The sequence below is a fragment of the Trichosurus vulpecula genome, chromosome 7 (genome assembly GCF_011100635.1).
Source record: "Trichosurus vulpecula isolate mTriVul1 chromosome 7, mTriVul1.pri, whole genome shotgun sequence".
Taxonomy (NCBI): Eukaryota; Metazoa; Chordata; class Mammalia; order Diprotodontia; family Phalangeridae; genus Trichosurus; species Trichosurus vulpecula.
The window spans coordinates 15,758,611-15,902,417 of NC_050579.1; the positions used below are offsets into that span (position 1 = coordinate 15,758,611).

At 45.3% G+C, this 143,807-nt stretch overlaps 2 protein-coding genes and 2 non-coding genes across 4 annotated transcripts; 2 read left to right on the forward strand and 2 right to left on the reverse strand.

The window, feature by feature from the left end:
* Nucleotides 1-7,335: 7,335 nt before the first annotated feature.
* Nucleotides 7,336-36,347, reverse strand: LOC118856582 (peroxisomal bifunctional enzyme-like). Its single transcript, XM_036766960.1, has 7 exons — nt 36,241-36,347; nt 29,103-29,206; nt 24,998-25,170; nt 20,990-21,101; nt 19,274-19,378; nt 14,640-14,981; nt 7,336-11,021 (listed from the first exon to the last, which is right to left on the reverse strand). The coding sequence occupies exons 1-7, from the start codon at nt 36,312-36,314 to the stop codon at nt 9,760-9,762; spliced, it is 2,172 nt and encodes a 723-aa protein (XP_036622855.1). The 5' UTR covers nt 36,315-36,347; the 3' UTR covers nt 7,336-9,759.
* LOC118858895 lies at nt 30,765-30,871 on the forward strand. Its single transcript, XR_005011013.1, has one exon. It is a non-coding gene; the product is annotated as a U6 spliceosomal RNA (small nuclear RNA).
* A 6,802-nt stretch (nt 36,348-43,149) lies between the features above and the next one.
* On the reverse strand, nt 43,150-75,569 carry LOC118856415 (peroxisomal bifunctional enzyme-like). Its single transcript, XM_036766698.1, has 7 exons — nt 75,444-75,569; nt 64,105-64,208; nt 60,004-60,176; nt 55,992-56,103; nt 54,872-54,976; nt 50,239-50,580; nt 43,150-46,619 (listed from the first exon to the last, which is right to left on the reverse strand). The coding sequence occupies exons 1-7, from the start codon at nt 75,515-75,517 to the stop codon at nt 45,358-45,360; spliced, it is 2,172 nt and encodes a 723-aa protein (XP_036622593.1). The 5' UTR covers nt 75,518-75,569; the 3' UTR covers nt 43,150-45,357.
* LOC118858894 lies at nt 65,768-65,874 on the forward strand. The gene has a single exon (XR_005011012.1). It is a non-coding gene; the product is annotated as a U6 spliceosomal RNA (small nuclear RNA).
* Nucleotides 75,570-143,807: the final 68,238 nt, after the last annotated feature.

Here is a 143,807-nt window from a genome sequence, read left to right on the forward strand (position 1 = left end):
GGAGGGGAGTGACATGGTCAGATGTGGCCAAGATCCTTTTGGAAATTGAGTAGAAGATGGATGGAGTGGGTGAAAGAGTATGGAGTTGAGAATGACACTGAAGTGAGTAGAGCACCAGCCATGGAGTCAGGAAGACCTGAGTTCAAATCTGATCTCAGACACTTGACACACTTACTAGCTCTGTGACCTTGGGCAAGTCACTTAACCCCAATTGCCTTGCCTTTCCCCCTCCAAAAAAAAAAAAACAGAGAATGACATTAAGGCAGTGAGCTTGGGTGTCAGGAAGGATGGCAGTGCCCTCAGCACTGATAGAGAAGCTCAGAAGAGGGAATGATGAGTCCAGTTCTAGAAAGCTGACTTTGAGATGTCTATAACCCATCCAGTTCAAGATGTCTGCTAGATTAAGAGAGGGTAGGGTTGGATAAACAGATCTGAAAATCACTCACATGGAGATGATAATTGAATCCATGAGAGCTGATGAGGTCACCATGCTAGAGAATACAGAGAGAGAAGAGAAGAGGGTCTAGGACGGAGCCTTTGGGGCCTCCAGGCTTAGTAAGTGTGACCTGGAGGAAGCTACAGCAAAGGATGCTATAAGCCAGGCACTGGACTAGGCAATTTACAAATAATATCTTATTTAATGTTGTTTTTATAATCACATTACAGAGAGAAGGGGGTGTATCTGAGAGATGTTGCAACAGTAGAAGTGACAGCACTTGGCCATGGATTGGATGTGCTAATATGCATTTTTGTGAGTAGTCGCAGTGTTCTTCCCTCAACCTATGATTCTCCCTCTGCCTTTGGTAGCTTTTGTAACTTAAAAAAAAATTCTGACAATTACAGACTTGACTCATTCAGTCGCCATTTACTGAAATATTGGCGTTTCCATGGGTTATAGAGATGCCGGGACTGTCCAACACTACCTAGGACACATCGTTACAATAACTTCATCATTTCTTGGTAGTGGAGCCTTCCTTACTTAGCACCTCCTGGACTCTCCCTGTTCTTCCTTGCCTTCAACCTTGACTCTGTGAACCACCCCTGAGGGCCTCCCTATTCTCAGGGTCCCCACTTGAGAGTTAAGATGCTGACTTGACAAAATCTTGGCCCAAATTCTACCAGTAATTTTAAACTGGAGTTGGTTTTTGTTGTTGTGTTTAAACAAAACTGCACACTGCGTCATAATGATGACCAAGTCTGGCCCCTAAGAGGAGTTGAGAAATTGTATCTCCTTCCCTTCTTTGTAGAAGCAACAACATTTAGAAGGGAGAGTTTTCCAAAACCACAAAGTCTGGGTCCAAGTGTCACTTCTGATCCACATTGGCTGTGTGACCCCAGCAAGACACCTAATCTCTCAGTGGCCTAGGCAATTCTCTAAGATCACTTATTAATTATCGTAGTACATTATTATATAAATAGTAACACAATATAATAATATTTGCTTTATTTGATTATTTAATATTAATTATGTAACATAATAATTATAATACAATGCTTCCCTAAGTTACCCAAAATGTGGCGACTTTCACTGGTTAAAGCTTAGTCCCCTGGGAGTTCATTCCATCAACGAAATCACGTTTAGCTTTTATCCCTTCTTGGCAGGCAGAGGAGGAGGAAGGCAGGGACTATGGATGTAGAACCACATAGGTTATCAGACACCATTACTGTATTGGTAGTTTGCTGTACGATTCTCTTTTTCTTTTTTATTCTGTGTCACAAGGGAAAACTTATTGGACAGAGGAAGGAAAGGATATATTTGGACATGAAGGTAATTTTTGAAAAAGATATCAACAAGAATGTTACTGGGGTTTTTGGTAATATCTTCTCATTTCATTTGCATGATATGACTCAGGTAAGCCTTTTCCCTGGCTCTGTATTCAAGATTTTTTCTAACAGAACCATGGGATATAAAAGCCATTGGATGGTCTGATGGTTAATGTTTTCAGCTCTGGGTTTGCAAAAGCCAGTGAGGCCTCATCCCAATTGACACGTCATCTATTGGCTCCAGAGACTTGCCATTCAATGTAAACTCGGTGAAGGTGCTTTTGTGAGGAGCTGACTTAATCCTGTCCGGGTCCCCTGCTCTCTGCTGAGCTAACGATAAAGACATAGTGCTTAGAGACACCAGAGGATGGCAGTATAGACTGACACATCCATTTGGCAAAGTAAGTCATTAGCGAGAGCTGGATTTCAATGAGTTCAAAGCTGAATTATCTTGTGTGCCAGTAGTACTAATGTCTGGGTTGCTGATTAAAAAGGGATCAGTATACAAGGTGTTCCAAAAGCCCTGGTGTAGTTTTAGTTTTAATTCCCTTTTAAAAACTAAAAAACTGCATTAAAACTTTTGGAACCCCTATATTTTGTTTCTTCAATGAATCTGTGATCTCATCCACCTAGGTGCTCCCTCTAGTGGTGGAGATCAGTACTGATTAAAATAGAATTGGGAAATACTGAACAAAATAAATAAAAACACAGTACAAGAGGGAGATTGTTAATAAGTGGTTTTCTAAGTCAGTATGTGTCCTGCAGGAATCCTTACATACAGTTTAACGGCCCCTGCTTCGACTTGAGTTTCACACTATTGGTGTAGATTACAGCCCTCTAGGTTTTCTAATCAAGTGGGATTTTTGTCCCTGCTCTCCCATAAATACCCCATAGACTGACAACCAAGTGTACTCAGGCTTTCTTTTACAATTCTTCATGCTGAGCCGACTCTAATGGCAACTCTCGTGGGGCAGGGGACAGGAGGTGAGGGGGCGGGGCAGGGTTACGTATGCTTCAGAAAACAAGACACATGGGCCATCACCCTAGGTGACATTCTGTTGTGAGATGTTTGGAGTCTAAAGTAGCTCCTTACCCACCCAGAGGGGCAGTCGCCTTCTACACAGAGGCAGGTTATTGAATGCATCAGGTAGGGTCAAGACTTTCCTAAAGAAGATTCTTGGAATCTGTTTGAGTATTTGTACTCAAATTCAGCACCGTGCATTTATTACTCAATTTGTGCTCAGAGTTCTGTGCCATATAAGAGAGAAGGAACTATTTCGGGCTTCTTTTAAAACAATGATTGGTATTTTTTCTTTTTGCACCGCCCTCATTTCCAAACTGCTCATCGTCCAGTCTCGAGAGAGACGTTTAAACACATAAAGATAACAAAGAATATGTTTCTCTTAAGTGACTGAGTTCACCTCTTGTAGAGAAGATTCTATGAAAGAATCCTTTAGAGACTTTGACTGACACTCTGAGAGCTGAATGATGAGACTGTGCTTCCAGAACTGAGGAAGTCAGCAGTTGCATTTGATAGTTCTAGGTGGCTCTGGTTGGAATCTCTCTCACTCTGATACATTTGTCCTTAGTTAGTATTCTGCATATGCTGTCCAGAAGTGAAGGGCTAAGGGTAGAAGAACACAAGAAAGCCCCTGCAGCCCAAATCCTCTCCTCTGCCTCCTTCCCCCACCCCTTTTTTGTGTCGTTGGCTTCTGGGCTCATTAAGATGTAGTACGTAAATAGGTTGTTTAGGGGAGAATTCTGGGTTTGATTATAAACTACCCCCACTGGTCTTTTTTTATTTCTCCCACCTTTAACTTTGGGCTGGTTTAAAGCATTTGTAGCCTGAAACGGGTGACAGGGTGGAATTGTTGAGTGTCAGGTCCCTGCCTGGACCAGACTTTTATGCTGAGCTATGGAAGACCTACTGAATTTATCCCTACCCTACTCTACCTTCCCATAGCCCCAGTGCTACCCAAATAATCAGATAACAGAGACCAGTATACTTAATTAATACCAAGTAGAACAAATCATAATGGAAAGTAGGGAGCAAATGAAACATTTGATGTGGGAAAGAAACAATTATCACAGTGAAAATACAGCAACCAATGGCTTTCTGTCCTTCCTCCCTCTCCAGAAGCTATCGGTTAGGGTTGCTGTTTGTCTCTCATCCTCGAAGAAGACCATGATATCAGGGAGGTGATGCCATGACATGCGAGTGATTTGGATTTAAGGGAGGGAAGACTGTGCAAAGTCACTAGCCTCACTGTCTCCTTTGGAGCCATCTGGGTCCAGTGGCCAGGATGGATCAGGACAACCGGACATGGCCCAGGATGCAGTGGGAAACCTTGGCCTTTTCAAGTAAAGGTCTTTACCAGTTCTCAGTTTGACTGAAGCAGCGCCCATTCAGTGATTAAACTTAGTCACTGATTAGGGGAGAATGTATCTGAAGGAGCCTTTCCCCAACTCAGATTCATATCCCAGAGCTACGTACATCCCACGCCCATGTTTCTAGATGCAAGTGCTGGAGAGATTAAAAAGTTGGGGCTGTGGATGCTGCCCTGCATGTCTGTCTTCTTCAAGGGGGAGAACTTTTCTCCAGTTATACTATCTCCAGATATACTAATCTCTCTTGTCTTCCTCTTCCTTCTTTCCAGAACTGTCTCCAGTCAGCCCTGGTCACTTACACACACAACCTCCCAGATTTTCTTTCCCAAACATCTATAGCTGGGAATTCTTGGGATTCTTGTGTCTGTAAATTAGGGCTACACATTGTTGGAATATTTAAACATGACTTTGTATTGTTTATTTCACTGTTGATAATTGTATATAGCCTGTAACATCGATGTTTAAGCCTATGAGACTAGTGAAAGGGCAGCTGGGGGTGCCATAGTGCACAGACCTACCTTCCTGAGTTCAAATCCAGCCTCAGACACTTACTGGCTGGGTCATTTCACCCTGCTCGCCTCAGTTTCTTCATTTGTAAAAAGGAAATAGAGAAGAAAATGGCAAACCCCTCTAGTATCTTTGCCAAGAAAGCCCCAAAAGGGGTCACAAGAAGTAGGACATGACTAAAAAAAAACGATTGAACAATAATGATACTGGAGAACTATATATGTGTGTATTATATATATGAAACTATATTATATATAATATACATATACACACAAATGTATTACATACATATGTATATATAGAAACAGAGAGAAGCAGAGAGAGACAGGGAGGGGAGAAAAGGGGGAGAGAGGAAGAGAGTGAGAAGAGATAAATGAAAGCTTAAGGGTAAAGAGGTTTCTCTGATTTATTTAATAAACTGGTGGTGGGGGCTCAGGGCTAACATACTAATAAGAAAGTTTGTGCATTTCTATAAATTCATGAGAAAATATCAGGACACACCTCTTATTGTGTTAGAACTCAGGATGAGAATTAATAAGGTGGAAAAAATCAAGCAACAGGAAGAGGGGTTGGAGTTTGGTGTGGTTGTCAACTAGTTCCCACAGCTACCACCCACCGAGGCCTGGGGCTGAGGGTGGGGGAATCTTCATCTGCTAAAAGCCTGCTGCATTCAAATGAGGAAACTGAGACTAAAGAGGCTGAACCATGTCCTCTGACTTCTAAACAGCCACTATTTCTACTCAGGCTGATTCATAATTCTTCTCCATGGCCCAGCTAACAGACTCTCCCTTTCTTGGCTGCCCTCAACCCTGCTCGCCAGCTCACCTGGCTGGCATGGACCTTAAGACCCTGTCTTTGTATCACCTTGGCTTCTAAGAGTCAAGAATAACCAACAAGTATCAGCACATTGACAACCCCATTTCCAATACAAAGGTGATAGGGGGAACAGGGGTCAACTGGCCTCATACTTTGCCTCTTACCCCGCCTCTAATGCCCTCCATCCTTAATGGACCACGATACCAAACCTTCTTTCTCTCCTCTCCTGGGAAAACCCATGCATAAGCGTGGTGATGTTGATGCCTAGTCTGTTTGTTCCAGCATTACTTGATTCCCTGTTCTCACCCTGAATGGCTATTTTCAGTCACAAGAAAGCTGGCCAATAAATATTGCATAAAGATGCTTGAATGTCTGCAGGCAAGACTTGAAAGGCCTATCCACATGTCTAAGTACTGACCTACGTTGTGTGCCAGTCTAAACATTTAGAACAGACTAGATGTGGGCTCATTCAAAGGCCTAGTCCCACTAGGCACATCAGTCTAAAGAGATCTTTTTTCTCCTGTCGTCATCCTAATTTTTTTTTTCCATAGTGAAAGCCTCCCTCTCCAGAAGCTATCGGTTAGGGTTGCTGTTTGTCTCTCATCCTCAGCCTATAGCTGAACACTTACAAGAAGCAGTCTCTGGCCCATACCTTTGAAACAGAGTTTCCTGGAAGGTAGATGACTTGTTCTCTATTCTCAAGCTAACCAAAGGGGAGATGGCTGGAGACCCTGGTGCCAAGAGATGGTCAAAGGCTGCCTCCCTCAGCCTTTGTCTTTAGACTTATGAAAAGAATCATTTTGGTTTCATTTTGTTTTATTGATATCTTTTGTTTTTATGTGACATTAATGTCCCAATATGCCCCCCTCTCCAATTCCTAGCCAGTGAGCCTTCCTTTATAATGAAGATTTTTTTAAAAAGTAACAGCTGTTGAATGGTACCACATCTCATGGAACATGCAATGAACCGGCACATGTGGTCAGCTGGAAGAAGCCAGAGTAGCTCCAGTTTGATATAGGACGTGTTCAATGACAACTTCTGCTATGGTATTTATCTCCCATTATGGGGAAAAAGGGAGTTTCAACAAACTAACCAACATCTTGACTACATTGGATAGTAGCTGAAGCATTTTGTACCCACACTCCTGAGCCTCTCCAATAAAAGTCTTGGGAATGTAGATCTAGAGGCTGAAGGCTATCTAGTCCAAGCCCCTCATTTTAGAGGCCCAGAGAGGTGAGGCCACTTGTCTAAGGTTACACAAGTAAGTGGAAGAGTCAGAATTTGAACCCAGTTTTGAAGAGAAGCAGGGATTCCAAGAGTTGGAGGCAAGAAGGGAAAACAGTCCACACACAGCAGGCACAGGCGTGGGGATGGGAGATCACATCATAGGCAAGGACCCCCAAAGGGGCCAATTGGGTTGGACCATGGTTGGAGTGAGAAGACTGGAAAGGCAGGAAGGGACCACGTCGCAAGGACCTTTAGATACAAGACAAAGAGTTGATTTTCTCACCTCTTCGGGAATCTCTAGAGTCTATTGAGAGTGAGTGACATGATCAGACCTACTCTTTAGGAAATTCCCTTTGCCCGCTGTGTAGAAGACAGATTGGAGTGGGGAGAGGCTTGGAGCTGGGAGACCAATTATGAGGTTATTACAATAGTCCAGAAGACAGCAGATGAGGGCCTGAAGGAGGGTGGTAGCAGAGGGAAGATGTGTGTTTGAGAGTTCTTGGGGAGATGGAAATGGCAGATTTGGCAACTGGTTATGCACATGGTTGAATGAGAGTGAAGAGTCAGGAAGGACAATGAGGTTGCAAACTTGGGGGCGGGGTTGCCCTTAAATGAGTGACTCAAATGAAAGAATGGATTAATAAACATTTATTAGGCACGTACTGTGTGCAAAGCACAGAGGTTACAAATCAAAAGAAAGACAGTCTCTGCTCTTGAGGAGCTTCCATTCCAATAGGGGAGACAACACATAGGGAAGGTTTCAGCTGCAGATCAGAGGGAAAAGGTCCCTTACCTTTAGGGAGCAGCAGCAAAGAAGGCTTCTTCCTTAATACCATTTGCAGAGATAAAATTTTCTCCATTTCTGATGTTAAATCATTTGATAGTGACAAAAATCATTTTTAATGCATAAACAAAGTGTCTTAATATATGCTTGATGCAGAGTGTGGTATGTTTCCTATTTCTTTTTGTTTTGTTTTGAATAGATTTTTATTAATGTCTTTTGTTGTTATATCACCAAAATTTCTCCTTGCAGGCTTCTTCCTGCCTCTTCCCAGAGAGTCTTCACTTTTTTAATCTTATATTTTTTATTTTACTTTTTTCTCAATTAGATGTAAATTTTAAACATTTTTTTTAATTTTGAGTTCCAAATTCTCTCCCTCCTTCATCTCCCCCCTCCTTAAGAAGCCAAGCAATTTGATGTGATTATACATGTGCAGTCATGCAAAACATTTCCATATTAGCCATGTTGCAAAAGAAAATGTAGACCAAAAAAAAAGCCCAAGAAGAATAAAGAAAGCAAAAATGTATGCTTCAATCTGCATTCAGACTCCATCAGTTCTTTCGCCGGGGGTGGATTTTCATCACAAGTCCTTCAGAATTGTCTTGAATCATATTGCAGAGAAGAGCTAAGTCTTTCACAGTTGATCATCATACAGTACTGCTGTTACTGTGTACAGCGTTCTCCGGGTTCTGCTCATTTCACTTTGCGTCAGTTCATGTAAGTCTTTCAAGGTTTTTCTGAGAGCATCCTGCTCATCATTTCTTATAGCACTATAATATTCCATCACAATCATATGCAACAACTTGTTCAGCCATTCCCCAATTTCCACTTCTTTAAGTGGCATGGATCTTAATAGCAAGGACTTTCTGTTCTGCATCTTCAGGAGCTGCAGTAGCAACATTGCAAATACAGTTGCCAAATAGCATCCCCAAAGGGGATGCTTCTTAGGATGACCACTGCGGAGGCTGGATTGGAAGCAGCACCCTTGGTCTGAAAGGTGCTCCCTTGGCCAGGACTCCTGGGTTTGCCTGCTGTAAATGGCAGCTGGTGTTGGTAAGAAAGGCAGACATCACTCTCTATGATGATTGCTGCCCTCAAAGACGGCTGGAAGGGCAGGACTGGAAGTAGGTAAAGTGGGGCGGGAGGTACTGCTTTTTCCAAAGCTTTTGAGTTAAGGGTCTTGGACTGTCTCCATCAGGATCTGAGAGGAGTGGGTTAAGGTGGTGCTGGTGGCTTGAGCTGCTTGGAACATGCCACCTCCTGTCTCTCCCTCTGAGTTCCTTCTTACTTTAGCTAGGCTGGCTTACCTGACTTCAATAATAATAGGGAAGTTGAAAAGAGGGGTGCATTTGGGAGGAAAAACAAGAGTTCTATATTGGACATGTTGCGTTTGAGATGCCAATGGAACATCTCATTTGAAGTGCCTATCAGCCAGTTGATGATTCTGGACCGGAGCTCAGGAGATTTAATTAAGTTGCCTATTCAGATCTGGGAATCATCTTCAAAGAGATGATTACTGAACTCATGGGAACCAAATGAGAGAGCAAAGAGGGATAAAAGAAGGTCCAAGGATAAAACCTAAGGGGACATCCATGGTTAATGGGCACAACATGGAGCCAGCAAAGTAGACTGAAGAGGAGAACTGAACAGAACAGTGTTACTAAATTCTGGAGAGATAAGACTATCCAGGAGGAGATGGTCCATGGTGTCATATGCTAAAGAAAGGTCAAAAAAGAATGAGGATTGAACAAAGACCATCAGATCTGACAATGAAGAAAATCTCTGGTAACTCAAAAGAAAGTCATTTCAGTTGAATGATGAGAGTGAAAGGAGGAGAATTGGAGGTTCTGAGTGAAGCTTTCTCAAGGCATTTAACCAAGAAGAAGAGAAGAGACACAGGGTGATAGCCAGTGGAGATAGTTGGATCCAGTGACTCTGGGCCTCTCTTATACCCTGCATGTTCCAGAATCACTCCTTATTCAAATGCCATTGAGACATTACCAAGGTGGACTATTTTCACAAGACAGAATCAAGTAAAGAGACGGATTCAGATGTCTGGAAAGTAGTTTTGTGGCCATGTGCTTCCAGAAGACCTGGCCCATAAGTTGTTTATGGTATTGAACCATTAAAATCACCCTACTGAAGCAGCCCCACAGAAGGGAACCCCATGCCCATGATTTTCCCCATAGACTTTGCTTTGCAAGTCTTTCAAAAGCCTGTGATTGAGTTTTGATTTATTTAAACAACGTTTGCCTGAGGTTGGAGGGTGGGTAAAATCACAGTTTGCTGCTCTGAAGCCCTACCAAGCTCTGCCATTCCTTAAGAGGAGGGTTGCCCTGGGAGGCCAACTTCTTCAGAAGATTGCAAGGTTCCAACTTGGAGACATCCGGATTCTGCTGGTAATATTTCTGTAGTTTCTCAACTACTTTGGGTAGTCCCACCATGGAGGCATAGAACATGGGTCCACCCCTGTGCCTTGGCCATCCATAACCATTATTGGAGATTACATCAATGTGTTCAGGACCAGCAGCCATGCCTTCTTCTAAGATACGAAAGCCTTCATTGATGAGAGAATACACCGGGCGCTCCAGGATCTCATCGGGCTTGATGACCCGTGGCTCAATATGATGGCTCTGCCTGTACTCAGATAGGAATTTGGAAAGCCAGGGATCCGGTTTGTGAATCCTACCCATTGGTTTGTCATATAGATACCAACCTTTGCCAGTCTTCTGGCCAAATCTTCCATGTTCACACAGAATATCAGGAAGTGGGCAATACCTTTTGTTGCCACGTTGGCGTAGAGGTGTTCCTGGGGCTAACGCAGGTCCTGTGAGGCCTTGACTCTTCCGTATGTCCCAATCCACATCCAACCCAGACAGATCCAACACTCGAAAAGGACCCATTTTGAAACCAAACTCTTCCAGAACTTGATCAACTTCCTGTGGCTGGCTACCTTCTTCTATTAAGAAATTATTCTGTTCCTTAAAACAATGCAGCATTCGATTGCTGACAAATCCAAAGCAATTTCCAACGGCAACGCCAACCTTATTCATGTTTTTTGCCAAGCTCATGATGGTAGCAATGGTGGTAGGGGATGAATACCGGCTAGGGATGACCTCCAATAAATTCATTATATGAGCAGGGACAAAGAAATGGGTACCAATGACCTGGTGAGGACGGCTTGTGGATGTAGCAATCTCATCGATATCCAGGGCTGAAGTATTGCTGCACAGAAAGGCTGAAGGCTTGCATTTAGCCGACAATTTGCCGAAGACCTGTTTCTTCAGCCCAATGTCCTCAAATACAGCCTCTATCACTAAATCCACACCTGCTACCTCATCCAGGGATTCGGTGAATTGGAGCCTTGGCTGTTTCCACTCCTGGCCAATCCGCTTTCGTTTAGAGGCTTCCTGTTCTAAGAGGGAGGCAATCACCTGTTTGGCCTGATTCAGCTGCTTCTCATCCTGTTCCATGGCGATAACTGGGATGTTGGCCCTCATCAGACAGATGACGATGCCTCTTCCCATTGTTCCCAAACCTAGAGACAAAAGAAGAGATTGGACCACGTGAGAAATAGCAAAGTATCTCCCTAAGGAAAAGGCTGAAATCGACCCTGAACAGCTGGCTTGTCACACACACAAATGTTCCAATAAGTAAAGGGAAAGAGAATGATCATCACACAGTATTAAACTGGGGGCTCTTTCCCTCTGGGCCCTCAAGCACTAGCCTTTTCTTCATTCCCCATGCTGCTGAAATCAGACATCTGGATGAAAAAAGCTTATTACTTATAATCATACAGGCAGCTGCGTGGAGTGCATCAAGAGCTTGGAGTAAGGACAACCTGAGTTTGTTTGAATCCTGCCTCTGACACCACACAAGTTATGTGACTATTCTGGCATGCTCAAACTGGTTGGAGACTCCATCCTGTTCCGCTCACCATCTTTGCGACTTTCCAGACTATAATTCTCTTCTCTGAGTACTGTTCTTCTCTGTCTCTCCCCATGGAAGTTTCTGGGGAGCACGGACTATTTCACTTTTGTCTTAGTATGTTCTAGATATTAATCAATGCATTCATTCATTCAATCTGGAGCCAGGCCTCAGCTGGGCCCTGCTGCTCACTCCCACAAGAGGTTTGGACAGCTATTCTAACCCTCAGGGATCTCTTTCTGTTTCTCTCACAGCTTAGCCTGCCCAGACCTGTAATAATTCCTCCCAACTCCAGCTATGCAAAAGCATGGCTGTCTCTGGATAAAGGTGTCCAGGCCCCTGTAGCATCTAGGAGACCCCAGCAGGCTGAGCAGCTGCTGGGGTGGAGGTGACTTATGGCTTCCAAGGCAGTGAGAGAGTTTTCCTACCAGGAGAGAATTCAGAGTTGGGTCCAGGATGCATTACTTTGGCCCTTGGCCCCAAGACAATGTCGCCCTCCCTCAGTGGCAGGATACATACTCCAGAGGCCATCTGGCCTGACTCCCTCCCTTTATATGAGAAAACAGGTCCAGAGAGGATCAGTGACTTAACTTAGCAAAATGAGGAACCACAACTGCCTACTGTGTGTCAGGCAAATGTTGGGGACATAAATATGAGCAAAAAGAAAGATAGTCCCTGCCCTCAAGTGGACTGCATTCTAATTAATATTGAAAGATAACATAGTGGCCCAGTATCAAAGTCTGGAGAAGGAAGGATGACTGGGCAGGCCCTTCCTCAAAATGGAGATTCTGGGAAGAGCTCAACAATGGGAGAAGGGGGCCAGAGGGCTGGAGGGAAAAGGCAGCCAGAGTACAGCGACAGTCATTCTGGCTGAGCCCCTTCTGACACTATTACGTAGACATGGCTCCAGAAAAAGGATGTTCTGTCTCTCTTAATGGAATCTCGAGTTCACATTAGCTTTCTTTGCTGTCATGACTCATACTGAGCTTGTGGTCCAATAAGACCTTCAGATCTTTTTCAGTCGAACTATTGTCTCACCATGCCTCCCCAGTCTTGTATATGTAAAGTTGATTTTTGGATCCTCCAATTTAAGACTTTACATTTATGTCTATTAAGTTTAATCTTATTCGATTCAACTCAGTGCTCTTGCCTGTCAAGATGTTTTTGAATCCTGACCCTGTCATTGTATCACCTTCAAATTTGACAAGGATGCTTTCTGTGGTTTTATCCAAGCCACTGATCCAAATGTTAACTCCCACAGAGCCAAGCAGAGATGCCTAGGCTATGCCCTCGGAGGGCCCCCAAAACCTGGTGTTGTCCTGCTTCCTTCTTCTTCCTACTTGCCCTCCTCATCTTCAAGAAGTTGCATTCTAAGAATATGAATCCCACCAACAATAATAGTTATTATATCATAATAGTTAAAGAGCACAGAACAAAAAGTGCTTTTGTCCAGCACTCAAAAACACTACCTCTTTTGGCTAGCCCCATGTAGGCAGTCCATATTATGTAGTCAATTTGATTCAATGGACATTCTTTAAGTAACTGATCTACGCTAGTCTCTGTGCTAGGAGCTGACGGGAAAAGCACAAAAGGTTGTACAGAAGAGAGTTTCCCTAGAGATGTACAGGTCCTTCCACTGCTCCAGTTTCCAGATGATAGAAGACTGATCTCATCAAGCTCCAGAAAAGTGTGGTCTCCTAAATGAGATCCATAATGATTCTTAAGAGTTGGGCCTAACTATCCACACAAAAAAAACCAAGTGGATGAAAAATGTCAAATACGCAGACAATGATACTCAGTTAGATAGAGTCCATCAGTGCATATAGCTTGGACAGACATTGGACGGTGAACTGGGCCCAGAGTTGACTAGGAGAACAGACTGAAATGCCTTCAGGGAAACTGCCATATTTTATGATCCCCTAAGCTTCTCCCCAAAAGAATGGTCCATTTCTCAAACATTTTTTTTCTGTGGATGCTACATGGTGGCCAAGCATGAAATATCACAGTCTTCAAAGAATTAAAGCTGTATCCAAAGGGAAACATGGCAGCCCATGGTAGGCATGAACAGCCTGCCCCACATTACCTACCAAGAATTGCCCAAGAGAAGGAGAGTGAGAGATATCAGAGAAACATGCGGCTGGAGCAGTAGATGGTTTCATCACATGGCAAGAGCGAGCAACGACCCACATGTTCCACTGATACCACATCGGCGAAGTCCAAAGAACCAGAAGAAGTCCCCCCAACACTTTGGGTGGAGTATTCACAAGAGGACATGGAGGGTTGAAATCTGTGGCCATTAATGGCGGAAATCAGAGAGTGAGTAGAGTGTTGGACTTTGTGTCAGGAAGACCTGGGTTCAAAGCCCTCCTCTGACACTTACTAGTTATATGACCTTAGCCAAGTCACTTAACTTTAAGCCTCAGTTTCTTCATCTGTAAAAGGGGAATACCGATACCCAGAATGCCTATCTCCCAGGACTATGTGACCTCCAGTGCTTGGTCTGGCGCATTAATAAGTGTTTACTGACTAATTGGCTGGCTCAGTTAAGATGAGCAGGCATGGATAGAAAGCCATTGTTCTGAAAAAGATCCAGGCATTGTGGTGAATGAAAAACTTAGTATCTGTTAGCCATGAGATGCAGTGGATGTGATCCTGGGCTATAGTAACATCCATATCTTTTTGAAATATGGACACCACAGTCCTTCTGTACTCCGCCTTTGTCTGACGTCATCAGCAGAGTTTTTGGCGATGTTCAGTTTGGGGAGCCACAATTCAGGATGGTCACTGATAAGCTCAGTGAGCATCTGGAAGAGGGGAGCAAGGATGGGGAAGGGCCTGGAGTCAATGTTAGAGTGGGATCACTTGAAGAAAATCATGGATGGTTTAGCCTGGAGAAAAGACCAAGAAGGGCAGGAGACTAGACATGTTCTGTTTGGTCCCAGAGGATACAACCAGGAGCCACTGGGGGAAGCTTCCAAGAGGCCAACTGAGGTCCCTTCTACCTCTCAGATTTAGCAATTCTGTGACTCCACGAATGAGGAGAGAGCCACAGAACTAGCGACGTTAGTAACTCATAAAGGTTGTCTCCTAAGCCATACAGGAATGACGCCTGTGTGTTTGTGAAAGGATCACAGATCCTGAAGAGATTGAGTTTCTTGCCCTAGGACCTAAGCAAGTGTTTTCTCATGCTCTGGTGTGGAAAATTGCACAGACTCTCCAGATTTCTTACCCACTACCGCTGCAGATGAGATAGACTGTGGCGAGGAGGTCTTCCATGATGCCCCAGAGGGAGTTGACCACTTCCCCACAGCTCTCTCTGAAAAGAAGGCATACCGCAGGGCTGTAGCTTGTCCTGAACCCAAAAGGTACACGAACATGTCTTTCTCTTTCTCTTTTCCTTCTTCGTAGGGGTATTGGACAGCAATCTGGACGGCTTGGACACAGGCCTCCCGAGAAATATTCCCTGGGTACCGTTTCCTCATCTTGAGCAGGGCTTCCTGGAAAATGTTGTCCATATTGGGCAGCTTCTGAACCTGCCTTGTCGTGAGTCTCCGAGAGCCTATGGGCTGACCTGAGAGAACAGAACTAAATTTAGAACCTTCCAAAGATTACCTGCGAGCACATACTTCCGGGGAAGAGAAATTAAAAAACACAAACAAGACTCATTTCACTAAGTAATTAACGGTGAGATTTTAATTATACTCATTTGGACAATTACTAAGTCCCTAATAATAGCAGCTGCGACATGTTCTCACATCGTGCCTGTCCTTGCTAGTCAGTGTTTTATCATTTCAGGGAAATTTTCCATTCCTTAATTCCATCGTGGTCCATTCACACCCAACCCTCGTTTGATACTCAGGAAGAGTTTGAGTCTGTTCATGGGATTTTAAAGGAAAATTGTACCCAAGTGAAGGCACTCTCTAAAAAATATTTAATTCAAAAGAATTTTCAGAGCATTGTGGATGGACTCAATGCCAGGAAGACTTGGGTTTGAATTCCCCCTCTGACTCTGTGAGGTTCAGAGAAAAAGCACTGGCTTCACACTTGGAGGTTCTGCTTGTCAAATCGTCATCTCTTTTCCTCAATGAGTTGTAAGGTGCCTTCTAGCTCCAAATTTAGGGTGCTATATTCCTATGACGGGTGCTAGGTGGTGCCATGGTCCGTAAAGTGCAGGGCCTGGAGTCAGGAAGATTCATCTTCCTGAGTTCAAATCTAGCCCCAGACACTTATTAGCTGGGTAGCCCTGGAAAAGTCACATAACCCTGCTTGCCTCAGTTTCCTCATCTGTAAAATGAGCTGGAGAAGAAATGGCAAACCACCTCAGTATCTTTGCCAAGAAAACCCCAAATGGGGTCGTGAAGAATAGGACATGATTGCAACAACTGAACAATAACACCATATTCCTAGGATCCTATGGCTTCTGGTATAACAAAAAAAAAAAAAAAAAAAACCACTGGCTTTGGAGTCAGGGACCCTGGGTTCAAGCCTGACTCTTCCACCTACTGCCTGTGTAATCTTGGACTAGACATTTTCTCTGGGCCTCAGTTTCCCCATTTGTAAAATGAGGGGGCTGGGCTAGATCGCTTCTGAGGTCCCTTGTAGCTCCAGTTCTAGGATCCTCTGAACCCCAGAGCACTTTCAAGTATCTGCACTGGCAACAAAGTATCCATCTCTACTACAACCTAAATTCACCAGATTTTCTAAGGAAAGATTCTTCAATGTCTGGGCGCCCTCCAGTGGCCAGATTGTGAAATGTTGGGAACTGAAAAAGCCTTGGGAACCAGAGGCTAGTTCATCTTCCTCTTCCTCTTCAGAGAACCCTTCCAAGCTGGAAGGAACCTATAGAAGCATTCTTCTATGATATACCAGACAGGTGCTAGACTTGGAGTCAGGAAGACCTGAGTTTAAGTCCTGCCTTGGGCACTTTACTAGCCAAGTGACCCTGGGAAAGTCACTTAACCCGTTTGCTTCAGTCTCCTCGTCTGCAAAACAGGGATCATAGCAGCACCTACCTCCCTGGATTGTTGTGAGGCTCAAATGAGATAATAATAACCTTATACCCTTATATAAATGCTAGCTACTATTAGTAGCCAGACTTTTTAAGGTCCTCTGATTCCCAATAACCTCCCTTTTCCACTCTACCAGATGCCTCTAAATTCATCCCTTCCTCATGTCTTGATTGGACTATTATGACAGTCTCCCCTGCCTCAAGTCTTCCCCCTCTGCCTCTCAGAGGCAGCTGGGTGGGGCAGTGGATAGAGCACCAGACCTGGAATCAAGAAGATGGTCTCAGACTCTTCCTAACTGTGTGACCCTGGGCAAGTCACTTAACCTCTGTCTGCCTCAGTTTGTTCAACAGCAAAATGGGGGTAATTTTTTAAATTAACTTATTTTTCATTTTCAACATTCATTTCCACAAGATTCTGAGTTCTCAATTTTCTCCTTCTCTCTCCTCCCCTCCACCCCAAAATGGGGATAATATTAGCACTTCCCTTGTAGGGTTTGTTGTGAGGATCAAATCAGCTGACATGCATAAAGTCCTTTAGGAACTCTAAAGCTCTATATAAATAACTATTATGTTGTTAAAGCATAAATCTGATCGCGTTGTTCCCCTGCTTGAGAGGCTTCAGCATCTAGGGGAAAATAGAAGCTCCTCTGCCAGCATTTCCATTCTTTCACAATCTTATTCCAGCAAGAAGCCTTTGCCAGGCTTTAATTTTTGTGCTTTCCCTCTGAGACAAGCCCTCCCTTATGTCGTCTGTGTCTGTGTCTTCCTTGTACACATTTGTGTGTTGTCTCCTCCATTAGACTCTAAGCTCCTCGAGGGCAGGGTCTGTTTTTGCCTTTCTTTGTATCCTCAGTGGCTTAGCACAGTTGTTTGGCACATACTAGGTGCTTAATAAATGCTAGCTGGCCAACTGATTCCAGCCTCCCCTTCTGTGCTTCTTAAAGAAACATCACTCCTCTTTACAATCTGTATTCTAGCCAAACTGACCTATTTGCTGCTTCACAAGGATGACAGTCTATCTCCCATCTACGTACCTGTAATATTAATTAAGTTGGGACTTTTTTACTGTTTTAGAATGCTAAATTATCAAAGTGTCTTTGAGTCTTACTAGGTGCTAAACCCCAGGCCCACGCCCTTTTACTACTAGGTGTAAAGCTCCAGGCTGGTTAGCAAACTAGTTCACTAGTTTCAGAGAGGCGTGAAGCCCCCAGGGCCCTAAGGGGAGCTGCTAAGACCACAGCCAATAGTGTGCACCTAAGTTCTGGTTGCTCAGATGATGTTTGATGACAAAGACTGTATAAAAAGAGAGAACAGAGCTGTTTGCTTGAGGCTGTCACTCCTGGAGGAGTGTTGGCGTGGGACTCTGGGCAGCCGCTCTAAGAGCCTCCCTGCTCATCAAGCCAGATGTTGATTATTTCTTGGTAACTATGAATTGTATTTGGTCTGTTTATAATAGATGTTTGTAATTTGTTTGTATTTGCTCTCAAGTTCAGAGTGCTGGCTTTTTCCCCTGAACTAAGTGAGTTTATATGTATATGTCGGATTAAAGTAAGATTGTTAATCCCTTAATGTTGCTTTCCTTAGTAAAGCAGATCAAAAGAAAGTGTGCTGACAGCATTCTTGTTGTTGGGCTTGTGTTGGTCTTTCACCCCCACAGCAGCTGCTAGCCGAATTGTTGCAACAGTACCTTTGCCCAGTATATCTCTCATGCCTTGGATGCCCTCCCTCCTCACTTTTACCTGTTAGAATCCCAGGCTTCCTTTAAGTATCACTTCTTATATTAGACCTCCCCAGCTGTACAGCCCCCTCCCCCAATTACTCCATATTTACCTTAATAATATTGTGCATTTACTGAGAAATTAACCAGACAATAAAAACATTTACCAAGTGCCTACTATTTGCTAGGTACAGTGAATACAAATTCAGAAAATAATATAGTCCCACATTTGTGTAGGATTAGAATAAAGGCTGCCTGGGGGCAAAGATTGTTTCACTTTTGTCTTTGTACACTAGCACCAATACCAAACACAGGGACTAAGCCATGAATGTTTGTGGACTGATTGCTTTCTCACATCTCTGGAACTTAAACTTTGCCAAAGGAACCTCATTAGAATCCCCAATAGAGAGCTCGGCATGCCTGTGTCATCAGGACGATGCTAACTGAGGGGCGAAAGATGACATTTTTCACCTGCAGTTTATACTTTGAAGCTACACTCCCGCTGAAGAGCTGGGTGCCCAGAGCATGATTACTTGGTCCCTTTGGGGCACTTAGGGTGTCCCTGAAAGATCAGGAGGTGTCTTTCTAAAGCTATGACTCATGAGCCCCCACTGGTGTGCTTCTTACTATGATTATGAGTGGGCTATCAATTAGTCAACTAAGGGACACAGTTTTAGACTTGGAGTCAGGAAGACCGAGTTCAGTCTCAGACATTTAATTACCTCTAACCCTAATTAACTCTGCTCCTCTTCCCCAATCAATTCCTTCTCAAGGTTTTAGCTGGACCTAGCTCTCTTCTCCACTAGCTCAAATCTCAAACTCTCTTGGATTCTTATCTAATTGACATTCAGCCAATCACTTTCTATGCAATATCACTCCAGTACAGTGAGGACCTCCCCTCCCTTTAATCCAAAGCTTATCATGGATTTATTCAACAGAAAGGTGTTCTCATTAAGTGGTTATCAAGGCTTAGCATCTCAACACTTTAAAAGGTGGTGAGTGATTTGATTTTTTCAACCCTTAAATCCCAAGACTTGTTTTAGCCTACCTGCCTGCCTGCCTCCCTAAAAACTGCTCTGAGTAGCTTCTGAAATGTTCTCAAAGCAGTGCCAACGATGCTTAAAAGCTCATTCCTTACCAGAAACTTGTTTGGCCAACTTGATGGCTTCCTCAATTGGATTAGAATTCACGATTTTGTCCAGTATTCCCAATTTCAGTGCCTCAAGAGCCGGAACATGTCTCCCTGCAACAAAAAAGTATTTGGCAAAAGGGCAGTCAGTGTGATAAAGCCCAGAACCCCAGAGTTTCTGAGCTAGAAGCCAACACAGTTGGCGGTCTGGAGGACCAGATGAGAGGTTTGGTCTTGGAGCCATAAAGCCCAGGTCATCATGACAGTTTTAAGCCTGGAAAGGACCTTAGAGGTCACTTGGTTGGGCCAGTTCATTTTATAGAAAAGGAAACTAAGAGGAAGAGAGAGGAAGCGACATTCAAGGGATCCCACTCAAGGGGTCATCCAAGTAGTGTGACGGTGGGAGAGCCAGAATTTGAATCCTGACTCCAAATTTATACCACAATGATGAGGGCACAGTCTCTGGGAACCCCTTGAATCCTTGAACTCTCCTTGAATCTTCCCACTGGACCTGGCCTTGGCCTGAGGCTATAACCATTAAGCCCAAATGCCTACCTTGCCCAGTCCTCTATTGTCCAGCTGTTTCCCACCCTTAATCCTGTTTCCCATCCTTAATCCTGATCAAAATATCTATACCCTAGCTCCAGCTACCCCAGCCCTTGATGGGTTGTCATTTCCATATGGCCTTCAGCTATTTCCCCCACCCTGGAGTCTGACCTCGTCCTTAAGTCCCTCCCTAGACCCCTCTTCTGGTCACCCCAGACCACCCCTCAATCCCTCCCACAACCTTTGTGTATATAATCTCCATCTTGCCTCCATGAGGTTGGTCAGAACCAATCTAGCTCAGATGGGTTTGGCCCTCTTTCCTTACAGGCTTCGCAAGGGGTGGGATCTCTCCAGGCAGGCTTATTTGGCTAACTCTTAATAAACTTTATCCTTTCCCTTGGCTGAGAAAGCTTGAGTCGAATTCTTTCGGCAGGACCCGGCATGTCAGTACTTTGGGGTGTCGAGCACCTCTCACCCCAAACCCTCATCAACACTGCCTGTCCAAATCCAAATCTCAGATAGTTATTAGCTGTGTGACTTTGGACAAATCATTTTGCTACTCAGTGCCTCGGGTTCTACACTTGTAAAATGGGGTGATTGGACTACGCAACCTCTCAGGTACCTTCCAGCCCCAGCAACCAAATAATCTCCACCATGACATGAACAAGTGGCCACCCAGCCTTTGCTTGAAGATTTCCAAGTGATGGGGAAACCCCTTGCTTTCCACTTTGGGGCAGCTTTAATCATGAGGAATTTTTCTTGACATCCAACCCAAATCTGTCACTCTGAGACTTCCATCCGCTGCTCCAAGTTAGCCTGCCTTGTGAGGCCAAGCAGGTCTCCCCACACAACACTCTTTTACCCTCTCAACCACATCTCCTTTCCTATCCTTGATGGACCAGCTCAGATGCCACTCCCTCTAGGCAGCCTTTCCCATGAAGCCAGATAAAGTTGAGACTTTATTTGGTCATGGCACTCCCAAGAGGTAGGCTGGACAGGTGTCATTATCTTCACCTTATGCACCAAGAAACTGAGGGCCAGAGGGGCCAGCCCAAGGTCATTTGGTGAGATAGGGACAGGAGCAGGCCTAAAATGCATGCCTTAGGTGGATGGCCCACCCTCCTCAGATTCACCCAGGGGGCTGCTCCTGTGTATATAATGAGAGACAATTGGATTTACCTGAGGTGATGAGATCAAGGGAAGCAGGTATCCCAATGAGCCTGGGGAGAAGCTGGGTCCCTCTGGCACCCGGGAGAAGTCCAAGGGTGACCTCTGGGAAACCAACTCGAGTCTATTGAATGTAGAAGTATACCCGGATTCAGTGAGTTGCTCTGAGAGAGTCAGCACAAGCAGGCATTCACAAAAATTCCCACTCGGGATCTCCCTGTTGGAAACCATTCTGACCCAGCTAGAGACGAAAAGGGATGCCCACTATTACATCCTCAACAGGGGGGTGCCTCAGCCTCTGCCCAAAGAGACTCCATTAAGGACAGCTCCCTTTCCTGACGTCAAACCTAAATTGGTCACCGTACGATTTCCATGCCACAGCTCCCAGTTCTGTCCTCTGGGGCCAGGCCCAATGAGCCTGACCCCTCTGCTGCATGACTGGCAGCCTTTCGTAACTGAAAACAGTCATCGCAGCCCTTTAGGTTTTCTCTTATTCATGCTAAACAGGCTCTGCTCCTTCAACCGGTCATCCTGGGGTCTGGCTTCCAGGCTGCCCACCAGCCTGGGCACTCCCCTCTGGACACACTCTGGCTTTTCAAAGTCCTATGGAAACCATGGTGCTGAGAACTGGACAGTGGAATTGGGAGTCTGCCACTTACATGGCGCCCATGGGCAATTATGTTCTGAAATGAGAAAACCGGACTGACATCACTGATCCTATGAACAATGTGTGAGTATGTGACAGAATCATAACAGCTAACGTTGATAAAGCGCCTACTACGCGCCAAGTATTTCACAATGATTATCTCATTGGGTCTTCACAACAACCCTGGGAGGTAGCTGTTGTTACCAGTTCCAATTTACAGATGAGGAAACTGAGGCAAACAGGGTTAAGTGACTTGCTCAGGGTCACACAGCTAGTAGGAGTCCGAGGCTGGACTTAAACTCAGGTCTTCCTGACTCTAGGCCAGGCGCTCTGTGCACTATGGCGCCACCTAGCTGCCCTTTTTCTTGGTTTAGAAAATGCTGTTCCAGAGTCATAGTGAAAGGGGCATCACCCTATCACCCTCGGCGTGACACCGTATCACAATTGCTGTTAGCTGCTTCCAGAAATACCTTGTTATTAATGGAGAGGCCTACACTGAGCCTCATGGCTGTTGGTGGCCACAAGCTACCCTGTTATTTATTTGGCCCATGGTTGGATAGTTACACGATGTCTCCTCTGAGACACTAAGATCCTGTAAGAGGGCAGGAGCTCTTTCCTGTTTGTCTTTGTATTCCCAGTGCCCAGCACGATGCCCGGAATGTAAAAGGTGCTTAATTGATCTACGGAGTCTTTTCTCAGTATCTGGAGCAGTGGCTTGCATACAGTAGGCAGATAATAAATTCTTGGTGATTGATTAGCATGGAGTCACTGACCTTGAGCTAAGGGCACCTCTGAGGCCACCCAGTCCTAACCTCTTATTTTACAAATAAGGAAAGGGAAGCCCAGGAAATGAACCGCCCAAAGTCTCTTTAAGGAGTAGGATCAGAGGCAAGGCTTGAATGAAGGTCTTTTGTCCTCAAAGTCAGTGCTGTTCCCACCATGCGAGGCTTTTTTTTAAGGAGCATATTTTCTTGGGTTCTGGGAACCCCTAAAAACCAGAGAGCAGCAGAGCCTTGACAGGAGTGACATGACATGGCAAAAAGTGGACTGGAGTCAGAGCCAGCGGGGCCGGATGTGACTCTGGCTCGTGCTACTCCTGGACCTTGGCCAAATCAAGCCAAGAAGGGGTGTGGGCAGACTAGGGCTCCCAGGCATCCGTACAGGCCAGCCTCCAGTAGCACTCCCTTAGCAATGGGCTTCATGTGCTTTCAGCTGGAGGGGACAGAGATTCTTAGAAAAGGGATTTAGATATTATAGGCCAACTGATATTTAATCAACAAACATTGATTAAATGTGTAATACCTGCCAAGACTGTGCTAAGCTAAGGTTACAAAAAACAGTCCCTGCCCTCAGGGAGCTGCCAGTTTAATGAGGGAGACAATGTACAGAATAACTAGGGACGTACAAGGAAGGCTAGAGTACACGGAGGTGATGTGAGACAGAAGGCAGTGGGCACTGGGGGCACCAGGAAATGCCTCCTGCAGAAGATGGGACTTGAGCTGAGTCTTGAAGGAAGCTAAGAGGCACAGAGATGAGGAGGGAGGGCATGCTAAGCATGGGGCACAGCTGGTGCAAAGGCCTGAAGCAGCAGTCCAGCTCCAACAAGAAGGGCCTGAGAGATCCTAAGAGCTATCCCTTAAGAGAGTATCCCAACACTAGACATATACTGCCTGTGTGTCCTGGGGAAGTTCATTTCCTCCCTCTAGGCCTCAGTTTCTTCATTTGTAAAAAAGCCAGGAGGGTTAGACTAGATGATCTCTGGGGTTTCGTTCAACTCTGGGTCATGGTTTCAAGACCCTCTAAAGTTGAAACTTGTTGGATCTCAGTTCCTGTTTTGCCCCCAGGCTTCAAAGGGCCTAACAGGACTGGCTCTTTTCTTTCTTTCTTTTTTTTGGAGGGGGGAAGGCAGAGCAATTGAGGTTAAGTGACTTGCCCAAGGTCACACAGCTAGTAAGTGTGTCAAGTGTCTGAGACTGGATTTGAACTCAGGTCCTCCTGACCCCAGGGCCGGTGCTCTACTCACTGCACCACCTAGCTGCCCTGGGGCTGGCTCTTTCTAACCAAATGGGATGAGGTCTAGAGAAGCCCACCACAACCCCAGGAAACAGATACCCTTTGGGCTCCATCCCCAAAGGCAGGTCAAGGTTGGCAGGCCACCACTCGTCCCCAGGCTGCCCCTGCTCGGCCTCGACATTCAATCATTCGTTCAACCAGCATCCACTCTGGACATTTGTGCCCAGCATTGGGAATCTCAAGACAATCTATCAATCAACAAGCATTTGGTAAGTGGCTACTTTGTGTCAGGCACCGCGCTGGGCACTGAAGGTGCAGTGACCAAGGGCCCTGGAGGAGTTTACATTCTACTGGGAGAAATGGCATTCACACAGATAATGAAATATAAACCCTATACAGAGTCAATAGAAAGTAACATCTTATTTTCCTTAACATAATGTAAGTTCCTTGTGAGTAGGGTCTTTTCTGTTCTGATTTTTGAATTCCCAACATACAATGCCTGACACATAGTAGGATCTTCATAAATGCTTGCCAATGGATTGACTCTCCTTGTATCTCCAGTGCCTCCAGCAATGCCTGGCACATAGTAGGAGCTTAATAAATGCTTGGCAATGGATTCTCTTGTACCTCTACTGCCTACAGCAGTGCCTTGCACACAGTAAGAGCTCCATAAATGCTTGCTGATTTTCTCTTTGTATCCTTAGTGACTAGCATACAGTAGGAGCTTAATAAATGCTTACCAATTTATTGATTCTCGTAGTATCCTCAATGTCTAGCACAGTGTAAGTGCTTAGTAAATACCTGCTGATTGAGTGACTGAACACAATGCAGAAAAGCATATCTCTCCCTGCCTCTCCTCCCTGCCCCACCCCGGCCATAAGCAGCTTTGCTTCTCCTTTGCTGGGAGATCCTCAGGTCCTGTCCCTGGGCAGACCAGGATGGGAGACCCCTGAAAGAATCCCTCTTGTAAGAATTTCTCCAAGTGGCTGCTAAGTACTCAGCCCAGGGGCACTTAGGTCAGTGGATAGGGGACTGAACCTGAAGGACAAAAGATCTGAGTTCAAATCCAGACTCAGACACTTCCTAGCTGTGTGACCCTGCACAAGTCACTTAACCAATGGAGAAGGAAGTGGCAAACCCCTCCAGTCTCTTCGCTGAGAAAATCCCATGGACAGTCTGGTCCCTAAGGTTTTGAAGAGTTGGGCATGGCTCAACAGAACAACTCAGCCCAGCCCCCAGTCATTGTCTCCTCCCAGGTGAGGTTGGTTCTGCCTTCTTATCCTTTTCAACAATCGTTTGGAGCAAGGTCTGAAATTTGGGGTCAGAGAGAGAACCCAGAGGTACAGCCAGCAGGGCGTTACCTTGGCGTCGGCAATCCTGTAGTGACAACCCAGCGCCAATTCCAAACCTCCTCCCAGAGCCAGGTCCTGGATGGCAGCCACCGAAGGCTTCTCCATGTTCTGTAAACTATCAACTAGTTCGCCTAATGAAGTACCTGGCCTTTGCGGGGAGCTAAAGCCCCGAATATCAGCACCTAAGGAAACAAAGCGGGTAAAAGTGTTAGAGGGAACCTTATTCAGGATAAACCCCCTGGACAGCTTTTGGGAGGCAGTCTGGTGTGATGGACAGAGCACTGGACTTACACTCAGAAAGATGTGGGGTCAAACTACCTCGGGGCCTTATGAGCTCTCTGACCCTGGCCTAATTTTATCTCTCTGAGCCTCAGCTTCCTTATCAATAAAATGGAGACATAAGAGTCAATCAAGTAAGAGGTAGAGATGAGGAGTGAGTGCATTCCAGGCATGGGAGCCAACCTACTTCCTCCCCAGGCAAGAGAAGTCACAGGTGCATCCTCTCTCCATGGTCAGATTGTGGCCTGGGGGAGTAGTTTGCCCCATCACTCATCCCCAACTAGAAAATTAGAGTGGGACTAGATCATGGAGGAATTTGAAAAACAGACTAAGATGTCTAAAATTTATCTTGTGGGCAATGGGGAGCCATTGAAGGTTCTGCAGTAGGAGTACCACAAACAGAACTACACATTAGGAAGTTTGGTGGGTTCTGAACTGGTGGACCGAGGAGGCCCCAAGAATATCTGAGGGGCACTCTGTCCTGTTCTGGTCAATGTCTTTATCAATGACTTGGACAAAGGCCAACTTGTCAACTCTGCAGCTGACACAGAGCCATGAAGAATGGCCAGTGAGTCAGTCAGTATGCATTTATTAAGCACTAACTATGTGCCAGGCACAGCACTAAGCATGTCAGATAACAGAGGGCGGCTCCAAAATTTTTTTTTTTGCCAGGTTGGAATGACCAGCCTTATTTCTCTAATGGGCATGAATAGAAAATCTTCCACCTTGGACCAGAAATTTTTTTGCCATTGTTCGGTCATTTCCAACTCTTTGGGACCCCAGTTGGGGTTTTCTTGGCAAAGACACTGGAGGGGTCTGCCAAGGGCCGGTGGGAAGAAGGGGTTTATCCAATTGCCCAGGCAGCGAGCATCAGATGGTTTGAGGCTGCCCCAGGTGGATGCCAAGATGGGACATGAAAGATGAGTCAGTGCTTGCCGGAGCTGCTGTGTTTGAGAAGGTTGCACCCTCTTTCCTCTGAAGACTGTTCTGCCCCATAGGAGAGTTCCAAAGCCAAACCAAACCAGAGAAGGGATTAGCAGATGAACATCTGGTAAGTGGCAAATGCCCTGGGAAAGGGGAGTCATCTGGGTAAATCGGCCTGTTCCAGGGAAACAGGGACAGGAGGCCCGGGAAGCAAGTCCTTGCTAGGTAACATCAGGGTCCTGTGATCAGTACCAATAGGACCACAGCCTTGGAGGGTGATGTGAACAAAAAGCCGGGGCAACCGAGAGCAAGGACAGGGCATTGATTGTGTTGGTAAATGTTTTTCTTCCCTAAATGGAAAGTGAGTGTGTGACTAGTTAGGGCATGAGTAGGAAGAAATGGTACCAGAGTTTACCCAGAGTAACGTGCCGTGCCAATGAGATGTTTTTGTTCTTACTAAGATTTGCCAGCTTGGCATAAAAGCTGGAGAAAAGGTACCCACTTTCTTTACTTCTCTTTTTTTGGCTTCAGTTTCCCTGTGTGTGAAACAAAGAGGTGCCTGGGACCATAGGTTTAGAGCTGGAAGGGACCTTAGAGGCTGAATCCTGAGAGCCTTGGGAATAGTGGTGACCTCCAGGCCACTGGCCTCGCTTCCAGCCCAGCTCTCCCAGCCAACATCCCAAACAGCCATTTAGTCTGCCTCGCCCCTCCCAAGACGGGATCTGGCAGCTGCTTCCGCACGTGCTAAAACCACAATGACTACAAAGAAGATTCTTGCTACCAAAACCTGGACAACTGATGTGAAGTTACCAATGACAATGACACTGGGGATGATGAGTGCCCTCAGCTTTGCTGCCAAGACCCGAGGACCACGGGACCTTCCCATCTCATTCAACTTCCTGTGTGTTGTCTGCTCTGTTACAAGGCAAGCCACCAGAGGACCAGGACTGGTCTTCAGTCAGGGGCTGGGGGGTCACTCCTCTTGGACAGGGATAGACAAGATGGTTTGTCTAGATGACGTCTGACCTCCCTTTCAACTCTGACTTCCAACAATCTTCTAAATTTCTTTACCCAAGATCTCTTCCTGTCACCCTTTCAGGGAAATTCCCTCCCACATAATTTATTGGGTGAGGGACAGTGACAGGCCTCGTTCTCTCTTTCCTATGGACCACCTTGGAGGTCTCATGGTGGAGTGAATGTGCACTCTGCTCCTCCGATGCCAGGGGGCACCAGTGAGGCCCACATGCCCAGGCTCCCCAGTATTTAAGATGCAGAGGAGTCTGCTCTGTGGTGGGCATGACATCATTGGAGCAGAGCTCTAGAGTGGCCAGCCAGGGGCCTCAGCAGAGCCTGGCCCAGGAAGGGACCACCTAAAACTTGTCTTTCTGGAGAAGGGGAGGTTTCCTTTGGAGCTGCTCTGGAGAACAAGCAGCAGCATTGTCTAGGGGACATGTGGTGGTTTCATCTGGTTTGTTGTGGGGCACCATCCCAAAGAATTCAGGGTCAGACCACCTCTGATCCAAGTAGAAGCATTTATTGAGGACTGATGCCCCTCAGAAGCAGGCTAGGTTCCAAGAGGAACCAGCAACTTTAGTGAAAGCAAGATGAATTTTTACCAGATAAAGATACGATTATATAACAAATTACGAATATTAAAATGGCAGGAGGGGTTTGTTAAGGGATTAGGTAATAGGGGAGGGGTCTCAGCCATAGTGGAACTGTGCATGCAATTACCCACAATGCACACAGAAAAATCCACTGGAGGGGTGGCATGTATGTGTGATGATATTGTAAGAAACCCCTCTATGTTATAAGTTCACCTAAAGGACAGCTTTTGCTATTACTGTGCAGGTGTTTACTTAGGGAAAGTCTCTTCTATTGTTTTGGGGTCCACATCCTGCTCAGGTATCCTGGTAGTGCTGCTTTCTGATTGGCTGAGCATTGTGGTCCTGTCTGAGACTAGATGGATGTGGTTGTGGTTGTGATTGAGTGCATGGACACACCTGCCGTTTCTGTGGGAAACATGAGGACTGGGTCTGGGGGCAGTGGCTAGCTAGAGGGAGTGGCTGGGATCCCATCACACGGACCCGCCTGCTGTTTCTGGGAGAAATATGAGCACATGGACACACCTGTTGTTCTAGTGAGCAGTGGGGCATATATGAGATATGGAGGCGGGGGGAGGCCAGGGGGCCTGCTGTTCAATGGGGCCTATGATTAAGTCTGGGGGCCTATGGTGTGGTTAAAGCCAGATTGTGAGGTTAAATCAGGACATGCCTGCTATTCAGTGGGGCCCATAAGGAAGTTAAAATATTGGGGCTGGGGGCAACTTTATTAGGATTCCATCAGATGGACCGTTAGAGCTTCTTTCTTTCTTTCCTTCTTTCTTTCTTTTTTTCTGTCCTTTCTTTCCTTCTTTCTTTCCTTCTTTCCTTCCTTCTTTCTTTCTCTTTCTTGTCACTTTCCCATTTTCTTTCACTCTTTGCTTCTGTGAGCCTCGGCTAGTTTCCTTTCCTCCTCTCTTTTTCTTTTCCTCCCTCCTACTCTCTCTTCCTTCCCTCTTTTCCTTCCTTCCATGCTCCCTCCCTTTTTGAACTTGGCTCCTCTTAGACTCCGTTTCTTCATCTGTCAAATAAGGGGTTGGGTTCAGTGACTGCTAAGAGCCCTCTAGCGCTGCACTATAATCCTGCAAATATAATTGTCAGCAGCATAATTGAAAGGCAGGTTTGCCTGGCTCTGAGGCCTGTTTCTATGCACAACACCACAATGACCCTCTAAAGCAAGACAGAAATTGAGTTACTATTATACCCACTGCCCTGCCCAAAGGCATCTCCCACTGAGGCTCGCAGGGCAGCAGAGGACAATGGAGCACCTGGGAGAATGAGCGGGGAGGGGGCCAGAAAGCCACGTTTACCTGCAGAGAACTTTCCATCTGCTCCATAGATGACGATGGCTTTCACGGCTGGGTCGGCCTGGGCTCTCCTCACGCTGTCCAGCAGGCTATCGACCACAGGCTTACTGGAAGAAACAGAAGGACGAAGTTCAGGGCCCTCAGTCCTGCCGTGATGGGCTCCCCACTCCAACGACGGGAAAACACACGCTTGCTCTCATTGCCCTGTTTCCAACAGTTGTCACCTCTTTTCCCTTCCCCGTGCCCCGTCTGGTGGTGACGTGTTGAGGTGGGCATTGCACCTGCATGAGGCCTGCTCCCCCTTGACCTTCACATCTAATCACCAGTCTAGTCCATTCTCATCCACAACTGCTCTGGAACCTGTCCCTTTATCTCTTCTCCCATAGCTACTACCCTAGAACAGACCTAGATCACCTCTTCCCTGAATGATCACAATAGCCTCCTACTTAGTCTCTTCTGCTTCACTACTCCCACCAAACTACACAACTGTCAAAGTGACTTTTCCAAAGCCGAGATCTGACCAGGCCATTTCTCTGCTCTCATGACTTTGGTTTTTTTTGTTTTGTTTTTGTTTTTTGAGGCACTCAGGGTTGAGTGACTTATCCAGGATCACACAGCTAGTAAGCACATCAGAGGCTGCATTTGAATTCAGGCCCTCCTGACTCCAGGGCCAGTGCTCTATCCGCTGCCCCACTAACGACTCATTAGCTATTTCTCTTGCCCTAGTCTCTCTCCAGAGCTCCAGTCAATGAAGCCAGTGATCAATAAGCATTTATTAAATGCTTAATATGGGCTAAGCACTAGGGACACAAAGAACATTAAGAACTGTGAGCTGCTTTCACAGAGCTCCCACTCTAAGGGGGGGAGACATGATATGCAAAAGTGGGTACAGTCCAGATACACGACCAACCAACTGCCTATTGGACCTTAACCCTGGGGGGTCCTGTCCCCATCTCCACTCATCTGTAAAGTGGGTTAATGACAGCCTCTGCCCTCAAGGTGTTGTGAGGATGAAATGAGATGCTATCTATAAAGTGCTTTGTAAATCCTAAAGCACTAGAGACATGCCTGCCATTATCTGCCCCAGCAGCAAGAAGTACACAGAGCACCCAGCCTGGAGTCGGGAAGAGCTGAGTTCACATTTGGCCTCAGACACTTACTACCCATGTGACCCTGGACAAGTCACTTAGCCCTATTTGCCTCAATATGTATTTATTTGGGCTCAGATTCCATCTAGCTCAGATTGAATCTGGCCCGCTTGTGAAAACAAGGGTCACAAAGGGTGGGATTTCTTAAGACAACCCATTATGGCAAACCCTTAATAAACTCTGTCTTTTTGCTTGGCTGAAAAAAATATATGTATTGATTTATTTTTAGTTTACAACCTTCAGTTCCACAAGCTTTTGAGTTCCGAATTTTCTCGCCCTCCCTTCCCTCCTCCCTACCCCTCTCCCCAAGAGGGCATGCAATTCAACATAGGCTCTACATATACATTCACATTAAACACATTTTCACATTAGTCATGTTCCTGTTTCCTCATCTGTAAAAAGATCTGGAGAAGGAAATGGCGAGCCACTCCGGCATCTTGGCCAAGAAAACTCCAAAGGGGGCCCAAAGAGTCAGCCAGGCCGGAATGACTGAACGATGACAAAAATGTGCCTGATAGTGCTCGCTTCGGCAGCATGTATGCCAAAATTGGAAAGATACCGAGAAGATTAGCATGGCCCCTGCGCAAGGATGACGCGCAAATTCGTGAAGCATTCCATATTTCAAATGTGATCAATAACCACTTGGTTGGTACTGGTCCCTTGATGTGGAATGAAGTTAACTACAGTGAACAAGATGAAATAATAAATACCTTATAAAGTACTGTTAAACTCCTGCGGGAAGCTCATTAACCTCCAGGACTGAATCAAGGAAGGCTTCCTAGAGGCGGTGGTGTTTGAGTGGAACTGTAAAGATGGAGGCAGCAGGTCTTGTACCTGTCTGTTGCCCCAGCCTTGGAGGGCAGCCTCCATGAAGGCCACTTTTTCTCAGGGCTCCTGATTTCTGCCTTAAGAATGGCCTGAAGGGGAGGGAATGACCTCAGAACAGCTGGCTTAGGCAGGCAGTTGAGCTGAACCTGATCCTCAGGTACAGCCTGTTAGTGTTCTGCACACAGTAGGGCCTTGCCAATGATGAATTTGCTCTGTCTGTAGGACAATAGCAGAGCAGAGACACAGGGAACATGTGAAGGAGAGGGGAGGGGAGAGACCTTCAGACCCAGACTGACATTGTCCCACTACACTGCTAAACTTCCCCCGCTTCCTTCCTTCCTTCCTTCTCTCCTCCTTTTGATTCAGAATGGGGGGTGGGGGGAGTTAGGGGGATAATTTAAGAATCAGATGCCAACCCTGCTCACTGCTTCCTACTTCTGGAAATACTGGATGACTGTAGCCCTTGCCCAAACAAAAGCAATGGGGCAGTAACGGTGGGACCTTCTTCCTCCCAGGCCCTTCTTTGGAGACACACTGCCTTCTCTCTTGTGCTAACAAACAGAATCTCTGACTATATCACCCTGTCCAGATCCTTGTCATTTTCCCTTTTGGTCATCTTTGCCAATCTGACAGGGGTGAACTCAGAGGCACAGGACCGTGGGCTGGAAGGGACCTCTGAGGTCACTGGGACAAGGAGGTGGTATGGTGGATTGAGGGCTGGACCTGGAGTCAGGAAGACAGCTTCAACTCTGGCCTCAGACACTAGCTGTGTGACCCTGGGAAAGTCAGTTAACCTCTGTTTGTCTCAGTTTCCTGATCTGTAAAATGGGGATAATAAGAATACCTAGCTCTCAGGGTTCTTGTGAGGATCAAATACGGTAACCGTAGAATTTAGTTTCTGGCACATAGTAAATGCTACATAAATGTTCTATTATATTCTCATCTGGCCCACTCATATCTGAAAGGAATCCCCACTACAACATATTCTATGGAATGTTCTGTTCCAGCCTCTGCCTGAAGACCTCTAAGGAGAAGAACCCACCAGCTCTCAAGAAGTCAATTCCATTAAAGAAGGAAGAGTGACTAAGAGACTGGCAAACAACATTTCCAAACCGTGCTGCTAAGACAATAATTTCTCACCAAACCAGAAATGCTAAAAATCAAAGGAGAAATTAATAAAATTGAAAGTAAAAAAAAACCCATTGAACTAATAAGCATATGAAAAAATGCTCTAAAATGATTAGAAAATGCACATTAAAACAACTTTGAGGTACCGTCTCACACCTATCATTGGCTAATATGACAGAAAAGGAAAATGATAAACGTTGGAAAGGAGGTGGGGAACTGATCTGGACAGCAATTTGGAAGTACGCCCAAAAGGCTATAAAACTGTGCATATCCTTTGATCCAGCAATACCACTACTAGGTCTGTATCCCAAAGAGATTAAAAAAAAAGGATGGGGTGGGGGAGAACTTATTTATACAAAGATATTTATAGCACCTCTTTTTGTGGTGGCAAAGAATTGAAATCAAGGGGATAACCATCAATTGGAGAATGGCTAAACAAGTTGTGATATAAGATTGTGATGGAATACTATTGTGCTAGAAGAAATGATGAGCAGGATGCTCTCAGAAAAACCTGGGAAGACTTCCATGAACTGATGTAAAATGAAGTGAGCAGAACCAGGAGAATGTTGTACACAGTAACAGCAACATCATATGATGACAAACTGTGAATGACTTAGCTATTCTCAGCAATACAATAATCCAAGATACTTCCAAAAGACTTGCAATGAAAAATGCTACCCACTTCCAGAGAAAGAATTGATGGAGTCAGAATGCAGATGAAAACATATTTTTTCACTTTATTTTTTTTTTACTTTTTTTGTAACATGGCTAATATGGAAATAAGGTTTGCATAATTTCAGATGCATAATTGATATCATATTTCTTGCCTTCTTAATGGGTGAGGGAGTGGTGGGAGGGAGAGAATTTGGAACTCAATTTTTTTTAAAGAATGTTAAAAATAAATAATAAAAATTTTAAGAACGAGTTCTCTCCTTTTGTCCCCCTTTACCCTACCCCCACTATTTTGGGGTAGTATTTATCTGCAAAATAAGGAAGGTGACCTCTAAAGTCCCTCCCAGCTCCAATCCCATAGTCCAGAGGCTCAAATGAGACAAAGCAAGAAAAACACAATAGAAATGCAATCATTCTCATGGACCTTGCATGGGAACAATTGTAATTCTGAACGAGCTGCTTCTTCAAAGCCCTGTCCCCTCTTTTTTTTCAGCCCCATTAAAAGACTGGACCTCCATTACTTTATCAATCTTAGCCTGGATGATTAAATAGGCCAGCTCCCTTTCTGCTCAACTCAAAGCACTTTTTTCTTCCTTCCAAGGTCTTGCAGAAGCCTAGGCCAAACGGCTTTCACAAAGACATTCACCACTTATTAAATAAAAATAGACAAAACTTCAGTGAGCTAGCTCATCAGAGAAGGCCACATCTAATCAGCTTTTAGTTGGTTCCAGGGATTAGAACTCTAGTTCAGTAAAGCCTCAAAGTCCTTGGGTTAAGCTGCTTTAGGAAAAGAATAATTCTCATTTCCCTGACCAGTGTCCACTCCAGCTTCAGCATTAAAGGAGGCTTGAAGAGGGTCCTTCCTTTAGTATTTTCCCTAAAGACCAAGCAGAAGCTTTCTTTCACACACAAAGTAAGATAAGACTGGCTTCCAGGTTGGGGCTTCCCTTGGAAAAAGACTGAAGATAGTGTTTCAAAATCATTCACTCTACCTCTTTGGGCCTCAGTTTCCCTATCTGCAAGATGAGGGCAATAGATTAGATCACCTCTAAGATACGTCCCAGCTTTAAACATACATCAAATGATAATGACGGGGAAAGGAAACTGGATGCGGTGGGAAGGACACAGGTTTGTAGTTGGAGGACTGGGTTTCCTGGCCTGTAAAATTGAGGGAATTGTAGGAGAACGGTCTTGGGCCAGTGAAGCTAGTGCAGGAAGGGAACTCAGAAGCCCTGGACATCTCTTGGAGCCACTAGAGGGGCAGCGATCAGTGGCTTTATAGGTGGAACTCCTAGAGAGAGGAGAATGCTTTGGTGCAGATCACCAAGGCAGTGAGTGTTGAGAGGCAAGACGACCTTTAACCTGCAGCTCTGCCTGGGGAAAGGATCTCTCAGACCCTTCTAGCTAATGTTAGATTAGAGATCTCTCCGGCCCTTCTTGTTGGAGCTGGACTGCTGCCACAGGCCTTTGCACTGGCTGTGCCCCATGCTTAGCCTGCCCTCCCTCCTCATCTCTGCCCCTCTTAACGTCCTTCAAGACTCAGCTCAATTCCCACCTTCTGCAGGAGGCTTTTCCTGGTGTCCCCAGTGCCCAGTTCTCTTGGATTACTTTCCATCTACTCTACATCTGGGTGGCTGGGCGGTGCAGTGGATACAGTGCTGTGTTTGCAGTCAGGAAGATTCATCTTCCCAAGTTCAGATCTGGTCTTAGACACTTGCTAGTTGTGTGACCCTAAGCAAGTCACTTAGCCCTGTTTGCTTCAGTTTCCTCATCTGTAAAATGAGCTGGAGAAGCAAATGGTGAACTACTCCAGTATCTTGGTCAAGGAAACTCCAAATGAGACCAAGAAAAGTCGGACACAAGACAACTTTAGACATGCCTTCCTCGTAAAGTACCTAGTTCTTCTGTATGTGGTCTTCCCCATTAGACTGGGAGTTCCCTGAGGGCAGGGACTGTTTGTGCCTTTCTAACCCTAGAGCTTAACACAGGCCTGGCACCTGGAAAAGTAAATCAGTGCTCATTGATTGAATATTTGTTGGCTGGTGACATCTAAATCCCTTCTCCTTCAATTTGATCTCAAGAATCTCTGTTCCTTCCAGCTGAAAGTACATAATTCCTAAAAAAAAAAAAAAACCATTGCAAATGGCTTTGGACATAACATCTGAAATCACATTGTGGCAATGCAACTGGAGGCTGGCCTGGCCTGGGCAATGTCTAATAATGCCCTGTAGCTCTGGGTGGGCTGAGCTCCTCCAGGTCTGTGGTGCTGGGAGTGGCAGAAGGGAGGTCGTTGATAAAAAATATAAGTCACTAGAGCAAGGGATCTGATCTTTCTGGAAAATTTTAAAAATTTTTATGCCATGATCCCCTTTGGGAGCCTAGCAAAGCCTATGGATCCCTTCTCAGAAGAAAGATTTTTAGTGCATAAAATATACACAGTTAAAGAGGGAATCAGTTACACTAAATACAGGCATCAGAATAGGACTTTGAAAAGTTTACAGACTCCAACTTAGAGGCAGTTCTCCAAGAACCTGCCAGCTCATCATACTAACGGAATAGTGAGTAGAGTGCTGGCCCTGGAGTCAACAAGCCTTGGGTTCAAATCCTCCCTCTCCTCAATACCTAACCAGGAGAAGTCCCAGTTTCCTCTCCGGACAAACGAAGAAGTTGAACTCATGTCTCCTAAGGTCCGTCTCTGAGTTCTAAGTCAACGATCCTTGAAAAGTTCCTTGGTCAGGGGACAAGTAGGTTTTGGTCTTAGTACGGCCAGAGCCCGACACATAGTAGGCTGCCCAGTTTCCCTATCTGGAAAATGAGGGCATTAGGTCATATCACCTCTAAGATACGTCCCAGCTCTAAATATACGTCAAATGATAATGACTGGGAACGGAATCTGGATGTGTGAGAAGGACACAGGTTTGCAGGGGGAGGGCTGGGTTTCTTGCCTGTAAAATTGGGGGAATTGTGGGAGAAAGATCTTGGGATGGTGAAGCTAGCTTGTTGCTTGTTTGCTTAATGTCTAGCTGATCTCTAAGCACGGATCACACACCGCGAAAGTTAGGAAGGCAGGAACCCGGAGATCTCCCAGGCCAGTCCTGGGTAGGCTGTCCAAATCCCTTCCATATGAAGGGCCGGGGAGGTGGGCTCTCGGATCCTTTAAGGACGTCCCTGTGTGAACCCAGAGCGCGGCCAAGGGCCCCCCACGTTAGGCAGGGGCTGAGCCCTGAGCGCCCTCCCTGCTCGCACAGCTCGTGACTGCGAGGCTCCGGACTCGGGACTCCGGGCTCGGGGCTCGGGGCTCAGGGATCAGGGGGCGAACAGTCGCGGCCGCGGCTGCAGCGTCACGCCCCCTCCCTCTCACCTACCTAAAGGTGTTGAAAGGCGGGTTTCGGAAGCGGATCACAGCCAGAGAGCTGTCCAAAAGCGTGTAGTCCGCCATGGCGCCTTCCAGTCACTGGCCGGGCACTCGAGCCCGGACTTCAAGGAAACCCAGCGAGGGGAGGACCCGCTCTCGCCCAATGGGGTCCAGTGGCCCGCCCCCACCCTCCCACTTGACGTTCGGCCCTTTGGTCTCTCCCTCCCCGGGCTCCCCAGCTCTAGACTCAACCCTGGGAAACCTGGCCCTCTCTTCAGGCACTGTCCTTTGCCTCCCTGCTCCAAACCCCAAGATCCCCACTGCCCCCCTCCCTCCGCTGCCCTTCTGCCCAGGACCCTCCCCCCGCTTCTCTCCTCAGGTGGGCTCCCAGGGCCCAGACAAGGTCCTCAACCTTCCCCCTCCGGCTGTAGGGCTGTAGTCTCCCTCCATCTCAGCACCTCTCCCCTTCCAAGCTCTCCTCTCTTTCCAGCCTCTCTCCCACACTCTCCCGCTGCCGCCCCACTCAGAGAAACAAATCACAGACGGTCCTCCCTGCACACACTAGCAGAGCCGGTTGGATAGGTTACTTTTACTCACTTTTCCCACTCTTTCTTTTTTATTCTTTGCAACAAGGGACGGTTTGCTGGGGTGGGGGGTGGGGGGTGATCAGAAGGGAAGGCTATAGGAACACAAAAAACTAATCATAGGATCTGTAAAAGGGATGTCCCTAAAGCATGGTCTAATCATGTTACTCCCTTGCTCTAGAACAGGGCTGGGAAACCTTTGGCCTCAAGGCTGCATGTGGCTCTCTAGGTCCTCAAGTGTGGCCCTTTGACTGAATCCAAACTTCCCAGAACAAATCCCCTAATAAAAGGATTCATTCTGTAAAACTTGGACTCATTCAAAAGGCTGTACCTGAGGACCTAGAAGGTCACATGTTGCCTCAAAGCCAAAGGTTCCCCACCCTTGATCTAGATGGTTCCGGGTTTCTCACTGTTGTCTCTATGCCAAAATGCAAAGTCCTTTGTTATGCAACCAAAGCATGGAGATGTTGAGGTTTAGGGGTGCTGGGACCCCAAAATAGCAACATGCAAGGTCCGGCCCAAATGAATTCAACTCAAGTCTTCTTTCAGCCAAAGTAAAGCAAAGTTTATTAAAGCTTTTCCATATTGGCAAGACTCCTAAGGAGCCTGAGCCATTGTGAGGCTTTTATTGACATTATAATGGGGGAGACCATGTGGAAACAACAATGTATGGACAAGATATAATAAATTTTAGGTAATCTCAGAGAGGATACATGACTGGTGAGGGGCATGGATACCAGCAGAAGGTGGTCCTTGAGCTGGGTCTTGAGGGAAGCCTGGAAGTGAAAAGGAGGAGGGAGTGCATTCCAAACATGGCAGACAGCCAGTGGAAGTGAAGTGGCCTGGTGGGATGGTGCATTTCTGTAATCTTAGCTGCCTGGAAAGCTACAGCTGGTGGCTCACTTGAGCCCAGGAATCCTGAACTATATCAGCTATGGTGATTAAATTTGGCATTAATGTGGTAGCTCTCAGGAGCAGTTAGCCACTAGAGCTGGATTTCAAAGAGTTCAAAGCTGAATTATCTTGTGTGCCAGTAGTACTAATGTCTGGGTTGCTGATTAAAAAGGGATCAGTATACAAGGTGTTCCAAAAGCCCTGGTGTAGTTTTAGTTTTAATTCCCTTTTAAAAACTAAAAAACTGCATTAAAACTTTTGGAACCCCTATATTTTGTTTCTTCAATGAATCTGTGATCTCATCCATGTAGGTGCTCCCTCTAGTGGTGTAGATCAGTACTGATTAAAATAGAATTGGGAAATACTGAACAAAATAAATAAAAACACAGTACAAGAGGGAGATTGTTAATAAGTGGTTTTCTAAGTCAGTATGTGTCCTGCAGGAATCCTTACGTACAGTTTAACAGTCCCTGCTTCGACTTGAGTTTCACACCATTGGTGTAGATTACAGCCCTCTAGGTTTTCTAATCAAGTGGGATTTTTGTCCCTGCTCTCCCATAAATACCCCATAGACTGACAACCAAGTGTACTCGGGCTTTCTTTTACAACTCTTGATGCTGAGCCGACTCTAATGGCAACTCTCATGGGGCAGAGGGCAGGAGGTGGGGGGCGGGGCAGGGTTACGTATGCTTCAGAAAACAAAACATATGGGCCATCACCATAGGTGACATTCTGTTGTGAGAAGTTTGGAGTCTAAAGTAGCTGCTTATCCACCCGGAGGGGCAGTCAACTTCTACACAGAGGCAGGTTGGTGAATGCATCAGGTAGGGTCAAGACTTTCCTAAAGAAGATTCTTGGAATCTGTTTGAGTATTTGTACTCAAATTCAGCACCGTGCATTTATTACTCAATTTGTGCTCAGAGTTCTGTGCCATATAAGAGAGAAGGAACTATTTCGGGCTAGTTTTAAAACAATGATTGGCATTTTTTGTTTTTGCGCTGCCCTCATTTCCAAACTGTTCATCGTCCAGTCTCGAGAGAGACGTTTAAACACATAAAGATAACAAAGAACATGTTTCTCTTAAGTGACTGAGTTCACCTCTTGTAGAGAAGATTCTCTGAAAGAATCCTTTAGAGACTTTGACTGACGCCCTGAGAGCTGAATGATGAGACTGTGCTTCCAGAATTGAGGAAGTCAGCAGTTGCACTTGATAGTTCGAGGTGGCTCTAGTTGGAATCTCTCTCACTCTGATACATTTGTCATTAGTTAGTATTCTGCATATGATGTCCAGAAGTGAAGGGCTAAGGGTAGAAGAACACAAGAAAGCCCCTGCAGCCCAAATCCTCTCCTCTGTCTCCTTCCCCCACCCCTTTTTTGTGTCGTTGGCTTCTGGGCTCATTAAGATGTAGTACGTAAATAGGTTGTTTAGGGGAGAATTCTGGGTTTGATTATAAACTACCCCCACTGGTCTTTATTTATTTCTCCCACCTAGAACTTTGGGCTGGTTTAAAGGGTTAGTAGCCTGAAGCGGGTGGCAGGGTGGAATTGTTGAGTGTCAGGTCCCTGCCTGGGCCTGACTTTTATGCTGAGCTATGGAAGACCTACTGAATTTATCCCTACCCTACTCTACCTCCCCATAGCCCCAGTGCTACCCAAATAATCAGATAACAGAGACCAGTATACTTAATTAATACCAAGTAGAACAAATCATAATGGAAAGTAGGGAGCAAATGAAACATTTGATGTGGGAAAGAAACAATTATCACAGTGAAAATACAGCAACCAATGGCTTTCTGTCCTTCCTCCCTCTCCAGAAGCTATCGGTTAGGGTTGCTGTTTGTCTTTCATCCTCGAAGAAGACCATGACATCAGGGAGGTGATGCCATGACATGCGAGTGACTTGGATTTAAGGGAGGGAAGACTGTGCAAAGTCACTAGCCTCACTGTCTCCTTTGGAGCCGTCTGGGTCCAGTGGCCAGATATGGATCAGGACAACCGGACATGGCCCAGGATGCAGTGGGAAACCTTGGCCTTTTCAAGCTAAGGTCTTTACCAGTTCTCAGTTTGACTGAAGCAGCGCCCATTCAGTGATTAAGGCTTAGTCACTGATTAGGGGAGAATGTATCTGAAGGAGCCTTTCCCCAACTCAGATTCATATCCCTGAGCTACATAGCTCCCGCGGCCAGGTTTCTAGATGCAAGTGCTGGAGAGATTAAAAAGTTGGGGCTGTGGATGCTGCCCTGCATGTCTGTCTTCTTCAAGGGGGAGAACTTTTCTCCAGTTATACTATCTCCAGATATACTAATCTCTCTTGTCTTCCTCTTCCTTCTTTCCAGAACTGTCCCCAGTCAGCCCTGGTCACTTACACACACAACCTCCCAGATTTTCTTTCCCAAACATCTATAGCTGGGAATTCTTGGGGTTCTTATGTCTGTAAATTAGGGCTACACATTGTTGGAATATTTAAACATGACTTTGTATTGTTTATTTCACTGTTGATAATTGTATATAGCCTGTAACATCGATGTTTAAGCCTATGAGACTAGTGAAAGGGCAGCTGGGGGTGCCATAGTGCACAGACCTACCTTCCTGAGTTCAAATCCAGCCTCAGACACTTACTGGCTGGGTCATTTCACCCTGCTCGCCTCAGTTTCTTAATTTGTAAAAAGGAAATAGGGAAGAAAATGGCAAACCCCTCTAGTATCTTTGCCAAGAAAGCCCCAAAAGGGGTCACAAGAAGTAGGACATGACTAAAAAAAATGATTGAACAATAATGATACTAGAGAACTATATATGTGTGTATTATATATATGAAACTATATTATATATAATACACATATACACACAAATGTATTACATACATATGCATATATAGAAACAGAGAGAAGCAGAGAGAGACAGGGAGGGGAGAAAAGGGGGAGAGAGGAAGAGAGTGAGAAGAGATAAATGAAAGCTTAAGGGTAAAGAGGTTTCTCTGATTTATTTAATAAACTGGTAGTGGGGGCTCAGGGCTAACATATTAATAAGAAAGTGTGCGCATTTCTATAAATTTATGAGAAAATATCAGGACACACCTCTTATTGTGTTAGAACTCAGGATGAGAATTAATAAGGTGGAAAAAATCAAGCAACAGGAAGAGGGGTTGGAGTTTGCTGTGGTTGTCAACTAGTTCCCACAGCTACCAACCACCGAGGCCTAGGGCTGAGGGTGGGGGAATCTTCATCTGCTAAAAGCCTGCTGCATTCAAATGAGGAAACTGAGACTAAAGAGGCTGAACCATGTCCTCTGACTTCTAAACAGCCACTATTTCTGCTCAGGCTGATTCATAATTCTTCTCCATGGCCCAGCTAACAGAATCTCCCTTTCTTGGCTGCCCTCAACCCTGCTCACCAGCACGCCTGGCTGGCATGGACCTTAAGACCCTGTCTTTGTATCACCTTGGCTTCTAAGAGTCAAGAATAACCAACAAGTATCAGCACATTGACAACCCCATTTCCAATGCAAAGGTGATAGGGGGAACAGGGGTCAACTGGCCTCATACTTTGCCTCTTACCCCACCTCTAATGCCCTCCATCCTTAATGGACCACGATACCAAACCTTCTTTCTCTCCTCTCCTGGGAAAACCCATGCATAAGCGTGGTGATGTTGATGCCCAGTCTGTTTGTTCCAGCATTACTTGATTCCCTGTTCTCACCCTGAATGGCTATTTTCAGTCAGAAGGAGGCTGGCCAATAAATATTGCATAAAGATGCTTGAATGTCTGCAGGCAAGACTTGAAAGGCCTATCCACATGTCTAAGTACTGACCTATGTTGTGTGCCAGTCTAAACATTTAGAACAGACTAGATGTGGGCTCATTCAAAGGCCTAGTCCCACTAGGCACGTCAGTCTAAAGAGATCTTTTTTCTCCTGTCGTCATCCTAATTTTTTTTTCCATAGTGAAAGAAGATGCCTATAGCTGAACACTTACAAGAAGCAGTCTCTGGCCCATACCTTTGAAACAGAGTTTCCTGGAAGGTAGATGACCTGTTCTCTATTCTCAAGCTAACCAAAGGGGAGATGGCTGGAGACCCTGGTGCCAAGAGATGGTCGAAGGCTGCCTCCCTCAGCCTTTGTCTTTAGACTTATGAAAAGAATCATTTTGGTTTCATTTTGTTTTATTCACATCTTTTGTTTTCATGTGACATTAATGTCCCAATATGCCCCTCTCCAATTCCTAGCCAGTGAGCCTTCCTTTATAATGAAGATTTTTTTAAAAAAGTAACAGCTGTTGGATGGTACCACATCTCGTGGAACATGCAATGAACCGGCACATGTGGTCAGCTGGAAGATGCCAGAGTAGCTCCAGTTTGATATAGGACATGTTCAATGACAACTTCTGCTATGGTATTTATCTCCCATTATGGGGAAAAAAAAAAGTGAGTTTCAACAAACTAACCAACATCTTGACTACATTGGATAGTAGGTGAAGCATTTTGTACCCATACTCCTGAGCCTCTCCAATAAAAGTCTTGGGAATGTAGATCTAGAGGCTGAAGGCTATCTAGTCCAAGCCCCTCATTTTAGAGGCCCAGAGAGGTGAGGCCACTTGTCTAAGGTTACACAAGTAAGTGGAAGAGTCAGAATTTGAACCCAGTTTTGAAGAGAAGCAGGGATTCCAAGAGTTGGAGGTAAGAAGGGAGAACAGTCCACACACAGCAGGCACAGGCGTGGGGATGGGAGATCACATCATAGGCAAGGACCTCCAAAGGGGCCAATTGGGTTGGACCATGGTTGGAGTGAGAAGACTGGAAAGGCAGGAAGGGACCATGTCGCAAGGACCTTTAGATACAAGACAAAGAGTTGATTTTCTCACCTCTTCAGGAATCTCTAGAGTCTATTGAGAGTGAGTGACATGATCAGACCTACTCTGTAGGAAATTCCCTTTGCCCGCTGTGTAGAAGACAGATTGGAGTGGGGAGAGGCTTGGAGCTGGGAGACCAATTATGAGGTTATTACAATAGTCCAGAAGACAGCAGATGAGGGCCTGAAGGAGGGTGGTAGCAGAGGGAAGATGTGTGCTTGAGAGTTCTTGGGGAGATGGAAATGGCAGATTTGGCAACTGGTTATGCACACGGTTGAATGAGAATGAAGAGTCAGGAAGGACAATGAGGTTGCAAACTTGGTGGGGGGGGAGTTGCCCTTAAATGAGTGACTCAAATGAAAGAATGGATTAATAAGCATTTATTAGGCACTTACTGTGTGCAAAGCACAGAGGTTACAAATCAAAAGAAAGACAGTCTCTGCTCTTGAGGAGCTTCCATTCCAATAGGAGAGACAACACATAGGGAAGGTTTCAGCTGCAGATCAGAGGGAAAAGGTCCCTTACCTTTAGGGAGCAGCACTAAAGAAGGCTTCTTCCTTAATACCATTTGCAGAGATAAAATTTTCTCCATTTCTGATGTTAAATCATTTGATAGTGACAAAAATTATTTTTAATGCATAGTGTCTTAATATATGCTTGATGCAGAGTGTGGTGAGTATGTTTCCAATTTCCTTTTTTGTTTTGTTTTGAATAGATTTTTATTAATGTCTTTTGTTGTTACATCACCAAAAATTCTCCTTGCAGCCTTCTTCCTGCCTCTTCCCAGACAGTCTTCACTTTTTTAATCTTATATTTTTTATTTTACTTTTTTCTCAATTAGATGTAAATTTTAAACATTTTTTTAATTTTGAGTTCCAAATTCTCTCCCTCCTTCATCTCCCCCCTCCTTAAGAAGCCAAGCAATTTGATGTGATTATACATGTGCAGCCATGCAAAACATTTCCATATTAGCCATGTTGCAAAAGAAAATGTAGACCAAGAAAAAAGCCCAAGAAGAATAAAGAAAGCAAAAATGTATGCTTCAATCTGCATTCAGACTCCATCAGTTCTTTTGCCGGGGGTGGATTTTCATCACAAGTCCTTCAGAATTGTCTTGAATCATATTGCAGAGAAGAGCTAAGTCTTTCACAGTTGATCATCATACAGTACTGCTGTTACTGTGTACAGCGTTCTCCGGGTTCTGCTCATTTCACTTTGCGTCAGTTCATGTAAGTCTTTCAAGGTTTTTCTGAGAGCATCCTGCTCATCATTTCTTATAGCACAATAATATTCCATCGCAATCATATGCAACAACTTGTTCAGCCATTCCCCAATGGATGGGCATCCCCTCAATTTCCACTTCTTTAAGTGGCATGGATCTTAATAGCAAGGACTTTCTGTTCTGCATCTTCAGGAGCTACAGTAGCAACATTGCAAATACAGTTGCCAAATAGCATCCCCAAAGGGGATGCTTCTTAGGATGACCACTGCGGAGGCTGGATTGGAAGCAGCACCCTTGGTCTGGAAGGTGCTCCCTTGGCCAGAACTCCTGGGTCTGCCTGCTGTAAATAGCAGCTGGTGTTGGTAAGAAAGGCAGACATCACTCTCCACGATGATTGCTGCCCTCAAAGATGGCTGGAAGGCCAGGACTGGAAGTAGGTAAAGTGGGGCGGGAGGTACTGCTTTTTCCAAAGCTTTTGAGTTAAGGGTCTTGGACTGTCTCCATCAGGGTCTGAGAGGAGTGGGTTAAGGTGGTGCTGGTGGCTTGAGCTGCTTGGAACATGCCACCTCCTGTCTCTCCCTCTGAGTTCCTTCTTACTTTAGCTAGGCTGGCTTACCTGACTTCGATAATAATAGGGAAGTTGAAAAGAGGGGTGCATTTGGGAGGAAAAAGAAGAGTTCTATATTGGACATGTTGAGTTTGAGATGCCAATGGAACATCTCATTTGAAGTGCCTATCAGCCAGTTGATGATTCTGGATCGGAGCTCAGGAGATTTAATTAAGTTGCCTATTCAGATCTGGGAATCATCTTCAAAGAGATGGTTACTGAACTCATGGGAACCAAATGAGAGAGCATAGAGGGATAAAAGAAGGTCCAAGGATGAAACCTAAGGGGACATCCTTGGTTAATGGGCACAACATGATCCAGCAAAGTAGACTGAAGAGGAGAACTGAACAGAACAGTGTTACTAAATTCTGGAGAGATAAGACTATCCAGGAGGAGATGGTCCATGGTGTCATATGCTAAAGAAAGGTCAAAAAAGAATGAGGATTGAACAAAGACCATCAGATCTGACAATGAAGAAAATCTCTGGTAACTCAAAAGAAAGTCATTTCAGTTGAATGATGAGAGTGAAAGGAGGAGAATTGGAGGTTCTGAGTGAAGCTTTCTCAAGGCATTTAACCAAGAAGAAGAGAAGAGACACAGGGTAATAGCCAGTGGAGATAGTTGGATCCAGTGACTCTGGGCCTGTCTTATACCCTGCATGTTCCAGAATCACTCCTTATTCAAATGCCATTGAGACATTACCAAGGTGGACTATTTTCACAAGACAGAATCAAGTAAAGAGATGGATTCAGATGTCTGGAAAGCAGTTTTGTGGCCATGTGCTTCCAGAAGACCTGGCCCATAAGTTGTTTATGGTATTGAACCATTAAAATCACCCTACTGAAGCAGCCCCACAGAAGGGATCCCCATGCCCATGATTTTCCCCATAGACTTTGCTTTGCAAGTCTTTCAAAGGCCTTTGATTGAGTTTTGATTTATTTAAACAACGTTTGCCTGAGGTTGGAGGGTGGGTAAAATCACAGTTTGCTGCTCTGAAGCCCTACCAAGCTCTGCCATTCCTTAAGAGGAGGGTTGCCCTGGGAGGCCAACTTCTTCAGAAGATTGCAAGGTTCCAACTTGGAGACATCCGGATTCTGCTGGTAATATTTCTGTAGTTTCTCAACTACTTTGGGTAGTCCCACCATGGAGGCATAGAACATGGGTCCACCCCTGTGCCTTGGCCATCCATAACCATTATTGTAGATTACATCAATGTGTTCAGGACCAGCAGCCATGCCTTCTTCTAAGATACGAAAGCCTTCGTTGATGAGAGAATACACCGGGCGCTCCAGGATCTCATCGGGCTTGATGACCCGTGGCTCAATATGATGGCTCTGCCTGTACTCAGATAGGAATTTGGAAAGCCAGGGATCCGGTTTGTGAATCCTACCCATTGGTTTGTCATATAGATACCAACCTTTGCCGGTCTTCTGGCCAAATCTTCCATGTTCACACAGAATATCAGGAAGTGGGCAATACCTTTTGTTGCCACGTTGGCGCAGAGGTGTTCCTGGGGCTAACGCAGGTCCTGTGAGGCCTTGACTCTTCCGTACGTTCCAACCTACATCCAACCCAGACAGATCCGACACTCGAAAAGGACCCATTTTGAAACCAAACTCTTCCAGAACTTGATCAACTTCCTGTGGCTGGCTACCTTCTTCTATTAAGAAATTATTCTGTTCCGCGAAAGAATGCAGCATTCGATTGCCGACAAATCCAAAGCAATTTCCAACGACAACGCCAACCTTATTCATGTTTTTTGCCAAGCTCATGATGGTAGCAATGGTGGTAGGGGATGAATAACGGCTAGGGATGACCTCCAATAAATTCATTATATGAGCGGGGGCAAAGAAATGGGTACCAATGACCTGGTGAGGACGGCTTGTGGATGTAGCAATCTCATCGATATCCAGGGCTGAGGTATTGCTGCACAGAAAGGCTGAAGGCTTGCATTTAGCCGACAATTTGCCGAAGACCTGTTTCTTCAGCCCAATGTCCTCAAATACAGCCTCTATCACTAAATCCACACCTGCTACCTCATCCAGGGATTTGGTGAATTGGAGCCTTGGCTGTTTCCACTCCTGGCCAATCCGCTTCCGTTTAGAGGCTTCCTGTTCTAAGAGGGAGGCAATCACCTGTTTGGCCTGATTCAGCTGCTTCTCATCCTGTTCCATGGCGATAACTGGGATGTTGGCCCTCATCAGACAGATGACGATGCCTCTTCCCATTGTTCCCAAACCTAGAGACAAAAGAAGAGATTGGACCACGTGAGAAATAGCAAAGTATCTCCCTAGGGAAAGGGCTGAAATCAACCCTGAACAGCTGGCTTGTCACACACACAAATGTTCCAATAAGTAAAGGGAAAGAGAATGATCATCACACAGTATTAAACTGGGGGCTCTTTCCCTCTGGGCCCTCAAGCACTAGCCTTTTCTTCATTCCCCATGCTGCTGAAATCAGACATCTGGATGAAAAAAGCTTATTACTTATAATCATACAGGCAGCTGCGTGGAGTGCATCAAGAACTTGGAGTAAGGACAACCTGAGTTTGTTTGAATCCTGCCTCTGACACCACACAAGTTATGTGACTATTCTGGCATGCTCAAACTGGTTGGAGACTCCATCTTGTTCCGCTCACCATCTTTGCGACTTTCCAGACTATAATTCTCTTCTCTGAGTACTGTTCTTCTCTGTCTCTCCCCATGGAAGTTTCTGGGGAGCAGGGACTGTTTCACTTTTGTATTAGTATGTTCTAGATATTAATCAATGCATTCATTCATTCAATCTGGAGCCAGGCCTCAGCTGGGCCCTGCTGCTCACTCCCACAAGACGTTTGGACAGCTATTCTAACCCTCAGGGATCTCTTTCTGTTTCTCTCACAGCTTAGCCTGCCCAGACCTGTAATAATTCCTCCCAACTCCAGCTATGCAAAAGCATGGCTGTCTCTGGATAAAGGTGTCCAGGCCCCTGTAGCATCTAGGAGACCCCAGCAGGCTGAGCAGCTGCTGGGGTGGAGGTGACTTATGGCTTCCAAGGCAGTGAGAGAGTTTTCCTTCCAGGAGAGAATTCAGAGTTGGGTCCAGGATGCATTACTTTGGCCCTTGGCCCCAAGACAATGTCGCCCTCCCTCATTGGCAGGATAGATACTCCAGAGGCCATCTGGCCTGACTCCCTCACTTTATATGAGAAAACAGGTCCAGAGAGGATCAGTGACTTAACTTAGCAAAATGAGGAACCACAACTGCCTACTGTGTGTCAGGCAAATGTTGGGGACATAAATATGAGCAAAAAGAAAGATAGTCCCTGCCCTCAAGTGGACTGCATTCTAATTAATATTGAAAGATAACATAGTGGCCCAGTATCAAAGTCTGGAGAAGGAAGGATGACTGGGCTGGCCCTTCCTCAAAATGGAGATTCTGGGAAGAGCTCAACAATGGGAGAAGGGGGCCAGAGGGCTGGAGGGAAAAGGCAGCCAGAGTACAGTGACAGTCATTCTGGCTGAGCCCCTTCTGACACTATTAGGTAGACATGGCTCCAGAAAAAGGATGTTCTGTCTCTCTTAATGGAATCTCGAGTTCACATTAGCTTTCTTTGCTGTCATGACTCATATTGAGCTTGTGGTCCAATAAGACCTTCAGATCTTTTTCAGTCGAACTATTGTCTCACCATGCCTCCCCAGTCTTGTATATGTAAAGTTGATTTTTGGATCCTCCAATTGAAGACTTTACATTTATTTCTATTAAGTTTAATCTTATTCGATTCAACTCAGTGCTCTTGCCTGTCAAGATCTTTTTGAATCCTGACCCTGTCATTGTATCACCTTCAAATTTGACAAGGATGCTTTCTGTGGTTTTCTCCAAGCCACTGATCCAAATGTTAACTCCCACAGAGCCAAGCAGAGATGCCTAGGCTATGCCCTCGGAGGGCCCCCAAAACCTGGTGTTGTCCTGCTTCCTTCTTCTTCCTACTTGCCCTCCTCACCTTCAAGAAGTTACATTCTAAGAATATGAATCCCACCAACAATAATAGTTATTATATCATAATAGTTAAAGAGCACAGAACAAAAAGTGCTTTTGTCCAGCACTCAAAAACACTACCTCTTTTGGCTAGCCCCATGTAGGCAGTCCATTTTATGTAGTCAATTTGATTCAATGGACATTCTTTAAGTAACTGATCTACGCCAGTCTCTGTGCTAGGAGCTGACGGGAAAAGCACAAAAGGTTGTACAGAAGAGAGTTTCCCTAGAGATGTACAGGTCCTTCCACTACTCCAGTTTCCAGATGATAGAAGACTGATCTCATCGAGCTCCAGAAAAGTGTGGTCTCCTAAATGAGATCCATAATCATTCTTAAGAGTTGGGCCTAACTATCCACACACAAAAAAACCAAGTGGATGAAAAATGTCAAATACGCAGACAATGATACTCAGTTAGATAGAGTCCATCAGTGCATATAGCTTGGACAGACATTGGACGGTGAACTGGGCCCAGAGTTGACTAGGAGAACAGACTGAAATGCCTTCAGGGAAACTGCCATATTTTATAATCCCCTAAGCTTCTCTCCAAAAGGATGGTCCATTTCTCAAACATTTTTTTCCTGTGGATGCTACATGGTGGCCAAGCATGAAATATCACAGTCTTCAAAGAATTAAAGCTGTATCCAAAGGGAAACATGGCAGCCCATGGTAGGCATGAACAGCCTGCCCCACATTACCTACCAAGAATTGCCCAAGAGAAGGAGAGTGAGAGATATCAGAGAAACATGCGGCTGGAGCAGGAGATGGTTTCATCACATGGCAAGAGCGAGCAACGACCCACATGTTCCACTGATATCACATCAGCGAAGTCCAAAGAACCAGAAGAAGTCCCCCCAACACTTTGGGTGGAGTATTCACAAGAGGACATGGAGGGTTGAAATCTGTGGCCATCAATGGAGGAAATCAGAGAGTGAGTAGAGTGTTGGACTTTGTGTCAGGAAGACCTGGGTTCAAAGCCCTCCTCTGACACTTACTAGTTATATGACCTTAGCTAAGTCACTTAACTTTAAGCCTCAGTTTCTTCATCTGTAAAAGGGGAATACTGATACCCAGAATGCCTATCTCCCAGGACTATGTGGCTTCCAGTGCTTGGTCTGGCACATTAATTAGTGTTTACTGACTAATTGGCTGGCTCAGTTAAGATGAGCAGGCATGGATAGAAAGCAATTGTTCTGAAAAAGATCCAGGCATTTTGGTGAATGAAAAACTTAGTATCTGTTAGCCATGAGATGCAGTGGATGTGATCCTGGGCTATAGTAACATCCATATCTTTTTGAAATATGGACACCACAGTCCTTCTGTACTCCGCCTTTGTCTGACGTCATCAGCAGAGTTTTTGGCGATGTTCAGTTTGGGGAGCCACAATTCAGGATGGTCACTGATAAGCTCAGTGAGCATCTGGAAGAGGGGAGCAAGGATGGGGAAGGGCCTGGAGTCAATGTTAGAGTGGGATCACTTGAAGAAATCCATGAAAGGTTTAGCCTGGAGAAAAGACCAAGAAGGGCAGGAGACTAGACATGTTCTGTTTGGTCCCAGAGGATACAACCAGGAGCCACTGGGGGAAGCTTCCAAGAGGCCAACTGAGGTCCCTTCTACCTCTCAGGTTTAGCAATTCTGTGACTCCACGAATGAGGAGAGAGCCGCAGAACTAGCGACGTTAGTAACTCATAAAGGTTGTCTCCTAAGCCATACAGGAATGACGCCTGTGTGTTTGTGAAAGGATCACAGATCCTGAAGAGATTGAGTTTCTTGCCCTAGGACCTAAGCAAGTGTTTTCTCATGCTCTGGTGTGGAAAATTACACAGACTCTCAAGATTTCTTACCCACTACCGCTGCAGATGAGATAGACTGTGGCGAGGAGGTCTTCCATGATGCCCCAGAAGGAGTTGACCACTTCCCCACAGCTCTCTCTGAAAAGAAGGCATACCGCAGGGCTGTAGCTTGTCCTGAACCCAAAAGGTACACGAACATGTCTTTCTCTTTCTCTTTTCCTTCTTCGTAGGGGTATTGGACAGCAATCTGGACGGCTTGGACACAGGCCTCCCGAGAAATATTCCCTGGGTACTGTTTCCTCATCTTGAGCAGGGCTTCCTGGAAAATGTTGTCCATATTGGGCAGCTTCTGAACCTGCCTTGTCGTGAGTCTCCGAGAGCCTATGGGCTGACCTGAGAGAACAGAACTAAATTTAGAACCTTCCAAAGATTACCTGCGAGCACATACTTCCGGGGAAGAGAAATTAAAAACACAAACAAGACTCATTTCACTAAGTAATTAAGGTTGAGAATTTAATTATACTCATTTGGACAATTAGTAAGTCCCTAATACTAGCAGCTGCGACATGTTCTTACATCGTGCCTGTCCTTGCTAGTCAGTGTTTTATCATTTCTAGGAAATTTTCCATTCCTTAATTCCATCGTGGTCCATTCACACCCAACCCTCGTTTGATACTCAGGAAGACTTTGAGTCTGTTCATGGGATTTTAAAGGAAAATTGTACCCAAGTGAAGGCACTCTCTAAAAAATATTTAATTCAAAAGAATTTTCAGAGCATTGTGGATGGACTCAATGCCAGGAAGACTTGGGTTTGAATTCCCCCTCTGACTCTGTGAGGTTCAGAGAAAAAGCACTGGCTTCACACTTGGAGGTTCTGCTTGTCAAATCGTCATCTCTTTTCCTCAATGAGTTGTAAGGTGCCTTCTAGCTCCAAATTTAGGGTGCTATATTCCTATGACGGGTGCTAGGTGGTGCCATGGTACGTAAAGTGCAGGGCCTGGAGTCAGGAAGACTCATCTTCCTGAGTTCAAATCTAGCCCCAGACACTTATTAGCTGGGTAGCCCTGGAAAAGTCACATAACCCTGCTTGCCTCAGTTTCCTCATCTGTAAAATGAGCTGGAGAAGAAATGGCAAACCACCTCAGTATCTTTGCCAAGAAAACCCCAAATGGGGTCGTGAAGAATAGGACATGATTGCAACAACTGAACAATAACACCATATTCCTAGGATCCTATGGCTTCTGGTATAACAAAAAAAAAAAAACAAAAAACCACTGGCTTTGGAGTCAGGGACCCTGGGTTCAAGCCTGACTCTTCCACCTACTGCCTGTGTAATCTTGGACTAGACATTTTCTCTGGGCCTCAGTTTCCCCATTTGTAAAATGAGGGGGCTGGGCTAGATCGCTTCTGAGGTCCCTTGTAGCTCCAGTTCTAGGATCCTCTGAACCCCAGAGCACTTTCAAGTATCTGCACTGGCAACAAAGTATCCATCTCTACTACAACCTAAATTCACCAGATTTTCTAAGGAAAGATTCTTCAATGTCTGGGCGCCCTCCAGTGGCCAGACTGTGAAACGTTGGGAACTGAAAAAGCCTTGGGAACCAGAGGCTAGTTCATCTTCCTCTTCCTCTTCAGAGAACCCTTCCAAGCTGGAAGGAACCTATAGAAGCATTCTTCTATGATATACCAGACAGGTGCTAGACTTGGAGTCAGGAAGACCTGAGTTTAAGTCCTGCCTTGGGCACTTTACTAGCCAAGTGACCCTGGGAAAGTCACTTAACCCGTTTGCTTCAGTCTCCTCGTCTGCAAAACACGGATCATAGCAGCACCTACCTCCCTGGATTGTTGTGAGGCTCAAATGAGATAATAATAACCTTATACCCTTATATAAATGCTAGCTACTATTAGTAGCCAGACTTTTTAAGGTCCTCTGATTCCCAATAACCTCCCTTTTCCACTCTACCAGATGCCTCTAAATTCATCCCTTCCTCATGTCTTGATTGGACTATTATGACAGTCTCCCCTGCCTCAAGTCTTCCCCCTCTGCCTCTCAGAGGCAGCTGGGTGGGGCAGTGGATAGAGCACCAGACCTGGAATCAAGAAGATGGTCTCAGACTCTTCCTAACTGTGTGACCCTGGGCAAGTCACTTAACCTCTGTCTGCCTCAGTTTGTTCAACAGCAAAATGGGGATAATTTTTTAAATTAACTTATTTTTCATTTTCAACATTCATTTCCACAAGATTCTGAGTTCTCAATTTTCTCCTTCTCTCTCCTCCCCTCCACCCCAAAATGGGGATAATATTAGCACTTCCCTTGTAGGGTTTGTTGTGAGGATCAAATCAGCTGACATGCATAAAGTCCTTTAGGAACTCTAAAGCTCTATATAAATGACTATTATGTTGTTAAAGCATAAATCTGATCGTGTTGTTCCCCTGCTTGAGAGGCTTCAGCATCTAGGGGAAAATAGAAGCTCCTCTGCCAGCATTTCCATTCTTTCACAATCTTATTCCAGCAAGAAGCCTTTGCCAGGCTTTAATTTTTGTGCTTTCCCTCTGAGACAAGCCCTCCCTTATGTCGTCTGTGTCTGTGTCTTCCTTGTACACATTTGTGTGTTGTCTCCTCCATTAGAATCTAAGCTCCTCGAGGGCAGGGTCTGTTTTTGCCTTTCTTTGTATCCTCAGTGGCTTAGCACAGTTGTTTGGCACATACTAGGTGCTTAATAAATGCTAGCTGGCCAACTGATTCCAGCCTCCCCTTCTGTGCTTCTTAAAGAAACATCACTCCTCTTTACAATCTGTATTCTAGCCAAACTGACCTATTTGCTGCTTCACAAGGATGACAGTCTATCTCCCCTCTATGTGCCTGTAATATTAATTAAGTTGGGACTTTTTTACTGTTTTAGAATGCTAAATTAACTAAGCGTCTTTGAGTCTTACTAGGTGCTAAACCCCAGGCCCACGCCCTTTTACTACTAGGTGTAAAGCTCCAGGCTGGTTAGCAAACTAGTTCACTAGTTTCAGAGAGGCGTGAAGCCCCCAGGGCCCTAAGGGGAGCTGCTAAGACCACAGCCAATAGTGTGCACCTAAGTTCTGGTTGCTCAGATGATGTTTGATGACAAAGACTGTATAAAAAGAGAGAACAGAGCTGTTTGCTTGAGGCTGTCACTCCTGGAGGAGTGTTGGCATGGGACTCTGGGCAGCCGCTCTAAGAGCCTCCCTGCTTGTCAACCCAGATGTTGATGATTTCTTGGTAACTATGAATTGTACTTGGTCTGTTTATAATGTATGTTTGTAATTTGTTTGTATTTGCTCTCAAGTTCAGAGTGCTGGCTTTTTCCCCTGAACTAAGTGAGTTTATATGTATATGTCGGATTAAAGTAAGATTGTTAATCCCTTAATGTTGCTTTCCTTAGTAAAGCAGATCAAAAGAACGTGTGCTGGCAGTGTTCTTGTTGTTGGGCTTGTGTTGGTCTTTCACCCCCACAGCAGCTGCTAGCCGCATTGTTGCAACAGTACCTTTGCCCAGTATATCTCTCATGCCTTGGATGCCCTCCCTCCTCACTTTTACCTGTTAGAATCCCAGGCTTCCTTTAAGTATCACTTCTTATATTAGACCTCCCCAGCTGTACAGCCCCCTCCCCCAATTACTCCATATTTACCTTAATAATATTGTGCATTTACTGAGAAATTAACCAGACAATAAAAACATTTACCAAGTGCCTACTATTTGCTAGGTACAGTGAATACAAATTCAGAAAATAATATAGTCCCACATTTGTGTAGGGTTAGAATATAGGCTCCCTGGGGGCAAAGATTGTTTCACTTTTGTCTTTGTACACTAGCACCAATACCAAACACAGGGACTAAGCTATGAATGTTTGTGGACTGATTGCTTTCTCACATCTCTGGAACTTAAACTTTGCCAAAGGAACCTCATTAGAATCCCCAGTAGAGAGCTCGGCATGCCTGTGTCATCAGGACGATGCTAACTGAGGGGCGAAAGATGACATTTTTCACCTGCAGTTTATACTTTGAAGCTACACTCCCGCTGAAGAGCTGGGTGCCCAGAGCATGATTACTTGGTCCCTTTGGGGCACTTAGGGTGTCCCTGAAAGATCAGGAGGTGTCTTTCTAAAGCTATGACTCATGAGCCCCCACTGGTGTGCTTCTTACTATGATTATGAGTGGGCTATCAATTAGTCAACTAAGGGACACAGTTTTGGACTTGGAGTCAGGAAGACCGAGTTCAGTCTCAGACATTTAATTACCTCTAACCCTAATTAACTCTGCTCCTCTTCCCCAATCAATTCCTTCTCAAGGTTTTAGCTGGACCTAGCTCTCTACTCCACTAGCTCAAATCTCAAACTCTCTTGGATTCTTATCTAATTGACATTCAGCCAATCACTTTCTATGCAATATCACTCCAGTACAGTGAGGACCTCCCCTCCCTTTAATCCAAAGCTTATCATGAATTTATTCAACAGAAAGGTGTTCTCATTAAGTGGTTATCAAGGCTTAGCATCTCAACACTTTAAAAGGTGGTGAGTGATTTGATTTTTTCAACCCTTAAATCCCAAGACTTGTTTTAGCCTACCTGCCTGCCTGCCTCCCTAAAAACTGCGCTGAGTAGTTTCTGAAATGTTCTCAAAGCAGTGCCAACGATGCTTAAAAGCTCATTCCTTACCAGAAACTTGTTTGGCCAACTTGATGGCTTCCTCAATTGGATTAGAATTCACGATTTTGTCCAGTATTCCCAATTTCAGTGCCTCAAGAGCTGGAACATGTCTCCCTGCAACAAAAAAGTATTCGGCAAAAGGGCAGTCAGTGTGATAAAGCCCAGAACCCCAGAGTTTCTGAGCTAGAAGCCAACACAGTTGGCAGTCTGGAGGACCAGATGAGAGATTTGGTCTTGGAGCCATAAAGCCCGGGTCATCATGATAGTTTTAAACCTGGAAAGGACCTTAGAGGTCACTTGGTTGGGCCAGTTCATTTTATAGATGAGGAAACTAAGAGGAAGAGAGAGGAAGCGACATTCAAGGGATCCCACTCAAGGGGTCATCCAAGTAGTGTGACAGTGGGAGAGCCAGAATTTGAATCCTGACTCCAAATTTATACCACACTGCCTGTCCAAATCCAAATCTCAGATAGTTATTAGCTGTGTGACTTTGGACAAATCATTTTGCTACTCAGTGCCTCGGGTTCTACACCTGTAAAATGGGGTGATTGGACTACGCAGCCTCTGAGGTCCCTTCCAGCCCCACAGCAACCAAATAATCTCCACCATGACATGGACAAGTGGCCACCCAGCCTTTGCTTGAAGATTTCCAAGTGATGGGGAAACCCCTTGCTTTCCACTTTGGGGCTTTCCACATTAGGATTTTTTCTTGACATCCAACCCAAATCTGTCACTCTGAGACTTCCATCCGCTGCTCCAAGTTAGCCTGCCTTGTGAGGCCAAGCAGGTCTCCCCACACAACACTCTTTTACCCTCTCAACCACATCTCCTCTCCTATCCTTGAAGGACCAGCTCAGATGCCACTCCCTCTAGGCAGCCTTCCCCATGAAGCCAGATAAAGTTGAGACTTTATTTGGTCATGGCACTCCCAAGAGGTAGGCTGGACAGGTGTCATTATCTTCACCTTATGCACCAAGAAACTGAGGACCAGAGGGGCCAGCCCAAGGTCATTTGGTGAGATAGGGACAGGAGCAGGCCTAAAATGCATGCCTTAGGTGGATGGCCCACCCTCCTCAGATTCACCCAGGGGGCTGCTCCTGTGTATATAATGAGAGACAATTGGATTTACCTGAGGTGATGAGATCAAGGGAAGCAGGTATCCCAATGAGCCTGGGGAGAAGCTGTGTCCCTCTGGCACCCGGGAGAAGTCCAAGGGTGACCTCTGGGAAACCAACTCGAGTCTATTGAATGTAGAAGTATACCCGGATTCAGTGAGTTGCTCTGAGAGAGTCAGCACAAGCAGGCATTCACAAAAATTCCCACTCGGGAGCTCCCTGTTGGAAACCATTCTGACCCAGCTAGAGATGAAAAGGGATCCCCACTATTACATCCTCAACAGGGGGTGCCTCAGCCTCTGCCCAGAGAGACTCCATTAAGGACAGCTCCCTTTCCTGACGTCAAACCTAAATTGGTCACCAAACGATTTCCACGCCACAGCTCCCAGTTCTATCCTCTGGGGCCAGGCCGAATGAGCCTGACCCCTCTGCTGCATGACTGGCAGCCTTTCGTAACTGAAAACAGTCATCGCAGCCCTTTAGGTTTTCTCTTATTCATGCTAAACAGGCTCTGCTCCTTCAACCGGTCATCCTGGGGTCTGTCTTCCAGGCTGCCCACCAGCCTGGGCACTCCCCTCTGGACACACTCTGGCTTTTCAAAGTCCTTTGTAAACCATGGTGCTGAGAACTGGACAGTGGAAATGGGAGTCTGCCACTTACATGGCGCCCATGGGCAATTATGTTCTGAAATGAGAAAACCGGACTGACATCACTGATCCTATGAACAATGTGTGAGTATGTGACAGAATCATAACAGCTAACGTTGATAAAGCGCCTACTACGCGCCAAGTATTTCACAATGATTATCTCATTGGGTCTTCACAACAACCCTGGGAGGTAGCTGTTGTTACCAGTTCCAATTTACAGATGAGGAAACTGAGGCAAACAGGGTTAAGTGACTTGCTCAGGGTCACACAGCTAGTAGGAGTCCGAGGCTGGACTTAAACTCAGGTCTTCCTGACTCTAGGCCAGGCGCTCTGTGCACTATGGCGCCACCTAGCTGCCCTTTTTCTTGGTTTAGAAAATGCTGTTCCAGAGTCATAGTGAAAGGGGCATCACCCTATCACCCTCGGCGTGACACCGTATCACAATTGCTGTTAGCTGCTTCCAGAAATACCTTGTTATTAATGGAGAGGCCTACACTGAGCCTCATGGCTGTTGGTGGCCACAAGCTACCCTGTTATTTATTTGGCCCATGGTTGGATAGTTACACGATGTCTCCTCTGAGACACTAAGATCCTGTAAGAAGGAAGGAGCTCTTTCCTGTTTGTCTTTGTATTCCCAGTGCCCAGCACGATGCCCGAAATGTAAAAGGCGCTTAATTGATCAACCGAGTCTTTTCTCAGTGTCTGGAGCAGTGGCTTGCATACAGTAGGCAGATAATAAATTCTTGGTGATTGATTATCATGGAGTCAATGACCTTGAGCTAAGGGCACCTCTGAGGCCACCCAGTCCTAACCTCTTATTTTACAAATAAGGAAAGGGAAGCCCAGGAAATGAACCACCCAAAGTCTCTTTAAGGAGTAGGATCAGAGGCAAGGCTTGAATGAAGGTCTTTTGTCCTCAAAGTCAGTGCTATTCCCACCATGCGAGGCTTTTTTTTAAGGAGCATATTTTCTTGGGTTCTGGGAACCCCTAAAAACCAGAGAGCAGCAGAGCCTTGACAGGAGTGACATGACATGGCAAAAAGTGGACTGGAGTCAGAGCCAGCGGGGCCGGATGTGACTCTGGCTCGTGCTACTCCTGGACCTTGGCCAAATCAAGCCAAGAAGGGGTGTGGGCAGACTAGGGCTCCCAGGCATCCGTACAGGCCAGCCTCCAGTAGCACTCCCTTAGCAATGGGCTTCATGTGCTTTCAGCTGGAGGGGACAGAGATTCTTAGAAAAGGGATTTAGATATTATAGGCCAACTGATATTTAATCAACAAACATTGATTAAATGTGTAATAGGTGCCAAGACTGTGCTAAGCTAAGGTTACAAAAAACAGTCCCTGCCCTCAAGGAGCTGCCAGTTTAATGAGGGAGACAATGTACAGAATAACTAGGGACATACGAGGAAGGCTAGAGTACAAGGAGGTGATGTGAGACAGAAGGCAGTGGGCACTGGGGGCACCAGGAAAAGTCTCCTGCAGAAGATGGGACTTGAGCTGAGTCTTGAAGGAAGCTAAGAGGCACAGAGATGAGGAGGGAGGGCATGCTAAGCATGGGGCACAGCTGGTGCAAAGGCCTGAAGCAGCAGTCCAGCTCCAACAAGAAGGGCCTGAGAGATCCTAAGAGCTATCCCTTAAGAGAGTATCCCAACACTAGACATATACTGCCTGTGTGTCCTGGGGAAGGTCATTTCCTCCCTCTAGGCCTCGGTTTCTTCATTTGTAAAAAAGCCAGGAGGGTTAGACTAGATGATCTCTGGGGTTTCGTTCAACTCTGGGTCATGGTTTCAAGACCCTCTAAAGTTGAAACTTGTTGGATCTCAGTTCCTGTTTTGCCCCCAGGCTTCAAAGGGCCTAACAGGACTGGCTCTTTTCTTTCTTTCTTTTTTTTTGGAGGGGGGAAGGCAGAGCAATTGAGGTTAAGTGACTTGCCCAAGGTCACACAGCTAGTAAGTGTGTCAAGTGTCTGAGACTGGATTTGAACTCAGGTCCTCCTGACCCCAGGGCCGGTGCTCTACTCACTGCACCACCTAGCTGCCCTGGGGCTGGCTCTTTCTAACCAAATGGGATGAGGTCTAGAGAAGCCCACCACAACCCCAGGAAACAGATACCCTTTGGGCTCCATCCCCAAAGGCAGGTCAAGGTTGGCAGGCCACCACTCGTCCCCAGGCTGCCCCTGCTCGGCCTCGACATTCAATCATTCGTTCAATCAGCATCCACTCTGGACATTTGTGCCCAGCATTGGGAATCTCAAGACAATCTATCAATCAACAAGCATTTGGTAAGTGGCTACTTTGTGTCAGGCACCGCGCTGGGCACTGAAGGTGCAGTGACCAAGGGCCCTGGAGGAGTTTACATTCTACTGGGAGAAATGGCATTCACACAGATAATGAAATATAAACCCTATACAGAGTCAATAGAAAGTAACATCTTATTTTCCTTAATATAATGTAAGTTCCTTGTGAGTAGGGTCTTTTCTGTTCTGATTTTTGAATTCCCAACATACAATGCCTGGCACATAGTAGGATCTTCATAAATGCTTGCCAATGGATTGACTCTCCTTGTATCTCCAGTGCCTCCAGCAATGCCTGGCACATAGTAGGAGCTTAATAAATGCTTGGCAATGGATTCTCTTGTACCTCTACTGCCTACAGCAATGCCTTGCACACAGTAAGAGCTCCATAAATGCTTGCTGATTTTCTCTCTTTGTATCCTTAGTGACTAGCATACAGTAGGAGCTTAATAAATGCTTACCAATTTATTGATTCTCTTAGTATCCTCAATGTCTAGCACAGCATAAGTGCTTAGTAAATACTTGCTGATTGAGTGACTGAACACAATGCAGAAAAGCATATCTCTCCCGCCTCTCCTCCCTGCCCCACCCCGGCCATAAGCAGCTTTGCTTCTCCTTTGCTGGGAGATCCTCAGGTCCTGTCCCTGGGCAGACCAGGATGGGAGACCCCTGAAAGAATCCCTCTTGTAAGAATTTCTCCAAGTGGCTGCTAAGTACTCAGCCCAGGGGCACTTAGGTCAGTGGATAGAGGACTGAACCTGGAGGACAAAAGACCTGAGTTCAAATCCAGACTCAGACACTTCCTAGCTGTGTGACCCTGCACAAGTCACTTAACCACTGGAGAAGGAAGTGGCAAACCCCTCCAGTCTCTTCGCTGAGAAAATCCCATGGACAGTCTGGTCCCTAGGGTCATGAAGAGTTGGGCATGGCTCAACAGAACAACAACTCAGCCCAGCCCCCAGTCATTGTCTCCTCCCAGGTGAGGTTGGTTCTGCCTTCTTATCCTTTTCAACAATCGTTTGGAGCAAGGTCTGAAGTTTGGGGTCAGAGAGAGAGCCCAGAGGTACAGCCAGCAGGGCGTTACCTTGGCATCGGCAATCCTGTAGTGACAACCCAGCGCCAATTCCAAACCTCCTCCCAGAGCCAGGTCCTGGACGGCAGCCACCGAAGGCTTCTCCATGTTCTGTAAACTATCAACTAGTTCGCCTAATGAAGTAGCTAGCCTTTGCGGGGAGCTAAAGCCCCGAATATCAGCACCTAAGGAAACAAAGCGGGTAAAAGTGTTAGAGGGAACCTTGTTCAGGATAAACCCCCTGGACAGCTTTTGGGAGGCAGTCTGGTGTGATGGACAGAGCACTGGACTTACACTCAGAAAGATGTGGGGTCAAACTACCTCGGGGCCTTATGAGCTCTCTGACCCTGGCCTAATTTTATCTCTCTGAGCCTCAGCTTCCTTATCAATAAAATGGAGACATAAGAGTCAATCAAGTAAGAGGTAGAGATGAGGAGTGAGTGCATTCCAGGCATGGGAGCCAACCTACTTCCTCCCCAGGCAAGAGAAGTCACAGGTGCATCCTCTCTCCATGGTCAGATTGTGGCCTGAGGGAGTAGTTTGCCCCATCACTCATCCCCAACTAGAAAATTAGACTGGGACTAGATCATGGAGGAATTTGAAAAACAGACTAAGATGTCTAAAATTTATCTTGTGGGCAATGGGGAGCCATTGAAGGTTCTGCAGTAGGAGTACCACAAACAGAACTACACATTAGGAAGTTTGGTGGGTTCTGAACTGGTGGACCGAGGAGGCCCCAAGAATATCTGAGGGGCACTCTGTCCTGTTCTGGTCAATGTCTTTATCAATGACTTGGACAAAGGCCAACTTGTCAACTCTGCAGCTGACACAGAGCCATGAAGAATGGCCAGTGAGTCAGTCAGTATGTATTTATTAGGCACTAACTATGTGCCAGGCACAGCACTAAGCATGTCAGATAACAGAGGGTGGCTCCAAAATTTTTTTTTGCCAGGTTGGAATGACCAGCCTTATTTCTCTAATGGGCATGAATAGAAAATCTTCCACCTTGGACCAGAAATTTTTTTGCCATTGTTCGGTCATTTCCAACTCTTTGGGACCCCAGTTGGGGTTTTCTTGGCAAAGACACTGGAGGGGTCTGCCAAGGGCCGGTGGGAAGAAGGGGTTTATCCAATTGCCCAGGCAGCGAGCATCAGATGGTTTGAGGCTGCCCCAGGTGGACGCCAAGATGGGACATGAAAGATGAGTCAGGGCTTGCTGGAGCTGCTGTGTTTGAGAAGGTTGCACCCTCTTTCCTCTGAAGACTGTTCTGCCCCATAGGAGAGTTCCAAAGCCAAACCAAACCAGAGAAGGGATTAGCAGATGAACATCTGGTAAGTGGCAAATGCCCTGGGAAAGGGGAGTCATCTGGGTAAAAGGGCCTGTTCCAGGGAAACAGGGACAGGAGGCCCGGGAAGCAAGTCCTTGCTAGGTAACATCAGGGTCCTGTGATCAGTACCAATAGGACCACAGCCTTGGAGGGTGATGTGAACAAAAAGCCGGGGCAACCGAGAGCAAGGACAGGGCATTGACTGTGTAGGGAAATGTTTTTCTTCCCTAAATGGAAAGTGAGTGTGTGACTAGTTAGGGCATGAGTAGGAAGAAATGGTACCAGAGTTTACCCAGAGTAACAGTGCCAGTGCCAATGAGATGTTTTTGTTCTTACTAAGATTTGCCAGCTTGGCATAAAAGCTGGAGAAAAGGTACCCACTTTCTTTACTTCTCTTTTTTTGGCTTCAGTTTCCCTGTGTGTGAAACAAAGAGGTGCCTGGGACCATAGGTTTAGAGCTGGAAGGGACCTTAGAGGCTGAATCCTGAGAGCCTTGGGAATAGTGGTGACCTCCAGGCCACTGGCCTCGCTTCCAGCCCAGCTCTCCCAGCCAACATCCCAAACAGCCATTTAGTCTGCCTCGCCCCTCCCAAGACGGGATCTGGCAGCTGCTTCTGCACGTGCTAAAACCACAATGACTACAAAGAAGATTCTTGCTACCAAAACCTGGACAACTGATGTGAAGTTACCAATGACAATGACACTGGGGATGATGAGTGCCCTCAGCTTTGCTGCCAAGACCCAAGGACCACGGGACCTTCCCATCTCATTCAACTTCCTGTGTGTTGTCTGCTCTGTTACAAGGCGAGCCGCCAGAAGACCAGGACTGGTCTTCAGTCAGGGGCTGGGGGGTCACTCCTCTTGGACAGGGATAGACGAGATGGTTTGTCTAGATGACGTCTGACCTCCCTTTCAACTCTGACTTCCAACAATCTTCCAAATTTCTTTACCCAAGATCTCTTCCTGTCACCCTTTCAGGGAAATTCCCTCCCACATAATTTATTGGGTGAGGGACAGTGACAGGCCTCGTTCTCTCTTTCCTATGGACCACCTTGGAGGTCTCATGGTGGAGTGAATGTGCACTCTGCTCCTCCGATGCCAGGGGGCACCAGTGAGGCCCACATGCCCAGGCTCCCCAGTATTTAAGATGCAGAGGAGTCTGCCCTGTGGTGGGCATGACATCATTGGAGCAGAGCTCTAGAGTGGCCAGCCAGGGGCCTCAGCAGAGCCTGGCCCAGGAAGGGACCACCTAAAACTTGTCTTTCTGGAGAAGGGGAGGTTTCCTTTGGAGCAGCTCTGGAGAACAAGCAGCAGCATTGTCTAGGGGACATGTGGTGGTTTCATCTGGTGTGTTGTGGGGCACCATCCCAAAGAATTCAGGGTCAGACCACCTCTAATCCAAGTAGAAGCATTTATTGAGGACTGATGCCCCTCAGAAGCAGGCTAGGTTCCAAGAGGAACCAGCAACTTTAGTGAAAGCAAGATGAATTTTTACCAGATAAAGATACGATTATATAACAAATTACGAATATTAAAATGGCAGGAGGGGTTTGTTAAGGGATTAGGTAATAGGGGAGGGGTCTCAGCCATAGTGGAACTGTGCATGCAATTACCCACAATGCACACAGAAAAATCCACTGGAGGGGTGGCATGTATGTGTGATGATATTGTAAGAAACCCCTCTATGTTATAAGTTCACCTAAAGGACAGCTTTTGCTATTACTGTGCAGGTGTTTACTTAGGGAAAGTCTCTTCTATTGTTTTGGGGTCCACATCCTGCTCAGGTATCCTGCTAGTGCCGCTTTCTGATTGGCTGAGCATTGTGGTCCTGTCTGAGACTAGATGGATGTGGTTGTGGTTGTGATTGAGTGCATGGACACACCTGCCGTTTCTGTGGGAAACATGAGGACTGGGTCTGGGGGCAGTGGCTAGCTAGAGGGAGTGGCTGGGATCCCATCACACGGACCCGCCTGCTGTTTCTGGGAGAAATATGAGCACATGGACACACCTGTTGTTCTAGTGAGCAGTGGGGCATATATGAGATATGGAGGCGGGGGGAGGCCAGAGGGCCTGCTGTTCAATGGGGCCTATGATTAAGTCTGGGGGCCTATGGTGTGGTTAAAGCCAGATTGTGAGGTTAAATCAGGACATGCCTGCTATTCAGTGGGGCCCATAAGGAAGTTAAAATATTGGGGCTGGGGGCAACTTTATTAGGATTCCATCAGATGGACCGTTAGAGCTTCTTTCTTTCTTTCCTTCTTTCTTTCTTTTTTTCTGTCCTTTCTTTCCTTCTTTCCTTCCTTCTTTCTTTCTCTTTCTTGTCACTTTCTCATTTTCTTTCACTCTTTGCTTCTGTGAGCCTCGGCTAGTTTCCTTTCCTCCTCTCTTTTTCTTTTCCTCCCTCCTACTCTCTCTTCCTTCCCTCTTTTCCTTCCTTCCTTCCTTCCATGCTCCCTCCCTTTTTGAACTTGGCTCCTCTTAGCCTCCGTTTCTTCATCTGTCAAATAAGGGATTGGGTTCAGTGACTGCTAAGAGCCCTCTAGCGCTGCACTATAATCCTGCAAATATAATTGTCAGCAGCATAATTGAAAGGCAGGTTTGCCTGGCTCTGAGGCCTGTTTCTATGCACAACACCACAATGACCCTCTAAAGCAAGACAGAAATTGAGTTACTATTATACCCACTGCCCTGCCCAAAGGCATCTCCCACTGAGGCTCGCAGGGCAGCAGAGGACAATGGAGCACCTGGGAGAATGAGCGGGGAGGGGGCCAGAAAGCCACGTTTACCTGCAGAGAACTTTCCATCTGCTCCATAGATGACGATGGCTTTCACGGCTGGGTCGGCCTGGGCTCTCCTCACGCTGTCCAGCAGGCTATCGACCACAGGCTTACTGGAAGAAACAGAAGGACGAAGTTCAGGGCCCTCAGTCCTGCCGTGATGGGCTCCCCACTCCAACGACGGGAAAACACACGCTTGCTCTCATTGCCCTGTTTCCAACAGTTGTCACCTCTTTTCCCTTCCCCGTGCCCCATCTGGTGGTGACATGTTGAGGTGGGCATTGCACCTGCATGAGGCCTGCTCCCCCTTGACCTTCACATCTAATCACCAGTCTAGTCCATTCTCATCCACAACTGCTCTGGAACCTGTCCCTTTATCTCTTCTCCCATAGCTACTACCCTAGAACAGACTTGGATCACCTCTTCCCTGAGTGATCACAATAGCCTCCTAGTTAGTCTCTTCTGCTTCACTACTCCCATCAAACTACACAACTGTCAAAGTGACTTTTCCAAAGCCGAGATCTGACCAGGCCATTTCTCTGCTCTCATGACTTTGGTTTTTTTTGTTTTGTTTTTGTTTTTTGAGGCACTCAGGGTTGAGTGACTTATCCAGGATCACACAGCTAGTAAGCACATCAGAGGCTGCATTTGAATTCAGGCCCTCCTGACTCCAGGGCCAGTGCTCTATCCGCTGCCCCACTAACGACTCATTAGCTATTTCTCTTGCCCTAGTCTCTCTCCAGAGCTCCAGTCAATGAAGCCAGTGATCAATAAGCATTTATTAAATGCTTAATATGGGCTAAGCACTAGGGACACAAAGAACATTAAGAACTGTGAGCTGCTTTCACAGAGCTCCCACTCTAAGGGGGGGAGACATGATATGCAAAAGTGGGTACAGTCAAGATACACGACCAACCAACTGCCTATTGGACCTTAACCCTGGGAGGTCCTGTCCCCATCTCCACTCATCTGTAAAGTGGGTTAATGACAGCCTCTGCCCTCAAGGTGTTGTGAGGATGAAATGAGATGCTATCTATAAAGTGCTTTGTAAATCCTAAAGCACTAGAGACATGCCTGCCATTATCTGCCCCAGCAGCAAGAAGTACACAGAGCACCCAGCCTGGGGTCGGGAAGAGCTGAGTTCACATTTGGCCTCAGACACTTACTACCCATGTGACCCTGGACAAGGTCATTTAGCCCTATTTGCCTCAATATGTATTTATTTGGGCTCAGATTCCATCTAGCTCAGATTGAATCTGGCCCGCTTGTGAAAACAAGGGTCACAAAGGGTGGGATTTCTTAAGACAACCCATTGTGGCAAACCCTTAATAAACTCTGTCTTTTTGCTTGGCTGAAAAAAATATATGTATTGATTTATTTTTAGTTTACAACCTTCAGTTCCACAAGCTTTTGAGTTCCGAATTTTCTCGCCCTCCCTTCCCTCCTCCCTACCCCTCTCCCCAAGAGGGCATGCAATTCAACATAGGCTCTACATATACATTCACATTAAACACATTTTCACATTAGTCATGTTCCTGTTTCCTCATCTGTAAAAAGATCTGGAGAAGGAAATGGCGAACCACTCCGGCATCTTGGCCAAGAAAACTCCAAAGGGGGCCCAAAGAGTCAGCCAGGCCGGAATGACTGAACGACGACAAAAATGTGCCCGATAGTGCTCGCTTTGGCAGCACATATGCCAAAATTGGAAAGACACCGAGAAGATTAGCATGGCCCCTGCACAAGGATGACGCGCAAATTCGTGAAGCATTCCATATTTCAAATGTGATCAATAACCACTTGGTTGGTACTGGTCCCTTGATGTGGAATGAAGTTAACTACAATGAACAAGATGAAATAATAAATACCTTATAAAGTACTGTTAAACTCCTGCGGGAAGCTCATTAACCTCCAGGACTGAATCAAGGAAGGCTTCCTAGAGGTGGTGGTGTTTGAGTGGAACTGTAAAGATGGAGGCAGCAGGTCTTGTACCTGTCTGTTGCCCCAGCCTTGGAGGGCAGCCTCCATGAAGGCTGCTTTTTCTCAGGGCTCCTGATTTCTGCCTTAAGAATGGCCTGAAGGGGAGGGAATGACCTCAGAACAGCTGGCTTAGGCAGGCAGTTGAGCTGAACCTGGTCCTCAGGTACAGCCTGTTAGTGTTCTGCACACAGTAGGGCCTTGCCAATGATGAATTTGCTCTGTCTGTAGGACAATAGCAGAGCAGAGACACAGGGAACATGTGAAGGAGAGGGGAGGGGAGAGACCTTCAGACCCAGACTGACATTGTCCCACTGCACTGCTAAACTTCCCCCGCTTCCTTCCTTCCTTCCTTCTCTCCTCCTTTTGATTCAGAATGGGGGGTGGGGGGAGTTAGGGGGATAATTTAAGAAGCAGATGCCAACCCTGCTCACTGCTTCCTACTTCTGGAAATACTGGATGACTGTAGCCCTTGCCCAAACAAAAGCAATGCGGCAGTAACGGTGGGACCTTCTTCCTCCCAGGCCCTTCTTTGGAGACACACTGCCTTCTCTCTTGTGCTAACAAACAGAATCTCTGACTATATCACCCTGTCCAGATCCTTGTCATTTTCCCTTTTGGTCATCTTTGCCAATCTGACAGGGGTGAACTCAGAGGCACAGGACCGTGGGCTGGAAGGGACCTCTGAGGTCACTGGGACAAGGAGGTGGTATGGTGGATTGAGGGCTGGACCTGGAGTCAGGAAGACAGGTTCAACTCTGGCCTCAGACACTAGCTGTGTGACCCTGGGAAAGTCAGTTAACCTCTGTTTGTCTCAGTTTCCTGATCTGTAAAATGGGGATAATAAGAATACCTAGCTCTCAGGGTTCTTGTGAGGATCAAATACGGTAACCGTAGAATTCAGTTTCTGGCACATAGTAAATGCTACATAAATGTTCTATTATATTCTCATCTGGCCCACTCATATCTGAAAGGAATCCCCACTACAACATATTCTATGGAATGTTCTGTTCCAGCCTCTGCCTGAAGACCTCTAAGGAGAAGAACCCACCAGCTCTCAAGAAGTCAATTCCATTAAAGAAGGAAGAGTGACTAAGAGACTGGCAAACAACATTTCCAAACCGTGCTGCTAAGACAGTAATTCCTCACCAAACCAGAAATGCTAAAAATCAAAGGAGAAATTAATAAAATTGAAAGTAAAAAAAAACCCATTGAACTAATAAGCATACGAAAAAATGCTCTAAAATGATTAGAAAATGCACATTAAAACAACTTTGAGGTACCGTCTCACACCTATCATTGGCTAATATGACAGAAAAGGAAAATGATAAACGTTGGAAAGGAGGTGGGGAACTGATCTGGGGAGCAATTTGGAAGTATGCCCAAAAGGCTATAAAACTGTGCATATCCTTTGATCCAGCAATACCACTACTAGGTCTGTATCCCAAAGAGATTAAAAAAAAAGGATGGGGTGGGGGAGAACTTATTTATACAAAGATATTTATAGCACCTCTTTTTGTGGTGGCAAAGAATTGAAATCAAGGGGATAACCATCAATTGGAGAATGGCTAAACAAGTTGTGATATAAGATTGTGATGGAATACTATTGTGCTAGAAGAAATGATGAGCAGGATGCTCTCAGAAAAACCTGGGAAGACTTCCATGAACTGATGTAAAATGAAGTGAGCAGAACCAGGAGAATGTTGTACACAGTAACAGCAACATCATATGATGACAAACTGTGAATGACTTAGCTATTCTCAGCAATACAATAATCCAAGATACTTCCAAAAGACTTGCAATGAAAAATGCTACCCACTTCCAGAGAAAGAACTGATGGAGTCAGAATGCAGATGAAAACATATTTTTTCACTTTATTTTTTTTTACTTTTTTTGTAACATGGCTAATATGGAAATAAGGTTTGCATAATTTCAGATGCATAATTGATATCATATTTCTTGCCTTCTTAATGGGTGAGGGAGGGGTGGGAGGGAGAGAATTTGGAACTCAATTTTTTTTAAAGAATGTTAAAAATAAATAATAAAAATTTTAAGAACGAGTTCTCTCCTTTTGTCCCCCTTTACCCTACCCCCACTATTTTGGAGGAGGATGATAGTAAATATAGTAATTACCTTTCCCCTAGTTCCTTTTCACCTTAACCTAGAGTGAACACTCACCTTTGACCATTTACTTAAGCACCAAAAATGCTGCTACTACAGATAGTATATAAGAGTTGCCCAATAGTACAGGGTCCAAAAGTCATTGCTTTTCCTAGGTCTATGATAACTACAAAATTAAGCAGAGGTTAGCATTTATTTTTAATTGAATTGAATTCAAACCAATGCCCCCTGCCATATTGTTTTTTGTTCATTTCACAGTCATTAACTCAGGCTGCTAGGAATAGGGATAGCATTATAGAAGGTTGGGAGGGGAGCCAGGAAAAGTTAGGTTCAAATCCCACCTCAGACACCTACTAGCTAAGGCAAATCACTTAAGCTGTCTCAGCCTCAGTTTCCTTATCTGCAAAATAAGGAAGATGACCTCTAAAGTCCCTCCCAGCTCCAATCCCATAGTCCAGAGGCTCAGATGAGACAAAGCAAGAAAAACACAATAGAAATGCAATCATTCTCATGGACCTTGCATGGGAACAATTGTAATTCTGAACGAGCTGCTTCTTCAAAGCCCTGTCCCCTCTTTTTTTTTCAGCCCCATTAAAAGACTGGACCTCCATTACTTTATCAATCTCAGCCTGGATGATTAAATAGGCTGGCTCCCTTTCTGCTCAACTCAAAGCACTTTTTTCTTCCTTCCAAGGTCTTGCAGAAGCCTAGGCCAAACGCCTTTCACAAAGACGTTCACCACTTATTAAATAAAAATAGACAAAACTTCACAGTAAGCTAGCTCATCAGAGAAGGCCACATCTAATCAGCTTTTAGTTGGTTCCAGGGATTAGAACTCTAGTTCAGTAAAGCCTCAAAGTCCTTGGGTTAAGCTGCTTTAGGAAAAGAATAATTCTCATTTCCCTGACCAGTGTCCACTCCAGCTTCAGCATTAAAGGAGGCTTGAAGAGGGTCCTTCCTTTAGTATTTTCCCTAAAGACCAAGCAGAAGCTTTCTTTCACACACAAAGTAAGATAAGACTGGCTTCCAGGTTGGGGCTTCCCTTGGAAAAAGACTGAAGATAGTGTTTCAAAGTCATTCACTCTACCTCTTTGGGCCTCAGTTTCCCTATCTGCAAGATGAGGGCAATAGATTAGATCACCTCTAAGATACATCCCAGCTTTAAACATACATCAAATGATAATGACGGGGAAAGGAAACTGGATGTGGTGGGAAGGACACAGGTTTGTAGTTGGAGGACTGGGTTTCCTGGCCTGTAAAATTGAGGGAATTGTAGGAGAACGGTCTTGGGCCAGTGAAGCTAGTGCAGGAAGGGAACTCAGAAGCCCTGGACATCTCTTGGAGCCACTAGAGGGGTAGCGATCAGTGGCTTTATAGGTGGAACTCCTAGAGAGAGGAGAATGCTTTGGTGCAGATCACCAAGGCAGTGAGTGTTGAGAGGCAAGATGACCTTTAACCTGCAGCTCTGCCTGGGAAAAGGATCTCTCAGACCCTTCCAGCTAATGTTAGATTAGAGATCTCTCCGGCCCTTCTTGTTGGAGCTGGACTGCTGCCACAGGCCTTTGCACTGGCTGTGCCCCATGCTTAGCCTGCCCTCCCTCCTCATCTCTGACCCTCTTAACGTCCTTCAAGACTCAGCTCAAGTCCCACCTTCTGCAGGAGGCTTTTCCTGGTGCCCCCAGTGCCCAGTTCTCTTGGATTACTTTCCATCTACTCTACATCTGGGTGGCTGGGCGGTGCAGTGGATACAGTGCTGTGTTTGCAGTCTGGAAGATTCATCTTCCCGAGTTCAGATCTGGTCTTAGACACTTGCTAGTTGTGTGACCCTAAGCAAGTCACTTAGCCCTGTTTGCTTCAGTTTCCTCATCTGTAAAATGAGCTGGAGAAGCAAATGGTGAACTACTCCAGTATCTTTGTCAAGGAAACTCCAAATGGGACCGAGAAAAGTCGGACACAAGACAACTTTAGACATGCCTTCCTCGTAAAGTACCTAGTTCTTCTGTATGTGGTCTTCCCCATTAGACTGGGAGTTCCCTGAGGGCAGGGACTGTTTGTGCCTTTCTAACCCTAGACCTTAGCACAGGCCTGGCACCTGGAAAAGTAAATCAGTGCTCATTGATTGAATATTTGTTGGCTGGTGACATCTAAATCCCTTCTCCTTCAATTTGATCTCAAGAATCTCTGTTCCTTCCAGCTGAAAGTACATAATTCCTAAAAAAAAAAATCATTGCAAATGGCTTTGGACTTAACATCTGAAATCACATTGTGGCAATGCAACTGGAGGCTGGCCTGGCCTGGGCAATGTCTAATAATGCCCTGTAGCTCTGGGTGGGCTGAGCTCCTCCAGGTCTGTGGTGCTGGGAGTGGCAGAAGGGAGGTCGTTGATAAAAAATATAAGTCACTAGAGCAAGGGATCTGATCTTTTTGGAAAATTTTAAAAATTTTATGCCATGGTCCCCTTTGGGAGCCTAGCAAAGCCTATGGATCCCTTCTCAGAAGAAAGATTTTTAGTGCATAAAATATACACAGTTAAAGAGGGAATCAGTTACACTAAATACAGGCATCAAAATAGGACTTTGAAAAGTTTACAGACTCCAACTTAGAGGCAGTTCTCCAAGAACCTGCCAGCTCATCATACTAACGGAATAGTGAGTATAGAGTGCTGGCCCTGGAGTCAACAAGCCTTGCGTTCAAATCCTCCCTCTCCTCAATACCTAACCAGGAGAAGTCCCACTTTCCTCTCCGGACAAACGAAGAAGTTGAACTCATGTCTCCTAAGGTCCGTCCCTGAGTTCTAAATCAATGATCCTTGAAAAGTTCTTTGTTCAGAGGACAAGTAGGTTTTTGTCTTAGTACGGCCAGAGCCCGACACATAGTAGGCTGCCCAGTTTCCCTATCTGGAAAATGAGGGCATTAGGTCATATCACCTCTAAGATACTTCCCAGCTCTAAATATAAGTCAAATGATAATGACTGGGAAAGGAATCTGGATGTGTGAGAAGGACACAGGTTTGCAGGGGGAGGGCTGGGTTTCTTGCCTGTAAAATTGGGGGAATTGTGGGAGAAAGATCTTGGGATGGTGAAGCTAGCTTGTTGCTTGTTTGCTTAATGTCTAGCTGATCTCTAAGCACGGATAATGATGAGGGCACAGTCTCTGGGAACCCCTTGAACCCTTGAACTCTCCTTGAATCTTGCCACTCGACCTGGCCTTGGCCTGAGGCTATAACCATTAAGCCCAAGTGCCTACCTTGCCCAGTCCTCTATTGTCCAGCTGTTTCCCACTCTTAATCCTGTTTCCCATCCTTAATCCTGATCAAAATATCTATACCCTAGCTCTGTTACCCTAGCCCTTTATGGTCTGTCATTTCCATATAGCCTTCAGCTATTTTCCCCCACCCTGGAGTCTGACCTCATCCTTAAGTCCCTCCCTAGACCCCTCTTCTGGTCACCCTAGACCACCCCTCAATCCCTCCCACAACCTTTGTGTATATAATCTCCATCTTGCCTCCATGAGGGGGGTCAGAACCAATCTAGCTCAGATGGGTCTGGCCCTTTTTCCTTACAGGTGTCGCAAGGGGTGGGATCTCTCGGGGCAGGCTTATTTGGCTAACTCTTAATAAACTTTATCCCTTCCCTTGGCTGAGAAGGCTTGAGTCGAATTCTTTCGGCAGGACCCGGCGTGTCGGTACTTTGGGGTGTCGAGCACCTCTCACCCCAAACCCTCATCATTTATGGTTCCCTGAACCGGGAAGCACTGCTAATCTCAAGTTCTTCTCTAGCCAAGACTGAAGGTATGTGAGCCTCCCCCTCTCCCAATCCCCCTCCTCCCTCTCCAAACATTTTGGATGTGCTTCTCGGGCCTGACCTCAGCAGGTCCCAGTGGGTTGGACAGCTTGGTCCAGTGGTCTCAGTGAGTCGGACAGTCACACTGTCCTGGTCAACCTGACGCTATCAGGTGGTTCTCGGTGGGTCGGACAGCTCGGTCCAGTGGTCTCAGTGAGTCAGACAGCCAGGCTGTCGTGGTCAACTCAACCTGACGCTATCAGGTGGTTCTCGGTCCAGTGGTCATGTCGAAGGACATGGACGGATGCCCCATCCTTTCAATTGTTTCGGCACTGGGAATTTGGGAAAGTTTCAGGTACCTTCTGTATATTTTGTTTTCTTGTTTTATTTTGTTTGTCTCCCGACAATTACTCCTAACTTCTCCTTTACTAAGGAGGAAGGAATTTCCAGCCGTAGGGACCCCATGCCCTGCCTCTACTGCAGGCCCTGCAACATCTATCACCATGGGCCCTGCCCCCATGGCTATATCTCCTCCCCTAGCCTCTCTCTCTGAGGTAGCACCCACTTGGGTCTCTGGGGTATCTTCCCCTCTGACCTCTACCCCTCCTCAGGTACTAGCTGATCTCCCTTGCCAGGCAGATGCCCTGGCCTTGCAGTCTAATCTACCTCAGCCCCAAGCTCCAGGTCCCACAGCGCCTTCAAGGCTTTTTCCCCTGAGGGAAATGCCTGCCTCCCCTGCTGGGACAAGGAGATTATATGTTCCATTCTCCATTTCAGATCTCATCCAAATTAAAGAAAAACTGGGGAGATACTCAGAAGATCCCACTAAGTTTACTGAGGGTTTTAGGGATCTGTCCCTACAATTTGAACTTTCTTGGTGTGATTTGCATATCTTTTTGTCTACCTGTTGTACCACTGAGGAGAAGAGGAGAATATGGGAACACGCTCAAAGATTTAGGGACAGTTTGGCTAGCAATAACCCCATAAACTATCCCCCAGGAACAGCTGCTGTTCCAACTAGTGACCCAGGATGGAATTATCAAAGGAGTGAGGATAGAGAAAAGAGAGACCATATGGTAATTTGCCTGTTAGAAGGCCTAAGAACTGCATTTCAAAAGCAAATAAATTTTCAAAAAATTAGGGAGATTACTCAGGGAGAAAAAGAAAACCTTGTCCTTTTCCAAGCCCGGCTAGTAGAAGCTATTAAGAAGTATACAAATTTGGATCCTGATTCTATTGAAGGGGCGGCAATACTTAACATGTATTTCATTAATCAGTCTGCCCCAGATATTAGGAGGAAACTGCAGAAATTGGCAATGGGACCCCAAACACCTCAGGCCCAATTACTGGAGACAGAATTCGGAGTGTTCAATAATAGAGACTTAGTCCAGGCAGAGGAAAAAGCCAGAGACAGAGAACATGCTCAATTCTTGGCAGCTGCCATGGCCAGGAGATTGCCAGAGGGTGCTTCTGGCAACTTTGGCAAAGGGGAAACCTGCTTTCGATGTCACAAGGAGGGTCACTGGTCTAAGGAGTGCCCCTCTAGGGCGCCCCCCTGGAAGAAGCCTCTAGGATCCACGCCTCCAGGACCATGCCCAGCATGTCCCCGAGGCTGGAAAAGTGGTAGAGCCTCCTCCCAGCACCCTGTCCTCCAGTACTAGGGAGGAGGGGAAAGCCTGGGGCTTGGCTGTGCTCCCACTTTCTCCACCTCTCTCGCGGAGCCTTGGGCAAAATCGAGGCAGAAGGTAAGGTTACCCACTTTATCACGGCTATGTTCTCTTACTTTAACTAGTGGCTTTGGCCCCACATGCCCCTCGACCCATCAGGTCATGGGCATCAAGGATCTGTTGTCTGAACACTCCTTCTCTGGCCCTGCCCCCTTTTGGGGAAGGGACCTGATGGTGAAGTTGGGAAGCCAATTTTCTATAGTTAAACCTCATAACTCCCTTTTCCCTCTGTTTCCCAGACCTCCCCATGTTCCCCCAGAGGCATGGGAGAGGGTTGAGCCAATTGTTTGGGATCAGGGAATTCCTGGGCAAGCTACTTCTGCCACACCAGCCATAGTTCCCCTCCATTGCCTTCAATATCCAATTAAGTCCAAGGCTTGGGAGGGGCTGCAACCATTAATTGGCACTCAAGGCCCTGACTCACTCCCTCTAGAGTGGGGCCCCTACCCAGCACAAGCTTTTGGGACTTTGAAAACTAAACTGACCACCACTCCAGCATTAGCCTTACCTAACCTAGAAAAACTCTTCACTCACTTTGCTGAAGGAAGGAGAGGACAGGCTTTGGGAATTCTAATCCAGTCCTTAGGATCTGACCCCTGTTTTCCAAAACAATTAGATTCTCTGGCTGCTACAGCCATTCCAATTGAGGAAGCTTCTAAGCCTCTAGCAGACCAGCCCCTAGAAGCTCTGCCTTGCCAGAGCACCCTGGAAGCAGAGGGCCACCAGTGCCTGGCTAACCACAGGCTCACCAAACATCAAACCTTGCTCTTATATATCCCCGACCTAATTTGGACGTGCTACACACTCCTGAACCCCGAAGCAGAACAAGTGGTTAGGGGAGCTAGGTATGAAATAGTCATCTTTAATTCCCACCAGGGATATTGTCCTTTCTCTGTACTCCTGTACTGTCTGTTTTGTTGTTTGCTTAACTTCCTTGCCAGGTTTGTCTCCTCCAGTCTCCAAGCCATCAACTTCCAGATGACTGTGCACCCCTTGAACTGGACCCATCAAGCCAGCTCTACGCCCCTTGTCAGCAGGAAGCAATTCCAGAAGCTGAGACCTTCGTCCCTGACCCCAAAAGAATTTGGGTCCCATTTGTTTGAGGGGGGAATGATGAGGGCACAGTCTCTGGGAACCCCTTGAACCCTTGAACTCTCCTTGAATCTTGCCACTCGACCTGGCCTTGGCCTGAGGCTATAACCATTAAGCCCAAGTGCCTACCTTGCCCAGTCCTCTATTGTCCAGCTGTTTCCCACCCTTAAATCCTGTTTCCCATCCTTAATCCTGATCAAAATATCTATACCCTAGCTCTGTTACCCTAGCCCTTTATGGTCTGTCATTTCCATATAGCCTTCAGCTATTTTCACCCACCTCATCCTTAAGTCCCTCCCTAGACCCCTCTTCTGGTCACCCTAGACCACCCCTCAATCCCTTCCACAACCTTTGTGTATATATATAGTTCTTCTCCAGCCAAGACTGAAGGTATGTGAGCCTCCCCCTCTCCCAATCCCCCTCCTCGCTCTCCAAACATTTTGAATGTGCTTCTCGGGCCTGACCTCAGCAGGTCCCAGTGGGTTGGACAGCTTGGTCCAGTGGTCTCAGTGAGTCGGACAGTCACGCTGTCCTGGTCAACCTGACGCTATCAGGTGGTTCTCGGTGGGTCGGACAGCTTGGTCCAGTGGTCTCAGTGAGTCGGACAGTCACGCTGTCCTGGTCAACCTGACGCCCCCTCCCACTCACCTACCTAAAGGTGTTGAAAGGCGGGTTTCGGAAGCGGATCACAGCCAGAGAGCTGTCCAAAAGCGTGTAGTCCGCCATGGCGCCTTCCAGTCACTGGCCGGGCACTCGAGCCCGGACTTCAAGGTAACCCAGCGAGGGGAGGACCCGCTCTCACCCAATGGGGTCCAGTGGCCCGCCCCCACCCTCCCACTTGACATTCAGCCCTTTGGTCTCTCCCTCCCCGGGCACCCCAGCTCTAGACTCAACCCTGGGAAACCTGGCCCTCCCTTCAGGCACTGTCCTTTGCCTCCCTGCTCCAAACCCCAAGATCCCCACTGCCCTTCTGCCCAGGCCCCCCCCCCCCCTTCTCTCCTCAGGTGGGCTCCCAGGGCCCAGACAAGGTCCTCAACCTTCCCCCTCCGGCTGTAGTCTCCCTCCATCTCAGCACCTCTCCCCTTCCAAGCTCTCCTCTCTTTCCTGCCTCTCTCCCACACTCTCCCGCCCCCGCCCCACTCAGAGAAACAAATCAGAGACGGTCCTCCCTGCACACACTAGCAGAGCCGGTTGGATAGGTTACTTTTTACTGACTTTTCCCACTCTTTCTTTTTTATTCTTTGCAACAAGGGACGGTTTGCTGGGGTGGGGGGTGGGGGGTGATCAGAAGGGAAGGCTATAGGAACACAAAAAACTAATCATAGGATCTGTAAAAGGGATGTCCCTAAAGCATGGTCTGATCATGTTACTCCCTTGCTCTAGAACAGGGCTGGGAAACCTTTGGCCTCAAGGCTGCATGTGGCTCTCTAGGTCCTCAAGTGTGACCCTTTGACTGAATCCAAGCTTCCCAGAACAAATCCCCTAATAAAAGGATTCATTCTGTAAAACTTGGACTCATTCAAAAGGCTGTACCTGAGGACCTAGAAGGTCACATGTTGCCTCAAAGCCAAAGGTTCCCCACCCTTGATCTAGATGGTTCCGGGTTTCTCACTGTTGTCTCTATGCCAAAATGCAAAGTCCTTTGTTATGCAACCAAAGCATGGAGATGTTGAGGTTTAGGGGTGCTGGGACCCCAAAATAGCAACATGCAAGGTCCGGCCCAAATGAATTCAACTCAAGTCTTCTTTCAGCCAAAGTAAAGCAAAGTTTATTAAAGCTTTTCCATATTGGCAAGACTCCTAAGGAGCCTGAGCCTTTGTGAGGCTTTTATTGACAAGAGGCCAAATTGAATCTGAGTCCCTTCATGGAGGCAAGATGGGTCTTATATACAGAAAGACTAAGGGAGGGATCTAGGGTGGCCAGGTAGTCTGGGGTGATGGGAGGAGGGGTCCAGGGAGGGTCTCCAGGAGGAGTCTAAGGAGGATCTTGATGGAATTGAGGTGACTAGAGGTCAGACTCCAGGAACCAAGAGAATGGGATTAAGGGTGGGAAAGTAACTGAAGGCTACCGGGAGAAAACAGACAATGGAGGGCTGGGCTGGGTGAAGGGTAACAGATTTGGGCTATGGGGAAGATTCAAGGAGAGTTCAAGGGTTTTTCCAGGCCCTATGGACGAATGGGACTCAAATTCTTTCAGGGTAAGGGGTGAACGTTTTGACTTGGGCCTGTACCCCACCAGAGATATTTCCAAACTCAGTCTCAATCTTAGTCTCTTAGAAGCAGCAGTCCAAAGCAGAGGTGTTCTTTTCAAGGATCATGAAAGGAAAACTGAGGCAGCCAAGTCTAAGTGGCAGTGATGAGGGCACAGTCTCTGGGAACCCCTTGAACCCTTGAACTCTCCTTGAATCTTCCCACTCTACCTGGCCTTGGCCTGAGGCTATAACCATTAAGCCCAAATGCCTACCTTGCCCAGTCCTCTATTGTCCAGCTGTTTCCCAACCTTAATCTTGTCTTCCCAACGACCTCCTGCCCTTAATCCTGTTTCCCATCCTTAAACCTGATCAAAATATCTATACCCTAGCTCTGCTACCCCAGCCCTTTATGGGTTGTCATTTCCATATAGCCTTCAGCTATTTCCCCCACCCGGGAGTCTGATCTGATCCCAGTCCTTTCAGGCTCCTCCTTAGACTCCTCCTTAAGTCCTTCCCTAGACCCCTCCTCTGGCCACCCCAGACCACCCCTCAATCCCTCCCACAACCTTTGCGTATATAATCTCCATCTTGCCTCCATGAAGGTGGTCAGATCCAATCTAGCTCAGATTGGTCTGGCCAGCTTTCCTTACAGGCGTCGCAAGGGGTGGGATGTCTTGGGGCAGGCCTATTTGGCTAACTTTTAATAAACTTTATCTTTTCCCTTGGCTGAGAAAGCTTGAGTCGAATTCTTTCAGCAGGACCTGGTGTGTCGGTACTTTGGGGTGTCGAGCACCTCTCACCCCAAACCCTCATCAGCAGTGTCCAGCTGTACAGATTTCACTTCCTTTATTCTCTCACTCCCAGAGGGGAAAAAGGATGGGGTGGGATCCCTTGGCTCTCTTTTTCCCTGAAGCATCCTCACCCTAGGGCTCAGAGGTAGAGGACAATTCAGAAGAACTAAGAGGGCCTAACCTGGGTATAGGTTATACTGTTGTACCAGAAGGGAGTGAGACACACCACAGAGTATAAGTTTTAAGTGGAGAATTTATTAGCCGGCGGCCATCGGGGTACGGCACTGATGAGGGCACAGTCTCTGGGAACCCCTTGAACCCTTGAACTCTCCTTGAATCTTGCCACTCGACCTGGCCTTGGCCTGAGGCTATAACCATTAAGCCCAAATGCCTACCTTGCCCAGTCCTCTATTATCAGCTGTTTCCCACCCTTAATCCTGTTTCCCATCCTTAATCCTGATCAAAATATCTATACCCTAGCTCTGCTACCCCAGCCCTTGATGGGTTGTCATTTCCATATAGCCTTCAGCTATTTCCCCCACCCTGGAGTCTGACCTCATCCTTAAGTCCCTCCCTAGACCCCTCTTCTGGTCACCCCAGACCACCCCTCAATCCCTCCCACAACCTTTGTGTATATAATCTCCATCTTGCCTCCATGAGGGGGGTCAGAACCAATCTAGCTCAGATGGGTCTGGCCCTTTTTCCTTACAGGCGTCGCAAGGGGTGGGATCTCTCGGGGCAGGCTTATTTGGCTAACTCTTAATAAACTTTGTCCTTTCCCTTGGCTGAGAAGGCTTGAGTCGAATTCTTTCGGCAGGACCCGGCGTGTCGGTACTTTGGGGTGTCGAGCACCTCTCACCCCAAACCCTCATCATTTATGGTTCCCTGAACCGGGAAGCACTGCTAATCTCAAGTTCTTCTCCAGCCAAGACTGAAGGTATGTGAGCCTCCCCCTCTCCCAATCCCCCTCCTCGCTCTCCAAACATTTTGGATGTGCTTCTCGGGCCTGACCTCAGCAGGTCCCAGTGGGTTGGACAGCTTGGTCCAGTGGTCTCAGTGAGTCGGACAGTCACACTGTCCTGGTCAACCTGACGCTCTCTGGTGGTTCTCAGTGGGTTGGACAGCTTGGTCCAGTGGTCTCAGTGAGTCGGACAGTCACACTGTCCTGGTCAACCTGACACTCTCTGGTGGTTCTCGGTGGGTCGGACAGCTTGGTCCAGTGGTCTCAGTGAGTCGGACAGTCACACTGTCCTGGTCAACCTGACGCTATCAGGTGGTTCTCGGTCCAGTCGGACAGCTCGGTCCAGTGGTCTCAGTGAGTCAGACAGCCAGGCTGTCGTGGTCAACTCAACCTGACGCTATCAGGTGGTTCTTGGTCCAGTGGTCATGTCGAAGGACGTGGACGGATGCCCCATCCGGAAGCATGTGCCAGATCCTTTCAATTGTTTCGGCGCTGGGAATTTGGGAAAGTTTCAGGTACCTTCTGTATATTTTGTTTTCTTGTTTTATTTTGTTTGTCTCCCGACAATTACTCCTAACTTCTCCTTTACTAAGGAGGAAGGAATTTCCAGCCGAAGGGACCCCACACCCTGCCTCTACTGCAGGCCCTGCAACATCTATCACCATGGGCCCTATCCCCAAGGCAATCCCTACTCAGGTTCCAGCCTCGGGCCCTGCCCCCACGGCAATATCTCCTCCCCTAGCCTCTCTCTCTGAGGTAGCACCCACTTGGGTCTCTGGGGTATCTTCCCCTCTGACCTCTACCCCTCCTCAGGTACTAGCTGATCTCCCTTGCCAGGCAGATGCCCTGGCCTTGCATTCTAATCTACTTCAGCCCCAGGCTCCAGGTCCCACAGCGCCTTCAAGGCTTTTTCCCCTGAGGGAAATGCCTGCCTCCCCTGCTGGGACAAGGAGATTGCATGTTCCATTCTCCATTTCAGATCTCATCCAAATTAAAGAAAAACTGGGGAGATACTCAGAAGATCCAACTAAGTTTACTGAGGGTTTTAGGGATCTGTCCCTGCAATTTGAACTTTCTTGGTGTGATTTGCATATCCTCTTCTCTACCTGTTGTGCCACTGAGGAGAAGAGGAGAATCTGGGAACATGCCCCAAAATTTGGGGATAGTTTGGCTAGCAATAACCCCATAAAATATCCCCCAGGAACAGCTGCTGTTCCAACTAGTGACCCAGGATGGCATTATCAAAGGAGTGAGGATAGAGAAAAGAGAGACCATATGGAAATTTGCCTGTTAGAAGGCCTAAGAACTGCATTTCAAAAGCAAATAAATTTTCAAAAAATTAGGGAGATTACTCAGGGAGAAAAAGAAAACCTTGTCCTTTTCCAGGCCCGGCTAGTAGAAGCTATTAAGAAGTATACAAATTTGGATCCTGATTCTATTGAAGGGGCGGCAATACTTAACATGTATTTCATTAATCAGTCTGCCCCAGATATTAGGAGGAAACTGCAGAAATTGGCAATGGGACCCCAAACACCTCAGGCCCAATTACTGGAGACAGCATTCGGAGTGTTCAATAATAGAGACTTAGTCCAGGCAGAGGAAAAAGCCAGAGACAGAGAACATGCCCAATTCTTGGCGGCTGCCATGGCCAGGAGATTGCCAGAGGGTGCTTCTGGCAACTTTGGCAAAGGGGAAACCTGCTTTCGATGTCACAAGGAGGGTCACTGGTCTAAGGAGTGCCCCTCTAGGGCGCCCCCCTGGAAGAAGCCTCTAGGATCCACGCCTCCAGGACCATGCCCAGCATGTCCCCGAGGCTGGAAAAGTGGTAGAGCCTCCTCCCAGCACCCTGTCCTCCAGTCTCTCAAGACTCGGAAGGAGGGGAAAGCCTGGGGCTTGGCTGTGCTCCCACTTTCTCCACCTCTCTCGCGGAGCCTTGGGCAAAATCGAGGCAGAAGGTAAGGTTACCCACTTTATCACGGCTATGTTCTCTTACTTTAACTAGTGGCTTTGGCCCCACATGCCCCTCGACCCATCAGGTCATGGGCATCAAGGATCTGTTGTCTGAACACTCCTTCTCTGGCCCTGCCCCCTTTTGGGGAAGGGACCTGATGGTGAAGTTGGGAAGCCAATTTTCTATAGTTAAACCTCATAACTCCCTTTTCCCTCTGTTTCCCAGACCTCCCCATGTTCCCCCAGAGGCATGGGAGAGGGTTGAGCCAATTGTTTGGGATCAGGGAATTCCTGGGCAAGCTACTTCTGCCACACCAGCCATAGTTCCCCTCCATTGCCTTCAATATCCAATTAAGTCCAAGGCTTGGGAGGGGCTGCAACCATTAATTGGCACTCAAGGCCCTGACTCACTCCCTCTAGAGTGGGGCCCCTACCCAGCACAAGCTTTTGGGACTTTGAAAACTAAACTGACCACCACTCCAGCATTAGCCTTACCTAATCTAGAAAAACTCTTCACTCACTCTGCTGAAGGAAGGAGAGGACAGGCTTTGGGAATTCTAATCCAGTCCTTAGGATCTGACCCCTGTTTTCCAAAACAATTAGATTCTCTGGCTGCTACAGCCATTCCAATTGAGGAAGCTTCTAAGCCTCTAGCAGACCAGCCCCTAGAAGCTCTGCCTTGCCAGAGCACCCTGGAAGCAGAGGGCCACCAGTGCCTGGCTAACCACAGGCTCACCAAACATCAAACCTTGCTCTTAGATATCCCCGACCTAATTTGGATGTGCTACACACTCCTGAACCCCGAAGCAGAACAAGTGGTTAGGGGAGCTAGGTATGAAATAGTCATCTTTAATTCCCACCAGGGATATTGTCCTTTCTCTGTACTCCTGTGCTGTCTGTTTTGTTGTTTGCTTAACTTCCTTGCCAGGTTTGTCTCCTCCAGTCTCCAAGCCATCAACTTCCAGATGACTGTGCACCCCTTGAACTGGACCCATCAAGCCAGCTCTACGCCCCTTGTCAGCAGGAAGCAATTCCAGAAGCTGAGACCTTCGTCCCTGACCCCAAAAGAATTTGGGTCCCATTTGTTTGAGGGGGGAATGATGAGGGCACAGTCTCTGGGAACCCCTTGAACCCTTGAACTCTCCTTGAATCTTGCCACTCGACCTGGCCTTGGCCTGAGGCTATAACCATTAAGCCCAAATGCCTACCTTGCCCAGTCCTCTATTGTCAGCTGTTTCCCACCCTTAATCCTGTTTCCCATCCTTAATCCTGATCAAAATATCTATACCCTAGCTCTGCTACCCCAGCCCTTGATGGGTTGTCATTTCCATATAGCCTTCAGCTATTTCCCCCACCCGGGAGTCTGACCTCATCCTTAAGTCCCTCCCTAGACCCCTCTTCTGGTCACCCCAGACCACCCCTCAATCCCTCCCACAACCTTTGTGTATATAATCTCCATCTTGCCTCCATGAGGGGGGTCAGAACCAATCTAGCTCAGATGGGTCTGGCCCTTTTTCCTTACAGGCGTCGCAAGGGGTGGGATCTCTCGGGGCAGGCTTATTTGGCTAACTCTTAATAAACTTTGTCCTTTCCCTTGGCTGAGAAGGCTTGAGTCGAATTCTTTCGGCAGGACCCGGCGTGTCGGTACTTTGGGGTGTCGAGCACCTCTCACCCCAAACCCTCATCAGCACCACAAATCAATGGCAAATGTGTTGGGGTGATGGCTTGGCTTATATAGGATATGGGGGTACAGAGTAGGGGGAAGAGGAACAAAGGTCCTGGCTGATCAAAAGATTCAGTCAGGTTATCGTACTAGTGGGATAATCTCATTTACATTCCTTGGTGGAGTCACAGAGTCCCAGGGATATCTCCCAGGAAGGGTCTGTCAAGTTATCTCTCAGTAGGATGGTCCTATCTATTGACATTCCAGGAAGGAGTCACCGGATCCTAGGGGGCTTGCTAAATGCCAAAGATATCTAAGTCCATTCTTTCTGGGGGTACTTGTCAATAGCTAGGGGTTACTCAGGGGTTCCTAATTTTCCTTGTATTACATTCCCCACTTTTTTTCTTCATGGGGGGTTTCAAATCCTTGAAAAAGGAACGACCTGATGGGGCATAGCAATAAAATTAGGAGGCCAACCAAAAACGCTAAGCAGGGGTGACAATAAAAGGAAGGCTAGGTCGTTGGCCCCAGGGGAAGGCCAGACCTAGTTGGAAGACTCAAGGAGAGTCCAAGGAGCCTCCCCAGGTACTGCACTCCAGAAATTTAAAAAATGGCATAAAACATCCCACATTTCCCAAAACATCCCACATTTCCCCCTTTTTTGGTCAAAGGCAAACTGAAAGTTTCGCCTAAAGACCAATTAAAGGTATGGGAAAAAAAAACTCTATTTTCCACAGGGTGAAGTTTTAAAATCCCTATCTAGGTGGAGTCAGGTTTTCCCTTTTCTGTATTTGGACATCCCCAGGGATGGGCAGAAATTGTAAACTAATTGTAAGTAAGCAGAGGGAACATAATAAAAGTTCAGGAAAAACAGTCTTGGGAACACAAGGACGCAGAAGGGAAAAAAGCAGGTCTTTGCTCAGGTTCTGGTTCCGGATCCCGTGAGAAAGCCATCCGTGTCCGGTGCTGTCCCTCTCAGGCTCTTGGAACCGCAGGGCGAGGTCTTCTATAGGCCCAGATGTCCACTCCTCACAATGTTCATTTAAAGCAGTATTTTAAAATCCCAGATGCCTGAGTTCTGCTTCTCTGGTTCAGATCTAGAAATTCTCAGACAATTTTAACTTACTATAACTTACAGATACTTTAGAAAGGGGATATATTTTCACTTGTACCACTATCTTATACAATTTTCTTGTATTAGCATCCAAATTTAAGATCTTATTACCAAAACACACTTAACAGCTCGAATTTCCAGAATTGATAAATTTTTAGAGCCAATCATACACATCTGTACATAATTGCCTTTTTCAAAATTCGCTATCCCTTCCTCTTATTAGACATTGATCACATTACATCTTTGCCTTATTTGCTTTGCCTAATCATTTTCCCCTTTCGGAGGATGTTATCCCTATATTATTTCAATGTCTTATTGGTCATGAACCTAAGTTAAAATTGTAAGCTATTCATACCTGTATCCTATTATAATAACTCAGAGATATTTCAGTATTCATCTATCTATTACCTAACAGATTTAGCATAGTGCTTACAAAACTTTTTGTTAATATAAATTTGCTATGAAAGAAACGAGGGACTATGTCATATATCTTAACAGAAGGAAAGAACTTACTTCCTTAGCTCTGTTTGATTCCAGGCACGAGTCATATCTGATAGCCAATCTTATAGTCACCAGGTGCTGAAAGCAGGGCTTAGGTGTAACCAGGTGGGGACTTTCCTTTTCAGAAAGGAAATAGCCGAGTTGGGAAATAAAGTCAGGAAGATCCTACCTAGGCTGTGTCCAAGGTCGTCTTCACGACTGCTCCCAGGCAGACCCACCTAAAAAATTCTCAGCTTGTAACGCCTGGTGTGCCATTACTGGCTTCATGTGACCTAGTCCTGTAATCAGATCTTAAGACAATATTAAATTGTAGTCCCATAAAATCTTAAATAGCAAATAAATATCCTTCAGATAAGACTGCCCAAATTTTATTGAGCTAATAATTATCAAATCAAGCTACATAACTTTTCCATCTTCTAAATACTTCCTCACACTCATCTCCAACTTACTTTGACCATCTGAAACTATCATTCTCGGGACAAGAGAGGCTTAGCTAACTCCCATTTGTCCCCAAACTTTCTTATCTGCCTTTCCTATTTTCCCTCAACCTTAATTCACCTTTCTAAATCTTTCAAACCTAGTACTAAGTCTTCTTTACATTTCAACCATAAGACAAAACAACTCATAAGTTAGTACTTTCATTGTCATAACTGTGTATACTAGAATACCATTCCAGCTTCTTAAACCACAAAGATACAAAAAAGGGGATTTGTTTTTTCGTGATAACTCATTCTAAAAGAAGGAACACTTATTAAAAAGATCTGCCATCTCATCTCCCCCTGAAGGTGGGTTCTTCTCCATCAGTTGGCAGACTTCACTAATTAAACTACCAGGCCAAATCCATATCAAGTCTTAGTCTAATCTTATCAGTTTTTTTAAAAAGAAGCCAGGTTGGAGGCTTCTAGGCCCCTACAGTCCTCTTAATGCTGCCCCTCTCCTTTCCTTCCCTTCTGACAGGTGGGCTAAGGTGAAATTCTTTTCTTCTTATCTAAACTAAGGGCGGGGAGGAGTAAGGAATTCAGACTGTGGTTTGGAACCTCCTTACTCAAAAAAAAAACTTGAATAAGACATTGAATGGGTGCTTCTATAGATAAGCATCAATTCTAATAAGGATTTTTTTTATCCAGATGTTAAAAGGCATGCTGGCTAAACTTTCCTGAACACAATTATTTAGAAGGTTTTAAAATGATAGACATCTCGTTTTTCCTTAAAGCAAATTAACCCTTAAATGCTGGAATTCATTAACTAAGTTGGTGCCAAATGTCCTCACTCTCAAATATTGCACAGAATTCCTAGACATTACAAAGTTCCTTAATCAAAAAGTGTTATAATGGGAGGACACTTAATTTCTATAAATTACATACTCAATTAATTAGCCTTATCACAATAATAAGGTTTACCAGGACTTAAAAAAGCTTTTTCCATAAGAATTCCTCTACACAGAAAACTCACACAAGATTGATAAGAATTCATGACTAGATGGTTTCAAAAGTTCTTGTTTCAGTTAATAACCTCAATTTCTTAATTAACTACGATTCTTAATCTAACAACATCCAGATTATAAGAGAAATTATTCTCTAACAGCACAAGTAATGCGATATTAACCAATTTGTATATAATAACTAACTTAGAAATAAGTACACTATAAGCACTTATCAAAAACTTGAAACAGATTCCAATTAATTACCAATCTAGTGATCATAACTGAGTTGGATAAGCAAATCAAATCTGATTCCTAACCACTAGTGGTAACATTTTAATTTCTAAGGCCCAATACTCTCTGCATTGTAAAAGATTACCACATTTTTTAATATTGCTGATACATCTGTTTGTCACATTACACAATTTAGAAATGTACCAGTGCCCTAAACATAATTATGCATTTTAAAACTTGAAACAACCCTTTTATCAATTTAGGTGATCACATTTCTAAATCTCCTTGCACGGAGAATCTTTCATATCATTATTTGAAACTATAACTTTAAATCACCAGATATATTCTCATAATAGAAAACTTTTTCACGCAAAAAGTCTGTTCTCATGGTTAAATATCAGTATTATTAATTATTTACTTGTTATAACCACATATAACAGTTCCAAATTTTATCACATCTCTTTAAAAACCCAATTCACATATATCAAAATCAGATTAAAATTGCTATAATATCATTTCTTACCACACAATGGTCTTCTCAAATTTCACAATCTGAGAGAATTTTGGGGAACACAATGCAAGTTTAGAAATACAGAAACAATAATTTTCAGATGACATCTATTGCATTTCCAGACTTCCACATATAGAAATTATTCAGCTTATTACTTTTGGTATTATATATTAATGTATTAATATATAAATACATGTATCACATATACTAATACATTAACATCCCAAATACACTTTATTTAGCTGTATATTCTTCAGCACCACTACCTCTGGCCCAGGTATAGGAACTTTTGCCTGGCCATGAATGAACTTATGAAAGAAAGAGAAACTTAATTTTTGCACCCACTTTTTTTTTTTTCTTCATCTTATACAAAAATGCCTAAAAGGATTTTTTCGGACTCCCAAGGAAGATAAGAGCAGGAAAAAAATCCCTTTTAGTTTTCTAAAGGGCTTCTCCCTAGGTGGGGCCTGGCAGCCCCTTGAGGGCAAGGAGCCTACCCTCCCAAGCACTAACTAACCAACCCTGTTTCTTTACAAGTTTCCTTTAGCTTCAGCTCTGATAACCTTTCAATGTGGAGGGTGGGGGAAGGGTGAGGCCAGGAGCAGCACATGGCAGCCAAGAGGAGCACATGGACTCCTGACTAGACAGGTAATCTCAAGCTGCTATTCTACAACCCCCTAAATTACTTATACAGGTTTTCTATCTCTCTCTTTCACAAATTTACCTTTTAAACTTTACCACAAGGACGGGCTACAAAGGTACCCAGGGGCACAGGACTGACTGTCAGTCTGTGAATTTCAGTCCCTTTCCTCCTTTCGCCCGGTGGGGAGGGCGATTTAAGTTTTTCCCTACAGTTCTCCTGCATTCTCTTCTAATCTGATCCGGGAGGAGAGGAGTTTGATTTAACTGCTCTAACTTTTACTGCAGCCCTAGTGAAAAGATCTCAATGATTGTAATTCAGGTAAACTTCACCCCCTTGCTCACTCCCAAAAACCTCTTTTGTACTTGAATCTAAGGGAATCCGGGACTAAGACAAATGCAAGAGTCCCGCTGAAGACTTTAACGGAGGTTTAGCCAGAAGGCATTCATTGGGAGGAGATGTTTTCGCAAGAGTAAGCTCCTGGAATGGATTTACAATTTCAGGAGTTCTTTCTTCCCAAATTCAACTAACCAATTTCCAAACTTTTAACAATTTAAAACCCAGAATTTGACAAATTTTAACCCATTCCCCGTGGTTCCACGCTGGCCAAACGGGAGCCACAAGGAAGGGAGTCTGTTTCCCTAGTGGCAGCCTGATATCTCTGGCTGCCTATGTTTCAGATTTTTTTAACAAAACATAGACATTTCACAATTGACACAGACACGCGAACAGAGACGAACTCAAAACACAACAAAATTCACGGTGTGGATCAAATTGAAGGCTAAGCAGGTCCCCTCAGAGGAAAGATTTCCTCCTCAAAGATACGACCCCCAATCTCTCTCACACCTCCAACACAAAACAGAGACCAACAGCATGGGCTAATTAGAGGCTAAACAGGTCCCCTCAGAGGAAAGAAGATAAACCAGGTTCCCTCTTCAAGGAAAACACCCCAATCTTCCCATACCCCAATACAAAACAGATAACCAATAGCATGAGTTAATTGGGGCTAAGCAGGTCCCCTCAGAGGAAAGAAAATAAACCAGGTTTCCTCTTCAAGGAAAACACCCCAATCTTCCCATACCCCAACACAAAACAGATAACCAATAGCATGAGTTAATTGGGGCTAAGCAGGTCCCCTCAGAGGAAAGAAAATAAAAACCAGGTTTCCTCTTCAAGGAAAACACCCCAATCTTCCCACACCCAACACAAAACACATAACCAATGGCATGAGTTAACTGGGGCTAAGCAGGTCCCCTCAGAGGAAAGAAAATAAACCAGTTTCCCTCTTCAAGGAAAACACCCCAATCTTCCCACACCCCAATAGGAAGGGTGGCGTCCCAGCCCTCCTAGCTCTGTACCACAGCCTCGTCAGGGTTTAGCATGGTATCAGAGACCCAAATGGCTAGCCCCAAACCAGAAAACCTTACCTCTAGAGGTCTACAAAACCAGAATTCTCCGTAGGCCGAAAAGGGACAGGTCAGCAAAGAGTCCATTCTCCGAGACCATCACTCCACATCAGAGTCCTAGGAAAAGAAATCCCCAGGAGCCGGCCCTCTGAAGTGAGAGAAGGTGGATCGGGGGCAGAGACTCCCTGTTGAGGTCCGGAATTCTGTGTGTGTCTCCAGGGCGGTAACAGGAAATACCAAAACGTCTCACTGGGGCCTCCAAAATGTTGTACCAGAAGCGAGCGAGACACACCACAGAGTATAAGTTTTAAGTGGAGAATTTATTAGCCGGCGGCCATCGGGGTACGGCACCACAAATCAATGGCAAATGTGTTGGGGTGATGGCTTGGCTTATATAGGATATGGGGGTACAGAGTAGGGGGAAGAGGAACAAAGGTCCTGGCTGATCAAAAGATTCAGTCAGGTTATCGTACTAGTGGGATAATCTCATTTACATTCCTTGGTGGAGTCACAGAGTCCCAGGGATATCTCCCAGGAAGGGTCTGTCAAGTTATCTCTCAGTGGGATGGTCCTATCTATTGACATTCCAGGAAGGAGTCACCGGATCCTAGGGGGCTTGCTAAATGCCAAAGATATCTAAGTCCATTCTTTCTGGGGGTACTTGTCAATAGCTAGGGGTTACTCAGGGGTTCCTAATTTTCCTTGTATTACAATACAGACAAATAAATACATGAGAGGCACAGACACAGAGATCCAAGAAACCAGTGGGGGCTCAGGACTGGAATCCTAGGTAGATGTGGAAGGAGAGACAGAACCTTGACCACAGAAAGGGATGAGAGAGAAGATGGAGTTGCCCATCCTGGCTGCTACCTCCCCCAAGAGAGACCCAGAGGTCACAGTTTCTGCTTAGTCATCAAGGGGAGAAAGGATTGAGGGGGGAGGGAACCCCATTCATGAAGGAGCAACCCTTCACTGGTTATATGAATCCTGTGGGCGTGAAAGTGTAACTCAAATGGGGTGACTAGACCTTTGTCCCAGATTTTCCTCTGCACCAGGGTGGCACCTCTCCCTGATGGAGTAATGGGACTTGGACCCCTAAAAGGAAAAGATTGTGTCTTTGAAAGCAGCTCAGTCCTTGAACTTTCCCACACTTTTCTCAGTCCCTGGCATTTTGCCTGAGGCATCTGGCTGGCCCAGCCTACCTAGATACTTTTAACTGCTCTTTCACTGTGGGTCTCTGGATCACTTAATTCCTTTCTTGTCTGAACCTGGCCCACTCCAGGCTATTTAACCCATCCATAATCCTATCTAGACCCTTTCTCTGTTGCCCCTGGGCCAGCCCAGGCTATTTACCACTCCTTAATACAGTCCAGATCTTCTCATTATCTATAGTATCAGTTTCATCCCCATCACACTGCAGATTCTCTCCTATTGGCTTTACAGTACTGCAGATTCCCTTAGAATCTAGCCCACTTCTATTGGTGTCACAAATAAAGCTGGATGCTTTGACTGAAAGAAGGCTTGAGTAGTTGAATTCTTTCGAGGCAGATCCCCTGTGCTCTGCACCCCAAGTTCCCAGCACCCTAAGATGCAACATTACCACCTTTCCCCTGAATTTGCCCAAGGCATTGTTACTACTCTGAGTGGACCCTTTAGGGACCCTCAATACCCTCCAAAAAAAGGGAGATGAGTTTTCACATAGTTGAGGGGCTTCAGCACCGAGAGAAATTATTATGAATAACCGATGATGCGGGGAGATCCAGAGTTCCCCCTTTTCCTACAGTCCTCATTTCAAAGTTCAGTCTCTTGATTGAACTCATTCTTGACAATGAGACTGAGGTAACTCTCCTCAATCTTGGTCAGACCCAGCCCAACCTTACAAGGAATTTAAGCTGAGGTGCGGAAGCCCATTGTATCCTACTTAGGTTTGGGTCAGGATAAATTCTTTCCACAAAGCTGGGGGTAGTCTGGATCTCTTTTTGTGCCAGAGTGGCATGGTGTCATTCTCTCAGCCCCTCATTGACGTGAGCCCACTTCTCATTGTAATATTCATTCTTTCATTGTTAACCAATGAGTTGATTGCCACCCTCTGGAGTACCCACTTTTCCAAGGGCATATAAGCCAGGAGCCTGCCCCCATGAGGGTCTTTGGCATTCAAGAGTGCCACTGACCTCTTTTATTAAAATGCTAGCATTATTAGTAAAATGACTAATTACCCAGAAATTATGTCTCTTGAACTTTTTAAACATTACACTAAAGGTCTTTTCTACATTTTTTATTGATTTAAATAAAATCAGTCCAATATTCTGGTAGCAGAGGAACCTTATATGGGTTATTAGGGAAACAGGACCTGAATTCTGATGTTCTCAAGGAGGAACAATGGCATAGAGATTTTGAATTGATTCATATCTGAATGAGAAATATTGAAATGGAGCTGATCTTCCCAGTATATATGTATGTATAAATATATACATACATATGTGTGTGTTCAGTCATTTTTCCATCATGTCTGACTCTTCATGACCCCATTTAGTGTTTTCTTGGCAAAGATACTGGAGTAGTTTGTCATTTCCTTCTCCAGCTCACTTTACAGATGAAGAAACGGAGGCAAATAGGGTTAAGTGACTTACTTAGGGTCACACAGCTAGTAAGTGTCTGAGACCAGATTTGAACGTAGGAAAATGAGTCTTCATGACCCAGGTCCAGCACTCTATCCACTGCTCCAGCAAATTGCCCCACTGTATAGTAGGTACTAAACAAATGCTTATTGAGCCTTACAACTATCCAACTGGTTGTATTAGCAAGCACTCTAGCACGTCCAGGATTGCCTGCTAGCACAGGTTCTTTGATCTGCTTTTATAAAGGAAAGACAGCTCAAAAGGGGTTAACAATCCTATTTTAATCAAACAATGTAAGTAAAGAAGGTAAAGGTCATTCACTAGTTCAGGGGAAAGGTCAGCACCCTGAATATGGAGAAAATACAAGGAGAGAAGTAAAGAAAATCATTCACTAACTCAGGGGAAAGGTCAGCACCCTTGTGTGGTACGGATACGAATTTACGAATCCAAGAATTAAAACAGAGGTGTCTCAAGGTGAAAGTAGAAAGGAAAATTTATTATGATCCCGCGGGAAAGGGCAACTCCAGGCACCTCTCAGTGTCAGAGCACACTGGACACAGAGAATTGGGGTGTTTATATAGGTCCCTAACTGCAATTTCCCCTCCCAACCTCCTTCCTCTCAGCTTGCAGATGTAAGCTTTGAGGGTACAATCTGGACTCGATAAATCTATCCCAGGGACAATGGCAAAGAACAAAGTTTTAATTATTTTTGACAAGCAGGTGATGGACATAACCTTCCCACCATTCTCCCAACAATCTGAAGGGATAAATCTATCTTAATGACGATGACAATGAACAAATGGTTTGGTTACCTGTGACAGGCAGAAGCCAGTTGTTGGTTACCTTATCTTCACATCTGTGGCAGACTAGCCTTTCCCACCACTCTTGCTTCTGCAACGGATGCCTCCCATCACCCTTACATCTGTGACAGATGTCCCCCAGCACCCTTACATTTTGTCTCCCATCATTCATACCTAACTGGTCTTGCATGTCTACATTGCACCTGGCTTTCTGGCTTTTCATCCATTCTTCTCCCAAGCCAGGTGTCCCTTATCCTGGGGTCAATACACAGGAGGTGAGCATCCTGTGTCTTATCCTTACCCTCAGAGGATTTTATGATTGCTGACTTATTTACCTCAACCTTCTTTCTTTCAGGCCTCTCGCCCTTAGGTAAATACACAGGATGGGAGCATCCTGTGTCCTATTCTTATCCTTGGGGGCCTTACGGTCACTAACTTGGCTTATAGAAAGGAAACTATCTAAGTAGAGAAATGGGACTCACTATCCTACTTATTTCTATTTATTTAATTTGTCCCCTTTTTATGAGAGGTCTTCACTCGTTCCACATGCCCTGAACATGGAGAAAATACAAGCAGAGAGAAATTAGCACAGAGATCCAATAGACAGGGCTCCAGCTGTCTAAATAGAGTAATACATCACCAGACCAGGAGCACCAACATCTGGGTTCACGAAGGCAGGGGGGGAGGGGAGGGGCTCTGGCTACCCAGAGTTGTCTGGCAAAATCACAAGGACTTCAGGTGAATATTCTTCCCATAAGTGAGCCCCAAAGCAAAATCTCACCTCAGAATATATATACATATATATATATATATACATATATATACATATATATACATATATACACATATATACATATATACACATATATACACATATATATATATATATACATATATATATATATATATATATATATATATATATATATATATATATATATATATATATACTTTCAGCTAATAGGCTCAGAGCCAGAAGGCATTGACTCAGTGCCTAATTAGCTTAGTACCAAAAGATGTGAAAGCCTTCCCCCGAGCAAGCCTTCCTATAAGCAAGCTTCCCCTTAGACAAGTTCCTCCCCAGGTGGGCTCTATGTAACTCAGGATATATCACAGCTGTGAACTGGGAAGAGCTCAAAGCAGCAAGACATCTGTGGTTGAAATACCTGTATACCTTTAGACCTGAGAACATGGCCCCTGTTCCAAGGAAAAAAGGGAATGCATGTTGTCACAAAAACATATTAATGGACAGGGAAGATCTTGTTTTCCAGGATCTTATCTTCCATTCCATTCCATAACCCTACACTGATGAAGATGCCAAAAATGGAGAATGACAATGTTGGAAGGGCTGAGGGAATTCCAGCATGCTTGTAGATTGTTAGTGGAGCTTTGAATTTGCCCAACCATTCTGAATGTATGGCTTCAAAGTCATTAAACTATGCAAGCCCTTTTGTGATAATACTATTAATTAATTAAAGAACTGGAAACTAAGGGAGTGTCTATCAATTGGAGAATAGCTGAAAAAATTATGGCAAACGAATCTAACAAAATGTTATCACACTATTTTATTTGTCCTGTTAAACCTGAAAATTTGGTTGAAGGAAACAACAGAGCTAGGTGATAGAAAAATCCATGTTGTTTATTATTTTCCCTTAAAGCATAGCGGAGCTAGCTTACTTGTACGTACAAGGAGTCAGAGTATAAACTCTGGCTACCTGAACAAAGCAATGAGAAAACTTATATACGTTATTTTAGCAGAGCTAGCAAGCCTGTATGACCTCATTTTTATGACCCCCATGTATGTTTAACCATGATACAAGAAGAGGATTTTCCTTAATGGAATAGATTGTAAATACAACAAATTAGATAGTTGACAGAGTGTCAATTGGAATTACTACCCCAGGATCTCTGTGTTTAATTTGCCATTAACATTCCACAACATAGTATATGCCCATAAAATATTAAGATAAGGAAAAGTCACATAATTCAAGATAGTGTCTGGGGTCAAGGTTTTTACCCTTAATGGCCATGGACAGAGCAAGGAATGCTCCATCTGGATTTTGTTGATAAAAGATAGAGATATCTCTGAGCTTAGAGAACAAAGAGACTGTTAGGATCAGGCTTTTCTTCTGGTTAAGTAGTTCAGGCCCTGAGTCTTATTGAAATTACAAAAATGATATAAAATAGTATAATATTTTTCACATTTCCTCCTTTTGGTCAAAGGTAAGCTGAAAGCTTCACCTGAAGACCAATCAAGGTATGGAAAAACCTCTATCTTCCTCAGGGGTAAAGTTGTAAAAATCCTTATCTAGGTAGATTCAGGTTTTTTTTTTCTCTTTCTGTGTTTGGACATCCCCAGAGATGCACAGTAATTATAAACTACTTGTAAACAAGCAGGGGGAGCAAGTTGCAAGGGGTATCAGTAGGGAGAATAATGGGGAAACTGGAACACCTAAGTAAAATAAGCTAAAGACACCAAAGGTACAGGTAAACAGTCTTGGGAACGCTAAGGACTCAGAGAGTTGTCCTTCATACTGGTTCTGGTCCGGGCTCTTGGGAAGGTTGCCTTCGTCTGATGCTGTCCCCTTCAGGCTCTTTGAAACCGGAGGGCAAGGTGTCCTATGGGCTCAGATGTCCACTCAGGAGCACGGGCAATCATCAGATGTGACAGAAGGATCAAGGAGTCCATATACACAAGTTGGCAGCTATAGAAGTAGTCAGATCTGACAGGAGCTCTCAGAACACATGTAATTTGATAATTGAGAGAAAAACAGCACAACATAGGTCCCAGCCACTCAGGGCTAAGTTCAAACAAATACAATAAACAGTTCAGTATCCCAGTTACATATTTCCAATATCCATTTAAAGTGGCACTTTTTTCTTGAATCCCAGATGCCTGATTGTAGTTATCTGGTCCCTAGATAGTAAAAGAGAATTCTGCTTCTCTGGTTCAGATCTAGGAATTCTCAAACAATTCTGACTTACTTAATATAACTTAGTACAATCACTTAAATTTGGCTCTCCTTTTTTTTTTAACTTCAGAGTATTTCAGTTCATATATCATCTACTGTTTCTAACCTTACCTAAATTTTGTACCTGGTATAAGAGTCCTTTAAAATATAAAGGTCCAACCATAAATTGAATTCATCTTCCTTTTAAAATCATCAGACAGATACTTTAATAAAGGAGATATAATTTCACTTGTACTATCTCATACAATTTTCTTGTACAAAAATCCACATTTAAGATCTTACTACCTAAACACACTTATTAGCTTGAATTTCCATGACTGATAAATTTTGGAGCCAATCATACACATCTGTATATAATTCTTAGAGGAATCAATTTGGTCCTATTGCCTTTTCCTCTCAAAATTTGCTATCCTATTTAATTAGACATTTATCACATTACATCTTTGTCTTATTACTGTGTCTAATCATTTCCTCCTTTTGGAGGATGTTATCTCTATATCCTTCTGATCTTTATTTGGTCATGAACATAGGTTAAAATTATAAGCTATTCATTCCTGTATCCTATTATAATAACTCAGAGATATTCCAATATCCGTCTATTACCTAATAGATTTAGCATTGTGCTTACAGAACTTCTTGATAATATAAATTTGCTATGAAAGGAAAGAGGGACTATGTCATATATCTTAACAGAAGGAAAGAACTTCCTTAGCTCTGTTTGATTCCAGGAATGAGTCATATCTGTTAGCCAATCATATAGCCATTAGATGCTGAAAGCAGGGCTTAGGAGTAACCAGGTGGGGATTTTCCTTTTCAGAAAGGAAATAGCAGAATTGGGAAATAGAGTCAGGAAGATCCTACCTAGGCTGTGTCCAAGGTCGCCTTCAAGACTTTTTTCCAGGTATAGACATCCACCTTTAAGAATTCTCAGTCTGTAATGCCTGCCATTCCACTACTGGCTTCATGTGACCTATACCTGTAATCAGAGCTTAAAACAATATTAAATTGTAGTCCCATAAAATCTTAAATAGCAAATAAATATCCTTCAGATAGGACTGTCCCAAATTTCATTGAGCTAATAATTATTAAATCGAATCAAGCTGCATAACTTTTCTGTCTTCTAAAATACTTTCTCACACTCTCAACTTAAACCATTTGAAACTAGTATTCCTTTGGGACAGGCGAGGCTTAGCTAACTTCCGTTTGTCCCTAAACTTTCTTATCTGCCTTTCCTATTTTCCCTCAATCTTAATTTACCTTTCAAAATCTTTCAAACCCATTACTCAGCCTTCATTTCAGCCATAAGACAAAACAACTCATAAGTTAGTACTTTCATTGTCATAACTGTGTATACTGGAATCCTACTCCAGCTTCTTAAACACACAAAGACACAAAAAAAAGAAAAAAAAATTGTTTTCCATGATAACTCATTCTAAAAGAAAGGAACACTTATTAGAGAGATCTGCCATCTCATCTCCCCCTGAGGGTGGGTTCTTTTCCATCAGAAGGCAAGCTTCACTAATAAGAACTGTATCCTTAAGACCCACATCCTCCTGGAAACCCAATCTTATCCTAAAAACGCATCACTTTTGCTGACTTTAAAAAGCCAGGTTTTTTTTAGGCTTCTGACCCCTACTGTTCTTTCTTTCAGTAAAAACTCAAATCCCAGTAATTGTTGCCCCTCTCCTTTCCTTCCCTTCTGACAGGTGGTCTAAGGTGAATCTTCTTATCTAAACTAAGGGCGGGGAGGAGTAAGGAATTCAGACTGTCCTTTCCAACCTCCTTACTCAAAAAGAAACCTTGAATAAGACATTGAATGGCGCTTCTACCTCCCTCCAAGGCTATATAGATTCTAATAATTCTAATAAGGTTCTCGCCCAGAAACTCTGAGAACTCACAATAGGTTTGAACTGCAACCAATTGGCTTACAGGTGGAAATTCAGCAGGCCTTCTAAAATTATACAAAAAGATTTTACAGAACATTTTCCAAAAGTACTTTCCTTAAAGCAAATTAATCCTTAAATGCTGGAATTCATTAACTAAGTTGGTACCAAATATCCTCATTCTCAAATATTGCCCAGAATTCCTAGATATTACAAAGTTCCTTAGTCAAAAAGTGTTATAATGGGAGGACACTTAATTTCTATAAATTACATACTCAATTAAATTAACCCTATCACAATAACAAAGTTTACCAGGACTTTAAAAAGCTTTTTCCATAAGAGTTCCTCTACACAGAAAACCACACAAGATTGATAAGAATTCATGACTAGATGGTTTCAAAAGTTCTTGTTTCAGTTAATAACCTCAATTTCTTAATTAACTACAATTCTTAATCTAACAACATCCAGATTATAAGAGGAATTATTTTAATCACTAGTGGTAACATTTTAATTTCTAAGGCCCAATACTCTTAGCATTGTAAAAGATTACCACATTTTTCAATATTGCTGATACATCTGTTTGTCAAATTACACATTTTTAGAAATGTAACAGCACCCTAAACGTAATTATGCATTTTAAAACTTGAAACAACCCATCTATCAGTTAGGTGAACATATTTCTAAATCTCCATGCACAGAGAATCTTTCATCTCATCATTTGAAACTATAACTTTAAATCACCAGATATATTCTCATAATAGAAAACTTTTTCACACAGAAAGTCTGTTCTCATGGTTAAATATCAGTATTATTAATTATTTACTTGTTATAACCACATATAACAGTTCCAAATTTTATCACATCCCTTTGAAAACCCAACTCACATATATCAAAATCAGATTAAAATTGCTATAATATCATTTCTTACCACACAATGGTCTTCTCAAATTCCACAATCTAAGAGAATTTTGGGAACACAATGCAAGTTTAGAAATACAGAAACAATAATTTTCAGATGACATCTATTGCATTTCCAGATTACCACATATAGAAATTATTCAGCTTATTACTTTTGGTAATTAAAAACCACTTCAAAAGTTAACAATTACATTAAATCAGAGAGAGATAATAATAATGTTGTATTTAACATATACCAGACTTTATGTTATGCATTTTACAATCATTACCATTTTGATCCCATAACAACCATCATTATTACTTTCCCTTTAAAACTCAGGAAACAGATCAAACAGAGATTAAAATACAGTTTTGCAATTGGAACAAGAAGTATGAAGTTACCTAGAGCAGAAGCTAGTATCCCAGTGGTGACAATTCTGGGAGGCAGAAAGTCCAAATCCATCTACCTCACCCTTCCCCCACAACTGCAGAAGTTACTGAGCCTAGGGCGGTTTGCAGCTGCTGAGGACAGAGTGGGCAGAATGCATAGGACCTGGGTGACATTCCAAACTTTGCCAAAAAGGATGGGCTACAAAGGTACCCAGGGGCACCGGACTGTCAGAATACTGTCAGTCTGTGAATTTCTGTCCTTCTCCTCCTTTTGCCAGGTGGGGAAAGGTGATTTAAGTTTTCCCAACAGTTCTCCTGCATTCTCTTCCCCTAATCTGATCTGGGAAGAGAGGAGTTTGTTTTAGCTGCTCTAACTTTTACTGCAGCTCTGGCTCGGTCAGAGACAAGACAATGGTGAAAGATCTCAATGATTGTAACTCAAGTAACTTCACCTAAGTGATCAGCATTGGGAGGGTGTTTTAGCAAGAGTGAGCTCCTGGAGGGATTTTACAGTCTCAGGAGTTCTGTCCCAAAATCCAACTAACCAATTTCCAAACTTTTAATGAATAATCAATCCCAGAATATGCTAAAATGTTTCAGCTCTATTTTTTTCTTCAAGTTCGGCTGGCCAGGCCAAACATTGAAAAAGGAAATAGAGTCTCTGTTTCCCTAACTGCAGCCTTAGAATTCTCTGGCTACCTGCATTTCAGATTTTACACGGTATAGACGTTTCACAGCACATGCTCTCACACAGACAGTTAACAGACAATTAACAAAACAAATACAGAACAAATACAGACTGAGCTCAGAGTTCAAACAACAGAGAATTAGAAGCTTTCATGAATTAGCTATTAGCACCCCTATGGTCTTTGGGGAAGCCTTGGCGTTCCTGATTTTTCTGACTCTCCATATCCTATCCCTTAGGAAAGGGGAAAGGGGAGATGGAGGAGGACTAGGACAGGTAAATGAAGGCGAGGAGTAAGGATAAAATGCATTTATCCTCCCTATAATCAGAGCCTTCAAGGGAAGGAAGCAGGAATAGGGCAGAAGGCAAAAACAGAGCCCTTAAGGGAAGGGGGAAAGGGAGTGGGGAGGGAAGAGAGAGAGGAGGCAACGGTAGCAGAACAGAGTTACCTCCCTCAGGATCAGAGCCCTTCCTGGGAGGCAGAAGGGGAGGGAAAAAGCAAAGTGCAGTTTTTCTCCCCAGGACCAGAGCCTCCAAGCGAAGGAAGAGAGGGAGTGGAGGAACAGTTGGACTTCTAATTCTAGTTTTTGACTGATCCATAGTTAATTTTCTAGATCAATCAGTGTTTCCAGGGGATCTATGTGCCTTTGCCTGCAGATCTGTGTTTTACCACAGATTTGATCCCTGCCCCCAGAGCTAGCTTAAAGGGAATTTTCAGACTTCAACCAATTTTGTGGGAGTTCTTTTTGGAAGCTGGGAAGAGAGACAACTTACCCCACCTTGTCAAGGCCCAAATTCCAGGAAAAATTAATCCTATGGCGCCCAAAAGCTTTGGCAAGGTTGGGCTGCATTGTCCTATTTCCATCATTTCCATCCGAGTCATGGCACCATAACTGTTAAACCTGAAAATTTGGTTGAAGGAAACAACAGAGCTAGGTTTTAGAAAAATCCATGTTGTTTATTATTTTCCCTTAAAGCATAGCGGAGCTAGCTTACTTGTACGTACAAGGAGTCAGAGTATAAACTCTGGCTACCTGAACAAAGCAATGAGAAAACTTATATACGTTATTTTAGCAGAGCTAGCAAGCCTGTATGACCTCATTTTTATGACCCCCATGTATGTTTAACCATGATACAAGAAGAGGATTTTCCTTAATGGAATAGATTGTAAATACAACAAATTAGATAGTTGACAGAGTGTCAATTGGAATTACTACCCCAGGATCTCTGTGTTTAATTTGCCATTAACATTCCACAACATAGTATATGCCCATAAAATATTAAGATAAGGAAAAGTCACATAATTCAAGATAGTGTCTGGGGTCAAGGTTTTCACCCTTAATGGCCATGGACAGAGCAAGGAATGCTCCATCTGGATTTTGTTGATATAAGATAGAGATATCTCTGAGCTTAGAGAACAAAGAGACTGTTAGGATCAGGCTTTTCTTCTGGTTAAGTAGTTCAGGCCCTGAGTCTTATTGAAATTACAAAAATGATATAAAATATTATAATATTTTCCACAGTCCTCTGTTCTGGAAGAGGACTATGATATCAGAGAGGTGATGTCATGACACGCAGTGAATAGGATTTAAGAGAGGCAGGGCTGTGCTCCTCAGGAACCATCTGGGTCCAGTGGCGAGATATGAATCAGGATGACTGGAGATGACCCTGGATACAGTGGGAAACGTTGGTCTTTCTAAGCTAAGATCTTTAACAGGTCTCAGTCTGACTAAGGAAACTGTGATTAAGGCTAGGTAAGAATTGAGGCAAAGGATGGCCTCTTTCCCTAATCAAAAAAAAAATGCCCATCTGGGAACAGAAGATCCTCAGGGTTTCTGGACAAAACAATTACTATTTACATTCACTATGAGTCAATCAGGGCCCAAACAATGATCAAGTGGGGTTTGGCCTGGGACCTATTGTTGGCCAATTGATGAAAGCCAGAGTGATTAGGGCTTAAAACATGGTCCTCAAGGGGAAAAAAAGGTTTCAGTTATCAACATTTACATTCCTTTTGGGCAGAACACCTGTAGGTAAGGGTATGATACCCTATGTGGACAGAAGAAAGAGGAAGAAAAGAGAGAGAGAGAGGAAGGAAGGAAAGAAAGAAAGAAAAAGAAAGGAAGAAAGAAGGAAGAAAGGAAGGAAGGAAGGAAGGAAGGAAGGAAGGAAGGAAGGAAGGAAGGAAGGAAGGAAGGAAGGAAGAAATAAAAAGAAAAGAAAGAAGGGAGAAACAGAGAGGGAGAGAGAGAGATCTGTGTTGCCCAACTGGCCAGTTCTGGTTGGGTGCCCAGTGGGGCAACTCCTATTTCTACTGGCAGAGATTGTTGTTTGTCCTTTGTTTTTTGTCCTTTGTTCTCAAAGAGGACAATGACATCAGGGAAATGATGCCATGACATGCAAGTGAATTGGATTTAAGTGAGGGAGGGCTGTGCAAAGTCACCAGCCTCACTTTTCTCCTCTGGAGTGATCCGGGTCCAGTGGTAAGATATACATCAGGATGACTGGAGATGGCTCCCTATTACACTATAAGAAATGATGAAAAGGATGGCTTAGAGAAACCTATGAGGATTTGTATGAACTGATACAGAGTAAAGTGACCAGAACCTGGAGAACAATTTCTACTTACAACATAATGAAGACAAATAACTTTGAAACACTTGTAACTGATCAATTCAGTGACTATCTGCAATTTCAGAGGACAGATGATAAAGTTACTGATTTCGTGAAATTAAGAATTTGAAAAAAAAATTTTTTTAATTGTTGATTGAGGTTATCTATAAAAATTTATGGCTTAGTGTCAAAGCTCCCTTCTTGGCAGCATGCTGGAAATGTGATTAAAGTTAGTAGAGGAGACAGGAAAAGGAACATTGATTGATCAATTGCTTAACAAAAAGAGACACCAGGCCAACTTCTTCTCTTTATAAGGTGTGGAAAACCACTGACTCTGGATTCGGTAATCATGAGTTTGCAAATGAGCCAAAGTCAAAGGCTGTTGGCCAGTTTGATCTCTTTTCTAGACTGTTAATATATGTAGCGTGGAACATTTTATACCATTTTATATCATTTTTAATTTCAACCAGACCCAGAGCCTGAATTAACGAGTAACTGGAAGAAGATCCAGGACCTGGGCTTCTTTGTTCCCTAAAAGTTTGCTCAGGAAATACCCTTACCTCTGTCAACAAGGCCAGATCAGACTGACCTAAGGATATTCTTTCCTCTGTTAGCCATTAAGGGATGAGACCCTAATCCCAAGAAGACCACCTCACTTAATATTCTACGGGTATATACTTTAACCGACTTTTGTCAACACTTTTGTCTTTACAAATCCTATTCCATTAAAGAAAATCCTCTTCTTGTATCATGGTTAAACATACATGGGGATCATAAAAGGGAGGTAACACAGGCTTGCTGGGTCTGCTAAAATAACATATATAAGTTTTCTCATTCCTTTGTTCAGACAGCCAGAGCTTGTGCTCTGACTCCTTGTATGTACAAGTAAGCTAGCTTAGCTATGCTTTAAGGGAAAATAATATACAACATGGATTGTTCTATCAACTAGCTTGTTTGCCTCCTTCAACCAAACTTTCAGGTTTAACAGTAGTCATTACATCTCACACAGTCCCTTCTGCTTTCACCTGGCAGGAATATGGAAGAGCACTTTTTTCTATTGGTTTTTCCCATCTTCCTGACCTTGTACATGTTTCTTTCCTTTTCTGTTTCTTCTTGGCTTTGCAAACACTCTATTTTTGCCATTCACAAAGCAAGGAAGTCACAGGTATGGTGTCTTACATACAGATCCTTGACTTTGCCTCTTTTCTATGTTAGCTGGGTGGCTATTTGTACAAAGATTTTTTGGGAGGAAAGTCATTAAAGGATAGGAATGTCGTAGGTCAAGGTTTGGCCATCTTCCCAGCTCATCACTCACAGGGTCACAGGTTGGATCCCTGGGAATAACCACCATGTCTAAGTTCTAAGTGTTTTTCTGTGTCCACACTCCTAAAACTAAAGCTTGGGGGCTTCCACTGGTGTGTTTACTCTTAAGAGTCAGTCAGTAGACACAATTAACTCAAAGCAAAGGTATTTGTTAAGATCAAATAGTAAGACCCATAGTCTGTAAACCATTGTCCCATAAATTTGGGCTGCATTTTCCCACCAATACCCTATTGATATCTATTGGAAGCATGAAGGTGCATTGGTAGCAAGACATACATGTGGGGAACATATGTGGGAGGGAATACTTATAGAAGATCCAAAGGTAACTACAATTTTAAACCTAGGTGACTAGAAAGATGGTGATTGCATTGACAGAAACAGGGTTCAAATCCCACCTCAGACACTCACTCTGACACTTGGAAAGTCACTTCACTGCTCACAGCCTTTCTCCACCTCTAAAATGGATATATAATTAATAGTACCTCCCTCCTAGGTTGTTATGAGGACCTAATGGGATGACAAATTTAAAGTGGGCGTTCTCAAGTAACTTTGCAATGCTAAAATGATCTCACTTTAGCAGGGGCAGCTAGGGGGCACCATAGTGCATAGAGTGGGGGTCTGCAGTCAGGAAGACTCATCTTCCTGAGTTCAAAAGTGGCTTCAGACACTAAGCTGTGTGACCCTGGGCAAGTCACTTAACCCTGTTTGTCTCAATTTCCTCATCTGTTAATTGAGCTGGAGAAGGACATGGCAAACTCCTCCAGGATCTTTGCCCAGAAAACCCCAAATGGGGCCATGGAGAGTCAGACACGACTGAAATAATGGAACAATAACAAAGGGGTCCCACAGGCTGGGAAGCAAACAAATATTGAGAACCACAAAGCAGGGGAGCATTCAGGGACCTCTATGGTCCCTCTGGCTTTCTGCTGTTTGGATAGCAGACTCCTCTGATCAAGTCAGCTCAAGGGCCGCCATCTTGTGGCTCCTGTTGATAACTGCCATACCATTTCTACTTTCCTATAAAGCTCAGAGCGTCCTGAATTGTTACAGCAGGAAAGGAATTGAGAGATTAGCCAGCCCAATCCAGGCATTTTATAGAGGGTGTTTTTTAATTAAATTAATTTTAAATTAAATCCAATTCAATTTTTTAAAGGTACTGGATGATTTCTGAATTCCCTTCCAATTCCGCAATCCTTGGGTTTGGTGGTTAAGAGATTCTGTGATTCTGTGTTAAGAGGTAATAATCTCCTATTTCAGACAGTCCACAGCACCTACTATGCGCCACACAGTGGGGATACAAAGGAAGGCAACAGCGGTGCCTGCACTCAGGGAGCTCCCAGTCTAAAAGGGCAGACCTCATGCACACAGGACAGGATGAAGATCTAAGCTCGAGACTGAAATTCTGAGATTTTGTGATGAAACGATTTCTGATTCTGCAACTGGAGAGTCTGGGGTTCTAAGATTCAATCTAAGGAATTCTGGGATTGAGGGACCATAGGATTCTGTGATTTGGATTCAGACTCGAGTTCTGTGGTTGAGATTTTGTTATTGTCCCAGTGTGGGGGCCCAGTGCCTGCTGTACAGGAGCTGCTGAATAGACTCAACTCTTTGGCATTTCCTTCTGCAGCTCATTTTACAGATGAGTAAACTGAGGCAAACAGGGTTGAGTGACTTGTCCTGGGTCACGCAGTAAGTGCCTGAGGCTAAATTTGAACCCTGGTCTTTCCGACTTCAGGCCCAGCGCTCTACCACTGCGCCCTCTAGCGGCCCTTTCAAAAGTACTGACTGCAGGGACGGGGCCAGAAGGGGCGGTGCCAGTCAGACAAGGGGCGGGGCCAGCCTGGCCAGGGAGGCACCGCCCTCAGCAGCAGCCCCGGGGGCCCCCCCCACCCGTTGGCTCCTGGCGCATGCGTGGCGTATGCGGCGCCATGGCGGAGGGCGCTTGAGGACAGGCTGGAGGCGGGTCCGGAAGTGACGCACAGGACGTAGCATGCGCGGCGGCGGCAAAGGCGGCCGGGGGCGGGGCTCGCTCGGTCCGGCGCCCGGCCCGGGACGGGACGACCTGTGACAGGTAAAGGTGGGGGTCGCGGCAGCCCCGGCGAGGGGACCCGCGGGGAGACTTGCGGAGGGTGGACGAGGCCCCTTCGGGTCAGGCCGTGGCCGGCGACGCTCGATCTAGAGCCTTTAGTAGGCTCCTACTGTGTGCCCTGCGGGCGCGGGGATCTCGGGGGGGGGGGGGGGGCTGGAGGCCGGGGAATCCCCCCCCCCCATGCTCAGATGGGGAAACTGAGGCACGGAGCGGTAGGAGAGGTCACAGGCTTAGAGGCCCATCAGTGCAGCCTCCTCTTTGTACAGAAGGGAAACTGAGGCACGCAGAGGGACGTCAGGGCCGTAAAGCTGGAATTGGGCTTCTAGTCCCACGCCTTGTACAGAGGAGGAAACTGAGGCACGGAGAAAGGGAGGAGTCAAGGACTGTAGAACTAGAGTGGGGGAGAGGCCAAAGGCCATCTACATGGGAGGAAACTGAGGCACGGAGAGGCAGGGTGGTCCAGGCTAGAGCTAGAGCCGGCTGGCCCCTCAGCGACCACCCGCTTCATTTTCCTTGCGCAGAGGAAGGAAGTCAGCCACTCGCCCAGGGACAAGCAGGATCTGAACCCAGGTCCCACCATTTTACAGGTGGGGAAACCGAGGCCCCCAGTGGGAAGGCCCCTTCCCTCCGGTCCCCCAGCCAGAGCCCTCAGCCACAGGCGTCCTGGTGGCAGGGAGCGAAGTCGGGGAGACCCCTCCGTGTGATCCGGGACGAGTCACCTCGTCTCAGTGCCCCCGGAGACTCCGAGGCTGCGCTTCCTTGTGTCCGGGCAAAGCCGATCGCGTCCCTTCCTGGGGCCCCATTCTACAGATAGGAACACGGGGGCTCCGAGTGGCACCCCGACGTTCAGGGCCCGGGCTCCCAGGAGGTCTGGGGGTCCCCTCCTGGGGAGGAGGCGCTTTGTGCCAGGACTTGTGCGTGCCCGGCTTTACCCACGAGTGGACCTGAGAGCGAGGTCCCCGGGGAATGGCAGGGGGACGCAGGTCGGGAGAGCCCCCGTCTCCTGCCCCACCCCCGCCGCACCCCCTCGGCTGACCCTTCGGGGTTGGCCCCCTTTCACACTTTTCCTGGTGTCGATGCGCGGGACACGAGACCATAGATTTTACTCCTTTGACTGATGGTGCTTTTCCTGGGACAACTTTCCGGGGGAGTGTCGGGGGAGCGTCGGGGGAGCGGCGACGTTTCGGTTAGTGACCGGCCCCCGCCCCTGCCCTCCCTCCTCTGGCGGCTGTTCCCTCTGTTGAGGTGCTTTAGACACAGGGAATGAGACAGTGGGTCCTTCCTTTAGACCGGGGGTCCGTGAGCTTTTGTAAACGTCGCTTCGGCTCCTGCCCAGGCGGGGTCTGCAATGCGGGGAGCCCGGGAAAGGAGAGAGCCGCCCCGGACGAGTTCAGTTCTCCGAGGGTTTTCCCGGGTGCACTAAGTACAAGTCCGTGCAGCCTGGCTCTGTTTTATTCTGTCCTTTGATGTCATGAGAAATTATACAAAATTTTAAAATCAGATGTTTTAGTTGCTGGCAGGAAGCGCTGGGCTGAGTAACGGGGTCTGGGTTTGAATCACCGAGGGGTCATCGCCCGGGAAGGTCGTGGTCTGCATGCTGTGATGTGAAGGGCTCTGCACCTTGTCTCATTCCTAGTTCTAAAACAATTCGGAATCTTGTCATGAGATTAAAATGTGGGGGAAGGGAAACGTGGATTTTCAATGTGGAAGAGCTGGTAAACATTCTTAGGGTTGTTTTTTAAATTTAGAATGTTAAATGTTCAAAATAGAAAAAGAGGCAAAATGTGGATCCCAAATATCAGACATTTAAATGAGAAGTCTGAACGCCCCTAAGTCTCGTAGCCTCTTCCGGTAGTTTGCAGAAATCCCGTCTTACTGTAGATCTGGGGAATCTTACACAGCTATGAGTGCTTCCCTAGGGTAATCCTCGGTCTTCTGAGCCTGATGACCTGAGCCTGGGGTTTGGGGTCTCGTGACTACTTTTAGCATTGATTGTGACCAGCAGCATAGACACCGCAGACAGACAAGGTGCACAGGGGCCCTGCAGGACCCTGAGTATGACCAGCTGCTGGTGGAGAGCAGAGGGGGTTTGGGGTCAAGTGCAGTGATTAATGAGGTGGATCGAGGCAGGAGAGGGCAAGGTTGCCTACATCTGCTTTTTGTTTTATGTTTCTTTTTTTTTCTTTTTTGGAGTGGGGAAGGCAAGGCAGTTGGGGTCAAGTGACTTGCCCAAGGTCACACAGCTAGTAAGTGTGTCAAGTGTCTGAGGTCAGATTTGAACTCGGGTCCTCTTGACTCCAGGACCAATGCTCTACTCGCTGTGCCACCCAGCTGCCCCCTACATCTGCTTTCTAACCAGTCATGGTACTGGGTAATGTTTGATGCTTTTCTAGAGACAGTGAGGCTAGAAATCCAAAAGGAGAGTGACCCCCAGACTCAACACACTTTGTAATCCCTTTGTCCATCTTTTGTATCTACTTGGACCCCCATCCCTCCCCCAGAATAGAAGCTCCCTGAGGGCAGGGCCTGTTTCCTGTTGTCTCTGTGTTTCCTGGCACTCGATGGGTGCTTGATGGTTGAGTTGCTTGATTTTGCCCCCTGCTCCTACTGATGCACCATGGCCCTCATGCTAGTCTGGTGTGATGGGAGGTGACCTTGTTGATAAAGCTCATTCGCAGAGGTCAGCGTGATCTCTGGGAGGGTAGTGACATTCTTGAGCTTTTGAGTTTTGCAGAGCTGGGGACTGGAGCATGGATTTAATTTGAAGAATCTTGTGAAATCCCTGAGGCCAACGAAAACATGAACTGTTCCGTCGGGGCACTCCAACCCCAGCTCTTTCAGAAAGGTAGGTGGTGGCTCCAGTGTAGGGCAGGCGAGATATAGAGCAGCCCCAGGTGGGCCTTATCACTGTGGGGTCATCACTGGAAAAGATCAGGCTATGTTTTTTCAAGTTCCCCTTGTGGAGTGAGAGGGCCTGATGTCAAATCCTGGGTTGGCTACAAACTCACTAGGATCTTGGGCAAACCACTGAATTTCTCTGAGCCTCAGTTTCCTCATTTGGCAAATGGGGGGGGTGGTGCAGTAGAAGATCTCTCACACACCTTCTAGCTCTAAACCTAATGATATAGCAGGGCTCGTGTGCATTCATATACACGTGTGAGCGTTCTAAAGAAATGGTCTTAGACAGGAAAGAGGTCAGTCCTCGGTTCATTGAATTGGTTAAGGGCATACTGTGTGCCAGGCACTGGGGGAACAAAGAATCTGTAAGACCAGGGTATTTATCATCTCCAGAAGGGACAGGAAGCCAGTAGCTGTAATTCGAGGGGGGATGCTCTAAGTGAAGAGGCAGCAGGCATCCAGAGAAAGTTTTATCTGAAGCTTTAGGAGGGAGATGATACTTCTAGCTTAGCATGGTGGGGGAGGGAGGAAAGTCAAGGGAAGCTTCCTGGAAGAGCTAACACCTGAGCTGTAGCTCAAAGAAAGGGGTTTCTGTAGGTGGATGCCTTATCACAGGCAGAAGGTGTCGTGTAAACAGAGGCACAGATGTGGAAGAAACAAGAATATGATATGGTGTGCTGTTGTGCTGGAATCTGGTCCACGCATGGGGAGCAATGGGAGAGAATTTTGCAAAGATAGACCCTCGAGCCAGACTGTGGCTGAGGCATTTAGAAACTGTTTGGCAGCTCCTCATGCCAAAGGGGGACCTGATTGGGACATGGAATAAGGGTATGATAATGGTGGTGGGTGAAGGATGTATTGGTTGGGGAAAGGTTAGGGGTAGAAAGAACAATTAAGAGCTTCTAATATTAGTCCAGAAGCGTGATGCACTGAACTTGGAGGGATTGCAGTGGCAGTAAAAGGGTGGGACCAATGGGACTCCCCAGCTAAGAAGATGTGCAGCATGACAAAGAGTGCCTAGTGAAGGATGAGTGGGAAGTCTTGATCTTGGGCAATGGGGAGGATGGTGTTCTTAGCAGCTCTAGAGACCTTGGAGGGCATAAAAGGTTTGGGGCATGGGGAAGCTGCTTTGAACTTGTTGAAGTGGAAGTGTCCAGCAGGTAGTTATGGGAAGATTGGGGACTGGAGCTGCAAACCTGAAAGTCATCCCATTAGAAGTAGCAAAAGCAGTCATGACAGTGAGGAAGAGAGTGTAGACAGAGAAGAGGAGAACCAAGGACAGGCTGGGGTTGGGGCAGGAGGAGAAGAGGCCAGCAAATGAGGTAGAGAACAGAGTGGCAATACAGGGAGGAGGAGAATCAAGAGAGAGAATGTCATGGGAGCCAAGGGAAAAGAGAGTATCCAGGAGAGGGGGCTCTGTTGGTGTCAGATGCTCAAGAGAGGCCCAGGCCATTGGATGTGGTGATAAAGAGGCCTTTAGTGGTCTTGGAGAGAGCAGTTTCAAAGAAATTGGTGGGATAGAGTCTCCATGGCAAGAGGTCAAAGATTGAGGGTGCACAGAGAGGTTGAGCATCATCTCTTCTTTCTGGGAGTTAGTGAGGTGAGGAGCTGGAGAGAAGGCAGATGGGTTGGGGAAAGAGCTCTAGTAGTGCAGGGAGATGAGTGAGCTCAGAGACCAAGGGCAAGGAATAATTGGAGAGAGAAATCAAAGAGCATGGAGATGATGAACAAAGCAGGGTCAGTGAGAAGATGGGAAGGGAAGGTGTCAGGGGTGTTCATGGAGGGATCAGCCTTGATCAGGAGGAGGAAAGGACATGGAGACTGAGAAGGAGCAGAGTCAGGGGAGCCCAGAAAATATTCAGTGAATGTAAACATTCAGCAGATATTTATAGAGTTTGTGCTGAGTGCAGATGGCTGGGGGGTACAAAGAAGGCTAATGGTCAGCCCACATTCCCAAGGCCTAATAGAAGATAAAGTAGGATGTGAAAATGTCACAGCAGATGGATTGACAAGTGGATCAGTGAGGCCGGAGAGAGGTTTAGAGAAGCAGAAGACGGGGTGGAGGTCATTCCTCTTAGCCTTGTCTCCTGTAGAGATACTTATAGAGGCAGGGTCATGTAATGGGGAAAGGGGAAGCAGAGGTGGTTTAGAATGGCCACTGTAAAGAAGAGAAGATGGGGAATGAGTAAGAAATGAGTAAGGATCTGAAGGCCACATTGAGGGCTCAGCTGAGGGGAGGGAGCAAAAAAGTCTGTGGCAAGAGAGTCAGAAAAGTTTCATGATTTTTCCTAGATGAGTTTGGCTGCTCTGGAGTGGGAATGGAGCAGGTAGATGGGAGAATTGGCCAGGGGGCGGGGATCAGGAAGGCTAGCCTGTTGTTGAGATGGCCAACTATTTGGTCAAGACTGGATGGAGGAGAAGGTGGAGGGGAGGCAGAGTGGGGGGTGACAGACTAAGAATAGGGAGTCCCCGAAGGTCACACTGAAGGCAAGGAGAGGGGTAAGAGAGGGGTAGGCCAGGAGATTGTGGCCAGAGGAAATCTCAGTCTTCAGGATCTTAGAAGCAGAGCAGTTCTGGGTGATGATGAAGTAGGTGGGACCACCTTGGGCAGTAGTCTCCTTCAGAGTGGAGATGGCAGCCATAGTGCTTTGCACATAGGAGACACTTTGTGTTTGTCGACTGGAATTCAAGGAACTGTAAAGAACATCCAAAGGCCTGTCAGTAGTAGTTTTGAGGGAGTGACAGGGTAGACCAACTATGAGCCAAGCACAGAAGTAGGGGAGGGAAGGAGCTGGAGGATCTTAGGCAGGGGACAGTGCCATCAGAAGCGTGACCTGCCAAGGGGAGCCTGGATGGGACAAGCGCCTGCAAGGGCCTGGCTAGGAGCCTGTTGTATTTGGACTCAGACTTATGTTCTTTGAGGTGGCCTGAATGCTGTTTCCATGTAAATTTACTTTTGAAGTAATCTCCTTGTAAATGCTATTTTCCTTTTATTTCTGAGAGAACGCTCAGGGTGCTTCAGTTGGCTGTCGCTGCCGGCTGCAGCCAGACAAGCCAGAAAGACCAAGTTATTCCGTGTGATCCTAAGAGATGTCCGGCACTGGACAGTTCACAAGGTGCTTTTCTGCTTTAATTCATGTGTTCCTCATCACAGTCCAGTGGAGTAGGTGCTGGGTGTCATTATTCCCACCTGAGAGACCTGTTCTGTAGGAGTTTTACACTGGATTGTCCAGTTAGGATCATTGGGAACTTAGAAGTCGCTTGAGACAGCCAGCAGCACCATGGACAGAGTGTGGGGCCTAGAGTCTGGAAGACCTAAGTTCAGACTCCTCCTCAGACACTATCAGTGTGACCCTGAGCAAGTCACTTAACCTGTTTGCCTCCGTTTCTTCATCTGTAAAATGGGATAGTAATTGCACTTCCCTCCAAGGGTTGTTGTGAGGATCAAATGAGGTAGTATTTGTAAAGCACCTAGTACAGGCTGGGGCACATAGTAGGTGCTTAATAAATGCTACTTCCCCTAGTCCAGCTTCTTCCTGATGTATACATTTCCTCTACAGGACTCCCAACGGGTGATGATGCCTCTTTGCTTAAACATGTGCACACATGAATGTCATTAAAGCTAATGCTCAGTTTTGCTTCAGTTGTGGGAGTTAGAAAAGTAAGTGCTGGACCTGAGAGTCAGGAGGGAGCTTGCCGTGACCCTCCCCAGCTGTGTGACCCTGGGGAAGAAGCTTCATCACCTGCAAAATGGTGATAATAGCCCTTCCACTCCCTCCTGCAGAGGGTTTTGTGGCAACATGTTGGACAGAGCTTAAAGTGGTTATTATTATCATTAGGCAGAACCGTCATGACAATCTGGCTGTTCCCTAGCCCAGACCGGATCACATGTCATTGGGAAGCACTGAACACGCTGAATGAATATTCAACCCACATAATGTTCTTTTGTGGCTTCCTACATCACACAAGCAGAGTCACAGGGAACCGGTTCCCTGAGTTGGACACCACTGCCCAAGGTGATCTGCTTCATCCAGAAGGCACAACCTGGTCCTCTCGTGCTGGGACAGGAAGGAGAGCTTTAATTGTTGGGATGTTCTTCTACTCAGCAAGAGTCTTGACTCCGGTAGAGCTGACCAGGTGGAGCCCAATGCAGAGAGCCAAGTTCAAATCTTGCACTTGACTCTAGATCCCCTTGGGACCACAGGCAATTCATGAAGCCTTTCTGGGCCTTTTTTCCCCCATCCATAAAATGGGAACAGCATCGATAGCACATCTTTGCAGGCTTCCAGATGCCACCTCAGCTTAAGCTGCTCTTCTCCTGGTCTTCCCTTGTCTCTTTTCCAGGCTAAATACTCCCAATTCCTTCATCTTTCTCTGTAGGAGAGTTCCTAAGTTAGCCCTTCCCTTTTCTTGGCACAAATTCCAATGCATTGGGGTTCCCAGGTACTCCAAATTTAGATTGAGAAGCTTGGGATTGCCCCATCCTTTGGTCTGCTAGCAACCTAAGACTGCATTAGGCTGACTAGTGACTGACCCAGGAGAGGGCTTTAATGTAAGGCCTCTGGCTCCAAACACAGAAGTCTTTCTGCTCTCTCTTGTCACCCTTCTGCTGTCATGTTCCCTCCATTCTGTCCTTGTGCAGCTGAATTTGTGAACCTCAATCTCAGAGGATTTGGAAATGGAAGCACCCTTGCTCTAGCCCCATTCTTTTACAGATGAGAGGGAAGTGATCATTCAAGATCATAGAGAGAGAACAGAGCCTAGATTCTAGGCCAGGTTATCTCCAAACTCAATGCTCCTTCTGTTTCTCCTCAGTGTTTCTCTCAGATACAACATGTGATTTTGCATTTAATCTTGGTAGATTTGGTGATTCTGATTCAGTCATCCAGTGTGTTAGTGTTTCCTCTTAGCTTCTTGCTGCCTGAAAACTAGATAAACATCTTGTACATGTTTTCATCCAAGTCATTAGTAAAAATGGAGAATGGAATATGGCCAAGGAAAAAGACTGTGGCATTCCACTCAGGGTTCGGGGTATGGAAGGTTCTGGGCTAGGCACTGAGAATGCAGAAAGAGGTTTCACATGAGCCCTAGGCTAAAGAAGAAGGACAAATACACAAATAAATAGGGAAAATGGGATAGTAAGAGAAGTGCAAAGGAAAGATCCAGGCCAAGTGACAGGAGGATTGAAGCCTTGGCAGTCCAGATCATGAAGAGAAGCATGTCATGAAAGAAGGGAAGAGGCTCCCACCTTTAAGGGGCTAAAGGACCATCCAGAGTCCAAGAGCCAAGAGGGAGCAGCATCCAGAGGACTCAGGAGGAGGAAAGCGCAACAGGAGTGGTGGTGGTGGTGGGGGGGAACTCACTCTTATACACCCCAGAGGACTAAGACAGAAGAAAGACTCTCCTGTTTGTCTATAAAGAGGTTGTTAGTCATGGTGGAGAGAGGTTTCAGTTGGAAATAGAGATGGAAGCCAGATTGTCAGGGGTTACAGAGTAGGTGGGGAATGAAGACACTGAACACCATCTCTCTAGGAAGTTAATAGTGAAGGGGAGAAGAAATAGGAAGGCTGTGCAGTATGTTTGGGAGAGAGCTGGCTGTAGAGTCAGGGTTCCACCATCCTGTGATCTCAGGCAGGTCACTGACCATTTTCCTCATTTGTAAACTGGCTAGACTAGATCATCTCTGAGGTCTCTTCCTGCTCTAAATCTATGATCTTGTGATTCCATTTGGAGTGATCAGCTGGTATTTTAGGGAAGGGGAGATCTATCAAGTCATTTATTATATGTGTGCTATGTGCCAGATTCTAGACATCCAGACAGAAAGTGAAACAGTTCCTGCCCAACTTGCTTACATTCTGTCAAGGGGGAGACATCAAGCATATATGTAAAGAAGTGCGCACAAAGTAAATATATAAGTATGTAGGAGTTGAGGGAATCACCAAAAGTTGGGAGGAATGACAAAAGCTTCATGAAGAACAGTTGTTTTCAACCTTTTTTGCATCATGAACCCCTTTAACAGTTTGGTAAAGCCTGTGGGGGGCAGCTAGATGGTTCAGTGGGTAAAGCGCTGGGCATGGAGTCAGGAAGACTCTTCTTGAGTTCAAATCTAGCCTCTGACACTTACTAGTTGTGGGACCCTGGGCAGGTCACTTTACCCTGTTTGCCTCAGTTTCCTCATCTGTAAAATGAGCTGGAGAAGGAAATGGCAAACCACTCTGGTATCTTTGCCAAGAAAACCCCAGATGGGGTCATGAAGAGTCAGACACGACTGAAACAACTGAACAGCAAAGCCTCAGGATATGTTTTTAAATGCATAAAATAAAGTACGTAGGATTACAAAGGAAACCAATTATATTGCAAAACTGTTATAAAGATATTTTAAAAGCTAGTTCATGTTATAGCAGCTTTTTCTGTAATGGCAAAAGAATTGGAAACGGGTGAGGAGAATGGACGGTGCCCATCAATTGGGGAATGGCCAAACAAGTTATGATATCTGCATGTAATAGAAGACTATGATGTTCAGTATGATAAAGGAGATGGTTTTAGAGAAACATGGGAAGATCTAATGCAGAGTGGAGTGAGCAGAACCAGGAGAACAATGTATACAGTAACAGTACTATGGTGAAGACAAACAACTCTGAAACTTAGGTACTTAGGACCTCTGATCAACACAGTGACCAGCCGTAATTCCAGAAGACTCCAGGTGAAGCATGCTCCCCCGCTCCTGATAGGGGGATGAACTCAGAGTACAGATTGGGACTTTTCTTTTACATTCCCAATTTGGGAATTTGCTTGCTTGATGATATATTTTTGTAATGGAGGTTTCATTTTTCTTCCTTTCTTGATTGGGGGAGGTGGAGTAGAGAATGTGGATCTCAAAATCAAATCTAATTTTAAAAAAGTCGACTAGGCCACAGACCCCAGTTTAAGAACCTTTTATGTAAAAGGTAGTTGGGCAAGGGAAAAAGGACAATGTAGATGGAGAGGTTGGTGATGTGTGAGAGAAGGGATGAAGGTCCTGGAGGAGATGAGATTGAAGTGACAGGTGGATCCTTGAGCTTTTCCTCCAAGACTGGAAGGAATGGAAGAGAGAGGATTTCTGGCCAAAATGGCTAAGCAGTGAGAAAGCCAGGGAACTCAGCTCCTCCTGAATCTTTCAGTGATCCTGAAACACCACTCCAATCCTTCCTCATAGGACAAACTGAGAGGGGACAAGAACCTCAGAGGCTACGTAAGCTGCTGCTGATGACACCGAGACCCAGGAAGATGAAGTGATTTGCCCAGTATTACCTAGGTCAGAGGTAGGATCTGAACCCACAGCACCCAGCATAATGGGGCTTTGAAGAAACAAGAAAAGAAACACTACCACCAACAACCAAGGGAATCACTTGGCTTTGTGGTCTGGTAGCCCCAGAGTCTCAGAGCCAACTCCAACCAGAATTTGGTGTGTGGGCCCCTTCAGTCGACGCTGGGGAAGTCACTTAATCTCAATTTGCCCTAGTTCCTCATCTGTAAAATGGGGGCACGCTGAAGAAGGAAATAGCATGCCACTCCAGTATCTTTGCCAACTCTGTGGAGTCACAAAGAGTTGGACATAACTAAATGATTGAACAATAATAGCCCCTTGTCTGTCCATCTCTGTCCTGTCTTCATGCCTGATTGGGTTGGGGGGGATAGTGAGTTCAGGAGCCATTTCCTAACCCCACCCACTCACCTACTCCACCAGTCTAACCTCATGAGATCTAGAGACTTGACTCACCTGCAGATAGACCCAGACAGCAAGGCCCGGAGAGTCTGACTTTCTGACCCTTCTACAGGACCAAGTCTTGGGAACTGCTTACTGCCCAAAGCCCAGGGAATCCCTGATTGGCCTTGTCCCCCCTCAGACAAGAGGGCTGCTCACCCTTCATCACCTTAAAGAATCATTCCATATCCAGGGGCTCTGCTCCCCAGTGATCAGTCCCACCCCCTCAGCAGTAGGCAGAAAGTGGAGCTTAGCTGCAGCTGAGCCCTGCTGGGGTAGGTGGAGTGGGAGGCCTCGCTGGCATTTGGGACTGAGATATCCATCTCCTTGTTGGGCGCTCAGCCCAGTCCTTCCCCTGATCTGGGAAACGTTCCCCCTTCTTTGCTGTTCCTGAAAGCTGATACGATTTCCTGTCTTCTCCATCCACTCTAACCAATCAGACTCCAAGGAGCACACAACCTCCCCATCCCAACCCAAGCCAGTCAATACCTTCTACCTGATGGAACAAGTCCACTTCACACCTAGAGCACCTCACTACTATCCTGGAAGAGAAAAAGGAGTAAGAGATTTAAAAAAAAAAGCCTCAACAAGACCCCAATAAAAAACCCATGGTACATTGTAGGAGCTTAATAAATGCCTGTTGACTGACATAATTAGGTTAAAAGTAAGGAGATAGATTAAGATTTGTCATGCAGCTACAAATTTAAAGAAAAACAACTGTGGTATCATTAATGGTATCTGATAAAGTAAAATTAAAATTACAAAAAAATTGAAGGAGATAAGATGTTGCATAAAAGTGAATATATGTATATAGATGTACATATGTATATATAAATACATGTATATGGCAGTTCTCAATTTGTATTTGCCAAGCAATTCAGCAGTTTAAAAGACATTAACAGTGATATCAGAGAAAATAAGTCAAAACCTAATAGTAACAGGGCCTCAACACTCCATTGTAAGAATGGGATAAATAATAAGATTGGCAGTAAAGAAACACAGACTTGAGTGGAACGGGAATTAATAGACACGAAGAGAACTAAATGGGAAGAGCCGGAAATGCACGTTCATCCATGGAATGCTCACACCGTAAGGCATGCACTTGGTCATAGAGAAGTTATATACTGCAAAAGCCATCAATTTTTAGAAGGTAGAAATTATACATACACACAAGAATGAAATCTAAATAGAATTAAATAACATGAGCAGAAATAATAAAATTACATGAAAATTGAAAATAATTTATTAATGGTTGGTTAAAGCAGAAATCAGGAAAATAGCAGAATGTTTAAAAGACAGTAATAAATAGCACATGTCAAACATGTCATATGCAGCCAGAGCTGTTCTTAGAGCCGAAGTTAATGTTGCTCAGTGTTTATACATTCATGAGAAAGAAAACCAAAAAAATACTTGCATTAAGCTTGGACTTAAAGCCTCTGGGAAAGGAACAAAGTCATTTTCTCAAAAGGAGTTGATTGTATGGATATGAGCAGGACTCCATAGAGAATGAAAGAACAATTCATAAATGAGAACCACGAGCTGTTTTTGTTGTGCAAAGAATTATAAGGGAGGGAACACTGGTTGGCAAAATTATGCATAATAAAGGAGAAATCACGACACAAAAGAAGTAAAGTATTAGGAAATACTCTACACAGCTAGATTCTAAGAAATTTGAGAGTGTAAAGGAAATAGGTGATTATCTACAAAAATATAAATTGTCCAAACTGACATGATAGAAATTTAATAATCTAACAGACCAATCTTAGAGGAAGAAATAAGACCAGTCCTCACAGAATTATCAGAAAACCATCTGATCCAGATGGATCCACAGCAGAATTAGTTCAGACTTTCCAAGAATAAATAATCCTTGTTACATAGATTATTCACAAATACAAAGACTATTACCTAGTAATATTTTTTTAAAATTTAAATTTAGTAAATTGAAGGCCTTTTCAGGGACAAGATAGATATGCTTGACTAGATGAAAAAAAGTACAACAAAATAATATAACTAAAGAGAAGTAACTGCGGAAAGTAAAAAAGTAAAAAGAAAGTCAAAGTAATTTTTAGTCTATGGTAAATGATCAAAGAATATAACTTTCAAAAAGGGAAGTACATGGCTAATAATCACTTGAAAAAATTATCATCCTCATTAATACATTCGTATTTCAACAACTGAGGGTAACACTTAACAACTAATCAATAAACATTTATTTAGTGCCTATTATGTGCCAGGCATTGTGCTAAGTGCCCATCAAACTGGGGGAAAAAACCGAAAAGCAAAAAAACTCACTGCTGGTGGAGTTTTGGAGGAAGAGGGGCACTCATTCACTGCTGGTAGACTTGTTAACGTGGATCTTTTTGGAGAACATTTTTTGCTGTGCATAGTTAAATGACAAAAAATAGCTTTTGTTCATTCAGCTTAATTCAACCTACAGATAAGATCATAAGTTCACAGATTTAGAGGTGAAAGGAACCTTAAAAGTCATCTTGTCCATTTTCCTCATTTTATAGATGAAGAACCAAGGCTGAATGAGGTTATGTGACTTGCCCATGGCCACACAAGGTCATACATACTTTTCGATCCACTAAATTCCAGTGTTGGAAATATACTCTGAAACTGTTATCACAACCAAAGATCGTGACAGATGTGTGTATTAGGAGGGCAGAGTTTATAATCTCAAAAAGGATCATAAACATGTCTGAAACGTTCGGAACCGCCGGATATAAGAAACTCTCAAAGTAGAAGGCAGAAGAATCAAAACATTTATTTAGGCTCCACAGTAACCAACCCATGAACCAGCAACCCCATTTTGATATATTGATCAAAAGCTTCCAGGCCCAATAAGTACGCCTTGAAAGAGTAACCAGGAGGCTACAGAGAAGCATGATTGCGTAAAGCAAAATCATGTTTCCCCCTCTATGGTAATAAGATTACCCACTGGCCTGAAGTCTTTGTTCAGCTTTCTCCCGTAGGTCAGCTCTGCTACTGGCAGCTCCTGCTTCTGCTGTGTCTGTGGCTGTGGCTGTAACTGACGTAACTGCCGTAACTGCCTCTGTAACTGCCTCTGGCTCCAACTGTCGCTGTAACTGTCGCTGTAATGGCCTGAAGTCTTTGTTCAGCTTTCTCCCGTAGGTTAGCTCTGCTACTGGCAGCTCCTGCTTCAGCTGTGTCTGTGGCTGTGGCTGTAACTGACGTAACTGTCGTAACTGCCTCTGTAACTGCCTCTGGCTCCAACCGGAAAAGGAAGAGAGGATCTTCAAGCTGTCCTCTCCCCTCTTATAGAGTTTTTGACATCATCAAGCACCGCCTAAACGACCAGGGCCGATTGGTTCTTGACTTGGCCCCTCCCCCTAGCATAGCCGTTAACACCTCCCCTCAGCCAGCCCCATGACTCCTCACACAGGAAGTTGTCTGCTTCCTGGAATGCTCCTTGGGCCTCCTGCCCCGGAAGAGCAAGCCACAGTGTCCAGAGGCTCAATGAGGTAAGCTGAGTCATTCAAAGAAAACAAAGGCCATTCTGGCTACAATGTGTCACGCTTTATATAGCATCCTTATATGTTACTTGCAAAAACTGGAAACAATAGAAGTATCCAACAGTCAGGGAAAAGATGAATTGTGGCACGTTAATGGAATGGGAAACTTATGCAATTAAGATGGACTAGTCTAATGAATCCAAAGAAACATGGAAGTCTTTTATGAGAGCAACCCAGAGAATGGAGAACCATACCAGTCATGTGAGAGGAAAGGTGAATTTGAATGAATGGATAAGAATCTTAAAGAGGATTTGGAGGGAGGGAATGAAAATTGTTTTGATATTTTTGCACTGACGTTAGTTACTAAGCAAGTATAGTAGCTTATTTGGGTGTTCAATGTTAACATTTTTAATAAAATATTTAATTTTTTAAAAGAGCATAGGAATGAAAAGTTAATTGAAGGGAGTGGTAGAGGTAGGAGGACTAAAGATTATAGTTAAGAGAGGGAAATTTAACCTCTAGTCTGCTCTTTGGCATTGGCCTTCAACCAGTGATGATCACCTAACTCTACTGTTTACCTAGCTAATACTTTTCCACCTTATCCACAAAAATATCGTGAGAGGCTTTATCAGATGCTTCACCACAATCCAGGCATACTGTGCCTATGGCATCCTCTTCAGAATTTTCTAGTCTCATAATATTGTCAGAAAATTGAAATGAGGTTTGTCTGATACGGCTTTGTTCTCAGTGAATCAGTTCTGGCTCCTATCACCCCTTCTCTTTCTTCATGCTCACAGACCATCCATGTGGGCACTTCCTCCACTGATAACATGAAGCATAATCTCCGTGTCTTACTTGGATTATCTTCACGATGTTGCCAAAAGAATTCATCACCTCATGACTGACCTCTCAGTAAGAATCAGAATCCGCATTCTGGAAGTTAAGTGATATTAAAAAGTTGCCTGACTTCTCAAGAATTAAACGTTTCTCTCTTTGGGCACATGGTACAAGGAGCCATGGTTTCTAGTATCCTGCTTGAGGGGTGTTGAAGCCAATCATTTTTTCAATGGTAATGTTATGCATTCCAGAAAAGAAGAGTCCGGAGCAGGGGTCCTTAACCCAGGGTCTGTGCATGTGCATACATTTTAATATTTTGATAACGGTTTCGATATAATTGGTCTTCTTTGCCACCTAAGGTATTTTATTTAATGTATTTTAAAGCATAGTTTTGAGATGGCCCTAGGTAGGCTTCACCAGACTGCCTGCCCAAGAGGTCCAAAGCACACCTAGTCTAGAGCTCATTGTCGCAGATTGTGTTTCCTTCACCCCATAGCAGGACTCATCAAGGTCTGAGGCATTCTACACACTGTGTGTTACTTCTGTGATGAAACAGTCCTGTGGTCAGCTGGCATTTTGCTCTAATTCGTGAGGCTCATCAGTGAAAAAGCCTAGGTCTGGTCTCTACAATGCTATTCCTCATCTTGTCAGTGTTGTGGTACACCCTAGATCTGTCTGCCAAGGTGTTAGTAATAATAATGGCTCCCCTTTAGTAGTGCTTACTCTGTGCCAGCTAAGCACTTTATTATCTTATTTGTTTGGGAGGCAGTTATTTGTTATGTCATCTTATTAATGCAGCTTTTTATCCTTGGATGTTTTTCTTGTGTGATTGGATGAAAAACTGTTTGGTTAGACCTCAATAACTAAGAAAATACCTAACGTTTAGTTTTTTAAAAAATGTTACAAAGAGGGAGGCAGAGCCAAGATGGCAGTATGAAAAATCTTATCTATCATATTGGGGAAAGTAGAGAAAGATGACATAGGTATCATAAACGATTTGGAAAAAGAATCCCTCAGTTTCTGAAAAAAATGACCAGCCACCCCCCCCCCCAAAAAAAAAAACCCTTGTCTCTAGAGTGATTAAATTTTTATTAAAATCTGTGTTTAAGATAACTCAGAGGTCATTAGAGTATCTTTGAATTAATCCTATTCAAGTAGGAAGCTCCTTCTAGCCATCCAAGGTGAGAGGATTGGTTAGGGATATGCCACTGAAGTGATCTTTAATACCATTGATAACATTAAGGGATCACACATTTTGAGCTAAAAGGGACTTAGGTCAGTCAGTAAACGTTTATTAAGCACCTACTATGTGCCAGGCACTGGGGATACAAATGTAGCATGGGGGCATGTCCCCAAGTAGCGCAGCCAGGTGAGGATGAGATGTTCGGAGCTGAGCTCTCTCCTTAAGTGGGAGTGTGGAGTTCATGGCTCCTCCAGCTATAGGGACTGAAGGTATTGATGAGGCTGATGGGATCTTACCAAGTCCAATACCCTCATTTTTTAGAAGAGTAAGCAGACTCTGAGAAATCAAGGGCAGCCAGGTGGCACTGTAGTGGGCCCTGGAGTCAGGAGGACCTGAGTTCAATTCTGGGCTCAGACACTTACTACCTGTGTGACCCTGGGCAAGTCACTTAACCCCAATTGCCTCCAAAAGAAAAAAGAAATCAAATTACTTCCCCAGGGACAATAAGCACTTTCACTTCTACCAGTAAGTGCTACACCATGCTGCCTTTGGCCAGAGGGTGCAATCTGCTGCCCTCATAGACATAGTGCCATTTAATGTGAAGGAACCATCAATAGAGCTTCCTGAATTTGGTGTTCTTCAATGACACATTTAAGCCTTTGGTAGACAGATGTATTATTAGTTATCGATGCTCACTGTCTATATCAGTGATTATTGTGAACTCTCAAACTGTATGAGCATAGGTAACCTTTGTGTCAAATTCCTCTAGAACACAGAGAGTTCAAGTACATTTTGGCAGATTCCTTCTTTGGCTTGTAGCTCGAACCCGGGAACCCTGGAAAAATGTATACTTGGCCTTACTCTTTATATGGAGAGCAACTCCCTATGGATCAAAATATTAAAGCAAGACAATTTTATTAAAAGACATTTACTAGCTGTATGACCTTGGGCAAGTCACTTAACTTTTGCCTTCCTCAGTTTCCTCTTCTGTAAAATGGGGAATAGCACCTACCTCTTAGGGCTGTTGTAAAGATCAAATAAGATAATATTTATAAAATGTTTTGAAAACTTTAAAGCCATATATAGATGCTATTTATTGTTATTATTATGACTAGCGAAAAGAAAAACTATACTTTTTTTTTCTGCTTTTCCAAAGAGCTATAATAATAGCTGCCATTTACATAGTAATTTAAGGTTTCCCAAGTGCTTTTAAACACATTCTCATGTAATGCCCCCCAGCCGTTCTCCAGGTTTTATTATTTCCATGTTACAAATGAGGAAACAGCCAAGAGAGGTTCAGAGACTCCTAAGTCTCATCCAAAGTGTCAGAGCTGGGTCACAAACCCAAACATTGCAGACTCCAAGAACTAGAGCGCCATGAACAAGTGTGAGCCTTTCCATAAATGAAGAAGGCCAGAAGAGGGATTAGATGAGATTGTGAACATATAACATGCAGCTTGTTTTAAAATAGATGTACACACATGGCCATATATTCACAGGATGATGGTACCCACATTGTCCTGCCAGCCCCATACTCTCCGGGCTCCTCCTATAAAAATTCCCAGGCATTCAGCCAGTTTCGTCTCCACCTGTAGTTCCCAGTCCTGCCGGCAGGTGTCACCAAGGTCGCTCTCGTCATGGTTTCTCTAGCTCCAAATGGCTCCCAGGCCATGTCAGCCCTGTATTGCTCTGGGCAGTGGCCCTTCCAGGGTTTCTCAGAGCAGTGGCCCAGTAGCTGCTCTCCATCTTGGCTGGCCTGTTGTCTTTCGGTCACTTATATCTTTCTGTTTGTTACTGCCGAAAGGAAGCCTTTAGAGTTTTCCCTCCCAGTCTTCATAGTTTAATAATATAGCACCAGATCAGGAATTTCCTCTCCCAGCCAACCACTGGCCTCCCAAGATCCGGCCCAGGAAGAAAATTCTTTTGTTTCTTCAACCATGGGCTCCAGGTTTGCCAGCGATTACAAATGTGAACACCCTTCCTCGTTCTGACAAACGACCCCAAACTGTCAGCAATCTCTGCCAGTTATCAGCCCCACCTAAGTCAGAGCACGAAGGGAAGCCAGGTAAATGGAGGAGTGGAAGCCAGGAGGCAGAGCATCCTAAGCATGAGGGTGTATCGTTAATGCAAAGGTAAGGGCCATATGTGTGGTGTGAGAGGACTGCGAATGGGCCAAGATATCTGGATAGAGTATGGAGAGGAAACCAAAGCGCAGGAAGGGGCAAGGTTATGTGGCCGTTGTTCATTCATTTCAGTCACGTCTGACCCTCCGTGACTCCATTGGGGTTTTCTTGGCAGAGATCCTGGAGTCTTTTGCCGTTTCCTTTTCCAGATTGAGGAAAGTGAGGCAGACAGGGTGAAGTGACTGGCCCGAGGTGACGCAACCAGTGAGTGTTTGAAGTGTTTTAAATGCCAGATAGAGAACTTTGATTGGGATCAAAGAAGTGGGTACTATTGTACAGATGTGCAAAAGAGTCTGAGAGAGGATGATACAGGGTAACACAGCAAGTAAAGGTAATTATGTGTAGTATTTTATTTTCCCCTAATTACATGGAAAAACAATTGTCAACATTCATTTTTAAAGCTTTGAGTTCCATATTCTCTCCTTCCTTCCCCATCCCCCTCACTGAGAAGGTAAGCAATTTGATATAGGTTATACACGTGTAGTCATGCCAGATATTTTCATATTAGTCATGGTGTAAAAGAAAACATAGAGCGCCGCGCCCCCCCCCCCCCAAAAAAAAAACAAGAAAAAGAAAGTATGCTTCGATCCATATTCCAGCAATGTCAGTTCTTTACCTGGGGATGGAGAGCGTTTTTCATCATGAGTCCTTAGAGTAGTCTTAGATCATCGTATTGCTGAGAATAGCTGAGTCATCCACCGCTCATCATCCCACAGTATTGCTGTTAGTGTGTACAAGGGTCTCCTGGTTCTGCTCATTTCACTTTGCATCAGTTCATGTAAGTCTTTCTAGATTTTTCTGAGAGCGTCCTGCTCCTCATTTCTTTGTTTTTGTTTTTGTTTTGAAGGGGGAAGGCAGGGTAGTTGCGGTTAAGTGACTTGCCCAAGGTCACACAGCTAGTACATGTGTCAAGTGTCTGAGGTCGAATTTGAACTCAGGTCCTCCCAACTCCATGGCCAGTGCTCTACTCACTGCACCACCTAGCTGCCCCTGCTCCTCATTTCTCATTGCACAGTAGTATTCTATCACAATCATATACCACAACTTGTTCAGCCATTCCCCAATTAATGAGCATCCCCTTAATTTCCAGTTCTTGGCCACCAGAAAAGAGCTGCTATAAATATTTTTGTACATGTAGGTCTTTTTCCTTTTTGGGGGGGGATACAGGCCTAGCAGTGACATTGCTAGGTCACTGAGGTATAATTAGAACTCAAGTTACCTTGGCTCCAAATCCAGCACTCAATTCGCCATGCCCCGAGCCTTCTAAAATGGCCTTCCTCCTGGATGAGGACAGTCCTTCCACTTGATCTCATCGCCACCTTGTTTCACTGATCATCATCCACACTCTCTGATGTATCTTCACCCTTTTCCTCTCTATTGGGTCATTCTCCCATGCCTACAAACATTCTCTAGTCTTCCCCCCACCTCCCTCACAAGCTATTGTCGAGGTTCTCTCCATACCTTTAGAGTTAGACTTTTAGAAGAGTAGGCTTTTCTGGCCACTACCTACTCACTCCTTGGTCCACTGCTTCCATCACTCAGCACGGTAACGGGGTCGAGGTCACAAGCGACACTTAACACCAAGGTCTTTTTTCAGGCCTCCTCCATCTTGCTTGTTCCCACTGTTGACTCCCTCATGCATGATCATCCTCTCTTAGCCTCAATGACTTTGCATTCTCCTCGTACTTTGACCTCTCTCCTTATCCTTCATCCTAACCATGTGCCATTCTCCCCAGGTCCTGTCATTGGTCTTCTTTTCTTTCTTGTCTACACTTTCTTTCTCAATGATTTCATAATGTTTTTTTTACTTATTACATATACTTAAAAAGATTCTGAGGAGTCTGCAGTCTTCACCAGACTGCCAAAGGTCCATATATAAAAATGGTTCTGATCTCTGATTCTAGCCTCCCCCCTTCCCATATAACCTTAATTATCACTTAACACCAACATTTATCTTCCTCATTCTTCCTTTCCCTGCTAGAAAGCCCCAGCGGCTACCTATTGTCTAAACCGGGGTATCACACTTGTGGCCCCCAGGCCCAAGCTGCCCACCCAACTCCCAAGTGGGGAATCAGATTAAAGTATAATTAGGAAATGTTTGACAAAAGAAATAAAAACACAGCACTTCAAAGAAAGTTTAATTTGTGGTTTTTCTAAATCAGTATGTGGCCTGCAGGGATACTTTCTATTTATCTGGGTTTGGCCCCTCTGTCCTAAAAGGTAACTTTGCCCAGTATTCAAGGCCTCCCTGGCCTGGCCCTAACCTTTCTAGATTGTAGTCTCGCTATGATCTCTTTTCCAGGAGATGGCCCTTTGCTGCTTACCGAAACCTTTCTTGCCTAGCTGCAGCACTAGCTCCTCCTGGCAGGCCCACTCTTACCCCTCCCTCAGAGACCTCCTGCTCCTGGCATCTTCTTCTGTGCTGTTACACTAAATCGTAGGTGTTTGTGCCCATCTGAGCCCCTGGAATAGAGGCCTTGGAATTTAGCAACAACAGGAAAAGACCCAAAAATGAGCCCCTTGCAGAGGCCTGGGTGGGGTTGAGTGAAGAGGACACCAGGCTTGGAGGCCTACCTCTGTCACCGGGTGTAAGAGCTTGCACATGTCCCCTCTCTGGGGATCAGTTTCCCCATCTGTAAAATGAGGGGATTGGACCAAAGGGTTTCTAAGGTCTCTTCTAGCTCTAACATTCGATGATCCAATGAAATCTAAAAGATAAACCCGCATTTTAAAATGAGGAAAAAATGAGCATAACTTTGCTAATAAAGCAAAACAGTTTATAAAAATATGTTTAGCAGTGATGTTGATTGCCTTTATTGATGGATACCAAGAAATTAATAACCTTATTTTGTGCTATAAAGTGGGACTAAAGCTAGGAAACAGGGGGACTAAAACCTAGAGCTTTGTTCAATTGTTAAAAAAGAGCCCGTAACTCCTCATTCTACTCAAGGCCCTGTGGTAAGTGCTGTGGATACAAAAGGAAAAAGTAACAGTCCCTGCCCTCAAGGGGCTTATATTTGTGTGGAGCATGGAGGTACTTGGTATTGTCATTTCATCCACACAGAGAAGTATTATACAAGGAAGGGGGGGGTCATGGGAGCAGATGGGAGATCCCAGCTCCGGGAGAATTTGAGGAAGGTGATCAAAAACCCATCAGCTCCAGGGGGCACGGAAAGCTTCATGGAAGAGATGCTCTCTGAGCCCAGTCATCAGGATTCTGAAGGGCAGAGGAGGGTGGACACTATAGGCACGGAAGACTGGCAAAGATTGGCAGGTCATGTTTGGGCCTGTTTGACTAGAATTGGCGATAGGGTAGGTTTTCTTAATTGGGGTCTTATAAAATAGTTCATATGTTCTGGAATAGAAGATAGGCATAAATCATGAAAATAACAAAAATCCATATCCCCTTTTTTCCCAAAGTGGATCTTCTGAGAATAATACCTTCAGAATCTCAAGAAAGAAAACAAAAATGATTATCATAAAGACGCCAGCGCCCTCAAAATGTATGATTGCAGCACACTGGAAGCAAGTGATAGTCAATGGTTTAACAAACCCGATTTTTAATCACCATGGAAGAGCACACAGCAAATTAGAAGTCATAAACGTGAAAAATGTGTGGAACTGTGGAATCCTTATTTTGACATAATGAAAAATGGAGGCTTCGAGAGATGGTATGAAAATGATTCAGCTGTTTGGCATTTAAACAACAATTAGTCTCTTTACACTTAAAAGTAGCTTTAGGAAAAGGGTGATTATTATCTTTTTTTTTCTTTTAAGGAAGGGGGAGGGGAAAGAAAAGGAAAGAAAGGGCTACTCACACAAAAAAAGAAAGGATAGCACGAGAGATATTAAGAGTAGTATAAATAAATAAAAATTACTGTTTATACAGGTACACAAAACATCTTGCATACATTATGTTGTCGTTACGATAACCCCTGAGAAGTTGGTGGCACAAACATAACATCTCAATATTAGAGAGAAGGAACTGAGGTTCTGGAGTTTCATACCTTACTCAGAGTAAGCCAGTTAGTATGTGGCAGACCTGGGACTCAGAGGCCATGCTATGAAGGTATTTCTCTAAAGAACATGAAAACAGGCTCTTAGGAACTGAAAAAAAAAAACCCGTCATTGGGGCATCCCTGGGGACCTAAAGTCATAGGTGAGGTGGTTTAGTCGAATTTGAATAGATAGTGTTCAAAGTTTGGAAGGAAATAGTCCAGAGAAAAAACTTCCATCCCTGCTTTCTGGGAACTGACTGGCTAGTGGGGACAAGCCTCTAACCCTGCTATAATGCACGGGAGAGTCACCCAACCAATGCTAGCAGGTCATTAAGAGCTGGGGGAGCAGCTGGGGTGGTGTGGGAGTTTGGGTTTAAAAACAAGGGGCAGCCTGACACATGCTAAGAGATCTGGACTCAACGTCGGGAAGACCTAGGCTCAAGTCCCACTTCCTGACACCTACTGGCTGTGTGATGTTAGACAACTCCCTAACACAGTAAGATGCAAATTGGGTAGTGACCCGTGCTTTTGGAGGGAGATTTCTCACCTGGAAATGGGAGTAGAGAGAAAGTGAGGGTGTAAGAGCGCCATCCATCCTTCAAAAGAAGCTTTTAATGCCTATTCCCCACCCAGGCCAGGTGCTGGGGATACAAGTACAGAGAATGAGACAATCCCTGCTCACAAGAAGCTTACACTCTAATGGGTCAGGGTGGGGAGACTGTAAGTATATAGAAAACATGATGCATTGCAGAGACAGAATCAATCAAACCTGGTGACAGATTAGACGAGGAGACAGAATCAGCACTAACAGCCCCCCACCTCCACCCCCTCCCCCACCCCTTATTTTGGGAGGCCAGGTGAAGGCTGGGGCCTCAGTCACTGCTGCCTCTGGTGCTTCCCACCCAAGTGGCCTTGGGCACGGCCCCCTCTGGGCCAGTTTCCTCTTCTGTAAAATGGAGAATTGGACCAGATGACCTTTTAGGTCCCTTCGAGCTCTTGACCTCTGATGCTCTGAAGGATGATCAAGTCTTATCTGGTTTGGGTTCAGAGTTGGAGGTGCTCTGGCCACTGCACCCCCAAGATGGCCCTCCAGGCCATGTTGCCCCCTATGCAGTTGAATGTCAGGTCTGGAGATAGGTTTGGGACCCATCTGCTCCCACAGCTGCTGATCCCTTCCATCCCCCACTCCCTAGTTTCTCCTTTTGTGTCTCCCTGTATGTGTGTGGAGGTTCCCTGAGCAAGACTGTAAGCTCCCAGAGAGCAGGACTTCTCTCACTTTGTCTTTGTAGCCCCAGGGCCTGGTGATTAATAAATCACCATTCAATTAAATTCAATTCTACAAACATTACTGGTCTACTGTGTGTAAGCTGAATTGTTGGGAGTGACTGAGATGCCAAAAGAGAGAATGTAGACAGAAAAGGACAAAGGGCAGCCTGAGTCTGAACTCTGGGGGACCCCAGTGCCCCTCAAAACAAATCAGAGTGGCACTGCTGAGTGGCTGTGATCGCTACCTTCATCCTGGCTTGTTCTGTCATTGCCAATGGATGTGTACAAGGAGACCTAAGATTAGACTTGGCCGCCACTGGCTAGGACCTCCTATCCTCTGCCCTGCACTTAGGGCATCTTGGGGGTGCAGTGGCCAGAGCACCAGGCCTGGAGTCAGGAAGACCAAAGTTCAAATCTAGCCATGTGACCCTGGCCAAGTCACTTTACATCTGTTTAAAATGGGGATAGTAAGAGCACCCACCTCCCAGAGTCTTTGAGAGAATAAAAAGAGCTAACTATCATAAAGTGCTTACCATAGTGCCTGGCCCAGAATGGGCCAGCCAGAAATGTTAGCTGTTATTTGCTATCATTCTCAACATGCCCAGCCTCTCAGTCCTGAAGCATCCTTATTTTCGGACACTAACAGACATTTGGACTGAGCACCTGGTCCACGATGCCTTGCCCACAGTAGATGCACAGTCCTTTTTTTCCCCCTGACATCAACTCTAAGGTCATAGGTATTAGAGCTGAAAGGGGCCACAGAGGCCATCTGGACAGTGAGGGCTCCCTGTCATGTCCTCTGACTCCAAACCCAGGCCCTTCCCTCGGTATTACTGATGGGGATGGGAGCACCCCTAGACCACAACGTTACCCTGCTTGCATTTCTTCCTCTTAGAAGATAACCAGCTGTGCACTGTTTAATATACAATTCTCTTTAATTGTGTAACATTTTGTTAATACTTCATTTTGGTCTCTGGAATATTATTGTCCTCATTCCGTATCTCCCCCACCCCCCCAATTCTGTTAAATGCATGTTTTATTTACTAACAAAAATCAACGAGAGAAAAGGTCACCAGTAAACAAGGCCTGGGATCCTTCCTTCCTCTCACAGTGGAGAGCTATCCAGGTTTGCTTGTCCTCTGAGTCCAGGAATGATAATGATTGGGTCACTTTACATTAAAATCTTCCCGTTGTGCAGTGTTTAGAAATCATTTTGGAAGGCTATGTACGTGGACATCTTATCGACTTTTCAGTCATATTTATCAAGAGAAAAATTGTGAAATAAAGACTTTTTCAGATTTGGTTTGCAAACCTTTCATATCCTAGCAGACTTCCGATCTTTTCCATCGCCTCTCCGCTCTGATTTTTCCCCCTTGAAGGACCCAAGTAGGGGGAAAAGAGAGAAGCGTGTCAGTAAAGTATGCCCTCGTCACTGCCACTAAGGAGAAGACAGGAGAGACTGATAGAATTATAGATTTCAATCTGGAATCTTCCAAGGCCAAGCCTTTCATTTTACAGATGAGGAAACTGAGACCCCAAAAGATTAAGTGATTTGCGCAGGATCACACAGCTAGTGAGTGTTTGAGGCAGGATTTGAACCCAGCCTTCCCTGACTCCTATATCCCAGACTCCATCAACCACAAGTCACGGAAATGACCTAAAAGAGAGAAGAAAGCCACGGGAACTGTCTGGCCGCTTTAGGGGCTTAGCTGCCTCTACTGGACTACGTACCAACATAGTACCATGATAATGAGTTGAAATAAAAATAATCGTTTCTAATAACTTGTAAAACCAAAGAAAATGTCTAAGCACCTTTATAATAGTAATAGTTCATACTTTATAAAAGTCCTTTTCTCACAGCAATCATATGAGGTCAGTAATACAATTGTTACCATTATTCCTGTCATAATCCCCATTTTTCAAATGATGAGCTGAGGCTCCGAGAAGTGAGCCCTTGCTTAATGTCTGACCTAGAGTGGAAGATCTGGGTCTTTGGAAAAACCAAGCCTCCTGATTCCAAAACCAGGGCTCTTTCCAAAAGCCAGAACTCATAGTGATTGGCCAGGGCTTTGGCCCAGGTTCTCACATTGGGAATGAGGGGACAGTCCTACCTTGTTGGCACAGGATACTTGACTCAGCCCTGTGACTACAACCACACCCAGGTTTAGCAGGATGGGAATTGGGGGAGCTGTGGAGATCTATAGTATGATCAGCCAGTGAAGGTCTGTGCAGATCACAGCCCCTTGACTTCTTAATTTGGCCCTCTTTCTTCCTAGGCCTTGTGTACCTCTGCCTTCCCTTCCCACCATACTCTGAAACCTCCCTCCGTTGTAACAAGCTCTTTACCTTAATTCTATTTTAACATTCCTTCCATCTTCAGATTTTCACTGAAAATGGGTTGTCTTCTCAACATACCCCATCTCCTGGTATCCTCTTGGAGCAGGCTGCTTGCTCCCTCCCTTCTGCCCCCAAAACTTAGGGCCAGGAGGAGCTGGCCGACTTGCTCCCTGATGCCATTTTCAGCCCTTCCTTCAGCCATCATCATTCAGCATCTGGTCTCCCAGTTCTCCCCATTCTGCCAAGATCTTTGTTGCTCTCCTCTGTGGATCTCAAGGTCACTCTCTCTCCCCAAAGTTCATTACCTAGTTCACCATCTGCTTGATTTTAAGCCGGCTTCTTCGGCAGGCTGGTCTCACAATTACTCATCTCATTTAACTCCCATGACCTCTACCTTACTTTGGCCACACCTGGGAGTGGTCCCCCTGTTCTTAGTCTTCTCAATCTCCAGAGAATGGGAAGAGATGAAGTGGGGGCTATGAGGGCCAATTGTTTTTAAAGTATTTGGGTTTTGAAGGGAGGGGAGATGTTAGAGGATAGCTTGAGGGAATGTCTGGGTCCTTCTCTGTCTAGAAGTGGACAGGCCTACATTTATTAAGTGCTTACTACATTCCTAGCCCTGTGCTAAACACTAGGGATATAAAGAAAAATTACTCTCCCTGCCCTCAAGGAGCTTACGTTCTAATGGAGGAGATTTGGTGCATTAATTGGTGTAGACTAGATACTATTGTATGGACCTAAGGCCTCCTTCCTTCATGGAGGAGCCACTAGCTGTGGAGTCCTGGGAAAGGCCTTCTGCCAACTGGCAGTTGAGCTGTGAAGGAAGAAGTGAAAGTGAAGAGGAAGAGCATTCCAGGCATAGGGGACCATCTGGACCCAGGCACCACAAAGAGGATTGGAGCATGGAGTGTGAGGAACAGGTGGAGTATAGTGTGTTCTGGGCCCTAAAACCAGATTGTAGGATTTGGAGCTGCGAGAGAACTCAGGGCACATGCACTAAATACCTATTTGTTGAATGAATGAAGAAATGGAGGAAGGAAGGAAGGAAAGAAGGAATGTCTGGGCCGAAGTGCCAACAACTTTCAAGGTCCTCTCATAGCCCCTCCCTTCCTGCCACACCCTCCCCACCCCATACACACAATGACAGACCTCTGATCTAGACCAGGTAGTCACTAAATTCCCACTTCTTTACTTTGCATTGTGTATGATTCTTTGCCTTTCACTTTGTTATGGGTGGTTTCATTAGTGACCACACACCAAAGAAAGGACAAATTATCTTTAAGGTTGGTTTGTTGGGTTGGTTTTTTCAAATACCATAAAACAAATGACTTCCTGTCTGTGAAAATGTCGAGAGAGAAATCCTGAACAATTGTTTAGTGTGACAGTTGTGAAACCAAGGACCAGACTTTCCCTTCACCCTTTTTTTTTAATCCTTTAAAGGGTTTGGGGAAGGATGTTTTTGTCTCATAGTTTTATGCAAGTTTCAGTAAAGATATAAAGTCCGTGTAATTGGCCTTAGGTCAATATTAGCCAAAGGATTACTGGGACATCTTTTTCTCCAGCGACTTGGAAGTAGGGAAAAGAATTCCTGCTCAGTATGAAGTTCCTCTGTGTCATGACCGAAGTTCAAGGTACAGGTACATTGCTAGACACCACCTGGCATACCATAGCCTTTTAATGGTATCATGTGAAAAACAACCCCTGCCTGAAACTCCCAGATAGATACTGGGCACCTGATGGGGGAATTCCAGTGGTCACTCCCTCAGCTTCGTGAATAGGAGGAAAGAATGCCTGTGGGTAAACATTAACCCATTTGCTCTTAAGCAGATCCCATTTGAGGAGTGAAGGTTTCATTTCTTATTCAATTTGAGGAAGAAAGTGCCTTCCTTGGAGTGACTGGTGAGTGCCAGGCTCCAGGTTCTTATTACCAAACCTTCAAACTGTCCAGAATGCACCATCTGTAAACATGTCTTCCCACCTCCTGGGCAGAATGCGAAGCTGCACACAGAGCACAGAGAGGAATTCTTAGTTTGAATTCACGATCAAAAAGCCTATTATGTGTTCCCTTTGCATTGTGTTGTTCTGAGTCTGCTTGTATCAGATTAAACCAACACGGTCCCTTTCTCTTTCAGAGTTTGCAACTGCATACAGCATAGGGAAGCTCCCAACATGCACAGAACAGACACATTTGACCTTGCAAACATCATTGAGCCTCAACGTCAATCAGTAAACACTTATTAAGCACCCACTGTGCAAGATGGAGGAAAGCATCATGACCCTGAGTAAACTTTTCTGTAAATGTTTTTTGTTTTGTTTTGCTTTTTGAGGGGGGGATGGAAAGCACAGAATGAGATTGGGGAGACAGAAGGAATCCTTCCTCCAAGTTGGCAGGCAACTGGGGCTGATTATATTCATCCAACAATTTCCTGGTTTCATTCACTGATTAACATTTGTATATGGGTGCCTTCAGAAATCGTGTTTTATGGAGTTGAGCATTGATTTAAATTCTTACCCATCTGCCCTCCAAATCTCCTTTTCTGGTTGGTATTGTAAGAACCTGGAGCCATTGACAGATGCATTAGAAACAACAACATTCTGTACAATGTATCTGCCTCTCTCTTGTACCTTTGAATGACTCTCCCCCCCATTCCCCCCAGACACATGGCCTCCACCTTCCAAAGTGCCTTCCACGTTACTACTGAAGCCTTTCCTGCCCTCCCCAGTGCTGCGGCTCTTCCCCCTACACAAAGTCACTTTGTATTTATTTTATGTTCCTTTATGTCCTTGTCTCCATTGATAAAATTTAAACTTTTTTTTGGGGGGGGGTGTCTTTTTATCCTCAGTGTCTTGGGCACCTAGTAGGTGCTTAATGTTTGTTGATTGACTTTTCCTTTGTAAATATTCAATAAATATTTGTTTAATCAGCTGGTATGACCAGAATAAGGACCTTGAGGGCAGGGGCAGACTTTTTTGTTTGTTTTAATTTTCCTTTATTTGTAGTAACTCCAGCATTTAGCATAGTGCCTGACAAATAGTAGTTGCTTAATAAATGTTTGTTCATTTGACTTATCATTCATATTCTATATCCTGGTAAAGTAAAATTTTCACGACGGGTTGTAGAAAACCTTTCCTATAAACGCTTTTGTTGTCATTCAGTCATTTCAGTGGTGTTCTACTCTCTTTGACACCCTGTGGGGTTTTCTTGGCAAAGATACTGAAGTGGGTTGCCATTTCCTTCTCCACTGTGAACTCTAAGGGGTAGTTTTTTACCCCAGCTTTCGGTGAGTAACCCATCCATCAATCCACAAGCGTTGGTCAAGCACTTGTTTTGTGCCATCATGGAGTAATGTCTTGACTTGGATGTGAATTGGATTTAAGTGAGGCAGAGTCTTGTAAAGTTCTCCTCATCTTCCAGTGTCATTGAAATCCAGTGTCAGAACAAAAGTCAAAATGACTGGAGGTGGCCCAGGATGCAGCAATGACCCTGGCTTCTTCAGTGCCTCACCAAGATCTAAGCAATGCACGGCATCTTCTTCAGCTGCTCTTATAGCCATTGGAACACATTGTTTTCACCTGCCCTTTCTGCCAGGGAAGTCTTCACTTGCTTGGGGTAGGTTTCCCCTTAACTCAGCGATAGGTTTGAGGCCTATCAGTTACCCTCAACCTGGTTTAGCCCATCCTGGGTGTTTACCTGGGTGTGACGGCTGCACATGCTACAGCTTCTTGAGCCACAGGTGATAGTGGGATGAAGGTGGACACCAAGGGTGGATGAGTGTCCCTGAAAAGAGCTTGGCAAGGTCTACCACCAGAGATTCTGGTCCTCCCTACATACCCCATACACCCCTGTTCTGTGCTAGGCACTACGTAGAGCACTGGGGATACAAAGAAAAAGTGGAAACATTCTCTGCCCTCAGGGTGCTTACAGTCTAAGGGAGGGAGACACATGCACACCTATAGGTGTGCACAAAGCATATAGAAGAGAACCAAGAAGGATGAAGTAGGGCAAACAGTAGCCAGAGCAACAAACAGGAAAATACCCTCCTGCTTAAGCTGAGTCTTGAAGGAAGCCAGGAATTCCATGAGGTAGAGTGAGGAGCAAGTGTATTTCCAGCCTGGAGGACAGCCAGGGCAGAGCTGGAAATGGAGGGTGGTGCTACGCTAGTAGGAAACAACCAGAAGGCCAGTTTGGAGAAAGTGCTGGTGTTAGAGAAAGCAGGAGATGGACATAGGGCCAGGATGGGAAGGGCACTCAGTGTCAAGCAGCTGAGTGTCTGTCTGATCCTAAATAGAATCAAGAGGTTTTTCTCTAGACCATTGTCCTCACCCCAGAGGCTGGCACAAGATCACGTTCCTTTCATTCAACTTCATGGTCTTAGAGTTGGAAGGAGCCGCCAGCCTGAAGTAGGAATCCCTTCTCCAGAATCCCCAATTAGCCTCTTCTTAAAAACCTTCAGGAAGAGTAAGCTCTGACTCCCAAAGCCCACATGGCACATTGGGATAGCTCCAGCTGTCAGGAAATCTTTCTTTATATTTGCATTGGTAATTAAGGTGGGACTTTTTTTTTTACAGTTTTCTCTTTTAGAGATGCAAAGCCCCAGACACACACCCTTTTGCTAACTAGATGCTAAACCCCAGGCCCTCACACAAGTATATAAGATGAAGGTTGGCCTTTGACTTTTGGGGCTCTCAGTCACTGGAAGAATGGCATGGGACTCTGAGCAGCCGTTAAGAGCCTCCCAGCTTGTGATCCTAGATATTGATGCTTTCCTGGTAACTATGAATTGTGATTTGGTCTGTTTATATTATGTATGTTTGTAATTTGTTTGTATTTTGCTCTGAACCTCAGGTTGCTGTTTTCCTCCTGAACTAAGTGAATGATATTTGTATGTTGGATTAAAGTAAGATTGTTAACCCCTTAATGTTGCTTTCTTTAGTAAAGCAGATCAAAGAACCTGTGTTAGCATCCCTTTTGTGTGCTGGTTGTTGTTGGTTTTACACAGTCACAGTAGCTGCTGGCCAAATTGTTGTTATAATGTTGCTGTGAAATCTGCCTTCCAGTAATTTCCACACACTGGGGCCAGTTTTGCCCTTTGGGGCCAAGCAGAGCAAGCCTTCAAATGTTTGAGTGGTCTTCCTGTCGCCTCTAAGTCTTCTCTAGGCTCCTTCATTTCCTCCTCATATGATATACCTGGAGTCCCCTCCCCATTCAATCCGCCCTCCTCTGATCACAGACACCTTTGCCCAGAGGTGGAGACCAGAAGAGAACAAACACATTTGTAGCAGAGCAGAGGAGAGCAGGGCACTTGTCTTTCATCTCCTGGACAGTGTATTTCTCCAGGCAGCCTAAGATTTCTTGGGCTGCTGGGGCTACCATTCAATTCAGTGCTGGCTCATATTGAGCTGGTGGTCTATTAAAACTCCTTTGCTGTCCTTTTCCCCTCCTAATAAAATAGAGATGTTCATTTGAATGATGAAGGATGTTTGTTTTGCTGTCTAAATGAAAATTAATTAAACGAAAACCCATCTGTAATGAATGAGACCTTTTTTTAAATCTTCCATCCTACTTAGCATAATAAGCATTTATGATCCCATGAGATTTAATTTGAATTTCAATATTAGTAAATCAACTCATAGATTGAAGGAAGAATCCAAGTTTAAGCTTAAGGATCCCAGCTTGGAGGAAACTATTGTCAGGGCAGCATCAGTTTGGGGCCCCAGTTCAGCTCTGGGGAGTTTCCTTTACAAACTTTTAAATTAGTCTCCTAAACTGTACTTATCTTAGTACAGACAGCCCTTCAATTCAAAGAAAATGACCAGCCTTCCCTTGGCATGGTGTAAACTGCATCTTGAAAACATTCATGTTGAGTGAGCTGTTCTGGCTCTCCAAATTCACTCATTTTAACAAGCATTCGTTAGTTCGCTGTTGTGTACTCCTACTGTGTAAACCTTTTGAGTTGCTGGAGACACAAAGTCAAAAACAAAACAGCCTCATCCCTCAAGGAGCTTATTCTGTGGCGGGAACAACTGCTAAGTCAAAACACTCAAATTAAACAGTACTTTTTGGGGTGGGGGAGGAGTGATTAGTAGCATCGGATCAGGAGAGACCTTGGGAACATTTGAGCTAAAGGAAGCTAGGCATTCTCTGTGCTCTTTCTAATGTTTTCTATAGAGATTGTGTTAAGGAAAGTAGAGACACTGGAATGTGTGTGTGTGTGTGTGAGTGTGTGTGTGTGTGTGTGTGTATGTGTGTGTGTGTGTGTGTGTATTTTGTGTGTAAGCTGTGGTTGGGAGCAGTTTCAAAGTTAGGTTTGGGAAGAGGAAGGGAAATTCTCTGCTTGTGGCCCAGTAAGGTCACAAATGTGCCAAGGACTGAGAAATGCTCTAGCAGTCTATGACAGCTCCAAAGAGGCAGTACACTGAGAACAATGGGTTTGGAATCAGGTCTTGGATTCAAATCCTACCGCTTACTATCCATGTGACCTTGGGCAAGCCTAACTTCCCCGGGCCTCAACTTCTCCACGTGTAAAGGGAGAGGGTTGGATCTGATTCTGAGGTTGCCTCTAGCTCTAGATCTGTGGTCCTGCCTTATTCCATATGTCCATTCCGCTGCCTGGTCTTATGTGTGGGGTCAGTGTCTCTCTCTCCTATGCTTTACTTCTCTTCCATTGAATAGTTACCCTCCAGTCTGTCCTCCTCAAACTGCCAAAGGGATCTTCCTAAAGCTCAGGTCTGACCCTGTCACCACCCGCCACACCCGTAGGATCAAATTTGTCCTCCTCTCTTTAGGGCTCAAAACTCTCCCCAAGCCAGCCCTTCTAGTCTTCTTAGACATACTTCTCCTTAGACGCAGTAGAACTCTCCCTTCTTTGGGCCTTGGCGCTGGCCCTTCCCGTGCTTGGAATGCTCAGATTCCTTGTTTCCCCTCCTAGGATCCTTCAAGACTCAGTTCCCAAGGCACCTTCTGCAGGTGGCCTTTTCCAGTCTCCCAAGCCTTCCCTTCTAAGGTTACCATCCATCTGCTACTCTCTATCCTATAGACTGTAAGCCTCCTTGAAGGCAGGTTTTTTCTCTCTTTTTTTGTTTTTCTTAAGGGACTTGCCCAGAGTCGCACAGTTAGTAAGTGTCGAGTTCCTGAGGCCTTGTTTGAACTCAGGTCCTCCGGCCTCCAGGGCATTGCTCTATGCATTCCACCACCTAGCTGCCCTGAAGCTTTTTTCATTTGTTCTTATACCCACAGTGCCTAAGTACCCTTAGCACCCTAATACATAGAAAGTGCTTAATAAACACTTGTTAATTGACTGTTTTAACATGTAAAATTAAATTTAAATGAGAATTAAGACGTTAGATCCCAGCACAGACTTAATAGGATATTGAAGCAAGACGAAACCTTAGAAGATCATCGGGTTAGAAGATCACAGGGCTGGTTGTCTGGTCAGGCCCTCATTTTGCTGGGGAGGATTTGAGGCCCAAGAGAAGCCTTTCCTAGTCATGGCTCTATGGTGGCAGATCCCGGACCAGCCTGATTCCAGGCCAGCATTCTTCCCACTCTGCCGTGTTGTCTTTCAGTTAGCAGGCCGTGAAGGCCCCTGCTAAGCCTAGCATCTTGTTGGGCCACTTCCTCAGAACTGCTCCCAGGGGTCCTTGGCCCTGGCACAGGGGAAAGTTCATTAGCATTGGAATCAGGGAATCTAGACTTCCTACCTGTGTGACCTTGGCCAAATGACTTAACCTCTATCTCAGGCGGTTTAAAAATGTCGGAACTCTGAGTCAGAGGCAGCCAGGGAGAGTAGAGAGAGAGAGTCAGGAAGGCCTGGGTTCAAATCCTGCCTCAAAACCGTTGTGGCTGTGTGGCCCAGGGCTCTCCTCCCAGACTGAAAGTGGCTGAGCAGGGGTAGGTCAGCGGAGATAAAAGGAGTTTCTTCCTCCCCAGGTGAGCCCAACCAGATTTAAATGTCATTGAGAAATAAATAGTTAGAATAAATAAGAATGCAATAGAACAGAGATCACATTAATACATGGTTCTCTAAGTCAATGTGCAGTTTAGTGGTCCGGTTACTATTTTATTTTGACAGCATTGCTCTAAGCCAATGAAATCACAAGTGTGAACCAAAAGTAGCCCCCTTGGGCCTGAGCTTGTCCTTTTTCACCCCTGAGCCTTCTGAGCTCCCTGGTTTGAGAGAGGGAATGTGTGTTGCCCCATCCCTAATAAACTTTCTCCCTCCTTGGTCCTAAGACTCATCCCCCTTTTCATTGCCCTCCTCCTCCAATTTACTGTGCCCATCCTGGTTTGCCCAAGAATGGCACTTTTTACCCTCAGAAAACTCCCCAAGGAGTTTGGGGTTTGCTGTCTGGGCCCCCAAAACTAAGACTATTTTATCCAGTCCCAGCCTCACTCATAGCAAATCAGGAAGTTTTCCTTGCTGGGAGGCTTTTGTTCCACCCATGTCCTGAATCAATGAATGGCTGGGGAAGCCTTCCTTCCTTCTCTTGACTTGTAGCAAGAGAAAGAGAAAAAAGACTTCAGAAAGTATTACAGTTGTGCCACATCACCCAGAAAAAGGAAGCCATTCTCCCTGACACTTAGTTCACTGCAGCATCTATGAAAGACACTTCCTTTTCATTGGGAATGCTCCTATGGTCCAGGAAAGAGAAAAGGACCTGAACTCAGATGGTGGCCTTGGGAGATGGAGGGAGGGGATCCGATGCAAGTGCGAATGCTCCAGTGGAATGGATAGGACTCTAAGACATCGGTGACTGGTCAGACTAGGATAGCCTGGGAGAGAAGGGTCGGAGGGGACACTGAGATCACAATATTGATGACTGGGAATCGTGGCTCCATTAACAGAAGGAGGGATGATGGAAAAGCAGCTAATCTGGGAGGAAAGAAAGGAAGTTTTGTTTAGAGCATGTCAGAATTGAATGTAAAAGAACCAGTTCATGCCTGTGTGTCAGGTTTTGTACCTAGGATAACATGACTTCTTTATAAATTTTAAATATAGGCAGTTCCTAATTCATAGAGGTATTGTACACTTTATTAGGGGGAAAAAGGGCAGTCAAAGAATATACAAGATCACTGCTTGGGTAAAAGGAAGGAAGGAAGGAAGGAAGGAATGGAATAGAATGGAATGGATGAATGAAAGGAAAGCATTTACTTAGTGTTGGCTCTGTGCTAAGCACCAGGAATGCAGACTTCAAAGTGAGATGGTCCCTGCTGTCATGGAGCTTACAGTCTAATGGGGGGCACATCATATATAGGAGAGTGAGGAGGTGAAGGGAGATATAGAGCCACTTTTTTCAGAAGCAGTGAGTATTGATTTGATTACTGCCCAGAGCAAGAGGTGAAGTGGGGGGAGGGGGAAAGGGAGGAGGGAAGGATTATACATGTAGAAATAAGGGTAATGGCTGGATGGGATGGGAAGCATGGTTTGGTCTGGAGCTGACTAGTATAATGGGCAATAATATAAGCCAGCATTTCTCTGGCGCTTTATGGTTTGATTTACATGTTACCTCATTTGATCCTCACGACAACCCTATAAAGTAGGTGTTATTATCTATCCCTATTTTACGGACAATGAAACGGAGGCACAGAGAGGTTAAATGGCTTGCCCAGAGCCTCAGAACTAGTAAAGACTGAGGCAGGATTCAGATGCAGGTCTTCAGGGAACCAAGCCCAACACTCTTTATTCCACTCTGCTGTCTCCTCAGTTAACTATTCTGTGGATCCGTAAACCTCTCTGGAGGTCTAGCCAGGTCAGAGGGTTAGGGATTAGGGTTCTCTAAGCGGGCAGAAGCAATATGGTGCAGAGGGCTGGATGGATGGCGTGCAGAGGGACCATGATGAGCAGTGACCAAGAAGATGACAGTGCCAGGCTCTTGTGAGGATTTTTTTCTCTGCTAAGGACCATAATCTATGGGCTGGAAAAAGACTAGAGCCCAAATGGCCAAAAGCGAGTTGGTCCTCAAGATAAAGAGGGAGATAGCAAGAAAACATTTCTGTGCCCTGGTGAGTTCATGTCACCAAGCCCAGGCGTCTCCATTCTCAGGTCCCAAAAGAAGCTGTGGCTGCGATTGTTCACCCTCTGTCAGGGATCTCTGAATGAGCATGAAGAACCAGGGATGAGAAGTATACAGCCCACAGAACAGGGACTGACCTCAATGCCTGGCAGAGTCCTAGCATGGAGTATTAAAGGGAGGACGAGCCACTGTCTAGGCAAGAAAGAGGGGATCCCAAAGACCTGGCTTGGCTTCATCAAGAACAGACAGTGACCAGCCAACCCACAGGATTCCTACACTGAGAGACAAGGGCAATGCTGTAGATAGAGTTTGCCTGGATTTTTAGCAAAACCCTCGACAAAACTCTTGTGGAAAAGCTGGAGAATCATTCAGATAAGTGGCTTAGTAACTAGTTGGGTGGTAATGCAAAAAAGGCTTTGGCAGGAAAGAGCATCAGGATGAATTAAAGCCCAGAGATGATAGTGTAGTACTAGTAGTGGTAGTAGTAGTAGCAGTGGTAGTGGTAGTAGCAGTAGTAATATAGCTGAGTTCCAATAATTACTCCTGGGAAACGCTTACATGGCTCAGGTTCTCACTGCGTATTTCCAGTAGACTAAAATAATATTTTACATAACTATAAATTCACATAGCATGAACATGAGCATTCGCAACCATGTCAGGAGAAGGGAGGATCCATCCTTCTCACTAACCAGGACCTGGCTGTGATAGTCACTAGTCTTTATATCCATCTTTAAGGTTTGCAAAGCGCTGTATGAATATCTCATTGGATCCTCACAACTCCAAACGGTAGATGCTGTTATTAACTTCACTTTACAGATGAGGATACTGAGGCAGATGAGGTTAAGTGACTTGCCCAGGCTAGTAAGTGCCTCAAGCACCTGAGTTTAAAAAAAAAAAACAAAAAACACAGTTTTACAAGTATAAAATGGAGACATGGTTTTGTTTGAAATAATCATAGTAATTATAAAAATAAGATAGCTAGGTGAACAGCATTTTGTGTGAAAAGATGAGGGAAACTTTGGTGCGCTGTGACGGCTCCATTTAGACTCTGAAGCGTCCCTTTCTGAGGCTCAGCATCCAGAAGGAGGAAGGTCTCGCTGCCCTCTGCTCTGCTCAGAGCACATGTGGGGCGCTGGATTCAGCCAGGCACTACGTCTTAGGAAAGATACTAAGGAGTTGGTGAGCTTCTAACACACAGGTCCTTAATGTGGGGTCTGAGACCCTGAAGGGTCCATGGATAGATAAGTGAAGTCATTCATTAAACATTTATTAAGCACCTACTGTGTGCAAGGAACTGTGCTAAGTGATGGAGATAAAGTAAGAGGTGAAAGACTATCCCTGCCTTCTAGGAGCTCACAATCTACTGGAGGAGGTAACATGCAAATAAACATATACCTAGCAAGTTATGCACGAGAAAGAATGACCAGGGGCAAGGTGCTGGAATTAAGAGGGGTTGGGGAAGGCTTCCTGTAAGAGGTGGGATTTTAGCTGGGACCTAGAGGAAGCCAGGAAGGTCAGTAGTCTTAGGCGGATCAGAGGAGAGAGAACTTCCCAGGCATGGGGTGCCCCGAGGTGAGAGATGCAGGGTCTTGTTGGTGGAACAGCCAGGAGGCCTCTGTCACTGTATCCAAGGGACGTGTTGGGGAGTGAGGTATAAAAAGACTGGGAAGAGGGAGGCAGCTAGGTGAAGAAGGGCTCCAATTTGATTTTAGGGAGTCTGTGAACTTGGATGGGAAAAAAATGACACCTTTTTTTTCTCTACCTCCAAGTAAAGTTTAGCATTTCCTTCAATTATGAATTTTAAAAACAAAACATTGCTCTGAGAGGAGCTCTGTAGTGTTCGCCAAATCAGGCTGCCCAGGATCCATCTCACACCGAAAAGGTCGACTGAGCCATCAGCATGAAGAAGGTCCTTGAGGTCACACATCTGAGGATCTGAGAATTGAAGGAACCAGGGAGGGCCAGCTCCAAATGAGGCCAGGCTTGCCCCTATGTGGAAGATGGATTCAGATCACTGACACTAATTTGAGAAGGTCAGATGTGATGAGTGAGTTCTGGACTTGGAATCCAGAAGCCATGGGCTCAGACCCTGCTTCAGACACTTCTAAGCTGGGTGACCCTGCACAGGGCCCTCTGCTTTCAGCACTGACCTCCCCAAGACCTGCCTACCAGGTTGTCTGTGTCTTCAGGCCTACCTTAGTGGGAGGAGGTCTTTACAGATCAAGCAGCTGATCTCTGAGCCAGTGTTGGTTAAGGGCTTCCTTTGTGAGGACCTAAAGCAGAACAAAGCCAGGCAGCCCCTGCCCTGAGGGCACCTACTTGGGCCTTTAGCCTGTAAACTGCAGGCATAGGTCAAGAATGGATTATCATTACAATCTTTGAAAAGCAAAGCGAGTTTTATATTCCAGGCACTCTAAACTTCTCAAATTCTGTTAGGAATGTGCTAAGGAGGCAAACAACAATTCATAGACTATGAAAATAACTGACCTGTCTATAGCACCTTAGAGTAAGTACCTAGAGTTTTCCAACTGCAACGCATTAGTATTTCACTTGTCCCTCCCACTAGTGGAGCGAGGCAGGATAGTTTCTAGATTTTTGTTGTTCTTTCTTTTTTCTCTTTCAAAATGTTTTAATGATGCTTCTTCCTTCCTTCCTTCCTTCCTTTCTTCCTCCCTTGTTTCCTCCTTCCTCCTTCCTTCCTTCCTTCCTTCCTTTCTTCCTTCCTTCCTTCCTTTCTTTTTCCTCCCTTGTTTCCTCCTTCCTTTCCTTCCTTTCTTCCTTTCTTTCTTTCTTCCTTCCTTCCTTCCTTTTTCCTCCCTTCTTTCCTTTCTTCCTTCCTTCTGTGTGGCATGGATTTATGAATCCAAGAATTAAAAACAGAGGCGTCTCAAGGTGAAAGTAGAAAGGAAAATTTATTACGATCCCTCAGAAAAGGGCAACTCCAGGCACCTCTCAGTGTCAGAGCACGCTGGACACAGAGAATTGGGGTGTTTATACAGGTCCCTAACCGCAATTCTCCCTCCTTCCTCTTGCCTTGAAGACATAAGCTTTGAGGGTACGATCTGGACTCGATAAATCTACCCAGTGACAATGGCAAAGGACAAAGTTTTAATTATTTTTGACAAGCAGGTGATGGACATAACCTTCCCATCATTCTTATTCCATTCTCCTATCAATCTGAAGTGATAAATCTCTTAATGACAATGACAATGAACAAATGGTTTGGTTATCTGTGACAGGCATAAGCCAGTTGTTGGTTACCTCATCTTCACATCTGTGGCAGACTAGCCTTTCCCCCCACCCTTGCTTCTGCAAAGATGCCTCCCATCACCACTACATCTGTGATGGATATCCCCAGCACCCTTACACCTTGTCTCCCATCATTCTTGTGCCTAACTGGTCTTGCACATCTACATTGCACCTGGCTT

Coding starts and splice junctions, on each gene's coding strand:
- LOC118856582 (XM_036766960.1), bottom strand. CDS start 36,314: ATGGCGGACTACACGCTTTTGGACAGCTCTCTGGCTGTGATCCGCTTC. Junction 29,207..36,240: donor CCGCCTTTCAACACCTTTAG/GTAGGTGAGAGG, acceptor TGTTTCTTCCAG/TAAGCCTGTGGTCGATAGCC. Junction 19,379..20,989: donor CCTTGATCTCATCACCTCAG/GTAAATCCAATT, acceptor TTTTTGTTGCAG/GGAGACATGTTCCGGCTCTT.
- LOC118856415 (XM_036766698.1), bottom strand. CDS start 75,517: ATGGCGGACTACACGCTTTTGGACAGCTCTCTGGCTGTGATCCGCTTC. Junction 64,209..75,443: donor CCGCCTTTCAACACCTTTAG/GTAGGTGAGTGG, acceptor TGTTTCTTCCAG/TAAGCCTGTGGTCGATAGCC. Junction 50,581..54,871: donor GTTGGCCAAACAAGTTTCTG/GTAAGGAATGAG, acceptor CTGTTCTCTCAG/GTCAGCCCATAGGCTCTCGG.